The 144179-nt window shown below is 46.0% G+C and overlaps 1 protein-coding gene across 1 annotated transcript; it reads left to right on the plus strand.

The window, feature by feature from the left end:
* Window positions 1-23057: 23057 nt before the first annotated feature.
* CTSC (cathepsin C) lies at window positions 23058-74943 on the plus strand. The gene is made up of 7 exons (XM_069759270.1): window positions 23058-23438; window positions 48448-48593; window positions 49261-49424; window positions 50519-50674; window positions 50868-50980; window positions 51055-51186; window positions 73883-74943. Exons 1-7 carry the CDS (start codon window positions 23264-23266, stop codon window positions 74383-74385), a joined length of 1389 nt encoding a protein of 462 aa, XP_069615371.1. The 5' UTR covers window positions 23058-23263; the 3' UTR covers window positions 74386-74943.
* Window positions 74944-144179: the final 69236 nt, after the last annotated feature.

Consider the following 144179-nt stretch of genomic DNA (forward strand, 5'->3'; position numbering starts at 1 on the left):
CGGGTAGCCATCCGAGTTCCAGTTCCATCAGCTGGTTCTTGGCATTTTCTCAGCCTTCTTGTACCTTCTGCTACATTTCCAAGTTTAAGACCCTAAAGTCGACGACCCGGAAGACCACCCTGATGACGACGACCCGGAAGACCACCCCGATGACGACGACGACGACGACCCGGAAGACCACCCCGATGACGACGGCAGAGACGACGACGGCGGAGACGACGACGGCTGAGACGACGACGGCGGAGATGACAACACTGGAGACGACGACCCTGGAGACGACGACATGGAAGACCGAGAAGCAGAAGAACAAGAGGCTGCAGAACAAAGAGCAGAAGAACATTAAGCATAAGACTTAATATCAGAGCAAAAGATATTATCTAAATTATATGCAGAAGAAGACTAAAGGTACTGTCACACTAGACGATATCGCTAGCGATCCGTGACGTTGCAGCGTCCTCGCTAGCGATATCGTCCAGTGTGACATGCAGCAGCGATCAGGCCCCTGCTGGGAGATCGCTGGTCGGGGAAGAAAGTCCAGAACTTTATTTCGTCGCTGGACTCCCCGCAGACATCGCTGAATCGGTGTGTGTGACACCGATCCAGCGATGTCTTCACTGGTAACCAGGGTAAACATTGGGTAACTAAGCGCAGGGCCGCGCTTAGTAACCCGATGTTTACCCTGGTTACCATCCTAAAAAGTAAAAAAACAAACGCTACATACTTACCTACAGCCGTCTGTCCTCCAGCGCTGTGCTCTGCACTTCTCCTGCTCTGGCTGTGAGCGTCGGTCAGCCGGAAAGCAGAGCGGTGACGTCACCGCTCTGCTTTCTGGCTGCCCGGCGCTCACAGCCAGACCAGAGAAGCAGAGCGCCGAGGACAGACGGCTGTAGGTAAGTATGTAGCGTTTGTTTTTTTACTTTTTAGGATGGTAACCAGGGTAAACATCGGGTTACTAAGCGCGGCCCTGCGCTTAGTTACCCGATGTTTACCCTGGTTACCGGGGACCTCGGGATCGTTGGTCGCTGGAGAGCTGTCTGTGTGACAGCTCTCCAGCGACCAAACAGCGACGCTGCAGCGATCCGGATCGTTGTCGGTATCGCTGCAGCGTCGCTATGTGTGACGGTACCTTAAGCAGTGTATGGGGGTGAGTCCGTTCCTCCTCGTGGTGCCCCTGGATAAAGCCTGATGCTGCAGGCCAAACTGAACACGGACAAATGTAACTTTTGTGACTGGCAGAACGGAAGGTGTAATCTTCAAACTTTTATAGATAACAACTACGGGAATGCCTGAGGCTGTCACAAATGAGAATATGATGAAGAAGTAGAATAGGAAGAATAATAACAGTGGAATAAAAAGAATATGTAGAATAGGAAGAATAATAATAGTTGAAGAAAATGAATATGAAGAATGTAATAAAAAAAAAAAATAGGTAGAAGATGAAGAAGAAGATGAATAAGGTGAAGAAGTTGATGTCAAAGATGCTGATGATGATGAAGATGAAAGTGTGGGAAAAGGAAAAAAAAGAAGGGGAAGGTCGTGGAATAGTGAAACATCAATATCTACAAAATAAAAAAAAATTTACATAGTCAATATCTTTTTCAATCCGAACGTCTTTAAAAAAAAAAAAAATCATGCTATTCTATTTGATTGGACTAATCCTCATTGCCTTTAATGTCTCCGCCACCTCCCCCATACATCCTACATTATTCTTAGTTGTTTTCCTTCATGTAGAATGAACCTACAAGGAAAGAAAGGGTTTATTTTAATTCCGATATTTTGGTCCCATTGACTTGCATTGGGATCGGGTATCGGTATCAGCGATATCCGATATTTTTTGAATATCGGCCGATCCAAACCGATACCGATACTTTCCGATATCGGAAGGTATCGCTCAACACTAACCGCTACATATTCTCCTATGTTTTCCGAACAGGGGAGAACTGGACTACCTCTACCTTTGAATAGATTAAAAATCTCTATCTTTCACATGACGCTCGACGAACACTTATTAAGGGTATGTCAATCCGTCTTTTCCTCCTGCAGTATCTTTCTCTGTATAGATATACAATCCTCTAGAAACCCATCCTGTAGTTTTATGTCCTTGTATTTAACATAGGTTACAGGACTGTAAGAACCTTTACCTGTGTTCTGGGATACATGACATGTGCTCCATTCCTATAGTATTTTTGTAAATAGCCCTGTATATACTTTCCATCTTTTGAACACTGTATATATGTTGTATTCATACACTGTTTTCTCTATTTTTTTCTATCTTTTTTACAGCACCATTTGTGATCAAGGCCACTGTGTGGCCGAAACGTTAAATTTGTTGCCTTACTATTTCGTCTCCACCTCTTTAATAAATATACTCACTTCAGCAAACCTGAACTGGATGAGTGCAGTGTTTTGACTTTTCTTCTAGTACTTGGGGGTCTTCGGATCCCGTGCACTTGCACCATCAAACCCCATTTATTTGTCGAGTGCTAGCTCTTTTGTTTATTCTACTATACCTCTAGAAGCTCATCAAGAGAATGCCAAGAATGTGCAAAGCAGTCATCATAGCAAAAGGTGGCTACTTTGAAGAACCTAGAATATAAGACATATTTTCAGTTGTTTCACACTTTTTTGTTAAATATATAATTCCACATGTGTTAATTCATAGTTTTGATGCCTTCAGTGTGAATGTACAATTTTCATAGTCATGAAAATACAGAAAAATCTTTAAATGAGAACAGAGTACAGGGAATGAGTACAGAGAAGGAACTTTTGGTCTGTACTGTACATACAATAAAAAGCGATCTAAACATTGTATTATTTTTTTTTTTTGGGGGGGGGGAGATGGGAAGCAAGGACCAAAAAATAGAAATTCTGGGATTTTTTTTTTGTGTTAAAGCATTTACCAAACAGGCTAAATAATTTTCTATTTTGATCAAGGTATTTGGCGCTACCAAATATTTTCTTCATTTTTGTATTCAGAAAACGAGGTGATTTAAAACGTTTATGGTTTTTGGTTTTTAAACTTTGTATTGTTTCGCTAAATATTTTTTAATTACTTTTTACTTTTAGCTCCCCTATGAGACTTGAAGCTTGTATTAGATACCCACACGGCTTCTTAGGATTAAAAAATAGAGGCGACCTGAGCCTTTAGTAATCATTTCACGAAGGCTGTTGGGCAAGATCGAATGTTCGGTCAACAGCTATCGTAAGGTCAATAATAATAAAATGACTTTGCAGACCATTCCCAGACTAAATAGAACATTTGAAAATTATCAAGAATATTCCCAGCATCTAGTGTAAAAAGTGGATCATTTCATGGACTTATAATACAGGCCTTTGCCCGATTTTCTAACAAAATCATATGAGCCGTAGTTACGAACATTAGACGTACAAAAATAAACCACAAAATTTGTTGTGCAATTTCTCCTGAATACGCCGATACCACATATGTGGGAGTAAACCACTATTTGGGCGCGAGCTCCGAAGGGAACGGGAATTGCTTGACTTTTGCAATGCAGAATTGGCTTGAATTGAGATCGGACGCCATGTCGCGTTTGTAGAGCCCTTGATGTGCCTAAACAGTGGAAACCTCCCACAAAAGACACCATTTTGGAAACTAGTCCTCCGAAGGAACTTATCTAGATGTGTGGTGAGCACTTTGAACTCCCAACTGCTTCACAGAAGTTTATAACATAGAGCTGTGAAAATAAAAAATCATATTTTTTCCACAAACATTATATTTTCACCAAACAACAGGAGAAATTAGACCCCAAAAGTTGTTGTGCAATTTGTCCTGAGTACGCTGATACCCCATATGTGGGGGTAAACCACTGTTTGGGTGCACGGCAGAGCTCGGAAGGGAAGGCGCGCCGTTTGACTTTTTCAATGCAGAATTGGCTGGAAATGAGATAGGACGCAATTTTGCGTTTGGAGACCCCCTGATGTGCCTAAACACTGGAAACCCCCCACAAGTGACATCATTTTTGAAACTAGTCCTCCAAAGAAACTTTTCTAGATGTGTGGTGAGCACTTTGAACCCTCAAGTGCTTTACAGAAGTTTATAATGTAGAGCTGTGAAAATAAAAAATCATATTTTTTCCACAAACATATTTTCACCCCCAAATTTTTATTTTCCTAAGGGTAACAGGAGAAATTAGACCCCAAAAGTTGTTGTGCAATTTGTCCTGAATATGCTGATAGCCCACCCATATGTGGGAGTAAACCACTGTTTGGGTGCACAGCAGAGTTCGCAAGGTAAGGCGCGCCGTTTGACTTTTTCAATGCAGAATTAGCTGGAAATGAGAGAGGACACAATTTTGCGTTTGGAGAGCCCCTGATGTGCCTAAACACTGGAAATCCCCCACAAGTGACACCATTTTGGAATCTATACCCCCCAAGTAACTCATCTAGATGTGTTGTGAGCTCTTTGAACCCCCAAGTGCTTCACAGAAGCTTATAACGTGGAACCGTGAAAATAAAAAATCGTATTTTCCACAAAAATGATTTTTTTCACCCTAAAATTTTTATTTTCCCAAGGGTATCAGGAGAAATTAGACCCCAAAAGTTGTTATCCAATTTGTCCTGAATACGCTGATACCCCATATGTGGAGGTAAACCACTGATTGGGCGCATGGCAGAGCTCTGAATGGAAGGAGCGCCGTTTGACTTTTCAATGTAGAATTGGCTGGAATTGACATTGGACGCCATGTCGTGTTTGGTGAGCCCCTGATGTGCCTAAACAGTGGAAACCCCCCCAATTCTAACTCTAACCCCAACACACACCTAACCCTAACCACACCCCTAACCCCAACACACCCCTAACCCTAACCACACCCCTAACCCCAACACACCTCTAACCCCAACATACCCCTAACCATAACCCTTACCACAAACCTAACCCTATTCCCAACCCTAACCCTGATCCCTACCCTAATCCTAACCATAAACGTAATCCAAACCCTAACCCTAACTTTAGCCCCAACCCTAACTTTAATCCAACACACTTTAGCCCAACTTTAACCTTAATGGAAATTTGGAAATACATATATTTTTTTATTTCATTATTTTTTTCCTATCTAAGGGGGTGATAAAGGGGAATTCATTTATTTTTATTGTATTTTGATCACTGTGATAGACCCTATCACAGTGATCAAAATGAACCAATAGGAAATAATCTCCTATTGTTGCCGGCCGGCAGGTCTTGGCGGGCGCACTGTGCATGCACCTGCCATTTTCTTACTGGAACTAGACGCCAGCGGCCGTGGGGGAAGCAGGAGGACCCAGGGACACCGGTAAGTACCGGGGGTGATCGAGGGACCCTATTTCTCTCTACTCTGATGTGCGATCACTTCAGAGAAGAGAGAAATTAATTGGCAAATCGGGCTTTTTTTTGTGGTTAAAGGGACCCTGTCACCTGAATTTGGAGGGAACAATTTTCAGCCATAGGGGCGGGGTTTTTGGGTGTTTGATTCACCCTTTCCTTACCCACTGGCTGCATGCTGGCTGCAATATTGGATTGAAGTTCATTCTCTGTCTTCCGTAGTACACGCCTGCGCAAGGCAAGGTACTCCTGCACGGTGGACCCCGGGCTGCGAACGCACCAATATCAATAAACATCTCTATTTACTCGGTGCGTACCGCTAGCCCTAACATGAAGTCAGTCAACATTCCTTTATTAGCTATTTTAGACTGGCCAACTGCACTTTCATGTGCACAAAGCCATCCTTAATACGATTGCCCTGTACGCATAGAATAAAAATGTTCTTGATGTTCAATGATATTTAAGTAAGCTTAAATGGAATCTGTCACCACATTTGACCGATCTAAACTATTAATATGGTCTCACAGGTTAAAGACTGGTGAGGAGAGTGAGGACTGTATGCCTCATACCAGATGCCTTGTTGCTGAGAAATCATCAACCAGTCATCTCTCCCGAGTCTCCCATACACCGAGTTTTTCTGTGTTCTCTATGATAGAGCTGTTATCAGACATCTCTGGTGGTGACAATTAAAGGATCAGCAGTCTGATAGTAGACATGCCAGATTCTTACCTCACCCGACATTCATCTATCAGGGGTCCCTTACATAAGTTCTCCAGGTGAGCATTTGGTGTATGGGATTTATAGAAATGTCATGCCCATCATCATTTCTCCCCACCCTCAAAATTCATCATTATTTGGTCTCCATCAAGCCCCCAAGTCATCATTTTCTTCCCACCACCACCTTCAATTCATCATTTGTTCCCCCACCTTCAATTCATCCTTTGCTCTCCCACCCCCACCTTCAATTCATCATTTGCTCTCCCCACCCCACCTTCAATTCATCATTTGCTCTCCCCACCCCCAAACTTCTTTTCATAATTTGCTGTCCCTGTCCCCCACCCTCAATTCATCATTTGCATTCCCCCGTCCCCCACCCTTCAATACATTGTTTCCTGTCCCCATCCAAAATTCATCATTTGCTGTACCCCACCCCCAATACATCATTATTTGCACTCCCCCATCCTCAATCCATCATCATTTGCTGTCCCCACCCACAATTTATAATTTGCTGTCTCCCACCCCAATTCATCATTATTTGCGCTCCCTCACTCTCAATCCATAATTTGCAGTCTCTTGTCCCACACCCAGTTCGTCATTTGCTCCCTCCAAGCCCATTCAATTAATATTATTTTTTTTAAAAGTTTTTCATACTTAGCTTTCATAAGATCACCTGAGTGAGTGGCGCACGTACATGCATGTATGCACCGTCACCAGATGTCACAGAAAAGGCAGAGGGAGCTGGAGCTGCGCAGCCATTCAGTTTTGACGGCCGTGGAGCTCAGGGAAAGCTCCTTGCGCTGGTGCACAGCACTTTATTATACCCTGTGGCCCGGTGAGCAGAAGCAAAAGGGGAGGATCAGGACTGGGTCCAGGCCCCCTCTGTACTTCTGCTCACCAGGCCCCATACAGCAGTAAGGGCAGTAATGCCCTGATGGTGGGCCTGCCGATGCTGAACCTGAAGGTGTTCACACCAGCAACAATACAACCACATGCATGCACCCAGGGACCCCCTACATAAAGGGGTTTTGGGGTATAGATATCATCTGAAATCCGCCCCTTACACACTGACAGAGCAACATTACTAGGACACATCTAGTCTGCATTCTGGGGACCGCCTGTATAGATGATACCACCATAAAGGTTATTGAAACCTGAAATAACAAGTATAAGGAATGCATATTCTAATCACTGCAGCTAAAGAATAGGAAAACAATAGCAAATATCAGGTATATAATAATCACTATGAAATCTGGACTTAAGCTGTGAAATTTTCTTGCAGATAATAGCTCAAAAAACATAACCTTATGTGGGCCCCATAAAAATTACATGAGTTATTATTTCTAATGCAGGAATTGTGTCCTCACCAAAAATAGCAGATCAAGACTTCAGGGAAAATCAACTGGTGATTCATTTTTCGACAAGAGTCTCAAAAGAACAAAGAAGAAGTAATGAATGCGATTTTGCAGGTCAGGTCGGCATTAGGAGCCTCTTGGTAATGCAGCAATCATAAATACGATCGGCATTTGCAATGGTCTGTGAGCAGAAATGGAACATCGTATCACCTCCCTGTAACACTCCCTTTGGTCCTTATTATTTTTGACTGTTCAGAAGTTTGCACGCTCGACACATGGAGTAAAAACAATAAAACCGCAGAGCATGTTTAACATGCAGTTCAGTCTGAAGTAAGCAAGCAGCTGTGACCCATCAAGACATGGACTCTGAAGAACCTCTGAAGGCCTCCTGTGGTATCTGGAACCAGGACATTTGCGGCCTCCATGGATTGGTTTGATGTTTCAGGCACATCCTGAAGATGCTTGATGGGATTGAGATTCGGGGGTTATGCGCCCTAGAATATTAATAGAACAATCGAGGAATGAAGTGATGAATCTGAGAAACTCGGGAGAATATTACAAGCTGCAAAGGTCAACAGCACAAGTCAAAGTCAAGCACAATTCCCAACAGTTCTATCAACAAAACAAACACAAGCCACTATATTTCCTCCACCATCCACCTCTTCTTCAGAATCCTTTTTTTTTTTTTTTGGTCTAATATATCTTCCAAAAATTTGGCCCCATCTGCCTTCCTCTTCTTCCTAATTCAGAAACACTCCAGACCCCATTCATCATTTGCAGGTTATTTTTAAGTTACTTTTCATTTTTTGTCTAAGACACTTTCTGTCTTTGTCATGGGGTATTAGTTGCCATTTTTGGCACAAAATTAATCAAAACGGGGCACACAATTCATGAATCTGGCGCAAACTCAAGAAATGGGATTTTTTCCAGCCTTGAATTGTTTTTGCAACTTTTGGCAACCAGTACTTATCATTGGAGAAAAAAATTAAATTCTTCAGTCGGACATTGGTTGAAATGAACAATCATTTGCTTCACCTAAACAGCTGATAATCATAATTTATGGTCAAAAGTGGCCATTTCGGATGACTTTTATTTTCAGGTTTAGGGTATTTAGAATTCCTTTCAGTAGATGATTATCAACCCAAGAGCCAATAAGCACAGATTTTCTGTCCTCTAAAGCTGGCCAAAAACATTAGATGGCTGTCGGTTGAATGCTTCTGTAACGAGATGGACATACTGCCTACGTTCTCTCTTGAAGAACATGTGTATTGTTGTATTGAATATTGTGAACTGTGATATGTGTTAATAGTGTTGGTATTGTGTTTTGCCTGACTTAGAGTTAATGATTGGGAATAGCCCAGAGTGGGAAGGGCTAAAGTGAAGGGACAGACAGTTTCCCGTCAGGATGTTAGATAGGGCCCAGTGTGCATCAGTAAGAGACCTAAGGCCTAGACCATAAACAGTGTCACACGACGTGGGTTGTTGTGAATTCTGCTTTTGGGTTCCCTCCAGTGGTTGTAGGTGGTAATTCAGTTGTCCCTGAGTTGCAGTCATGGTCAGGTGTATCTGCTGATTGCAGTTCTGACTGGGGTATTTAGGTGTGCAGGATTCATTAGTCCTTGCCAGTTGTCCATGGTTCTGGGAGGTTTTGGATCTTTGTCTGGTTCCTCCTGCCTTGCTGCCAATTCAGCAAAGATAAGTGTTTGGTTTTTGTTTCTGTGGCACACATGCTGTGTGCTTAATAATTCTGTGCTATTCATTTGTTTTCTCTTGTCCAGCTTAGATTGTTTCAGTGTTTTCTCAGTCTTGTTGGATTCTCTGGAGTTGCAGATATACGCTCCACATCTTTAGTTAGATTGTGGAATTTTTTGTATTTTCTGCTGTGGATATTTTTGGAAGGGTTTAAATACTGACCGCTTAGTATTCTGTCCTATCCTTTCCTATTTTAGCTAGAGTGGCCTCTTTTGCTAAATCCTGTTTCCTGCCTGCGTGTGTCTTTTCCTCTACTACTCACAGTCAATATTTGTGGGGGGCTGCCTATCCTTTGGGGTTCTGCTCTGAGGCAAGGTAGAATTCCTATTTCCATCTATAGGGGTATTTAGTTCTCCGGCTGTGTCGAGGTGTCTAGGATTTGTTAGGCACACCCCACGGCTACTTCTAGTTGCGGTGTTAAGTTCAGGATTTGCGGTCAGTATAGTTTCCACCAACTCCAGAGAAAGTTCCATGCGGCTCCAAGGTCACCGGATCATAACAGTGGGTGTCTCGAAGTGAGAGGAGACTGCGATGTTGGTTAGCATGAATTGGAGTAAAGAGAAAATGGTCACTGACAGGAGGACAGAGTGAATAATGGGAGACGGATCATGTGAGAGAACGCCTAGCAGTATGGCCCCGTAACTCAGAGATGTAACGGACAAGATGGGACAGCGAATGTGAGATGAAAAGAGTGCCTCGGTTGCGAGTTTAGTAGCTGAGAAGGTAAGAACTGACCAACCGGCAACATATTTCCATTGAATGGAAACAGGATGTAGACTTGCGGGTTGCGAATAGGACTCTTGCTAACTGGACTGTAGTATTCTGCTGAGTTATGGTGAAGGAAAGTGAAACAGTGGAGATAGAGACCAAACGAGTAATGAGGAAGGAACTGAGACTCCGTGTGAAAATGCTCTGTATTGTAAAGGGACCGTTCATAAAGTTGTGTACCCGCTACCTACTGTACATAATTCCAACAAAGTTATCGTTCAGAAAAAAGTTTAGTTTTGACTGGTGGTCTGCCTCTTTGAAGACCTCAACATCTGGTCCTGGCCAACCAAAGTCATCGGTAATATGCGGCCTGAAAGGGCGTAGCACCCAACACATGTCCACACACCCAGCCAGGACCCCAGCCTTCATGTAATGCGCTGTGGCATAAGAGACGAGTATCTCGCCCCACGCCAAGTTACACTTCAGCTGATCGTTTGGCCGACAGCCATCTCACTTGAGTTTTCCATACATTAGAGCATTTGGCCGATCAAGCGTTCCTTCGCCGAGTGCTCCTGTGTTCTCTATGAGAAAGCAACTGACTGAAACGTTGGGAGAACATTGTGATCGGAAGTCCAAAATTAGACATGCGCGTTCGACATCTCTCCCGACCATCAGTCGACCGGCGGCCCCATACACATAAGACCGTTGGCCAAAACCATTGATATTGGCGGGTTTAGCTGACAATAGTTCAATGTTTATGGGGTATTAAAATGTTTCTTTGCTTTTACTAAAAATAACAGGTTATTGTGATGATATAGATGTCTTACCCATGCTTATAAGTAAAAAAAGTTTTTTTTTAAGCCGGCTTAAATTAACAATTATTTTTAATTTTAACTATAATTAAAAAGTTGGGCTAGAAATCCACACATTAATCTGCAAGGAACAAAATTGGTGCTGCGAAGTTTTGTGCTTTTGGAAGATTGAATATTCCACACGGATGCCGTCTCCGTGATAAACTCCTTTAATTGTTATTATATAGCTGCTATTGTTTTTGTTATCATAAATAATAAAGACGGAGAATTCTAATTATTCTGTAATTGAAACTTCCTCCCTGTTGATTGCGATTTTTGTTCTTAGTTTGTCTCAGATTTATTGAAGAAGCGACGCAATATTGTGTAATACACCAGGGGGGAAGATGAATTCTTCTGGAGTGGTTTTGTGGTTAAACAGTTTAAAATGAATAAGCAGATAATTTTTTAAGGAAGTTAAATCTAAAAATGTCAAAAACATCAGAAATGATTTAAAACTGATTAGAAATTAGAACAAACACAGAATAGGAACCTTGTAGCTTTAACTCGTCATCACCTCTCAGCCAAGATTTTATTTTTATAAAAATTCCTTTATTCCATCAAATTATTTTTTAAGTGGTTAAAAAGTACATTACTCATCTATTCTTGCTCATACGCAGAGCCCCATGCCACCTGTCCTTCGTAATGTACATTGTTATGATACGGTGGTCTAGGAGCAACATGGAATGAGCTCTGAAGGAAGTGGTAACTGTACTGACCGCAGTCCCTAAGCTCAACACAACCCTAGAAGTAGCCGTGGAATGCTCCTAACTCTCCCTAGGCATCTCGTCACAGCCTAAGAGCTAACTACCCCTAAAGATAGAAGCAGGAAAGCTATCTTGCCTCAGAGAAAATCCCCAAAGGATAGATTAGCCCCCCACAAATAATGACTGTGAGTGGAGAGGGAAAAGACATACACAGAATGAAACCAGGATGAGCACAGGAGGCCAGTCTAACTAAATAGATAGGACAGGATGGAATACTGTGCGGTCAGTATAAAACACTACAAAAATCCACGCAGAGTTTACAAAAAATCTCCACACCTGACTAAAGGTGTGGAGGGCAAATCTGCCTCCCAGAGCTTCCAGCAAGACAGAATTAATTCACACTCATAAGCTGGACAAACATAGAAAGCACAGAATGGATAAGTCCACAATCTATGGACAGAAAAGGGCAAGCAAAAACTTAGCTTAGCTGAACTGGTCAGGATAACAGGGAACTCCAAAGAGATGTGAATCCAACCAGGAACCATTTACAAGTGGCACTGGCTGAAGATAGAGCCAGACTTAAATAGCCGAGCAGAAGAGACGATAAGTGGAGGCAGCTGATGACAGCTAACTCCAAGGAGCAGCCATACCACTAGAAACCACAAGAGGGAGCCCAAGAGCAGAACTCACAAAAGTGCCACTTACAACCACCGGAGGGAGCCCAAGAGCGGAATTCACAACAGTACCCCCCCCTTGAGGAGGGGTCACCGAACCCTCACCAGAGCCCCCAAGCCGATCAGGACGAGCCAAGTGAAAAGCACGAACCAAATCGGTGGCATGGACATCGGAGGCAACAACCCAAGAATTATCCTCCTGGCCATAACCCTTCCACTTGACAAGATACTGAAGCCTCCGCCTCGAAAAACAAGAATCCAAAATCTTCTCAACCTCATATTACAACTCTCCCTCAACCAACACCGGGGCAGGAGGGTCAACCGAGGGAACAATGGGCACCACATATCTCCGCAACAAAGATCTATGGAAAACATTATAAATGGCAAAAAAGGCAGGAAGAGCCAAACGAAAAGACACCGGATTAATAATTTCATAAATTTTATAAGGACCAATAAACCGAGGCTTAAACTTAGGAGAAGAAACCTTCATAGGAACATGACGAGAAGACAACCAAACCAAATCCCCCACACGAAGCCGGGGACCAACACACCGACGGCGGTTGGCAAAACGTTGAGCCCTTTCCTGAGACAACGTCAAATTGTCCACCACATGAGTCCAAATCTGCTGCAGCCTGTCCACCACAGAATCAACACCAGGACAACCTGAAGGTTCAACCTGCCCAGGAGAAAAACGAGGATGAAAACCAAAATTACAAAAAAAAGGTGAAACCAAACTAGCCGAACTAGCTCGATTATTAAGGGCAAACACGGCCAACGGCAAGAAAGACACCCAATCATCCTGATCAGCAGACACAAAGCATCTCAAATAGGTCTCCGAGGTCTAATTAGTTCGCTCAGTATGGCCATTAGTCTGAGGATGAAACGCCGAAGAAAAAGACAAATCAATGCCCATCCTAGCACAAAAGGCCCGCCAAAATCTAGAGACAAACTGAGAACCTCTGTCAGACACAATATTCTTCGGAATGCCATGCAAACGAACCACATGCTGAAAAAATAATGGAACCAGATCTGAGGAGGAAGGCAACTTAGGCAAAGGTACCAGATGGACCATTTTAGAGAACCGGTCACAAACAACCCAGATAACAGACATCTTCTGGGAAACAGGAAGATCCGAAATAAAATCCATGGAAATATGCGTCCAGGGCCTCTCAGGGACCAGCAAAGGCAAAAGCAACCCACTAGCGCGGGAACAGCAAGGCTTGGCCCGGGCGCAAGTCCCACAGGACTGCACAAAAGCATGCACATCGCGCGACAAGGAAGGCCACCAAAAGGACCTAGCAACCAAATCTCTGGTACCAAAAATCCTAGGATGCCCAGCCAACACTGAACAATGAACCTCAGAAATTACCTTACTTGTCCATCTATCAGGAACAAACAGCTTTCCCACTGGACAGCGGTCAGGCCTATCAGCCTGAAATTCCTGAAGCACCCGCCGCAAATCAGGGGAGATAGCAGAAAGAATCACCCCCTCCTTAAGAATGCCAACCGGCTCAAGGACTCCAGGAGAATCAGGCGAAAAACTCCTAGAGAGGGCATCAGCCTTAACATTTTTAGATCCCGGAAGATACGAGACCACAAAATCAAAACGGGAGAAAAACAGGGACCATCGAGCCTGTCTAGGATTCAGCCGCTTGGCCGACTCGAGGTAAATCAGATTCTTATGATCGGTCAGGACCACAACACGGTGTTTAGCTCCCTCAAGCCAATGTCGCCACTCCTCAAACGCCCACTTCATAGCCAACAACTCCCGATTGCCGACATCATAATTGCGTTCCGCAGGCGAAAACTTTCTGGAAAAAAAAGCACACGGTTTCATCAAAGAACCATCAGACTCCCTTTGAGACAAAACGGCCCCTGCCCCAATCTCAGAAGCGTCGACCTCAACCTGAAAAGGAAGAGAAACATCCGGTTGACGCAACACAGGGGCAGAAGTAAATCGGCGTTTAAGCTCCTGAAAGGCCTCAACAGCCTCAGAGGACCAATTCGTCACATCAGCGCCTTTCTTCGTCAAATCAGTAAGGGGCTTAACCAAACTGGAAAAGTTGGCAATGAAACGGCGATAGAAATTAGCAAAACCCAAAAATTTTTGAAGACCCTTCACAGTTGTGGGTTGGATCCAGTCATGAATAGCTTGGACCTTAACAGGATCCATTTCTATAGACGAGGGAGAAAAAATAAAACCCAAAAAAGAGACCTTCTGAACTCCGAATAGGCACTTAGACCCCTTCACAAATAAAGCATTATCACGAAGGATCTGGAACACCATCCTGACCTGCTTCACATGAGACTCCCAATCATCGGAAAAAATCAAAATATCATCCAAATATAAGACCATGAATTTATCAAGATAATTGCGGAAAATATCATGCATGAAAGACTGGAACACAGATGGGGCATTAGAGAGCCCGAATGGCATCACAAGGTATTCAAAATGGCCTTCGGGCGTATTATTATTATTATTATTATTATTTATTATTATAGCGCCATTTATTCCATGGCGCTTTACATGCAGTTAAATGGCAATTAAATGCAGTTTTCGATTCGTCACCCTGTTTAATACGAACAAGATTATATGCCCCTCGGAGGTCAATCTTAGTAAACCAACCAGCCCCCTTAATGAGCAAAGGGCAAGCAAAAACTTAGCTTAGCTGAACTGGTCAGGATAACAGGGAACTCCAAAGAGATGTGAATCCAACCAGGAACCATTTACAAGTGGCACTGGCTGAAGATAGAGCCAGACTTAAATAGCCGAGCAGAAGAGACGATAAGTGGAGGCTGCTGATGACAGCTAACTCCAAGGAGCAGCCATACCACTAGAAACCACAAGAGGGAGCCCAAGAGCAGAACTCACAAAAGTGCCACTTACAACCACCGGAGGGAGCCCAAGAGCGGAATTCACAACAGTACATACACCTTGTACAGAATTATTAGAATTATTATACTCTGCGTAGTATAAAGGTGAACGCTGATTGGATGAAGCAGATCAGGTGATGTGCATTTGTGTAATGAGGAGGATACAGCGCCTTTTATCGCTGAGCTCACCGCTGCTCACTGAGGCTGTACTCGCAGCAGCTCAGTGGTTCTTAGCCTGGACGGTCGCATCTTGGCACTATCCAGGTTGGAAACTATTTATCCCCAGACCTGGATTATGGTGTGAGACAGAACGTTGGATAGGTGAGGGATATTGTTTTTTTTTATTTTTATTTTATTACAGGAGACGAGGGCTTCGGTGGAATAGGTTTTAGGTGAGGATAACTGTGTTTGTTATTTTTAAATGAAGAAGTTAAAGTGTGTTTGGTCTTTTTTGAAATAAATGACTTTATACATGCTGTTTGTTTATTTACCATATAACTATAGGATTAGTAATAGATAGGTATCTTATAGACGCCTCTCCATTACAAAGCCGTGGGCTTGATGTCACCTGACAATACAAAGGTGACATCAACCCCGCAAATATGAACCAAACTTGCCACCGCTACAGGACAAGAGGGAAGAGATGGACAAAGTGCCAGAATTCACGCATCTAATAGATGTGCCTTTTCTGGGCGGCTGCTAATTTTAGGCTGGGGGGGTCAATATCCATGGCCTTTTACCAGCACGAGAGTACCAGCCGGAAGCTCTTTGCTTTAGCAAGGCTGGTTGTCAAAAATGTTCGGGGGGGGGTCTTTTTAAACAGCATGGGGACCCCTCTATTCTTGATAACCAGCCTTGCTGAAGCTGACAGCTGAAGTTTGCAGCTCGCAGCTGTCAGTTTTGCCTGGCTGGCTACTAAAAGTATAGGGGAACCCATGCAGGTTTATTTATTTATAATGCAGGCGGCGGATGATGTTAAAAAATGGACATGTCATCATATTTTGCCCACGGACACACGGTCTGTGGAAACACATACACATGTGCTCATGTGCACAGACCCATTCACTTGAATGGGTCTACATGTGTAAAGGTACTGTTACACTAAACGACTTACCAACGATCACGACCAGCGATACGACCTGGCCGTGATCGTTGGTAAGTCGTTGTGTGGTCGCTGGGGAGCTGTCACACAGACAGCTATCCCAGCGACCAACGATCAGGGGAAAGACTTCAGCATCGTTGAAACTGTCTTCAACGATGCCGAAGTCCCCGGGTAACCAGAGTAAATATCGGGTTACTAAGCGCAGGGCCGCGCTTAGTAACCCAATATTTACCCAGGTTACCATTGTAAAAGTTAAAAAAAAAAAAACAGTACATACTCACATTCTGATGTCTGTCACGTCCCCCGGCGTCAGCTTCCCGCACTGACTGTGTCAGCGCCGGCCGGAAGTAAAGCAGAGCACAGCGGTGACGTCATGACAGCGATGACAGCGGGTGATCAGCGACCAAAAAAAGGTCCTGATCACTCCCAGTGACCAACGATCTCCCAGCAGGGGCCTGATCGTTGGTCGCTGTCACGCATAACGATTTCGTTAACGATATCGTTGCTACGTCACAAAAAGCAACGATATCGTTAACGAAATCGTTATGTGTGAAGGTACCTCTAGTGTCTCCGGGACACGTGAAAACTGTCACCACACTTACCAGAGACACAGACATCTGAAACAGGGCTAAACAGGACGCAGCTCCTGAGATTGTCAGATATTGGGGCGATCACAGAACAGCTAAAGTTTTCTTGCAAATGGTCAACAGAGTAAAAATATGTGTTGAGGAAAAAAAGGTGCAGATTATCTGCATAAGATATGAGAAGACTCAAATGTGAAGCGATCAGTAGCCATTATCCTCCAGTGCTGTCATATTCCAGAACTGCAGCCTCCGTGGAGGACAGAAGTGCAAGGTGTTCAGTGCTGAGAGACACGGCCGAAATGAGGAGGCTAAGCCCGACCACCACAGAGCAAGACACAGAGGTACAAGGTGTTCACTGCTCAGAGACACGGCCGAGGTGATGAGGCTGAGCCCGACCACCAATAACTAAGAAGTGGAAACATCAAGATCAGGCCAAAATACAGTATATCAAAGGTTTTATGGTCTAACGAGATGAGAGTGACTCTTGATGTAGTAGATGGATGGGCCCATGGCTGGATCAGTAACGGGCACAGACCTCATTCAAACGCCAGCAAGATGGAGGTGGGGTACAACCTGGGCTGGGATTGTTAAAATTGAGTTAGTTGGACCTTTTCAGATTGATTATAGGCTAAAAATCAACTACCAAACCTTCTGCCAGTTTGTAGAAGACATTTTCTTCAAGCAGTGGTACAAAAGTGCACATAAGAACCATGGCATCTGTCATTTAATGATGTACTAATATTAGCAGCCTGAATGGGGTTAGAAAGGATGGGTATAAATTGTATACAATTATTGTTCGCTGCTGGAGATACAGACGTGTGTAAGTCTATGGCTTCATTCCGCCACTCGTTTGTCAACTTTGAGATTAACTGTTGACGCAGCTTTAATAGATAATCGAGAAGAAATTCTAGTATTCAACAAGAATGTGTACAGAGCCGAGATTATCCCTGTAGGACCTTGAGTTTTCAACACTCCGATCAGAGGGTAATGCAGTATCTGTTGTCGCTGAGTCTCTTCGTTGTTGGTGTCGATAAAAAGCTTTTTACTTCTTGGGATATTTTTTTTTTTTGCATTTGATCACAGAATAAAAATCCCTTATTTTTATATATGTGATCAAAGGTTGTAAAACTTACATAAGAATTTTGAAGAGTTGGCATGTATGAGTTCAACCTTTCCCGACACATCGGATATCTGTCTGTGAAGCGGGCTCAGGAGCTGAGCCTGCATTATTGCTGGCAGATGATGACTGTGTTATTCAGCCATCATCTGCCTCTAACAGCAGTGAGTGGAGCTGAGTTCCACCTTCTACAGTTAACTCTTTAAATCGCTGTCTGGGGAGCTCTCTGCTTCATGTGTCCATTGCCTACCCCTCTCCCCTTGCTATTTCCTTGGGGGAATTTCTGATGACCCCTATGCCTGTCATGACAGTACGCTCATAGGATACTGTGATTTTTATTATATACTGGTGATGATAGGTTTAATTCCACTAAGGGGACTACAAAGTAAAGTATAATGTAAAAACAATATATATCTAAAAAAATAAATACAGTTTGAATCACCCACCTTTTCCCCTTATTAAAAATAAATAAAAATAAGTATAAAAAAAGCAAAACATATTTGGTATTTCGACGTCTGTAAACATCCGATCTATCAAAAAATTACATTTACCGTATTTATTATTTTTTTGTCACTACATCGCAGCAAATAAAAAAATGCAATAAGAAGAGATCAAAACGTTGTATCTACCCCATGGAATCAATAAAAATGTCGGCAGGAGCTGCATTGATGGAAAAATGAAAACGCTATTGATCTTGGAAAATGGAAAGAAAAGCCAAAATTTTACTTTAAGATTTTCCTAATTTTTTTTTCAACACTTAAAAAAACAAATAAATAAATTAAAATCTGAGTTTGGTTTTCTGTAATCTTATGGACCCGGAGAATGATATTATCAGTTCATTATTACCGCACAATAAACACCGAAGGTACAAAACCCAACAAATAATTGCGGAATTGTGCAATTTCAAAGCATTTTTTTAACCTTTTTTTCTTACCTAATGCACATGGTGTCCACCACTTCGGTTATTTTTGTACAAGGAAGGTCCATTTTAGTATCTTTGCCTTTGATCCTAAAACATGTGGACTCGTTACTTCCCCTAAGAAGAAGCTGTTCTGCCTCCTGTCAGCAATCCCCGTCTGTGCTGAGCGAGGACATCACTTGTGACAAATTTATTAGAATGAATCTCCCAAAAACCTGTTACTATGCTGACATTTAAAAGGGTGTTTTTAACATAAAAAATGTGTGCCCCCTCCACATCACACTACAGGAGTTTCTGTGACCTCCAATCGTAAATCCATCAACATTAATATGGAGTCGGCCCCTCTGCAGATATAACGGCTCCGGCTCTTCTACAAAATTTTGGAGTCGTCAGTGGGAAATTTTGTCCCTTCATCTAGAAGAACGTTTCATGGAAGGGGTTGAGGTCCGGGCTCTGTGCTGACGGTGATATTCTCCCCCCGTCCATGTCTGTATGGACCTTGTGCTCTGGGCTCAGTTATCGGGAACAGAAAAGAGTCTTCCCCCAAACTGTCCACAAAGTTGGAAGCTACAATTGTCCACAATGTCTTCAGTCATGGACGGACTTGTTACCACGGTGGCTCCTATTACAGGACCGCGCTGGTATCAGTGAGCTCTGCCCCACCGGACATGTTAGTACAGGCAGATGGCATAACGGGGGCTGGATGTTATACACCAGGGGTTATGAGGTCAAGGTTATACATCGGGGGCGAGGGAGCCGGACGTTATACACCAGGGTCAATGGAGCTCGAGTTTATACACCAGGGATTATAAGGTCAAGGTTATACATCGGGGGCGAGGGAGCCGGACGTTATACACCAGAGTCAATGGAGCTCGAGTTTATACACCAGGGATTATAAGGTCAAGGTTATACATCGGGGGCGAGGGAGCCGGACGTTATACACCAGGGTCAATGGAGCTCGAGTTTATACACCAGGGATTATAAGGTCAAGGTTATACATCGGGGGCGAGGGAGCCGGACGTTATACACCAGGGTCAATGGAGCTCGAGTTTATACACCAGGGGTTATGAGGTCAAGGTTATACATCGGGGGCGAGGGAGCCGGACGTTATACACCAGAGTCAATGGAGCTCGAGTTTATACACCAGGGATTATAAGGTCAAGGTTATACATCGGGGGCGAGGGAGCCGGACGTTATACACCAGGGTCAATGGAGCTCGAGTTTATACACCAGGGATTATAAGGTCAAGGTTATACATCGGGGGCGAGGGAGCCGGACGTTATACACCAGAGTCAATGGAGCTCGAGTTTATACACCAGGGATTATAAGGTCAAGGTTATACATCGGGGGCGAGGGAGCCGGACGTTATACACCAGGGTCAATGGAGCTCGAGTTTATACACCAGGGATTATAAGGTCAACGTTATACATCGGGGGCGAGGGAGCCGGACGTTATACACCAGAGTCAATGGAGCTCGAGTTTATACACCAGGGATTATAAGGTCAAGGTTATACATCGGGGGCGAGGGAGCCGGACGTTATACACCAGGGTCAATGGAGCTCGAGTTTATACACCAGGGATTATAAGGTCAACGTTATACATCGGGGGCGAGGGAGCTGGATGTTATACACAGGGGCAATGGAGCTCGAGTTTATACACCAGGGATTATAAGGTCAACGTTATACATCGGGGGCGAGGGAGCTGGATGTTATACACAGGGGCAATGGAGCTCGAGTTTATACACCAGGGATTATAAAGTCAACGTTATACATCGGGGGCGAGGGAGCTGGATGTTATACACAGGGGCAATGGAGCTCGAGTTTATACACCAGGGATTATAAGGTCAACGTTATACATCGGGGGCGAGGGAGCTGGATGTTATACACAGGGGCAATGGAGCTCGAGTTTATACACCAGGGATTATAAGGTCAACGTTATACATCGGGGGCGAGGGAGCTGGATGTTATACACCAGAGTCAATGGAGCTCGAGTTTATACACCAGGGATTATAAGGTCAACGTTATACATCGGGGGCGAGGGAGCTGGATGTTATACACAGGGGCAATGGAGCTCGAGTTTATACACCAGGGATTATAAGGTCAACGTTATACATCGGGGGCGAGGGAGCTGGATGTTATACACCAGAGTCAATGGAGCTCGAGTTTATACACCAGGGATTATAAGGTCAACGTTATACATCGGGGGCGAGGGAGCTGGATGTTATACACAGGGGCAATGGGGCCATATGTTATACACCGAAGGGCAAAGGGTCTGGATGTTATACACTGGAGGTGAAAAGGTGGATGCTACACCCCAGAACCATTGTAACCCAACGGCAACCTGGTAATTACCTTGCTGGGAGGCCCAGGGGCACCCGAAACAGTGGCCCTCTTTCCCCAAAGTCACATACCTTAAATGCTGATGTCTGAGATTGACAATGGCACTTAGGGAAATAAGAGCAGCTATTGGCAGACGCCAGCTGAATTACACAGCCAGCATCTGCCAAGTATGTTGCAGGATCAGCTCCTGAGCCTGCTCCATACACTCACACATGTATATGATGGATATCATTGAAGAAGGGGTTCATTAAAGTTCTATATAAAGTATATGGACTTTTTTTTTTTACTTAAATGCATGCATTTTTGGCTACAAATCATTTTGGGAATTGTTTTTTTTTCTTTTTGTTACTTATATGAGAAAAACAGATGAAATTCGGATGGTAAAAACTGACACATTGACGAAACTTGGACCGTTTATTGCTCCCTGAGGTCTGAATGAGCCCTTAATCTGTGAATCCACCTGTGAGCTCATTCTCAGGAGTCTGTAACTCTTTTATCTATGTTTTTTTTATCTTTGAAATCCCCTGGGCTAATTCATGATAACAAATCCCATAAAAGGAGAGCTGCACTTTGATGTGGTCAAATGTGGCACTCGGGAAACGGGCCCATGCTTCTAGGAGAAATCCCTGTTTGTTATAAGGATAAAAGAAAAAAAATCCCTTACAAAAAGTGTAAAAATAACTGACCCCCCCCCACCCTAACAAAATAGAAGAATTGCTGGAGGTTTTAATCCTTCCAATAAAAAACAACTGCGGCACCTAAGGGTTTATTCTTTAGAAGGGCTGCTCAAGTGACAACTGAAGAGTTGCAGGGTTTCTGCTTGGAAAAACACAGCTAAAAAAAAAAACAAAAAGCATGGCAAGGCTATGTGCACACGATTTTGTTTTTTTTTTCTCAGCCGGATTCTGCCTGAAAAAGTGCCACAAAAAAATGGACACGATGACCAGGAATGTTAGTGTAAAGTGACCGAGGGGGTTAACTGTGGACCCCGGGCCGGTGGCTGCTCCAAGTGCCCGTTCCTCCTCGCCCCGCTGCGATGGGCGGGGTTTATTTTGTCTTCCGCCATGCAAATTGGGGTGACCTATGTTATGGACACAATGTGTTTGTATAAAAAATAAGGCGCATTAATAAGTATCAAAGGGGCATTATTTACCTATAAAGAACGTGCTGCCAGGTCCCGTACACGCGACCCCCGGAAGAAGGCAAGTGCCGAAACGCGCGTAGGGGACCTAGCAGGACGTATGTGTGCTAAGGTGCTATTAGGAGATTTATACTGAGATCATTTTTATTTATTTTTACATTAAATTTTTATTTATTTTTTTTTGGTGCATGATCCTGTCCCTGACCTTTTTATAATTGTTGGTAGGGGATCAAATACTTATTTCTTAAAATAAATACTTAAAATGCAAATAAATTTATAAAATTTATACAATGTGATTTTCTCGATTTTACTTTTGATATTCTATCTCTCAATGTTAAAAATTAACCTTCCCTTAAAATTATAGACTGTTCGTGTCTTTATCAGTGGACAAACTTACAAAACCGGCAAGGGATCAAACACTTTTTTTTGCCAAAAAAAAAAAAAAGGTACAAAAAATGCATCGTGTGAACATAACAGGATTTTTTAAGCATTTTCTTTTGTATGTTCCCGTGGAGTTTTTTTTTTTTTGTTGTTGCTGCTGCTGATTTTGGCTTTAGTCCTTTGTGTTAATTTTAAGTCACTTTTTGGTTTTTTTTCAGTTTGTGATATTTCTTAACCTTTTTTTGTACCAAATTCATCAAAATGGTTGCACATCAATTTGGGGGGAAAAAAACAACTTTATTTTTGTCACATTTTTGTTTACAGGGTCTTTGCGTGAACTCGGACTTGTTTGAAGAAGGGATTCAGGCCGTTGTTAGGGGAGCGCCCAAAACCTGTTAACCATAGCAACCAATCAGAGAGCTGCTTTCATTTTACTCAGCCCTAGGAGCCGGAAGCTGATTGGTTGCTGTAATGTGGAGCAGTTGCTTCTAGCCAATCGACTGGCTCATTGCTTGTGTGTGGACATTTTCCGTCTGGTGGCGACCTCCTCAGCGCTCTTTACAGGAGAGCCGCCATATTGGGACTTTCTGTCACTGTCCTCTCCCATTTCTACACGCTTAAGCCGAGGCCCCGCCCCCAGATCACATGACCGTCTCACCTCCGCCGCGTCACGTGACGGCTGACACTATTTAACCCTTGCACGCTGCTCCTCTCTTCCGTACTTGGAGATGGAGGCGCTGAGCTCCGTGCTGGTGGTCGCGCTGCTGGCGGTCTGGAGCCGACCTGCGGCCTCTGACACTCCGGCCAACTGCTCCTTCCCTGACCTGGAGGGGACCTGGGAGTTCAGAGTGAGCCCCAGTAAAGGAGGAGCCCGCACCAACGGCATAGACTGCTCCCTGCTGGGTGAGACGGGGGAGGGGTGCGACCTGGGCTGGGGGGGAGAAGGGTGTAAGAAGTTATGGCAGAACCCCAACCTGCGGACCAGACCATAGTGATGTAATGGGGGGGGGATAGTAGTGTGAGCTCTGCGGACCAGACCACAATAATATAGGGGGGGATAATGGTGTGAGCTCTGCGGACCAGACCACAATAATATAGGGGGGGGGATAATGGTGTGAGCTCTGCGGACCAGACCACAATAATATAATGGGGGGGGATAATGGTGTGAGCTCTGCGGACCAGACCACAATAATATAGGGGGGGGGGGGATAATGGTGTGAGCTCTGCGGACCAGACCACAATAATATAGGGGGGGGGGGGATAATGGTGTGAGCTCTGCGGACCAGACCACAATAATATAGGGGGGGGGATAATGGTGTGAGCTCTGCGGACCAGACCACAATAATATAATGGGGGGATAATGGTGTGAGCTCTGCGGACCAGACCACAATAATATAATGGGGGGGGGATAATGGTGTGAGCTCTGCGGACCAGACCACAATAATATAGGGGGGGGGGGATAATGGTGTGAGCTCTGCGGACCAGACCACAATAATATAGGGGGGGGGGGGGGATAATGGTGTGAGCTCTGCGGACCAGACCACAATAATATAGGGGGGGGGATAATGGTGTGAGCTCTGCGGACCAGACCACAATAATGTAATGGGGGGATAATGGAGTGTGACCTCTGCGGACCAGACCACAATAATATAGGGGGGGGGATAGTAGTGTGAGCTCTGCGGACCAGACCACAATAATGTAATGGGGGGATAATGGTGTGAGCTCTGCGGACCAGACCACAATAATATAGGGGGGGGGATAGTAGTGTGAGCTCTGCGGACCAGACCACAATAATGTAATGGGGGGATAATAGTGTGAGCTCTGCGGACCAGACCACAATAATGTAATGGGGGGATAATGGAGTGTGAGCTCTGCGGACCAGACCACAATAATATAGGGGGGGGGGGGGATAATGGAGTGTGAGCTCTGCGGACCAGACCACAATAATATAGGGGGGGGGGGGGATAATGGTGTGAGCTCTGAGGACCAGACCACAATAATATAATGGGGGGATAATGGAGTGTGAGCTCTGCGGACCAGACCACAATAATGTAATGGGGGGGATAATGGAGTGTGAGCTCTGCGGACCAGACCACAATAATGTAATGGGGGGGATAATGGAGTGTGAGCTCTGCGGACCAGACCACAATAATGTAATGGGGGGGATAATGGAGTGTGAGCTCTGCGGACCAGACCACAATAATGTAATGGGGGGATAATGGTGTGTGAGCTCTGCGGACCAGACCACAATAATATAATGGGGGGATAGTGGAGTATGAGCTCTGCGGACCAGACCACAATAATATAGGGGGGGGGGGGGATAATGGTGTGAGCTCTGAGGACCAGATCACAATAATATAATGGGGGGGGGGGATAATGGTGTGAGCTCTGAGGACCAGACCACAATACTATAGGGGGGGGGGGGGGATAATGGTGTGAGCTCTGAGGACCAGACCACAATAATATAATGGGGGGGGGGGGGATAATGGTGTGAGCTCTGCGGACCAGACCACAATACTATAATGGGGGGATAATGGAGTGTGAGCTCTGCGGACCAGACCACAATAATATAGGGGGGGGGGGATAATGGTGTGAGCTCTGAGGACCAGACCACAATAATATAATGGGGGGATAATGGAGTATGAGCTCTGCGGACCAGACCACAATAATATAGGGGGGGGGGGATAATGGTGTGAGCTCTGCGGACCAGACCACAATAATATAATGGGGGGGGGGGGATAATGGTGTGAGCTCTGCGGACCAGACCACAATACTATAATGGGGGGGGATAATGGAGTGTGAGCTCTGCGGACCAGACCACAATACTATAATGGGGGGGATAATGGAGTGTGAGCTCTGCGGACCAGACCACAATAATATAATGGGGGGGGGGGGGGGGATAATGGAGTGTGAGCTCTGCGGACCAGACCACAATAATGTAATGGGGGAGGGGGATAATGGAGTGTGAGCTCTGCGGACCAGACCACAATAATGTAATGGGGGGATAATAGTGTGAGCTCTGCTGTCCGGGGGCATAGTGATATAATGGGGATAATAGTGTGAGCTCTGCTGTCCGGGGACATAGTGATATAATGGGGATAATAGTGTGAGCTCTGCTGTCCGGGGACATAGTGATATAATGGGGGGTAATAGTGTGAGCTCTGCTGTCCGGGGACATAGTGATATAATGGGGATAATAGTGTGAGCTCTGCTGTCCGGGGACATAGTGATATAATGGGGATAATAGTGTGAGCTCTGCTGTCCGGGGACATAGTGATATAATGGGGATAATAGTGTGATCTCTGCTGCCCGGGGACATAGTGATATAATGGGGATAATAGTGTGAGCTCTGCTGTCCGGGGACATAGTGATATAATGGGGATAATAGTGTGAGCTCTGCTGTCCGGGGACATAGTGATATAATGGGGATAATAGTGTGAGCTCTGCTGTCCGGGGACATAGTGATATAATGGGGGTAATAGTATGAGCTCTGCTGCCCGGGGACATAGTGATATAATGGGGGGGGTAATAGTGTGAGCTCTGCTGTCCGGGGACATAGTGATATAATGGGGGGGATAATAGTGTGAGCTCTGCTGCCCGGGGACATAGTGATATAATGGGCATAATAGTGTGAGCTCTGCTGCCCGGGGACATAGTGATATAATGGGGATAATAGTGTGAGCTCTGCTGCCCGGGGGCATAGTGATATAATGGGGATAATAGTGTGAGCTCTGCTGCCCGGGGGCATAGTGATATAATGGGGATAATAGTGTGAGCTCTGCTGCCCGGGGACATAGTGATATAATGGGGGTAATAGTGTGAGCTCTGCTGCCCGGGGACATAGTGATATAATGGGCATAATAGTGTGAGCTCTGCTGCCCGGGGACATAGTGATATAATGGAGATAATAGTGTGAGCTCTGCTGCCCGGGGGCATAGTGATATAATGGGGATAATAGTGTGAGCTCTGCTGTCCGGGGACATAGTGATATAATGGAGATAATAGTGTGAGCTCTGCTGCCCGGGGGCATAGTGATATAATGGGGATAATAGTGTGAGCTCTGCTGTCCGGGGACATAGTGATATAATGGGGGTAATAGTGTGAGCTCTGCTGTCCGGGGACATAGTGATATAATGGGGGTAATAGTGTGAGCTCTGCTGTCCGGGGACATAGTGATATAATGGGGGAGATAATAGTGTGAGCTCTGCTGTCCGGGGGCATAGTGATATAATGGGGGTAATAGTGTGAGCTCTGCTGTCCGGGGACATAGTGATATAATGGGGATAATAGTGTGAGCTCTGCTGCCCGGGGGCATAGTGATATAATGGAGATAATAGTGTGAGCTCTGCTGCCCGGGGGCATAGTGATATAATGGGGATAATAGTGTGAGCTCTGCTGTCCGGGGACATAGTGATATAATGGGGATAATAGTGTGAGCTCTGCTGTCCGGGGACATAGTGATATAATGGGGATAATAGTGTGAGCTCTGCTGTCCGGGGACATAGTGATATAATGGGGATAATAGTGTGAGCTCTGCTGTCCGGGGACATAGTGATATAATGGGGATAATAGTGTGAGCTCTGCTGTCCGGGGACATAGTGATATAATGGGGGGGATAATAGTGTGAGCTCTGCTGTCCGGGGACATAGTGATATAATGGGGGGGATAATAGTGTGAGATCTGCTGTCCGGGGACATAGTGATATAATGGGGGGGATAATAGTGTGAGCTCTGCTGTCCGGGGACATAGTGATATAATGGGGATAATAGTGTGAGCTCTGCTGCCCGGGGACATAGTGATATAATGGGGGGGATAATAGTGTGAGCTCTGCTGTCCGGGGACATAGTGATATAATGGGGATAATAGTGTGAGCTCTGCTGTCCGGGGACATAGTGATATAATGGGGATAATAGTGTGAGCTCTGCTGTCCGGGGACATAGTGATATAATGGGGGGGATAATAGTGTGAGCTCTGCTGTCCGGGGGCATAGTGATATATTGGGGATAATAGTGTGAGCTCTGCTGTCCGGGGACATAGTGATATAATGGAGATAATAGTGTGAGCTCTGCTGCCCGGGGACATAGTGATATAATGGGGATAATAGTGTGAGCTCTGCTGTCCGGGGACATAGTGATATAATGGGGATAATAGTGTGAGATCTGCTGTCCGGGGGCATAGTGATATAATGGGGGTAATAGTGTGAGCTCTGCTGTCCGGGGACATAGTGATATAATGGAGATAATAGTGTGAGCTCTGCTGCCCGGGGACATAGTGATATAATGGGGGGGATAATAGTGTGAGCTCTGCTGTCCGGGGACATAGTGATATAATGGGGATAATAGTGTGAGCTCTGCTGTCCGGGGACATAGTGATATAATGGGGGGGATAATAGTGTGAGCTCTGCTGTCCGGGGACATAGTGATATAATGGGGATAATAGTGTGAGCTCTGCTGTCCGGGGACATAGTGATATAATGGGGGGGATAATAGTGTGAGCTCTGCTGTCCGGGGACATAGTGATATAATGGGGATAATAGTGTGAGATCTGCTGTCCGGGGACATAGTGATATAATGGGGATAATAGTGTGAGCTCTGCTGTCCGGGGACATAGTGATATAATGGGGGGGATAATAGTGTGAGCTCTGCTGTCCGGGGACATAGTGATATAATGGGGATAATAGTGTGAGATCTGCTGTCCGGGGACATAGTGATATAATGGGGATAATAGTGTGAGCTCTGCTGCCCGGGGACATAGTGATATAATGGGGGGGATAATAGTGTGAGCTCTGCTGTCCGGGGACATAGTGATATAATGGGGATAATAGTGTGAGCTCTGCTGTCCGGGGGCATAGTGATATAATGGGGATAATAGTGTGAGCTCTGCTGCCCGGGGGCATAGTGATATAATGGGGATAATAGTGTGAGCTCTGCTGTCCGGGGGCATAGTGATATAATGGGGGATAATAGTGTGAGCTCTGCTGTCCGGGGGCATAGTGATATAATGGGGGATAATAGTGTGAGCTCTGCTGTCCGGGGACATAGTGATATAATGGGGATAATAGTGTGAGCTCTGCTGTCCGGGGACATAGTGATATAATGGGGATAATAGTGTGAGCTCTGCTGTCCGGGGGCATAGTGATATAATGGGGATAATAGTGTGAGATCTGCTGTCCGGGGACATAGTGATATAATGGGGGGATAATAGTGTGAGCTCTGCTGCCCGGGGACATAGTGATATAATGGGGGATAATAGTGTGAGCTCTGCTGTCCGGGGACATAGTGATATATTGGGGATAATAGTGTGAGATCTGCTGTCCGGGGGCATAGTGATATAATGGAGATAATAGTGTGAGCTCTGCTGCCCGGGGACATAGTGATATAATGGGGGGATAATAGTGTGAGCTCTGCTGTCCGGGGACATAGTGATATAATGGGGATAATAGTGTGAGCTCTGCTGTCCGGGGGCATAGTGATATAATGGGGGATAATAGTGTGAGCTCTGCTGTCCGGGGACATAGTGATATAATGGGGGGGATAATAGTGTGAGATCTGCTGTCCGGGGACATAGTGATATAATGGGGGGGATAATAGTGTGAGATCTCCTGTCCGGGGACATAGTGATATAATGGGGCTAATAGTGTGAGCTCTGCTGTCCGGGGACATAGTGATATAATGGGGGGGATAATAGTGTGAGATCTCCTGTCCGGGGACATAGTGATATAATGGGGATAATAGTGTGAGCTCTGCTGTCCGGGGACATAGTGATATAATGGTGATAATAGTGTGAGATCTGCTGTCCGGGGACATAGTGATATAATGGAGATAATAGTGTGAGCTCTGCTGTCCGGGGACATAGTGATATAATGGGGGGGATAATAGTGTGAGATCTCCTGTCCGGGGACATAGTGATATAATGGGGATAATAGTGTGAGCTCTGCTGTCCGGGGACATAGTGATATAATGGTGATAATAGTGTGAGATCTGCTGTCCGGGGACATAGTGATATAATGGGGCTAATAGTGTGAGCTCTGCTGTCCGGGGACATAGTGATATAATGGGGGGGATAATAGTGTGAGATCTCCTGTCCGGGGACATAGTGATATAATGGGGATAATAGTGTGAGCTCTGCTGTCCGGGGACATAGTGATATAATGGGGATAATAGTGTGAGATCTGCTGCCCGGGGACATAGTGATATAATGGGGATAATAGTGTGAGCTCTGCTGCCCGGGGACATAGTGATATAATGGGGGGTAATAGTGTGAGCTCTGCTGCCCGGGGACATAGTGATATAATGGGGGGGATAATAGTGTGAGCTCTGCTGTCCGGGGACATAGTGATATAATGGGGATAATAGTGTGAGCTCTGCTGTCCGGGGACATAGTGATATAATGGGGGGGATAATAGTGTGAGCTCTGCTGTCCGGGGACATAGTGATATAATGGGGATAATAGTGTGAGCTCTGCTGCCCGGGGGCATAGTGATATAATGGGGATAATAGTGTGAGCTCTGCTGTCCGGGGACATAGTGATATAATGGGGATAATAGTGTGAGCTCTGCTGTCCGGGGACATAGTGATATATTGGGGATAATAGTGTGAGATCTGCTGTCCGGGGGCATAGTGATATAATGGAGATAATAGTGTGAGCTCTGCTGCCCGGGGACATAGTGATATAATGGGGGGATAATAGTGTGAGCTCTGCTGTCCGGGGACATAGTGATATAATGGGGATAATAGTGTGAGCTCTGCTGTCCGGGGGCATAGTGATATAATGGGGGATAATAGTGTGAGCTCTGCTGTCCGGGGACATAGTGATATAATGGGGGGGATAATAGTGTGAGATCTGCTGTCCGGGGACATAGTGATATAATGGGGGGGATAATAGTGTGAGATCTCCTGTCCGGGGACATAGTGATATAATGGGGCTAATAGTGTGAGCTCTGCTGTCCGGGGACATAGTGATATAATGGGGGGGATAATAGTGTGAGATCTCCTGTCCGGGGACATAGTGATATAATGGGGATAATAGTGTGAGCTCTGCTGTCCGGGGACATAGTGATATAATGGGGGGGATAATAGTGTGAGCTCTGCTGTCCGGGGACATAGTGATATAATGGTGATAATAGTGTGAGATCTGCTGTCCGGGGACATAGTGATATAATGGGGGATAATAGTGTGAGCTCTGCTGTCCGGGGACATAGTGATATAATGGGGGATAATAGTGTGAGCTCTGCTGTCCGGGGACATAGTGATATAATGGAGATAATAGTGTGAGCTCTGCTGTCCGGGGACATAGTGATATAATGGGGATAATAGTGTGAGCTCTGCTGTCCGGGGACATAGTGATATAATGGGGGTAATAGTGTGAGCTCTGCTGCCCGGGGACATAGTGATATAATGGGGATAATAGTGTGAGCTCTGCTGCCCGGGGACATAGTGATATAATGGGGGGGATAATAGTGTGAGCTCTGCTGTCCGGGGACATAGTGATATAATGGGGATAATAGTGTGAGCTCTGCTGTCCGGGGACATAGTGATATAATGGGGATAATAGTGTGAGCTCTGCTGTCCGGGGACATAGTGATATAATGGGGATAATAGTGTGAGCTCTGCTGCCCGGGGGCATAGTGATATAATGGGGGTAATAGTGTGAGCTCTGCTGTCCGGGGACATAGTGATATAATGGGGATAATAGTGTGAGCTCTGCTGTCCGGGGACATAGTGATATAATGGGGATAATAGTGTGAGCTCTGCTGTCCGGGGGCATAGTGATATAATGGAGATAATAGTGTGAGCTCTGCTGTCCGGGGGCATAGTGATATAATGGGGATAATAGTGTGAGCTCTGCTGCCCGGGGGCATAGTGATATAATGGGGATAATAGTGTGAGCTCTGCTGTCCGGGGGCATAGTGATATAATGGGGATAATAGTGTGAGCTCTGCTGTCCGGGGGCATAGTGATATAATGGGGATAATAGTGTGAGCTCTGCTGCCCGGGGACATAGTGATATAATGGGGATAATAGTGTGAGCTCTGCTGTCCGGGGACATAGTGATATAATGGGGGGATAATAGTGTGAGCTCTGCTGTCCGGGGACATAGTGATATAATGGGGGATAATAGTGTGAGATCTGCTGTCCGGGGACATAGTGATATAATGGGGATAATATTGTGAGCTCTGCTGTCCGGGGGACATAGTGATATAATGGGGATAATAGTGTGAGCTCTGCTGTCCGGGGGCATAGTGATATAATGGGGATAATAGTGTGAGATCTGCTGTCCGGGGACATAGTGATATAATGGGGATAATAGTGTGAGATCTGCTGCCCGGGGACATAGTGATATAATGGGGATAATAGTGTGAGATCTGCTGCCCGGGGACATAGTGATATAATGGGGGGGATAATAGTGTGAGCTCTGCTGCCCGGGGGCATAGTGATATAATGGAGATAATAGTGTGAGCTCTGCTGCCCGGGGACATAGTGATATAATGGGGGGGATAATAGTGTGAGCTCTGCTGTCCGGGGACATAGTGATATAATGGGGGGGATAATAGTGTGAGCTCTGCTGTCTGGGGACATAGTGATATAATGGGGGATAATAGTGTGAGCTCTGCTGTCCGGGGACATAGTGATATAATGGGGGATAATAGTGTGAGATCTGCTGTCCGGGGACATAGTGATATAATGGGGGATAATAGTGTGAGATCTGCTGTCCGGGGACATAGTGATATAATGGGGGGGATAATAGTGTGAGCTCTGCTGTCCGGGGACATAGTGATATAATGGGGGATAATAGTGTGAGATCTGCTGTCCGGGGACATAGTGATATAATGGGGGATAATAGTGTGAGCTCTGCTGTCCGGGGACATAGTGATATAATGGGGGATAATAGTGTGAGATCTGCTGTCCGGGGACATAGTGATATAATGGGGATAATAGTGTGAGATCTGCTGTCCGGGGACATAGTGATATAATGGGGATAATAGTGTGAGATCTGCTGTCCGGGGACATAGTGATATAATGGGGGGGATAATAGTGTGAGCTCTGCTGTCCGGGGACATAGTGATATAATGGGGGATAATAGTGTGAGATCTGCTGTCCGGGGACATAGTGATATAATGGGGGGGATAATAGTGTGAGCTCTGTTGCCCGGGGACATAGTGATATAATGGGGATAATAGTGTGAGCTCTGCTGTCCGGGTACATAGTGATATAATGGGGATAATAGTGTGAGCTCTGCTGTCCGGGGACATAGTGATATAATGGGGATAATAGTGTGAGATCTGCTGTCCGGGGACATGGTGATATATTGGGGATAATAGTGTGAGCTCTGCTGCCCGGGGACATAGTGATATAATGGGGGGGATAATAGTGTGAGATCTGCTGCCCGGGGACATAGTGATATAATGGGGATAATAGTGTGAGCTCTGCTGTCTGGGGACATAGTGATATAATGGGGATAATAGTGTGAGATCTGCTGTCCGGGGACATAGTGATATAATGGGGATAATAGTGTGAGCTCTGCTGCCCGGGGGCATAGTGATATAATGGAGATAATAGTGTGAGCTCTGCTGCCCGGGGACATAGTGATATAATGGGGGGGATAATAGTGTGAGCTCTGCTGTCCGGGGACATAGTGATATAATGGGGGGGATAATAGTGTGAGCTCTGCTGTCTGGGGACATAGTGATATAATGGGGGATAATAGTGTGAGCTCTGCTGTCCGGGGACATAGTGATATAATGGGGATAATAGTGTGAGCTCTGCTGCCCGGGGGCATAGTGATATAATGGGGATAATAGTGTGAGATCTGCTGTCCGGGGACATAGTGATATAATGGGGATAATAGTGTGAGCTCTGCTGTCCGGGGACATAGTGATATAATGGGGATAATAGTGTGAGATCTGCTGTCCGGGGACATAGTGATATAATGGGGGGGATAATAGTGTGAGCTCTGCTGTCCGGGGACATAGTGATATAATGGGGATAATAGTGTGAGCTCTGCTGCCCGGGGACATAGTGATATAATGGGGATAATAGTGTGAGCTCTGCTGTCCGGGGACATAGTGATATAATGGGGATAATAGTGTGAGCTCTGCTGCCCGGGGGCATAGTGATATAATGGGGATAATAGTGTGAGCTCTGCTGCCCGGGGACATAGTGATATAATGGGGATAATAGTGTGAGCTCTGTTGCCCGGGGACATAGTGATATAATGGGGATAATAGTGTGAGCTCTGCTGCCCGGGGACATAGTGATATAATGGGGATAATAGTGTGAGCTCTGTTGCCCGGGGACATAGTGATATATTGGGGATAATAGTGTGAGCTCTGCTGCCCGGGGACATAGTGATATAATGGGGATAATAGTGTGAGCTCTGCTGTCCGGAGACATAGTGATATAATGGGGATAATAGTGTGAGATCTGCTGTCCGGGGACATAGTGATATAATGGGGGGGATAATAGTGTGAGCTCTGCTGTCCGGGGGCATAGTGATATAATGGGGATAATAGTGTGAGCTCTGCTGTCCGGGGGCATAGTGATATAATGGGGATAATAGTGTGAGCTCTGCTGTCCGGGGACATAGTGATATAATGGGGATAATAGTGTGAGCTCTGCTGTCCGGGGGCATAGTGATATAATGGGGATAATAGTGTGAGATCTGCTGTCCGGGGACATAGTGATATAATGGGGATAATAGTGTGAGCTCTGCTGACCGGGGACATAGTGATATAATGGGGGGGATAATAGTGTGAGCTCTGCTGCCCGGGGACATAGTGATATAATGGGGATAATAGTGTGAGCTCTGCTGCCCGGGGACATAGTGATATAATGGGGGGATAATAGTGTGAGCTCTGCTGACCGGGGACATAGTGATATAATGGGGGGGATAATAGTGTGAGCTCTGCTGTCCGGGGGCATAGTGATATAATGGGGATAATAGTGTGAGCTCTGCTGTCCGGGGACATAGTGATATAACGGAGATAATAGTGTGAGCTCTGCTGTCCGGGGGACATAGTGATATAATGGAGATAATAGTGTGAGCTCTGCTGCCCGGGGACATAGTGATATAATGGGGATAATAGTGTGAGCTCTGCTGCCCGGGGACATAGTGATATAATGGGGGGATAATAGTGTGAGCTCTGCTGTCCGGGGACATAGTGATATAATGGGGGATAATAGTGTGAGCTCTGCTGTCCGGGGACATAGTGATATAATGGGGATAATAGTGTGAGATCTGCTGTCCGGGGACATAGTGATATAATGGGGGGATAATAGTGTGAGCTCTGCTGTCCGGGGGCATAGTGATATATTGGGGATAATAGTGTGAGCTCTGCTGTCCGGGGACATAGTGATATAATGGGGGGATAATAGTGTGAGCTCTGCTGTCCGGGGGCATAGTGATATAATGGGGATAATAGTGTGAGCTCTGCTGTCCGGGGGACATAGTGATATAATGGGGGTAATAGTGTGAGCTCTGCTGTCCGGGGACATAGTGATATAATGGGGATAATAGTGTGAGATCTGCTGTCCGGGGACATAGTGATATAATGGGGATAATAGTGTGAGATCTGCTGCCCGGGGACATAGTGATATAATGGGGATAATAGTGTGAGCTCTGCTGCCCGGGGACATAGTGATATAATGGGGATAATAGTGTGAGCTCTGCTGTCCGGGGACATAGTGATATAATGGGGATAATAGTGTGAGATCTGCTGTCCGGGGACATAGTGATATAATGGGGGGATAATAGTGTGAGCTCTGCTGTCCGGGGACATAGTGATATAATGGGGATAATAGTGTGAGCTCTGCTGCCCGGGGGCATAGTGATATAATGGGGATAATAGTGTGAGCTCTGCTGCCCGGGGGCATAGTGATATAATGGGGATAATAGTGTGAGCTCTGCTGCCCGGGGACATAGTGATATATTGGGGATAATAGTGTGAGCTCTGCTGCCCGGGGGCATAGTGATATAATGGGGATAATAGTGTGAGCTCTGCTGTCCGGGGACATAGTGATATAATGGGGATAATAGTGTGAGCTCTGCTGTCCGGGGACATAGTGATATAATGGGGATAATAGTGTGAGCTCTGCTGCCCGGGGGCATAGTGATATAATGGGGATAATAGTGTGAGCTCTGCTGCCCGGGGACATAGTGATATATTGGGGATAATAGTGTGAGCTCTGCTGCCCGGGGGCATAGTGATATAATGGGGATAATAGTGTGAGCTCTGCTGTCCGGGGGACATAGTGATATAATGGGGGTAATAGTATGAGCTCTGCTGTCCGGGGACATAGTGATATAATGGGGATAATAGTGTGAGCTCTGCTGTCCGGGGACATAGTGATATAATGGGGGGATAATAGTGTGAGCTCTGCTGTCCGGGGGCATAGTGATATAATGGGGGATAATAGTGTGAGATCTGCTGTCCGGGGACATAGTGATATAATGGGGATAATAGTGTGAGCTCTGCTGTCCGGGGACATAGTGATATAATGGGGATAATAGTGTGAGCTCTGCTGTCCGGGGGCATAGTGATATAATGGGGATAATAGTGTGAGCTCTGCTGTCCGGGGGCATAGTGATATAATGGGGATAATAGTGTGAGATCTGCTGTCCGGGGACATAGTGATATAATGGGGGGATAATAGTGTGAGCTCTGCTGTCCGGGGGCATAGTGATATAATGGGGATAATAGTGTGAGCTCTGCTGTCCGGGGACATAGTGATATAATGGGGATAATAGTGTGAGATCTGCTGTCCGGGGGCATAGTGATATAATGGGGATAATAGTGTGAGCTCTGCTGTCCGGGGACATAGTGATATAATGGAGATAATAGTGTGAGCTCTGCTGTCCGGGGGCATAGTGATATAATGGGGATAATAGTGTGAGCTCTGCTGTCCGGGGGCATAGTGATATAATGGGGATAATAGTGTGAGATCTGCTGCCCGGGGACATAGTGATATAATGGGGGGGATAATAGTGTGAGCTCTGCTGCCCGGGGACATAGTGATATAATGGGGATAATAGTGTGAGCTCTGCTGTCCGGGGACATAGTGATATAATGGGGATAATAGTGTGAGATCTGCTGTCCGGGGGCATAGTGATATAATGGGGATAATAGTGTGAGATCTGCTGTCCGGGGACATAGTGATATAATGGGGGGATAATAGTGTGAGCTCTGCTGTCCGGGGGCATAGTGATATAATGGGGATAATAGTGTGAGCTCTGCTGTCCGGGGACATAGTGATATAATGGGGATAATAGTGTGAGATCTGCTGTCCGGGGGCATAGTGATATAATGGGGGTAATAGTGTGAGCTCTGCTGTCCGGGGACATAGTGATATAATGGGGATAATAGTGTGAGATCTGCTGTCCGGGGACATAGTGATATAATGGGGATAATAGTGTGAGCTCTGCTGTCCGGGGACATAGTGATATAATGGGGGGGATAATAGTGTGAGCTCTGCTGTCCGGGGACATAGTGATATAATGGGGGGGATAATAGTGTGAGCTCTGCTGTCCGGGGACATAGTGATATAATGGGGGTAATAGTGTGAGCTCTGCTGTCCGGGGACATAGTGATATAATGGAGATAATAGTGTGAGATCTGCTGTCCGGGGACATAGTGATATAATGGGGGGGATAATAGTGTGAGCTCTGCTGTCCGGGGACATAGTGATATAATGGGGGGATAATAGTGTGAGCTCTGCTGTCCGGGGGCATAGTGATATAATGGGGATAATAGTGTGAGCTCTGCTGTCCGGGGGCATAGTGATATAATGGGGATAATAGTGTGAGATCTGCTGTCCGGGGGCATAGTGATATAATGGGGGTAATAGTGTGAGCTCTGCTGTCCGGGGACATAGTGATATAATGGAGATAATAGTGTGAGCTCTGCTGTCCGGGGACATAGTGATATAATGGGGGTAATAGTGTGAGATCTGCTGTCCGGGGACATAGTGATATAATGGGGGGGATAATAGTGTGAGCTCTGCTGTCCGGGGGCATAGTGATATAATGGAGATAATAGTGTGAGCTCTGCTGTCCGGGGGCATAGTGATATAATGGGGGTAATAGTGTGAGCTCTGCTGTCCGGGGACATAGTGATATAATGGAGATAATAGTGTGAGCTCTGCTGTCCGGGGACATAGTGATATAATGGAGATAATAGTGTGAGATCTCCTGTCCGGGGACATAGTGATATAATGGGGGGGATAATAGTGTGAGCTCTGCTGTCCGGGGGCATAGTGATATAATGGGGATAATAGTGTGAGCTCTGCTGTCCGGGGACATAGTGATATAATGGGGGGATAATAGTGTGAGCTCTGCTGTCCGGGGGCATAGTGATATAATGGGGATAATAGTGTGAGCTCTGCTGTCCGGGGACATAGTGATATAATGGAGATAATAGTGTGAGATCTGCTGCCCGGGGGCATAGTGATATAATGGAGATAATAGTGTGAGATCTGCTGTCCGGGGGCATAGTGATATAGTGGGGATAATAGTGAGCTCTGCTGCCCGGGGGCATAGTGATATAATGGGGATAATAGTGTGAGATCTGCTGCCCGGGGGCATAGTGATATAATGGAGATAATAGTGTGAGCTCTGCTGTCCGGGGACATAGTGATATAATGGGGATAATAGTGTGATCTCTGCTGTCCGGGGACATAGTGATATAATGGAGATAATAGTGTGAGCTCTGCTGTCCGGGGGCATAGTGATATAATGGGGGTAATAGTGTGAGCTCTGCTGTCCGGGGACATAGTGATATAATGGGGATAATAGTGTGAGCTCTGCTGCTCGGGGACATAGTGATATAATGGGGATAATAGTGTGAGCTCTGCTGTCCGGGGACATAGTGATATAATGGGGATAATAGTGTGAGCTCTGCTGTCCGGGGACATAGTGATATAATGGAGATAATAGTGTGAGCTCTGCTGTCCGGGGGCATAGTGATATAATGGGGATAATAGTGTGAGCTCTGCTGTCCGGGGACATAGTGATATAATGGGGATAATAGTGTGAGATCTGCTGTCCGGGGGCATAGTGATATAATGGGGATAATAGTGTGAGCTCTGCTGTCCGGGGGCATAGTGATATAATGGGGATAATAGTGTGAGATCTGCTGTCCGGGGGCATAGTGATATAATGGAGATAATAGTGTGAGATCTGCTGTCCGGGGGCATAGTGATATAATGGAGATAATAGTGTGAGCTCTGCTGTCCGGGGGCATAGTGATATAATGGAGATAATAGTGTGAGCTCTGCTGTCCGGGGGCATAGTGATATAATGGGGATAATAGTGTGAGCTCTGCTGTCCGGGGACATAGTGATATAATGGGGATAATAGTGTGAGCTCTGCTGTCCGGGGACATAGTGATATAATGGGGATAATAGTGTGAGCTCTGCTGTCCGGGGACATAGTGATATAATGGGGATAATAGTGTGAGCTCTGCTGTCCGGGGACATAGTGATATAATGGGGATAATAGTGTGAGCTCTGCTGTCCGGGGACATAGTGATATAATGGGGATAATAGTGTGAGCTCTGCTGCCCGGGGACATAGTGATATAATGGAGATAATAGTGTGAGCTCTGCTGTCCGGGGGCATAGTGATATAATGGAGATAATAGTGTGAGCTCTGCTGCTCGGGGACATAGTGATATAATGGGGATAATAGTGTGAGCTCTGCTGTCCGGGGGCATAGTGATATAATGGGGATAATAGTGTGAGATCTGCTGTCCGGGGACATAGTGATATAATGGGGGGGATAATAGTGTGAGATCTGCTGTCCGGGGGCATAGTGATATAATGGGGATAATAGTGTGAGCTCTGCTGTCCGGGGACATAGTGATATAATGGAGATAATAGTGTGAGCTCTGCTGTCCGGGGGCATAGTGATATATTGGGGATAATAGTGTGATCTCTGCTGTCCGGGGACATAGTGATATAATGGGGATAATAGTGTGAGCTCTGCTGTCCGGGGGCATAGTGATATAATGGGGATAATAGTGTGAGATCTGCTGCCCGGGGACATAGTGATATAATGGGGGATAATAGTGTGAGCTCTGCTGTCCGGGGGCATAGTGATATATTGGGGATAATAGTGTGATCTCTGCTGTCCGGGGGCATAGTGATATATTGGGGATAATAGTGTGATCTCTGCTGTCCGGGGACATAGTGATATAATGGGGATAATAGTGTGAGCTCTGCTGTCCGGGGGCATAGTGATATAATGGGGATAATAGTGTGAGCTCTGCTGTCCGGGGACATAGTGATATAATGGGGGATAATAGTGTGAGATCTGCTGTCCGGGGACATAGTGATATAATGGGGAAAATAGTGTGAGCTCTGCTGCTCGGGGACATAGTGATATAATGGGGATAATAGTGTGAGCTCTGCTGTCCGGGGGCATAGTGATATATTGGGGATAATAGTGTGAGCTCTGCTGTCCGGGGACATAGTGATATAATGGGGATAATAGTGTGAGATCTGCTGTCCGGGGACATAGTGATATAATGGGGATAATAGTGTGAGCTCTGCTGCTCGGGGACATAGTGATATAATGGGGATAATAGTGTGAGCTCTGCTGTCCGGGGACATAGTGATATAATGGGGATAATAGTGTGAGATCTGCTGTCCGGGGACATAGTGATATAATGGGGATAATAGTGTGAGCTCTGCTGCTCGGGGACATAGTGATATAATGGGGATAATAGTGTGAGCTCTGCTGTCCGGGGGCATAGTGATATATTGGGGATAATAGTGTGAGATCTGCTGTCCGGGGACATAGTGATATAATGGGGATAATAGTGTGAGCTCTGCTGCCCGGGGACATAGTGATATAATGGGGATAATAGTGTGATCTCTGCTGTCCGGGGACATAGTGATATAATGGGGGATAATAGTGTGAGATCTGCTGTCCGGGGGCATAGTGATATATTGGGGATAATAGTGTGAGATCTGCTGTCCGGGGACATAGTGATATAATGGGGATAATAGTGTGAGCTCTGCTGCCCGGGGACATAGTGATATAATGGGGATAATAGTGTGATCTCTGCTGTCCGGGGACATAGTGATATAATGGGGATAATAGTGTGAGCTCTGCTGTCCGGGGGCATAGTGATATATTGGGGATAATAGTGTGAGATCTGCTGTCCGGGGACATAGTGATATAATGGGGATAATAGTGTGAGCTCTGCTGCCCGGGGACATAGTGATATAATGGGGATAATAGTGTGAGCTCTGCTGTCCGGGGACATAGTGATATAATGGGGGATAATAGTGTGAGATCTGCTGTCCGGGGACATAGTGATATAATGGGGAAAATAGTGTGAGCTCTGCTGCTCGGGGACATAGTGATATAATGGGGATAATAGTGTGAGCTCTGCTGTCCGGGGGCATAGTGATATAATGGGGATAATAGTGTGAGCTCTGCTGTCCGGGGACATAGTGATATAATGGGGATAATAGTGTGAGCTCTGCTGCTCGGGGACATAGTGATATAATGGGGATAATAGTGTGAGCTCTGCTGTCCGGGGGCATAGTGATATATTGGGGATAATAGTGTGAGATCTGCTGTCCGGGGACATAGTGATATAATGGGGATAATAGTGTGAGCTCTGCTGCCCGGGGACATAGTGATATAATGGGGATAATAGTGTGATCTCTGCTGTCCGGGGACATAGTGATATAATGGGGAAAATAGTGTGAGCTCTGCTGTCCGGGGGCATAGTGATATAATGGGGATAATAGTGTGAGATCTGCTGCCCGGGGACATAGTGATATAATGGGGGGGATAATAGTGTGAGCTCTGCTGCCCGGGGGCATAGTGATATAATGGAGATAATAGTGTGAGCTCTGCTGCTCGGGGACATAGTGATATAATGGGGATAATAGTGTGAGATCTGCTGTCCGGGGGCATAGTGATATAATGGGGATAATAGTGTGAGATCTGCTGTCCGGGGACATAGTGATATAATGGAGGTAATAGTGTGAGCTCTGCTGCCCGGGGACTTAGTGATATAATGGGGGGGATAATAGTGTGAGCTCTGCTGCCCGGGGACATAGTGATATAATGGGGATAATAGTGTGAGCTCTGCTGTCCGGGGGCATAGTGATATAATGGGGGGGATAATAGTGTGAGCTCTGCTGCCCGGGGACATAGTGATATAATGGGGATAATAGTGTGAGATCTGCTGCCCGGGGACATAGTGATATAATGGGGGGGATAATAGTGTGAGCTCTGCTGCCCGGGGGCATAGTGATATAATGGAGATAATAGTGTGAGCTCTGCTGCTCGGGGACATAGTGATATAATGGGGATAATAGTGTGAGATCTGCTGTCCGGGGGCATAGTGATATAATGGGGATAATAGTGTGAGATCTGCTGCCCGGGGACATAGTGATATAATGGGGGGGATAATAGTGTGAGCTCTGCTGCCCGGGGGCATAGTGATATAATGGAGATAATAGTGTGAGCTCTGCTGCCCGGGGACATAGTGATATAATGGGGGGGATAATAGTGTGAGCTCTGCTGCCCGGGGGCATAGTGATATAATGGGGATAATAGTGTGAGATCTGCTGCCCGGGGACATAGTGATATAATGGGGGGGATAATAGTGTGAGCTCTGCTGCTCGGGGACATAGTGATATAATGGGGATAATAGTGTGAGCTCTGCTGTCCGGGGACATAGTGATATAATGGGGATAATAGTGTGAGATCTGCTGTCCGGGGACATAGTGATATAATGGGGATAATAGTGTGAGCTCTGCTGTCCGGGGACATAGTGATATAATGGGGGGATAATAGTGTGAGCTCTGCTGCCCGGGGACATAGTGATATAATGGGGGGGATAATAGTGTGAGCTCTGCTGTCCGGGGACATAGTGATATAATGGGGGATAATAGTGTGAGCTCTGCTGCCCGGGGACATAGTGATATAATGGGGATAATAGTGTGAGCTCTGCTGTCCGGGGACATAGTGATATAATGGGGATAATAGTGTGAGCTCTGCTGTCCGGGGACATAGTGATATAATGGGGATAATAGTGTGAGCTCTGCTGTCCGGGGACATAGTGATATAATGGGGATAATAGTGTGATCTCTGCTGCCCGGGGACATAGTGATATAATGGGGGGATAATAGTGTGAGCTCTGCTGCCCGGGGACATAGTGATATAATGGGGGGGATAATAGTGTGAGCTCTGCTGTCCGGGGACATAGTGATATAATGGGGGATAATAGTGTGAGCTCTGCTGCCCGGGGACATAGTGATATAATGGGGGGATAATAGTGTGAGCTCTGCTGTCCGGGGACATAGTGATATAATGGGGATAATAGTGTGAGATCTGCTGCCCGGGGACATAGTGATATAATGGGGGGATAATAGTGTGAGCTCTGCTGCCCGGGGACATAGTGATATAATGGGGGGATAATAGTGTGAGCTCTGCTGCCCGGGGACATAGTGATATAATGGGGATAATAGTGTGAGCTCTGCTGCCCGGGGACATAGTGATATAATGGAGATAATAGTGTGAGCTCTGCTGTCCGGGGACATAGTGATATAATGGGGGATAATAGTGTGAGCTCTGCTGCCCGGGGACATAGTGATATAATGGGGGGATAATAGTGTGAGCTCTGCTGTCCGGGGACATAGTGATATAATGGGGGGATAATAGTGTGAGCTCTGCTGTCCGGGGACATAGTGATATAATGGGGATAATAGTGTGAGCTCTGCTGTCCGGGGACATAGTGATATAATGGGATAATAGTGTGAGCTCTGCTGTCCGGGGGCATAGTGATATAATGGGGATAATAGTGTGAGATCTGCTGTCCGGGGACATAGTGATATAATGGGGGGATAATAGTGTGAGATCTGCTGTCCGGGGACATAGTGATATAATGGGGGGATAATAGTGTGAGCTCTGCTGTCCGGGGACATAGTGATATAATGGGATAATAGTGTGAGCTCTGCTGTCCGGGGGCATAGTGATATAATGGGGATAATAGTGTGAGATCTGCTGTCCGGGGACATAGTGATATAATGGGGGATAATAGTGTGAGCTCTGCTGCCCGGGGACATAGTGATATAATGGGGGGATAATAGTGTGAGCTCTGCTGTCCGGGGACATAGTGATATAATGGGGATAATAGTGTGAGCTCTGCTGTCCGGGGACATAGTGATATAATGGGATAATAGTGTGAGCTCTGCTGTCCGGGGGCATAGTGATATAATGGGGATAATAGTGTGAGATCTGCTGTCCGGGGACATAGTGATATAATGGGGATAATAGTGTGAGATCTGCTGTCCGGGGGCATAGTGATATAATGGGGATAATAGTGTGAGATCTGCTGTCCGGGGGCATAGTGATATAATGGGGATAATAGTGTGAGCTCTGCTGTCCGGGGACATAGTGATATAATGGGTTAATAGTGTGAGCTCTGCTGCCCGGGGACATAGTGATATAATGGGGGATAATAGTGTGATCTCTGCTGTCCGGGGACATAGTGATATAATGGGGGGATAATAGTGTGAGATCTGCTGTCCGGGGACATAGTGATATAATGGGATAATAGTGTGAGCTCTGCTGTCCGGGGACATAGTGATATAATGGGGGGATAATATTGTGAGGTCTGCTGTCCGGGGACATAGTGATATAATGGGGGGGATAATAGTGTGAGATCTGCTGCCCGGGGACATAGTGATATAATGGGGGGATAATAGTGTGAGATCTGCTGCCCGGGGACATAGTGATATAATGGGGGGATAATAGTGTGAGATCTGCTGCCCGGGGACATAGTGATATAATGGGGATAATAGTGTGAGCTCTGCTGTCCGGGGACATAGTGATATAATGGGGATAATAGTGTGAGCTCTGCTGTCCGGGGACATAGTGATATAATGGGGATAATAGTGTGATCTCTGCTGCCCGGGGACATAGTGATATAATGGGGATAATAGTGTGAGCTCTGCTGCCCGGGGACATAGTGATATAATGGGGATAATAGTGTGAGCTCTGCTGCCCGGGGACATAGTGATATAATGGGGGATAATGGTGTGAGCTCTGCTGCCCGGGGACATAGTGATATAATGGGGATAATAGTGTGATCTCTGCTGCCCGGGGACATAGTGATATAATGGGGATAATAGTGTGAGCTCTGCTGCCCGGGGACATAGTGATATAATGGGGGATAATGGTGTGAGCTCTGCTGCCCGGGGACATAGTGATATAATGGGGGTAATAGTGTGAGCTCTGCTGCCCGGGGACTTAGTGATATAATGGGGATAATAGTGTGAGCTCTGCTGCCCGGGGACATAGTGATATAATGGGGATAATAGTGTGAGCTCTGCTGTCCGGGGACATAGTGATATAATGGGGGATAATAGTGTGAGCTCTGCTGTCCGGGGACATAGTGATATAATGGGGGATAATGGTGTGAGCTCTGCTGCCCGGGGACATAGTGATATAATGGGGGGGATAATAGTGTGAGCTCTGCTGTCCGGGGACATAGTGATATAATGGGGATAATAGTGTGAGCTCTGCTGCCCGGGGACATAGTGATATAATGGTGATAATAGTGTGAGATCTGCTGTCCGGGGACTTAGTGATATAATGGGGGGATAATAGTGTGAGCTCTGCTGTCCGGGGACATAGTGATATAATGGTGATAATAGTGTGAGATCTGCTGTCCGGGGACTTAGTGATATAATGGGGGGATAATAGTGTGAGCTCTGCTGTCCGGGGACATAGTGATATAATGGGGATAATAGTGTGAGCTCTGCTGTCCGGGGACATAGTGATATAATGGGGGTAATAGTGTGAGCTCTGCTGCCCGGGGACTTAGTGATATAATGGGGATAATAGTGTGAGCTCTGCTGCCCGGGGACATAGTGATATAATGGGGATAATAGTGTGAGCTCTGCTGTCCGGGGACATAGTGATATATTGGGGATAATAGTGTGAGATCTGCTGTCCGGGGACATAGTGATATAATGGGGATAATAGTGTGAGCTCTGCTGTCCGGGGACTTAGTGATATAATGGGGATAATAGTGTGAGATCTGCTGCCCGGGGACATAGTGATATAATGGGGATAATAGTGTGAGCTCTGCTGTCCGGGGACATAGTGATATAATGGGGATAATAGTGTGAGCTCTGCTGTCCGGGGACATAGTGATATAATGGGGGATAATAGTGTGAGCTCTGCTGTCCGGGGACATAGTGATATAATGGGGATAATAGTGTGAGCTCTGCTGTCCGGGGACATAGTGATATAATGGGGGATAATAGTGTGAGCTCTGCTGCCCGGGGACATAGTGATATAATGGGGATAATAGTGTGAGCTCTGCTGCCCGGGGACTTAGTGATATAATGGGGATAATAGTGTGAGCTCTGCTGCCCGGGGACTTAGTGATATAATGGGGGGATATTAGGGTGAGCTCTGGGTTCAGTGATTATAATCGGGTGTGACCCGGCTCGCAGTCATGTGACCACTTCCTCACCCACGCTCTTATCTGATGTGATATTAGAGTGCTATCTCTGCGGTTCGGGCCACATGATCCCCGTGACTCTGCTGATTAGGAAAGTTCAGTAAATCTAGAGGTCCACATGTCGCTTCCTTAATCTTTACACCAGTGCTTCCTGATATACTGGCAGAAATCACCTTGTAAATAGAAACTGACAAATATCCTATTAACCCCTTTTTATCAGAGCGGCGTGACAATCAATATTTCCGCCAGAGTTACGGGACTCATTGCAAGCCCTTGCCTTTCTAGGTGGTAGGTTGCCTGTTAGAAGCCTTGATAAAGTGGATAATTGTGTATCAGGAGATGTTCTGCAGCATCTGAGCCCCGGCCCTGCTTTGTGTGGGGGACTCGTGTGCTTCTACCTTGTACTTTCGGTTTTAGCTGAGCGACCGCCTGGCTGCTACTTTTGGTATTATGTTACATGACGCCGTAACTTATAGCCACAATGTAACTGCAGGGTTTGTCTGCTTCCAGCAGGTAAAAGGTTAATCCTACTGTGGAGTTTTTGGCTTCCTCTGTGGCCACATTGCACAATAGCTAAGTGATGTTACTGGTTATATTGGGGGACGGGTTCAGTCTTGGCACAGGGTCCTGAGCACCATGACTAGTAAAGCCCCAGGGCCAATCTGATGTTTGAGGTGAGGTCGCCCAGCTCTTCCCCCTGACATCCTGTCAAGGAGAGCAGACTTGGACAAATATTTCAACACCCTGCCAGAGGAGGCTAAGCCAGGTGTGCCAGCATTGATGGGGTCGGCTGACGGCTTGTGTACAATGGGGGTGATCTCCCAACCCTCCTCCAACTTCCAATAACCGATCCTCTTGTTCTTCCTGGAGATGAGCCGCTGTTGCAGACCACAAAGTAGTGCTGGACCAAGTGTTCCTCTGTATGCTGGGAGATGAGGCCGTCCGCAGAACCTTCATTGTTGGGCTGATGTCTAATGTGTGGTTGGTGGATGCTTTGAGGTGTGTGTGTGATGGGGGTCCGAGCTTTGGGCCAAAAATGTGGTAGTGAAAAAGAAAAAATAATCTCCAGCATGGATCTTCTAAAAAGTCAATTTATTGGAAACACTTTAAAATGCAAACATTTGCAAAAAAAAGATGGGGGTCCCAGGTGGTCAACGCCGACGCGTTTCGACCATCAGGTCTTAGTCATGACATCAACATTTGAAAAATGTGGTAGAGCATAGCTGCGTTCATGTGCTTTCAAGGGTAGAAAGTTGTGGTCTGTGGCTTATACCACTGGACTATATTGTTGAAAGTTCACCTCAATCCTGTTCTCCTCCGCCATAATCAGCCCGGGAGACATAGGAGGCCGCCATACAGCTTAGGTGAACGCTGGGCTTGGATAACTGTCATCTATTGTGTATTGGGGCCTCTGAGCTCTGTGCATTCGTGTCTGAGTCTTTCTTTGGTGTTACATGTTGGTGACTTCCTAGCGTCTCCGAAGAAAGGAAAACTTTGTAAATGGAGCCTAAGTGATGTCTGACTTGTACCCTAGGGACCTGTGAGACTTTGGTGCTGTGTGCACAGCCTCTCTGCTTAGGAATGATTTAAGACTAGTTTAAAGTTGAAGATCCACCTAGATTGCCCCAGTGTGGATCTATAGGGTTTCACTTTATATACCAGAGTGAAGGACCACTCCCAGAAGAGTTCCTCTCAATCCTGGAGCCTTCCTATGCCCAATTGAGTTTTTTTCTTTTTTACATGGCCAATCGAGATGAGCTGGTCTGAAGTCCAGTCTGATTCTCTTTATAAGTTGGGATCCTGATGGTCTGGGGCCTAGCAAGGGCAGAAGCGATAATTGGCTCAGGACCATTGCAATGTAAATCAACTTGCTCCTCCCTAATGACCGTTCATTGGCTTTATCATGTGCCAAGGATAAATGCTTGTCAGTAAGCCTCCCTGTCTTGATAGATGATCACCGTAGGCTTCAGTAGCCGTGCCCCATGATCATGATCTTATACTGCAGTAGAGGGTTGTCCAAACTTGTTAAATTTTCCTGAAGCAGAATACTGTAGAACATACACTTTAAAATGCACCTTTTAAGAGGGGTAGTCCTACACCTTCCACATCAGACTATATAGGCGCTACTGATCACATCACGGATGCAGAAGTGAGTCGTGCCGGACAACTGTAGCTTCTGTCTTACTATTTAAAGGGTTATTCCCATCTTCATAGATGAATGTTGTTGGATTGAGCTCATCAACGCAAGCAATTTGAGTAGCTTTTCAGCTCTCATATCTCATTGTGTAATTGAAGTGGCGCTGCACACGTTCAGCCACAGCTTCATTGTAACGCAACCTGTCTGTGGGATTTGTAATATGGCCTTGTTTGGCAAGGTGGTTTTACATCACGTAGAAGTCTAACGCTCGCGTTATTCTAGGGCCGGTGGAGAAGACAACTAGGGTCACTATAAGACCTCTGTACACTGCAGAAGATGATATGGGAAATGTCGGCTTTGTTACCATCATCTACAACCAAGGCTTTGAAGTCGTAATCAGTGGTTACAAGTGGTTTGCCTTTTTCAAGGTATGTGCGGACTATTCTGGTTTTCTAGGGGAAGATGGGGATCCTGAGTGGAGACCCTTTCTCGGGGAAGCTCTGGTTGTCCAACTATACATGATAACCTCTCTATAATGACGCTTTACGTCTGAGGTTCAGATGGCCACATCTAAGTTTTTGTAGAGACCACAAAATCCCAGACCAGCCACTGCTCTAACCCACACTTGTAGTCCTACAGGCACTGGAGGCTAGAAGGTCATTAGACCCATATCCAGCCAGTCTGGCATTGCATTCCTAGACAGCTGTCTGATCCTAGTCTACAGTTAGGGCTGCATTTAATATAAATATTGGGTCCATTTGCCAACCTGTTTGTGTCTACTGCCCCCATGAAGACCAACAGTATGTGACTCCATGGTAACAGACTGCAAACAAAGTGTAGTCTGTCACCTACTTCTTCCAACATAAATTTTGAAGAGAAGCAAACGTAGAAGACAGATGAACTCCTGTACTCCATGTCACTCTTTTGCCTACAGACCCCTTATAAATGGGAATAATAATGTGGTTTCCACAACCCAGGACCTAAGGCCGGGGATATGATGATCATAGGTGATCTTGTATGGCGTGCACTTGAGGACCATCTCGGGGAGTCTGGTGCTTGTGGTCGGCCACGTAACTCCGTGTTCTTCACTTTCAGTATGAGCAACATGAGTCGAACGTCACCAGTTACTGCCATGACACCTTCCCTGGCTGGGTGCACGACGTGCTGGGGAATAACTGGGCCTGCTTCGTCGCCAAGAAAAACTCCTCTGGGTCGGGTATAAAAGTGAACCCAGCGCCATTTCCCAAGGAAAAAGGATGGTGAGTCTTGTAGTATAAATGGTTCTGGGCCCAGAGGTTATGATTGGTGATGAGTGCAAGTACTCGTTACCCGAGATTGCGGAGGGTGTTTTTGTACGCAAAGAGTATCGTGGGTGCTCCAGTGACATGTTCGAGTTCCCGTGGTCTCATAATTCACGACTGTCAGATAGCCAGAGACTGCCTGACATACACTGGCAATCCCCCACCGACAGTCTGTCCTAATCTCGCCCCATTTATGGACCAACTTGTAGGTTGGAATATGTCTGTATCTCAGAAAAATGAATTCTAAGTGGGCAAACATTGTGCAATAGAAATAACTTGATTCCACGGTTGGATATAATTATGCCGATGCCTAAGTTAAGGACGTGATGTCTTTATGTTCATGCATGGATGTATTACTGCTTCTAATTTAAAGCCGTGGTCTCGAGTTTCCCTTGGGTTAAAACATTGCAGAAAACCCAAAACAATCAACTATTTCCCAAAGAAATTCTGGAGAATAGAGATTTCTTTTTATAATTTTAATCTCAAGACTATTGAGGTTTGTGGGTGGTGGTTTTTTTTTTTGTTGTTGTTTTGTTAGCGGCCACCTCTGCAGTGGCCTAAAAAAAAAAAAAAAGCGTGCCTCTTGCATGCTGTAGAGCAGAGATAAGGCGGCTTCTGCTTGTAGCACTGTTCATGCCAGGAGGGTGGCTTCTGCTTGTAGCATAGTTGAGCACACCGTTCATACCAGTGGCTCTGGTTGGTCTGAACTGGAGTGATCAGGAGATCGGACCACCATGAACAAACTTGGACGCGGCTCTTCTGATCGGAGAATGACTGCTTCATACATCTCTGAGGCTCTCGCTCTGGTCGGGAAATGCACAGCCAAGTCTGTGCTTTGCGGTCTGATCTCAGACCGATTTGCGTTAATGCGTCCTTAACCCCTTCCATGGCGCTGCAAGTTTCCTTTCCATTTTTTTTTCCTCCCCTTTTTCAGATAATAAATAAATATATATATATATATATATATATATATATATATATATATATATATATATATATATATATATATATATATATATATTATACTATTCTTCATCCCTCTCCTCCATCAGGACCTCGCGTACAACCTTCAAAAGCAACCATGGATTTGTGCAACAAATAAACTCTGCCCAAAAATCTTGGACTGCGAGGGCGTACCCTGAACTGGACGGGCTGTCGATGGAGGATCTTCTGAGACGAGCCGGCGGGCGTAAATCTAAAATTCCAAAGTACGTCAGTCTGTGGATGAGACTCCTGAATCCTGTGGTGCGGCGGTATCTCTGCACTGTGCTGCATTTACTGCACTATGATGGGGCAGATACCAGTAGTGCGCCATACACTGGCCTGTGACCGTACTCTGCCCATGTATTTTCAGGTTTTTGGGGGGAACTAAGTTGTATTTGTTTTCCTGTGATCTCGCAGCATTCCACCTCCGGCTCCTCTGCCCACTGATGAGAAATTTCAAGGTCTCCCCGATGCTTTCGATTGGCGCGATGTTGAGGGCTACAACTTCGTCAGCCCTGTTAGGAATCAAGGTACCGTTACCAGACAGTCCAGTTCTTCAGAGTTAAACCATGAAGGGAAAGACTGACCCGTGTTTTTTGCGCAGGATCTTGTGGCAGCTGTTACGCCTTCGCAACCATGGGAATGTTGGAAGCTCGAATCCGTGTGATGACCAAACTTAAACAAAAGCCCACACTGAGCCCCCAACAGGTGGTCTCCTGCAGTAACTACTCCCAAGGTAAGTGGCCTCTGGGACGTAAAATCGCACATCCTTAACTCCGGCGTGATTCGCCAGAATACTTGGTAAGTCCGATGCCTAGCAATGTGCATGTCCTCCTGGTGGACTTGCAGGCTCAGTCACTTTGCCCACAGCCAGGTCTCTTGTGTAATGAGCGGCTGGTAGAAACTGCCTTCTGCTTCTTAGGAGAAGAGCAAGGCCTCCGTTATGACACTCCTTATGGATACAATCTGTAAGGCCGGGTCACACTAGACCGTAATACGGACGAGTGCAATGCGATAAAAAATCGCATAGCACTCGTCCCAATGTTAATCAATGGGGCAGCTCCCATCATCCGATATTTTCTCGGCCGTATTCAGGATCCGAGTGAAATCGCAGCATGCTGCGATTGTCAGCGTTTCTCGGCCGAGAATCGCCAATGAAAGTCTATGGAAGCCCCAAAAATACGGATCACACACGGACCAGCAGTGTGACTTGTGAGGTATACGCAGCGCTGTTGGAGAGAAAAGCCGGTAATTCAGTGCGGTGTACAGTAAAATCACACTGACAGCTTACAATAGAATAGGTCGAATAAATGTGTACACATAGAATAGATATATATTTCTTCCAGCGCTAGACAGCTTTAAAGCCGGTAATTCAATTGCAGGCTTTTGCTATCTCCTTCCTAAACCCGACATGATATGAGATATGATTACATACAGTAAACCATCTCGTATCACCATTTTTTTTTTTGCATATTCCACACTACTGTCAGTTGTGTGTCTATGCAAAATTTGGCCGTTCTAGCTAGTAAATTAAGGGGTTAAATGGCGGAAAAAATTGGCGTGGGCTCCCGCACAATTTTCTCCGCCAGAGTAGTAAAGCCAGTGACTGAGGGCAGATATTAATAGCCTGGAGAGGGTCCATGGTTATTGCCCCCCCCCCCGGCTACAAATATCTGCCCCCAGCCACCCCAGAAAAGGCACATCTGGAAGATGCGCCTATTCTGGCACTTGGCCACTCTCTTCCCATTCCCGTGTAGCGGTGGGATATAGGGTAATAAAGGGTTAATGTCACCTTGCTATTGTAAGGTGACATTAAGCCAGATTAATAATGGAGAGGCGTCAATTATGACACCTATCCATTATTAATCCAATACTAGTAAAGGGTTAAAAAAAAAAACACACATTAAAAATTAATTTATTGAAAAAATCACAAAGGTTGTTGTATTAATTTATTCTACTCTCAATCCACTCACTGAAGACCCTCGATCTGTAAATTAAAAAAATAAAAAAAATAAACAAACAATATACATACCTTCCGAGGATCTGGCACGTCCAGCGATGTAGATCCATCTGAAGGGGTTAAAATATTTTGCAGACACGAGCTCCGCTAATGCAGGATGCTCATTTCTGCAAAACCCCGGAGAATGAAGGTAAAGTAGGTCAATGATCTATATTTAGCTTCATTTGCGGTGAGGCGCCCTCTGCTGGTTGGTCCTAGATCGTGGGAACTTTCCTAGAAAGCTCCCAGGCTCGAGTTCATAAGAGGGCGCCCTCTGCTGGTTGTCCTCATATGAACTCGAGCAAGGGAGCTTTCTAGGAAAGTTCACACAATCTAGGAACAACCAGCAGAGGGCGCCTCACCGCAAATGAAGGTAAATATAGATCATTGACCTATATTTAGCTTCATTCGCCGGGGTTTTGCAGAAATGAGCATCCTGCATTAGCAAAGCTCGTGTCTGCAAAATATTTTAACCCCTTCAGATGGATCTACATCGTTGGACGTGCCAGATCCTCGGAAGGTATGTATATTGTTTGTTGTTTTTTTTTTTTTTTTAAATTTACAGATTGAGGGTCTTCAGTGAGTGGATTGAGAGTAGAATAAATTAATACAACAGCCTTTGTGATTTTTTTTTTTCAATAAATTAATTTTTAATGTGTTTTTTTTTTTTTTGTTTTTTTTTTTATTTAACCCTTTACTAGTATTGGATTAATAATGGATAGGTGTCATAATTGACGCCTCTCCATTATTAATTTGGCTTAATGTCACCTTACAATAGCAAGGTGGCATTAACCCTTCATTACCCCATATCCCACAGCTACACGGGAATGGGAAGAGAGTGGCCAAGTGCCAGAATAGGCGCATCTTCCAGATGTGCCTTTTCTGGGGTGGCTGGGGGCAGATGTTTTTAGCCAGGGGGGGCCAATAACCGTGGACCCTCTCTAGGCTATTATCTGCTCTCAGTCACTGTCTTTACTACTCTGGCGGAGAAAATTGCGCGGGAGCCCACGCCAATTTTTTCCGCCATTTAACCCCTTAATTTACTAGCTAGAACGGCCAAATTTTGCACATACACACTACTAACATTAGTAGTGTGGAATATGCAAAAAAAAAATGGTGATATGAGATGGTTTACTGTATGTAAACCATGTCTCATATCATGTCGGGTTTTAGGAAGGAGAAAGCAGAAGCCGGTAATTGAATTACCGGCTTTCTGCTATATCGCGCTGGATGAAATATTAATATATATAAATATGTGTCTACTGAGAGATGGATATATATAGATATATATAATAATTTTTTTTTTTTTTTTTTTTTGTCACATGGATCCCTTGTATAGCCGTATGTTGGTTTTGCAAGCCTGCGATAAACACACAGTACGGATGTCACACGGATCATTTGATGCGAGAAAATCGCATCCTCGCACTGCACACGGATCAATGTTTTGGTAACATTTGTGCGATTCTCGTCCATCAAAAACGGTCCTTTTTTTTTATACGTTGTGTGTGTCCCCGGCCTAAGGCTGTGTTCCAACATGAGTTTTTGATGCTGTGTTTTTTCACTTCAGTGAATGGGAAATCTAATGCCCCCTGTGCCATTTATTTATTTATTTTTTTACTGCAGTTGTTTCCTTAGGAGACTAGCAGTTGCGCTCTTCTTATCGCTTGTGCTACATAGAGCATGCTCTGCGTAGCAGAAATGATCATCTGGTATGAACGCTGACCACAGATCTTCCATCTGTCCTATCAACCCATCGGCTCCCCGCGATCATGTGACAGGTACCAATGGGTGGGTTTAGTGACTCTCATCTGGTGCTCGCATGTTGAATGCTGCTGTCAGAGATTGACTGCTGCGTCTAACATAATGACAGATGCCGGTGGATTGCAATTCCACCCGCGGCTGTTGGGGGCACATAACAGCTGATCAGATCATTGGTCATGTGCCGGCACTGAGCCCACATCAAATACTAGGACATGACCTGTGACGTACCATGTTGGAGCTGTGGAAGACTGGATTCCAAGCTCTTTGGAGATTTTCATGTGCCAATTAAACTGCTTGTGCTTGGTGGTAATGGCATTTCTGGTCTGCTCACAGGTTTTCTGTGACTAACTTCATAAACAAGTAAGGCTACTTTCACACTAGCGTTTTTAGGCGTACATTGCAATGCGTCATTTTGGAGAAAAAAAACGCATCCTGCAAATGTGCCTGCAGGATGCGTTTTTTTTTTTTGTTTTTTTTTTCTCCATACACTTGTATTACCGACTCATTGCGACGTATGGCCACACGTCGCATCCACAGTGCGACGGATGCGTCGTGTTTTGGCGCACCGTCGGCACAAAAAGTTACATGTGTTTTTTTTTTTTTTTTTTTTTTTTTTTCTTGTGCGTTGAGTCCGCCATTTCCGACTGCGCATACGCGGCCGGAGCTCCACCCCCTCCTCCCAGACATTACAATGGGGCAGCAGATGCGTTGTAAAACTGCATCTGCTGCCCCCGTTGTGCTAATCAATCACACTGTCTGTCGGGCCGACGGTCTGCGACGGCCTGTACCGACGGACTATTGTGAAAGTAGCCTAATAGGCAGTAAAACTGTCCTTTTAGAGCCACAAGGACACGATTAATGAACTAACTAGTTGTGTGTGTGTGTGGATAGATATAGATCTTTATATATATATATATATATATATATATATATATATATATATATATATATATATATATATATATATATATATATATATATACGCACATATTAGTGTGCCTTCCGCCCTCTGCCTGAACAGTCAGTGCAGGGAGACGGGACGCTGAGGAGCAGCCGGCAGCAAGCAAGGAGAGGCGAGTATGTAATTTTTTTTTTTTTTTTTTTTTTATTGCAGTAGCGGCATTACATGTGGCACAGTTTTATATGGAGCATCTATGGGGCCATAATGAACTGCATGGAGCATTATATATGGGGCGTATTTTGTATGGAGCATCTTATGGAGCCATAATTAACTTTATGGAGCATTATATGGGGCTCCTGATTCAATATGGATATTCAAAAACACTTAACCTACTGATGTCTCTATTAATTTTACTTTTATTGATATCTATTTTTACTTTTGAAATTTATCGGTAGCTGCTGCATTTTCCACCCTAGGCTTATACTCAAGTCATTAAGTTTTCCCAGTTTTTTTTTTTTTTTTTTTGTTGCAATATTAGGGGGGTCGTCTTACACTCGAGTATATACTGTGTGTGTGTGTGTATACATTCATTCATTCATTCATTCATTCATTCATTCATTCATGTATAAGCCGAGATTTTTGGGCTGAAAGTGCCCCTCTCGGCTTATACTTGAGTCAAGGCGGGTGGCAGGGTCGGCGGGTGAGGGCGCTGAGGCATACTTACCTGCTTCCAGCGATCCTGGCACTCCCCGCCTGTCCCATGGTCTTCGGTGCTGCAGTTCTTCCACTGTTAAGCTCTCTATGGCACAGCTATGGGACAGGAATGAACGGCGCAGAGCACTATATGGCACAGCTATGGGGCAATAATGAATGTGCAGAGCACTATATGGCACAGCTATGGGGCAATAATGAATGTGCAGAGCACTATATGGCACAGCTATGGGGCAATAATGAATGTGCAGAGCACTATATGGCACAGCTATGGGGCAATAATGAATGTGCAGAGCACTATATGGCACAGCTATGGGGCAATAATGAATGTGCAGAGCACTATATGGCACAGCTATGGGGAAATAATGATCTATTTTTATTTTTGAAATTCACCGGTAAATGCTGCATTTCCACCCTAGGCTTATACTCGAGTCAATAAGTTTTCCCAGTGTTTTTGTGGCAAAATTAGGGGGGTCGGCTTATACTCGTGTGTGTGTGTGTGTGTGTGTGTATGTATGTATGTGTGTATATATATATATATATATATATATATATATATATATATATATATATATACTAGATGGCAGCCCGATTCTAAAGAATCGGGAGTCTAGAATCCATATATACTTTATTTATTCAAATGTAAGAATAATACAATTAATAAATAATAGTAAGAAAGAACAAAAATAATAGGCAGTATATGGAGAAAACACCAAACAAAAGTTCAAAATTGGTGTGAAAATGTCACTGAACCACTTCACAACTAAATATATATAGTTTTGGTAAATGGTATTATCATTTTTTTGACGAAATTCGGCAGGAGCTTGAAGAGCAACGTCACTGGGCCCGCCTCCACGCAGTAGAAACTTGCTGTGAGGTAAAAATTCAAAAATCACACCAAAATGGCGGGCGGAGTGTGTCACAGTACGGCACGTTTCTGATTGGTCGCTCGCAGCAGGCGGCAACCAATCAGACACTGGACACTGTTGACGTCACTTGGCTCCGGACATTGGCTCGGACATTAGCTCCGGACATTAGCTCCGGACATTAGCTCCGGACATTAGCTCCGGACAAAGCCACGGAAGTTGGCACAAATTGCAGGAAGTAGTATTCTAGGCAAATATATATATAATTTTTTTTTTTTTTTTTGCATTATTGTTTTTTTCCCATAGCATACACTTGCCTACACAAGTAAAGTGTGTAGAACGGTGAACAGGTTTGTAGGTTCACAAATTTCTGGTGTATGTTCACACCACACTGACTTACATGTTACTTAAGATTTGTAGTTTTTTATTTTTTTTTTTTGCACTTAATTCAGGGCCCTTGAAAAGGATCCTTTTTAGGCTGGCGTTTAAAACGGCCGAGTGCAATGCGATAAAAAATCGCATTGCACTTGGACCAATATTAAGTTATGGGGCAGCTCCCAGCAGCCGACTTTTTGTCGGCCGTTTTCCTCGGTCCGAGACCATCGCAGCATGCTGCGATTGTCTCGGACCGAGGAAAACTCTCAGCTCACTCGCACCAATATAAGCCTATGGGTGCGAGTGAGACAGCGCACACCACTCAGATATCATCCGAGTGATGTGCGCTATAAGCGGACCCCGGCAATGGAGGAGATAGAGACATTCATTTCTCCACCTCCTCCGCAGCTGTGCTCCGATCCTCCCTGTGCGAGAGAATCGGAGCACAGACGCATGACACTCGGCTCCTGCTCTGATGCGAGCAGGAGCCGAGTGTCATTAGCATATTGCAGCGAGCAGGAGCCGAGTGTCATTAGCATATTGCAGCGAGCAGGAGCCGAGTGTCATTAGCATATTGCAGCGAGCAGGAGCCGAGTGTCATTAGCATATTGCTGCAAGCAGGAGCCGAGTGTCATTAGCATATTGCATCCAATGATCTCGCATCGGATGCAATACGCCAGTGTGACGCCGGCCTTAAAGGGAGCCTGTCAGCAGGATTGTGCCCAGTAACCTACAGTGTCAGGTGGGCGATGACTGATTACAGTGATACTTGGTGATGAAATCTGTCTTGTGCTTGTTTTGAGTTAATGATATGCTCGTACCCCAGGGCGGCCTGTGGGGGTCCTCATGTGGTGCTCTGATTAGGTATTCATAATGCAGCCTGCTGACAGGTCACTGATCCCTCACTGCCCCCTAGTTTACGTAACAAATACCTGTACATAGTGAAGGGGGAAAAAACCCTTCTGCAGGCCGTCGCCGGCCATGGCCCCTGCGCTGCAGCATAAACACATGTTTAATGTCCCAATAATAAATGTGGTTGTTATTCAGATGACAAAAAAAAATCAATTTTAAAATGGCGCAGTAGAAAGTGTGTGTGTGTGTGGTATACATACGCACCTGCATGCAGAAGTATTCATTTTTATTTTTTTTCTTGTGTATATACAGATGTTCATTATGTAATCTAGGGGCAGTGAGGGATCAGTGACCTGTCAGCAGTCTGCATTATGAATACCTAAGCAGAGCACCACATGCAGACTCCCACAGGCCGCCTCGGAGCACGAGCATATCATTAACTCAAAACTAAAAATAAAGATTAAACAACCACAAGACGGATTCCATCACCAGGTATCATTGTAATCAGCATAAATCACTGAGCACAATCCTTCTGACAGGTTCCCTTTAAGTCCATCTTTAGCTTTTAATACTTTATTGGCCAGCCTTTGCTCTTGAGGACCAACTTGCATTTCTGTGGCAGTGAGCGAACAAGATGTTCACGAGTGAAGAGGTCGAAACAGGCTGGATCGGAGCCTCAATCCACTCAGGCTTGGTCCTTGGCTGTTTTCTAGCGATCCCCCAATGATGCCTTGTGCCACACATTTTCAGTTGGATTAAGGACTGAGCTGGCCAGCCAATAGTAGCCACCTTGTTTTGTTGTTTTTCTTTTTCCACTCCAGTACCATCTTGGAACCCCCTGAGAACTAGTTTAAAGCAAGGCCGCAGGTTCTTCTGAAGGATGTCTCTTATTTTTTTTTTTTTTGCATTAACCAAACCCTCCACAATACAAAGCCTTCCAACACTGTCTGTCATGCAGCCCCAGACCATTGCTTTCATCAGATGTTTCACAGAGGAGACCAAACTCTCTGGCTTGTGTCCTTCAGGTGGGAACCTTCTCACGTAACACTTGCCATCGTTTCCCAAAATGGAAAAAGTGCTTTCTTCATGAAATGGCACATTCTCCCACTCCTCCTTACTCCACTTAGAATATTTCAGTGCCCACAATTCTCACCTTTTTGTCTGTGTAGCTTCTTTTGGGCCTTGCAGCCTCAAAACATCTCTTCCTAACAGTTGATGTTGCTACCTCCTCCACATTCCACTTTTCTTGCCATTCTCACAGAAGCTGAGGAGAGATGATCTTTCGATTGGCAAGGGATGGTCTTAGTCCTCTATTCTCCCTTTGAGATGTCTTTCCGGGATGACCAGATCTGGACCTATCCCGAGTTATTCCAAGCTGCTTATGTTTCTGCAAAGTTATTACAACTCCTCAAATTACAGCCACCCTTCCCTGCAATGTGTGAGCCAGAATAACCCTCTCCATTCAGTACCACAACTCACACACGATCCTCTGCTGTCAAAAATCTGAAGGCTCATATCCTAACTGGATCTCCTGGTCTTTAGATGGACCAATGAATAAAACCAACAAATGGTAAAGCAGCAGAATGATTGGCTACCACATCCCGCTTGGTCACATGAGCATAATCTGTGGTTGGCTAGTTTTGGATCTGAATTTGTACAATATTTAGTTGTAAGTTGTAAGATTTTTAGCAATTTCTGGAACAGTTAGAACACAAAAAAGTGTTCTAACTGTTCCAGAAATTGCAAAAAATCTTACCAGGAGTAAATGTAAAATTGAATTCTGTACACTACTATATATATATATATATATATATATATATATATATATATATATATATAATGTCGAAGATATTTCACAGAAGATGTTTTAAACTTGAAAAATCAATTTCTCCTTCGCCACATTGGGGGACACAGAACCATGGGTGTTATGCTGCCGTCGCTAGGAGGCTGACACTAAGTTGAGACAAAAAAAAGTTAGCTCCTCTCCTGCAGTATACACCCTCATGCTGGCTTCCAGAGACCCAGTTCAAGCTTGGTGTCCGTTGGAGGCACACTGGACTATTTAACCTTTCTGTCTGGACGAAGGGGCGACGGAACCTTTTTCAAGGCTCCGATCTCCCTGAACCAACAGGTGAGCACGGAGAGTGTTACCTCTCCGTATCCTCTCCTGCGATGTGGGATGCCAATGCCTGAGCTGATTGTAGGGGCGACGGGCCCCTTCAAGGGCACCGCAACCCTGCACCGTCCTAACTACCCCGGGCACAGCTCTGACCTGCGGCATCTGCCATCACCTTCATATCGGGGTAAGTGCCACCCGGGAAGGGTCGCTTTTCGGCAGCCATAGGAGGGCTCCATAGCGGCAGGGTCCCCACAGGGCACCTTTCCCGACAGTGCACACCGGCCGAGGCCATAAATTTAGTCCCCAGCTTCGGCCTAGTGTAGGCTGCATCCCGATAGGCCCCGCCCACCGCTCGCATCATTCCAGCGGCTCTGCCCACAGACCTGGCGCTTCACGCTCTATGCGAGAGTGTCTCCCAAATCTTGGCAGCCATCTTCCCTGCACAGCACCGCTCTGCTCCGGCCACCCGTTTTTCTGCACGTGTCAGCAGCCCTGGATGCCAGTCTTCTCCCCTACTTTGCGCGCCGCCTCATCTGATTGCAGGACACAGGACCTTGGTAAGGAGACTGCACTAGCATAGCAGTGTTTTTTACTTATATTGGGGTACACCATGTCGCAGTCAAAGGCTACAAAGGTACATACCAAAGGCTACAAAGGTACATACTTTATCGCTGCGTGTACCACATGCCAGGCTCCTTGGCCTCAAAGCTCCCCTCTCTGCTCAGCCTGTGATGCCCAACGTGCCCAGGAGTCCTCCGCCGCTACCGACCCCAGTGTATCTAGCTCCACTGAGTGGGCCGCGTCACTGTCACAATCCATGGCTTTGTTGGCCAAAGCGATTGAATCCCTTCATGACCCCTCTGGGTAGCGGGGCACTCGTTTACCTGGGTTAAGAGACCCCTCCCTTACAGGGGAATCATCGGCCAGCAGGGGCCGCTCTCACCTGAAGGAGGTACGGACATCCAAAAAAACGGATCCGCACTACCTCTCCTGAGCATTCACCACGCCATTCAGCCTCTAGTAGCTCCACTTCTCACTCGCCCTCTCCAGGGGTTCATAGCGATCATGAGTCTGAGGCGTCCTTGGACCCGGATTCTCCAGAGTTTCAGTCGACTGTGGATTCCTTCATCGAAGCTGTCAATCATGCTCTAAAGGTTGATGACACTAATTCGGCCCTGGTATCTTTTACAAGAACCAAGCGATCCCATAAGGTGTTCGCCTCTCATCCGGATTTTTTAGATATAGTCCGGCGACACAGGTAGCGTCCGGATAAGCGCTTCACGGGTAAAAAGGCCCTGGAAACAAAGTATCTCTTTTCCGCAGAGCTTGTCAAAGATTGGACGGAACCTCCACTAGTAGATCCTCCGGTATCACATTTGGCTACCAAAACGCTTTTATCCGTACCTGATGGGGCTCCAATTAAAAACCTTCCCCTGACGAAGACGCCTTAGCAGCGTCGATACGCGTGGGGCCGCCATCCCCCCTGTCTCAGGCCTCCTTTGCTTCGGCTTTACTCCCTTCACACCCCGGCTGCACTCAGGGGCACACGCTCTTGCTGTGCCTGCTAGCCTTTATTTTCCTTCTTGGGGGCATATCTACCGCTCTGCATTGTCAGCATATGGGCTCCTCATTGGTTAGGACTTTGTTCCTTATTGTGGTAATGTATAGTATGGGGTGTTTGCATTAAGGAAGGCAGTAGGCCGGCTATATCATTTATATTTGTGTGGTCTAGCAGTACATTTGAGTCTCTTGGGACAACTGTATAATTCCATTCCATGCCTGTTATTTGAACTAGGAGAGTCGGTTACATGTAGGGTCTAGGGCATTTGGGACTGGTTTAGCAGCATAGGGCATTAAGCATTTGCATTATTATTGTATCTTTTTGCTGCTTTTTCTGATGTTCTCTGTATTTGTTGCACATATTTTGTATACTGATATAAGGATCCCTATCATTGTACCTTGGGGGATGAGGGTTGGTCCATCTGGTTTTTAAATGTTTGGTCCCCCCCTTGTCTTTGCCTCTATGTGAAGTGACATGTTATGGTATAATAAAAATTTATTACATATGGTTGATCCCACTGTATGCATATCTTTTTTTCTCTTTTTTTTCTCCAATTAAAAATCCCACAGCATGCCAGAGACTCCCTGGCTCGCTCAGTGTATGAAGCCTCAGGTTCCTCTCTATCCCCTTCATTCGCTGTGGCATGGGTCGCAAAAGCAATGGTTTTCTGGGCAGATACCCTTGCAAAATCCATTCAGGACCAGGCTCTTCCGTCTGAGGCAGCAGATCTCGCCAAGCAAATTGCTATGGCTGGAGACTGATGTACGCGTCTTTAGACGCAGCAAACTGTGTGACAAGTGCTGCCTTAAACGCCGTCACCATTAGGAGAGCACTATGGCTTAGAGCAGGGGTCCCCAACCCGTAGCTCGCGAGCCACATGTGGCTCGCCTGCCCCTGACATGTGGCTCGCTGACGACCACAGAAAAAAAAGTCCCTAGGGAGTCGCCCCGCTGCCTGTAATACCCACCCAGGGTGGGTGTCAGCAAGTGGCGGGGCCCTGAACAGGCAGGGGGCCTACTCATCGTCAGGGACACTGGCGCGCTATAGTGCCGGCCCCCGTGAGTCGACCCCCCCCCGCCTGCTCTGGGCTCCGGCACTTGCGATACTTACCTCTCCCGGTTCCAGCGCTGCAACATCTTCCATTCTCTGACTGTGACGTTCAGGTCAGAGGGCGCAATGACGTCACCAGTGTGCGCCCTCTGCCTGAGCAGTCACAGCGCAGAGCAGGAAGACACCGACGGTAAAGAGTCCAGAGCAGCGACAAGCAACGAGAGGTGAGTATTTCATTTTTTTTTTTTTAATATTTGGAGCAATATATGGGGACCATCAGTCGGGGCCCAAATATGGAGCATTATATGGGGCCAGTAATATAGGGAGCATCCTATGGGGCCAGTAATATAGGGAGCATCTTATAGGGCCAGTGATATAGGGAGCATCTTATGGGGCCAATAATATAGGGAGCATCTTATGGGGCCAGTAATATACGGAGCATCTTATGGAGCCAGTGATATAGGGAGCATCCTATGGGGCCAGTGATATAGGGAACATCTTATGGGGCCAGTAATATAGGGAGCATCCTATGGGGCCAGTGATATAGGGAGCATCTTATGGGGCCAGTAATATAGGGGGCATCCTATGGGGCCAGTAATATAGGGAGCATCCTATGGGGCCAGTAATATAGGGAGCATCTTATGGGGCCAATTTAATATGGAGCATCTTATGGGGCCAATTGTATAGGGAGCATCTTATGGGGCCCAATTTAATAGGGAGCATCTTATGGGGTCAATTGTATAGGGAGCATCTTATGGGGCCAATTTAATAGGGAGCATATTATGGGGCCAATTGTATAGGGAGCATCTTATGGGGCCACTTTTATAGGAAGCATCTTATGGGGCCAATTCTATAGGGAGCATCTTATGGGGCCAATTTAATATGGAGCATCTTATGGGGCCAATTCCATATGGAGCAGTATATGGGGCCAATTCCATATGGAGCAGTATATGGGGCCAATTCCATATGGAGCAGTATATGGGGCCAATTCCATATGGAGCAGTATATGGGGCCAATTACTGTACATATCGAGCAGTATATGGGGCCAATAATATATTAAGCATCTTATGGGATTGCTACTTCCAATAGATGGCACTAGAGTTCAATTTGCATAACAATAATGTAAAATACATAAGGATAGAGTGAAAGCGAAAATCTGCATGTTATTATTTGTGCCTTCTCTAGGTTTTTTTATGACTACCTGCATTCTGGCTCTCGACCAACTTTCATAGCGGAATGTGGCTCTCAAGGTAAGAAAGGTTGGGGACCCCTGGCTTAGAGAGTGGCACGTGGATTCCTCTTCTAAAACGTCTGATTTCTCTGCCTCTTTCAGAGCGGACGTCTGTTTGGAGAAAAATTAGACCAGCTTATTTCTGATGCTTAAGGAGGGAAAAGCAAATTCCTCCCGCAGCACAGGCCTAAAACTGCTTTTCAGCGTCAGCAACATTTTTGCTTTCGGCCCTTTCGCAGTAGTCCGTTCTGGTCCTCCTCCACAGCCTCATCCATACCAGAACGATCTCCACGTACAGAGACTCTCTGCCCCCATACAGGCCGTATCAGTCCTGGCGAGGTAAGCCTAGGCAACCCAGAACCAGGGGATCCAGGCCCTCCAGCACTGTTTTTCCCTCTCGTCTTCCAAGTTCAGGAGCTCAGTCTCGCGCACTTCACTGCGCCATCGAATCTCTCTGCCGAAACGGGGTCATTGTTCCGGTTCCAGAACACGAGAGTCAGAGGTTTTTACTCAAACCTCTTCGTTGTTCCAAAAAAGGATGGGACGGTGATCCCTATTTTGGATCTAAAGCTCCTAAACAAGTATGTAAAGGTCCAGCACTTCAGGATGGAATCCCTCCTGTCAGTCATCTCAATAGAGAGAGTTTCTAGCATCAATAGACATCAAAGATGCTTATCTCCATATCCCAGTCTTCCCACCACATCAAAGGTTCCTGCGTTTTGCCATCCAAGAGGACCATTTTTAATTCACGGCCTTACCCTTCGTCCTTGCTATCGCGCCCAGGGTATTCAAAGGTCATGGCTGTCATGGCCATTCTTCACTCCCGAGGAGTGGTCATGTTGCCATACTTAGACGACCTCCTGATCAAAGGTCCGTCCTACCATGCCTGTGAAGCAAGCGTCCGCATTACCTTGGATACCCTTTCACGCCTGGGCTGGCTAATCAACTTGGACAAGTCCTCCCCCGTTCCAGCACGACGGATCTCCTTCCTAGGCATAACAAGTCCAAGGGGCTGGTCCTGCTTCTTCGGTCTAAGGCCCAAGCACTTCAGCATGGAACCCGAACACTGTCATCCTTTTCCTCATTCCATTCGGTTTGCCATGAGGATCCTGGGGAAAATGGTGGCAGCAATGGAAGCAGTTTCCTTCGCCCAACTGCATCTCCACCCCTTACAACAGGCTCTGCTGGACAGTTGGGTCAGGAGTCCCTTATCCCTCGATCGGCCATGTCCTCTGTCCCCGCAGATCAGGCAAGCGCTCAAATGGTGGACTTTGGAATCATGTCTCAGCCATGGAAGGTCTCTTCTCCCAATTCACTGGCTGGTGATAACTACCGATGCCAGTCTCCTCGGTTGGGGAGCGGTATTTCGCCACCACACTGCCCAGGGGCGTTGGACGATTCAGGAGTCGAGACTTCTGATCGCTCGAATCTCCACGATGTTTATCGGATTTGCCCTGAGACGTTTCCACTTCCTCATCGCGGGTCATCCAATTCAAATTCGATCAGACAACGTCACAGAGGTGGCGTACATAAACCATCAGTGGGGTACCCGCAGCAGGGCAGCGATGCGGGAGGTCTCCCACATCTCCGTTGGGCCGAGACCAACCGCTCCACCATTTCTGCAGTGCACATTCCAGGCGTCGAGAACTGGGCGGTGGACTTTCTCAGCCGTTAGGGTCTGGCCTCAAGGGAGTAGGAACTCCATCCGGAGGTCTTTCAGCAAATTTGCCTTCGCTGGGGGACTCCGGACGTGGATCTGATGCGTCCAGACTCAACGCAAAAGTTCCCAACTTCATAGCACGTTCTCGGGATCCCCTAGCCATCTGGGTGGACGCACTGATATCCCCATGGCATCGGTTCCATTTCCCGTACGTGTTTCCTCCGCTTCCTTTGCTACCGAAGGTAATCCAGAAAATCAAGATGGAGGGGGTTTCCTTTGATCCTAGTTGCCCCGGATTGGCTGCATCACACATGGTACACAGAGCTCTTATCCGACGTTCCCTGGGGGTTACCAGACCGCCCAGATCTGCTTCGCTAAGGGCCGATCTACCACCAGAGCTCAGGGGCCCTACGTTTAACGGCTTGGCTGTTGAAACCTGGATCCTAACTCAAGCTGGTTTCTCCCAGCAAGTCATTGCCACCATGATAAGCACTCGCAAGATGTCTTCCGCTTGCATCTGTCATCGCACCTGGAAAGCCGCCTTCTCATGGTGCAGGCTCTGTGGACGTCCTCCTCTTGTTTTTTCAATTCCCTCCTTTCTGGAATTTCTCCAGTCCGACTTGGATTCCGGCCTGGCGCTCAGTTCCCTCAAGGGTCAGATCTCGGCATTATCCGTGTTGTTCTAACGTAAGATTGCTGCTAGCTTGCAAGTCAGAACTTTTGTTCAGGGGGTCTCCCATGTAGTACCCCCCTATAGAATGCCATTAGAGACTTGGGATCTCAATTTGGTCCTGAGTGTTCTTCAGGAGTCCCCTTTTGAACCTCTGCAGGATGTCCTGCTGATTCTCTCCTGGAAGGTCGCCTTCCTTGTGGCAGTAACCTCTATCAGGCGAGTCTCAGAGTTGGCCGCACTGTCCTGCCGGGCACCCTTCCTTTCCTTCCACCAGGACAAAGTGGTCCTACGTCCATCTCCGTCGTTCTCCCCAAGGTGGTTTCATCCTTCCACCTTAATGAAGATATCATTCTTCCCTCCTTCTGCCCACAGCCAAGACATAAGGTTAAAAAGGCCCTTCACACCTTGGACGTGGTAAGGGCTCTCAGGAGGTACATTTCAAGGACTGCTTCCTTTCGCAAATCGGACTCCCTCTTTGTGCTCCCAGAGGGTCAGACAGGGTTTAGCCGCTTCTAAAGCCGTGATGGCCAGATGGATCCGATCAGCTTTTCAAGAATCTTATCAGGTCAGGGGCAGACCTATCCCGGCGGGGATAGATCTGCCCCTATCACTACGCTACAATGTCCACACTCAATCTTCTGCAGATGCAGCCCTTGGCAGACGTATTCTGCAGGCGGCCGTTGCGCATTTATAGTCAGTTGGTGCACGGTTATTCGGTTGTATTGTTCCCCACCCAGGGACTGCTTTGGGACGTCCCATGGTTCTGTGTCCCCCAATGTGGTGAAGGAGAAATAGGGATTTTTGTGTACTCACCGTAAAATCCTTTTCTCCAAGCCACTCATTGGGGGACACAGCACCCACCCTGTTAGCCTTATGGCTTGTTCCTCTTTTGGCTTACTCTTGACATGTTATATTCTAATACTATGTTATATGTTGTTAATGATCTCCTACTGCTTTTACACTGAACTGGGTCTCTGGAAGCCAGCATGAGGGTGTATACTGCAGGGGAGGAGCTAACTTTTTGTCTCAACTTGGTGTCAGCCTCCTAGCGATGGCAGCATAACACCCATGGTTCTGTGTCCTCCAATGAGTGGTTCAGAGAAAAGGATTTTACAGGGAGTACACAAATCCCTATTTCTCCTATGCAGGACTTTTCAACACCGCTGTATATCCTGAAAGTTTAGATCTATAGAGATTGGATGCAATGTAATACACAAAATAAACTAAATTTGTAAACATGCACTGTGAAGGAAACCGGTTACTCCCACGTCACCAATCCGTGACGTAACTACACAGGCACAGCTCTCCGGCGCCCCCTTTGTCTCTCAGGCCAATAAAGGAACTGCACCTAGAGCAAATGGCCGACGGGGAGACTGTCCTGTTACCCACGCCAGGTATTCTAAGATTCGCAATCAGAATAAAAGGATCAGCCTTAGATTAAATCATAAATTAATTGCCTTAAGGGCGCACTAGGTAATTACAAGAAATATACAGTAAAAATCAAGTTACAGTCAGAGTAAAATATAACAATAATAGTACAAGGCTTAGAGGTATAAAGCTGGAGGTCAACTTACCAGGTTGGTCGCTTGTGGAGGCCGGGGAGCTCTGCATTCCACAGGTACAAGACTTCTAGTGCCGGACAGCCCCAAGAAAGCATGTGCTTGCTCCCTTCTGGCTGGCATGCTCTGTTCTTTTATTTCATCATCTTCTCATGTTGTGTCCCACTCTCCAAGTGTCCTCAGCTCTTAATCCTTCTGTTTCCCTCCCCCCTGTAACTGAGTGGGCTAGCAATCTCCACCCCTCAGCTTCCCTGCAAAATCTGTACCCAATACCTAATAAATGGAATAACTGCCCTCAGGATGATCGGATCAGTACACGGGCAGTACCAGCGCATGAGGTTTGTTCTGCCGGTCGTACAGTGAATCAAACCTGGACCCATTCGGTCACTGTGGGAGGCTGATCTCTATATCTCAGGTTCCGGAACTCTCTCAGACCCGGGAGTTGCACTGTCAGATGCGCAATTTCTTTAGGGCGATGAGGATATTTATGAGCCTGTACCTCGGACGATGCGTCCATAATTTCATGTTGGAGACGGTTTGGCTGGGATGACAATAGGCTCGTCCTCCTGTAGCCACCTGACATGCATGCTTTAATTGAGCCCCCAGGCACCTCCATGCCCCCTGCTGGCGTGGCTTCCTCATTCAAGCTTTGAAGTGCCATCTGCCTGCTACACTGGCCTGGTCAATTACCATATTAAAGGGTCTTCATTCAGGTAGGAAAAAGGTTGGGGCTAGGTGAATTCTGATATGGGACAAAATGGAGTCAGGCCTATCTGTTATGATGCCCTGTATCCAAGATGGCGGCTGCTCCCTGATCACACCTCCCTGCTTTAGGGGGCGCCAGGGGGTATCACATTCCGGTGTTCCTCCATGTGCCCTTCCGCACCTTCTCCTTGCCAGGACAACCCATCAGCGTTACCGTGGTCTCTGCCTCTTCTGTGGCGAATGGTGAAGTGATACTGCTGGAGAGCGAGGCTCCAGCGTAGCAACCTCCCATTCGTCCCAGAGACTGAGTGTAACCAGCTGGGGGGGTTGTGATTTGTTTCCACGGTGAAGTGGCGTCCGACCAAGTATGGCTGCCGACTCCATACAATTGCCAGACATTCCTTCTCCATCATGGAATAGGACACTTCCCTCGGCAGGAGTTTCTGGCTCGGGTACAAAATGGGGTGTTCATGACCCGTAGTGTTGACCTGGCTGAGCACAGCACCGAGGCCAAAGTCCCTGGCATCGGTCTGTACTACAGGGAGCCGACTTCACACGGCCGTTCATAGTACAGGAGGGCTAGAAAGGGCGGTTTTGAGCACCCAGAAAGCTGTCTCGCAGGCGGCTGTCCAGTTGACTGCGACGGGCAGCTTCTTCTTGGTGAGGTCCGTCAGGGGCTTGGCCAGGGTACTATACTGTGGAACAAACCTCCTATAGTACCCGGCAGTCCCCAAGAAGAACATCACCTGCTTCTTGGTCCTGGGCGTGGGCCAGGATGTGACGGCATCCACCTTCCCGGGCTCTGGCTTCAGATCTCCCCCACCTACCTGGTTTCCCAGGGAGTGGACCTCACTCATACCCAGCTGGCATTTTTCCGGCTTAATGGTCAAGCCTGCTCACTGGATCTGCCCTAACACCTCAGCCAGGTGCTGTAGGTGATCCTCCCAGGTGGGACTGAAGATGGCAGTGTCATCCAAGTGTGCGGTTGCATACCCTTCCAGTCCCTTGAGCAGCGTGTTGACCATCCGCTGAAAAGTGGCAGGGGCATTCTTCATGCCGAAGGGCATCCCCGTGGACTCGGTCCAAATGGGGTGATAAAGGCAGAGCGTTCCCGTGCCTTAGGGGTCTGGGAAATCTGCCAATATCCCCTGCTCAGATACATGATGGTCAGGTACTTAGACCCGGCCAGCTGGTCCATCAATGTGCGGCATTGGGTACGCATCAGTGACGTCACAGCGTTGAGCCCCCAGTAGTCCACGCAGAACCACGTAGTTCGGTCCTTTTTTAGGGACGAGGACTACAGGCGAAGCCCACGCGCTGTTGGACGCTTGGATCACCCCCAGCTTCAGCATCTCGTCTATCTTTTGGTGCATGTGCTGCTGCACCTCGAGAGAGAGACCCAATATCCTGAATGCCGGATCGGGGGGTGATTGCCGGCATCAACATCATGGATGGCTTCCTCAATCCTTCCGGGCAGGCTGCTGAACAGCTCCCGAAAGGGGTGTAGGGTGACCCCCAGCTGGGAACGTTGATCCTCCGAGAGCTGGTGGCCAACCCCCACAGCCTCGATGGATCCACCTGTCTTGGCTTGGGTGAGCAGATCCAGGAGGGTTTCTACCTCACCTTTCTCGGGAAGGTTGCACACTGGGTGGGGACAAGCCTGCCGCTCATGATGTGCCTTCATCATGTTCATGTGGAAGGCCTTCCTCCTTCCACGGGCATGGTCCAGGGTAACCAGATAGGTGACGGCATTGAGCTGCTGGTGCATGAGGTATGGACACTCCCAGGCCACCTGAAGCTTGTTTTGTGGGACGGGGACCAGTACCCACACCTTTTGACCCACCTGGTAGGTCCTCACAAGCATTCTAGTCATACCACCGCTTCTGGTCAGCCTGGGCCATATTGTCATGCACCAGCTGCGTCAAGGCCGTCATTCTGTCCCAGAAGCGCACAACATACTCAATGGCCGACACTCCACGGGTGGCCAAATCTCCTTCCCATGCTTCCTTACCAGGGCAAGGGGGCCCCCGTACACGTCGCCCATACAGGAGCTCAAAGGGGGAGAACCCCCGTTGAGGCCTGTGGAACCTCTCAGCAGGCAAATAGGTGTGGGAGATACCGCTCCCAGTCTCTTCCGTGGGAGTCGACCAACATCTTCAGCATCTGCTTTAAGGTGCCATTGAACCGCTCACACAGGCCATTGGTCTGTGGGTGATACGGACTGGCTAGCAGATGTTGCACCTGTACCTGCTTACAGAGAGACTCCATCAGCTGTGACATGAGCTGGGTCCCTCGGTTGGTGAGCATTTCTTGGGGGAACCCCACTCTGGAGAAGATCTCCAGTAAGGCAGTGGCCACTTTGTCAGCCCAAATGGGCGATAAAGCTACCGCCTCCAGGTACCGGGTGGCATAGTCCACTACCGTTAATATGAAACATTTTCCGGAGCAGCTGGGAGTGGACAGAGGTCCAATGAGATCCACAGCCACCCTCGAGAAAGGCTCTTCAATGATGGGCAGAGTTACCAGTGGGGCTTTGGGGTGCCGCACCGCCTTCCCCACCCTGTGACAGGTGTCACACAAACGACAGTAGGCAATTACCTTGGTCCTCATTCCAGGCCAGTAGAAATGCTGTGCTAGCCTGGCCCTGGTTTTAGTGATCCCTAAGTGTCCGGCCATTGGAATCTCATGCGCTAGCCGCAACAATTCCGCTCTGAACGGATAAGGTACCACCAGCTGTCGGTCCCTGGGCCACGCCTCCGGTGAACCCTGCTGAACCGTCGCCTGGTACAGCCGTCCCTGGTGCCAGACCACCCGCTTGCAGTCTGACTCCCTGGGAGGCTGTGCCGCCTGCTCCTTGAGAGCTTTCAGGCTAGCGTCAGCTTCCAACGCTGCCTGAAACCTCTGACTCTGTGGCGAGAATGGACAACACTGCCACATCCACTGTCAGCTCCCAGGGATCTGTCTCCTGGCCGCTGTCTGACTCGGCCGCCACTTGGTCGGCGAGCGGGAAGCCATCGGACCTCTGCGAGGCTCCGGCGCTACCACTCCTGGTGACAGCAGCCACGACCGCTGTGCCCACGGGTAGCGCCTGCTTCCCCTCGGCTCCTGACCAAGTCGCCGTGTCAGGCAGACTTCCCTGGCCTTCTGACATCCCGGATGTGGGAAACTCCTGCCCTGGGGTCTTACCTGGTGGCTCCTCTCTTGGGACGCCCCCTCCCCCATGGCCTGTTCCTCTTCCTGCAGGGGCCCTAGACTCAGCAGGCTGGATTCACTTAGGGGCCCTACACTTCCCATAGCAGCCCCTCCCTCCACCTCTGAGCTCTCCCCTACAGTCTCCTCACCTATCCTCACTGTGTGTGGGGTGTCAGTGCATGGACTACCCTCAGGGTGCCACTGTTAGAGGCACATTCAACACATCAACATCAGCATTCACAGTAGTCATGACATTCTTGGGGAGCTGAAATTGGGGGTTCAGTGGCCATACTTGGACACTAGCCGCCCCAAATTGGTCTCAAGTAACACATTGGCGGGAATATTTGGCGATACTCCCACCTCCCGCATTCCCCTCCCAGCGCCCCAGTCCAAAAAACACCTTGGCGACAGGCAGCGCTGGTTCCACACCTCCAATTCTGGAGACGGAAAGGGTTTTCCCCGGTACCAAGTCTTGAGGGGACACCACCTCAGGACATACCAGGGTTCGTTCAGCGCCTGTGTCCCACAGTCCCATGACCACTGAGCGGCCGATGGTGACGGGTTGGTAAATGTCCAGGGACCTCCAACCACCCCCTCCCACACACAAAACAGTGGACGGTTGCTGGGACAGGGATGGGGCCTTATGACGCTGGGGACACTCAGCCTTGAAGTGTCCCAGCTGATTGCAGTGATGACAGCGTCTGGGTTCTGTGCCTGGCCTGGAGAGGGCAGCAGGGGGGTACACCCCTTGCACTCTGGGGGGCTGGGGAAATGGGCAGGATTGGGCTTACCCCCTCTCCAGGTGCTGCTGGCCGGCTTCTTCGGCTCAGGCGCCCTGTTATTGGCATACTCGTCTGCCTGGGCGGCTGTAGCAGAAGCCCCCTCCGGTTTCCGGTCACTGAGGAACTGCTGGAGGTCCTCTGGGCAGTTCCACAAGAACTGCTCCGTGACTAACAGTTCCTGGACCTTCTGACGGGTGGTGAGCACTAGACCCGAGGTCCAGTGCTCTGCAACGCCTGCATATGGTCGATCCAGGTGTCCTTTGGGCCCTGCTGCAGGCTCTGGAACTTCAGCGGTAGGACTCCAGGGTGAGGTTGTAGTGCTGGATCAGGGCCTGCTTGATGCTGCTGTAGTCCTGCTTTGCCCCGGCAGGTAAGTCCCCCAAAACTTCCAGGGACTTACCCCCTCAAACGGGGGGTCAGGTATCTTGCCCACTGATCCGGGGCCAGATGGTGTTGGAGGCAGGTCCTTTCAAAGGCCAGCAGGAAGGAATCCAGGTCTCCATCCTTCTCAAGCAGAGGGAAGTCCTCGGCCCGGACTTTGGAAGCCTTGGACTCTGGTGGTAGGAGCCAGTGTTCAGCCATCTCCAGTCGGTGCTGGCGCTCCACTGCTCTCTGCCGCTGCTTGCTCTGCAGCTTCACAGCGTTCTGCACGCTCTCGCTCCACTGCTTCACGGCATTCTGCACGCTCTGCCTCTGCTGCTTTCTCCGCAGCCGCCATGAGTTTCACATAGACATCTTTATGACCCGCCTCGAGACGTGCCATTGCCGCTGCAACAAGGGTCGCTGATGTGGACATGCTGGGGCGGGTAGGTGGTGGGTAGTCCCTTGCAGGACTAAGCACGGGTGGCTGGCTCCTTGGAGTCCTGGCTGAACTCCCCCTCGCCTTGAACGGTACTGTCCACCACCACCACCTCCTCATAGACCATAGTGAATTCTGATATGGGGACAAAATGGAGTCAGGCCAATCTGTTATTATGCTCTGTATCCAAGATGCCGGCTGCTCCCTCATCACATGCACAAAAATAAAATGTCACCACATTGGCCTCCAGTTTAGACTCTACGTCATCTTGAGGGACATTGTTTTGTGTTTTATCGGCCTCACCTTGCTTTTTATGCTGCTTGATTTTTAATTTTTTTTTTTATACGCTTATTGCATGATGGTCAAAAGTTAAACTCTTATGATTTAGGCGTGGCTCTCATTTATATATTGGAATTACTACTTGCTTATAGGTTTCTTTTAATATTTAGGCCAAGTTTATACAACCATGTTTCACCATCCAAGAAAGGGTTGATTTGGAGCAAGTGCTCTTTTGCAGATGGCTGTTTTTTGCCTTGAGTATTGTCTTTAGGATTTGATATTTGGCGGACCTCCTTCGTCTATGTTCTTGCACCGTGTAGACTTCTTGACATCCTTCACTTTCATGTCTCTTCACAGGTTGTGATGGTGGCTTCCCTTACCTGATCTCCGGCAAGTACATTCAGGACTACGGCATCGTAGAAGAGTTCGATTTTCCGTACACCGGCCAGTCCTCCGCCTGTACCCTGAAAGATAACTACTACAGATACTACTCGTCCGAGTATCACTACGTGGGAGGGTTCTACGGGGGCTGCAACGAAGCCTACATGAAATACGAGTTGATTGCCGGGGGTCCTATAGCCATATCCTTCGAGGTTTACGATGACTTTGGGTATTATTCAGGAGGCATCTACCACCACACGGGGCTTCAGGATCAATTCAACCCATTCCAGTTAACAAACCACGCGGTTGTCCTGGTGGGGTATGGAGCGGACTCCAATACTGGTGAGAAGTACTGGATCGTGAAGAACAGCTGGGGGGAGTCGTGGGGGGAGAAGGGTTTCTTCCGAATACGGAGGGGCACAAACGAGTGCGCAATTGAAAGTATAGCTGTATCTGCCACACCTATTCCAAAACTGTAAGAGCCTGTGTGTACAGTAGATAGAGGTGTGATTGCTCCATGCTGGAAATGCACAATGTTTAATGAATCTTCGCAATCATGCTGTAACTGAGACTGGGGGGGATTCACAATCTCAGACCTACTGAACCCCTAAACCATGGCAATTATTGGTCTAGATCTGCCAGTGATTAATCATGTCTTGACATATTTGGCTTAAATGCTGTTATCAATTGGGTCACGTGACATTATGACCTGACTGCTGCAGCCAGTTGGAGGTTGCTGATCGGCTGCAGCCTTCTTGGTATTCCTTCTGGGCAGATCTCTTGATCTGGCAGAATATTAAAGGATGCGGCTGATGAGCAGGATGCAGACACGAGGCCCGGACCCCCTGAATCTGGAGGTGTAGAGGCTTCTGTGGCAATCCTAGGTATTGCTGTATGGAGGTCCGGGTAATGTGGCCAATCTGGCTATGGCCAGGCTCGGAACCTACCGATATATGCACACACATTTCCCTCCCGGTCTCTTCTGCGCTTTTATATTCAGATCTTGCTTTGCCATCAAAAAAAAAAAAAAAAAACAACCCTGCATTTATAGGGTGAGGAGCTGTGTACACGTGCACTAGGAGAACTCTCCAGAAAGGGATTTCATGTGCCTTAATGCAATTTATTATCAGGGACTTTTTTTTTATGCCATCTGTGAAATTTTAATGATTATCAATAAAGATTGTTTTATATATTTGAAAAAAAAAATTGCATCTTTTTTCGCCGTGAAAACTATGGGGCAGGGGAGAAATTCAAATGGGATTATAAAGCCACTCTGACATGGATTTCTAAAAAAAAAAAAAAGTCCCAAGCACCACTAGGTCTCTGCAATCTGTTGCATAATGTATGCAGTTTTGTATTGTGAAATCTGGTGAGTGATCCAATGTAGCCTCTTATGTATATTGCACAGCCCATCTAGTATATTGTACAGCCCACGCAGTATATAGCAATGTGGGCATCATATCCCTGTTAAAAAAAAAAAAAAAAATCTATACTCACCTTGCGGAGCCTCCAGATCCAAGCAAAGCGGTTACCGACGCTGCTCACGACCCTCCGGTAACCGGTCCATGCTGCGGTCTCGTGAGATCGCAGCGTGGACCAGAGCATCGCGAGCGGGAAAGGCCTGTTGATCTGGGGGCCAACGGCGGGTGAGTATGTAACTATTTTTTATTTTTTTTTTAACATTAGATCTTTTTACTAGTCATGCTGCATAGGCAGCATGAATAGTAAAAAGTTGGTCACACAGGGTTAATAGCAGCGTTAACCAAGTGCGTTACACCGCGGTCAATGCTGCCATTAACCCTATGTGAGCGCTGACTGGAGGGGAGCACTCAGTGGGCACTGACTGCGGGGAGGAAGGAGCGGCCATTTTTCCGCCGGACTGTGCCCGTCGCTGATTGGTTGTGGCAAAACAGCCACAACCAATTAGCGACTTGGATTACATGACAGTAAGAGGCCGCGACCAATGAATATCCGTGACAGACAGACAGACAGAAGGACAGAGACTTAAGTGACCCTTAGACAATTATATAGTAGATTCATGTGCTGATGGGCACAAAGGATAGAACGAGAACAGGGCCATACATGGTGTAGTGGAAACTTTTGGAACTGCAACTTGGATCACATTTTGTTGGGTTGCTTTATATCAGAAGGGTTCTGGTTTCTATAGCGTTTTCCAAATGTGGCCCATTAGGAGTCCCAGTGTCCAATTCATTGGCCTTTTAAAATGAGCACACTTTAGACCTGGCATCAATACGTTGTATAGTGTATTGCCCAACACAAGCTAGTAACATTTGACTATGAACTTGTAGACTTACAATTTTCTCCCCCCCCCTTCCCATCAGTCTTTCTTGCGGGATCTCAAAAAAAAATTTTTTTAAAAAGCAACGTCCACGGGTGGAAGGCATGCAGAGATGGTATGGTGGGCATGCTTGCTGTGTAGGTGATTTTTTTATGGGGGCACTAGATAACGTGACAACTTATGGGGCTGTGCTGGCTTTCGGGGCACTAGTTGACAATATTTGATGGGCTTTGGCTTAACCTCGAGCCATGGTGAGTTAATAGATGAATGATCTGTAGGAAGATCAATCTGCAAGCCCACATGGGTCCATCAGGGTCTTCTCCACCGTTGTCAAGCCATCGGTTGCTGGTCTTCCTCTTTTGCCTTGTTCCTTCTTGTATGCCGACCATGATGTCCTTCTCCAGTGTTTGTTCATTGTATGATGTGTCCAAAGTAGCTAAATCGTAGCTTGGTGATCCTTGCTTTGAGTGAAATGTCTGGCTTGAGTTGTTCCAAAGTTGATTTGCTTGTTCTCGCTGTCTGTGGTATTGATAATATCCTTCTCCAGGACCACCTTTTTCAAAGGCAACGATTCTGTCTTGTTTCTCTATCTTCCAGCTTTTGTTGCTGTATGTTACCCGTTTCTGTAGTCTTGTGTGGTAACTACACTGACCAAATATAGAAACACAACCCTTCTTTGTTTTGTTTCACCCATTTTTCATAAGCTGAACTCAAAGATCAAAGACTTTTCCGTGTAAACAAAAGGCCTTTATTTCAAACTAGATAGTGACCCGATTCTAACGCATCGGGTATTCAAGAATATGCATGCCCACGTAGTATATTGCCCAGTGATGTATACAGCCCAGAGCCACGTAGTCTATTGGCCAGCCACGTAGTATACAGCACAGAGCCGTGTAGAATATTGGCCAGCCACGTATGTCACAGGTTAAAAAATAAAAAAACCTATACTCACTGTTCCGAGGGCCCCTTGTAGTTCGGTCACATGACCGTGACGTCATGGCAGGTCCTCACGCAGGGCCTGTGATGACGTCCTGGTCACATGACTGTGACGTCATGGCCAGTCCTTCTCCCATACCATCCTTGCCATCGGAACCTGCCGCTTGCATGGAGTGGTCACCGGAGTGTAGCGAGGAGCGGGAAAGGCGGCGGAAGGTGATTATATAATTTATTTTTTTAATTATTTCTAACATTAGATGTTTTTACTATTGACGCTGCATAGGCAGCATCAATAGTAAAAACTTGGTCACACAGGGTTAATAGCGGCGGTAACGGAGTGAGTTACCCACGGCATAACATGGTCCGTTACCGCTGGCATTAACCCTGTGTGAGCGGTGACTGTGGGGAGTAGGGAGGAACTAATCGGACTGTGGCCGTCGCTGATTGGTCGTGGCAGCCATGACAGGCAGCTGGCGAGACCAATCAGCGACTTGGATTCCATGACACAAAGGCCGTGACCAATGAATATCCGTGACAGAAAGGACAGACAGATGGAAGAGACCCTTATGAATATTATCTACTATATAATTGTCTAAATCTGTGCTAGTGAGCACTGCTCCTTTGCTTAGATAAGCCATCCACCGCACAGGTGTGGTATATCCCGATGCTGATTAGACACACGATTATTGCACATGTCCTTAGGCTGTCACAATAAAAGACCACTCTAAAATGTGCAGTTTTATCACAAAGCGGATGTCGCAAGTTTTGAGGGAGCGTGCAGTTGGCATGCTGACTGCAGGAATGTCCACTGGAGCTGTTGCCCATGAATAGGATGTTCATATCTCTACCATACACTGTCTCCAAAGGTGTTTCAGAGAATTTAGCAGTACATCTAACCAGCCTCACAACCACAGACCACATGTAACCACACCAGCCCAGGACCTCAACAGCCATCATGTTCATCTCCAAGATGGTCTGAGCCCAGTTACCCAGCCCGCTGCAACAATTGATTTGCATAATGAAAGAATTTCTGCACAAACCGTCAGAAACAGTCTCATGGAAGCTCATCTGCATGCTAGTTATCATCGGGGTCTCCACCTGACTGCAGTTTGTCATCATAATGGACCTTCTGTGGGCATATGCTCACCTTCGTTGGCATCTAGCACGTTGGAGAGGTGTTCTCTCATCACAGATGTATCCTGGTTTTCTCTGTACAGGGCAGATGGCAGACTGTGTAGGGCATTGTGTGGGTGAGTGGTTTGCCGATGTCAACATGAATCGAATGGCCCTTGGTGGTGGTGTAGTTTTGGTATGGGCAGTTGGATGTTGTGGACATCAAACACCGTTGCATTTTATTGATGCCATTTTGAATTCACAGAGATACTGAAATGAGATCCTGAAGCCATTATTGTGCCATTCATTCACGACAATCTCCACATGTTGCAGCACGATAATGCCCGGCCCCATGTTGCAAGGATCTGTACACAATTCCTGGAAGCTGAAAACATTCCAATTCTTGTATGGCAGTATACTCTCTGGACATGTCAACTATTGGGCATGTTTGGGATGCTCTGGATCGGCGTATTCAAGTTCCTGCCAATATCAAGCCACTTCGCACAGCCATTGTAGAGGAGTGGACCAACACTACACAGACCACAATCAACAACATGATCGACTCTGAGAAACAGACACTAAAAAGATGAGCTGAAATATACTGGTGCTTCTTACAAAATAATTATATCCTGAAAAAGTTAATTTATTTCAGTTCTTCAATTCAAAAAATAAAACTCATAAATTATATAGAGTCATTACATACAGAGTGATTTATTTCAAGTGTTTATTTTGATGATTATGGCTTACAGACAATGAAAACCCAAAATTCTTTATCTCCGTAAATTAGAATAACAAAAAACACCTGCAAAGGCTTCCTAAGCATTTATAAAGGTCCCTTAGTCTGTTTCAGTAGCTCCACAATCATGGGGAAGACTGCTGACTTGACAGATGTCCAGAAGGCTGTCATTGACTCACTCCACACTCCTTCCAGTTTTCACACCGCTTTATTCAAGCAGTGGCGTAAAAAGTCTGCATTTTTCAAGAAAGCCAGGATTGTTTTGCACGACAAGTCTCTGATCCAGTAAAGGCCTTAAAGATGAAAGGATAATGACCCGGGCCTTTCCTCACCGGACCTAAACCCTACTGAGAACTTGTGGTGGTTCTTACACTGGAGATTAACAGTGAAGAAGAACAGTCCCCTCTCTGGTCAGCGTCTGGGGCTGTGGTTGGTTCCGCCCAAAAAGTTGATCTGTTGATTGTCAACAGATGAAGAAACTGGCAGACACCATGGATGGAGCTAATGGCTGTTGTGAAGTAGAAGGACGGCCATATTGCTATGTTGGTCATTGATATATAAAGTTAAATATATTATTGAACATTTTGATCTGTTTGGTTCGTATTCTCATTGATGAAAATAAACAAGTCAGATGGAAAATTTACGTTTTTCATTTAGTTGCCCAATAACTCTGCTCACAGAGAAATTTTCCTAAGAAAGACGGAACCCCACTGTCTTTCTTAAATATTCAGGTTTATTAACCTCTTGGATTGACTGACAGCTCTGGAGATTTTCAATAATAAAAATGAATCATAAAAAAAAAATTACCTGCCTAATTTTGCGCACAGAGTACTCCGAGCGCAGCTATAATCATTACCCCGCACGTTGACGGCTTGCTCGGCACTCAATGTCCTTTTCAGACTGACTTTTTTTGGAACCCACTTGAACAAGCACTAAAAATGCCAAAATGAATGAACCTATGAAGAGCGATGTCAAAATGCCTGGCTGTGCCCACGTTCCAATATTTGTCACTTCTTTAAATGGCTTCAGGCTACAAATGTCATAATGGCAGGATACTAACTGTAATAGGTGCAGAGGTTGTAACTGGACCCAGGCCCTAGTGCCTTGGGGTCCCAAAAGGTCCCTTTGTCCCATGTCAAAAGACTTACTATGGAAGATCTCAGGTAGTTGAAGCCCTATTGCAAATTTTCTATTTGGGACCACAAGCTGCACATTACGCCACTGTATAAAGGAGCTAAAATGACCACCGGCTCGTTCCCTTTAAAGGGGTCCTCGGATAGCTTTTTGGCTTTGTTTTGTCATTTTATGTCTCTTGAGGAACAGACCATAAAAGAAGGACCCAATTCATTATTGTATTTACACCTTTTTTCGTCTCATTTTTGGTGTTTTTTTAGCACGTTTTTGATTCACACCAAATACTTCCACTTTTATCCTTTTTTTGTAGCTTACTTTGCGTTCAGTGTGGGTGCAGTTTTCTGTTTTCCGGATATTTCACGTCCGATTTGCCAAAGTTGGATTTTTAATTTTTACAAAAATTGCAAAATGATTGTATTCCAGTCCCCACAGGAGTGAGTTGTTTTTTGGGGTTTTTTTTCCCCTGCACTACTGAATTTTTTTGCATAAATTTTGTAACATTGTAGTTGAACATGCGACTCAAGCTGTGTGCACACGGTGCATTTTTGCTGCAAGTTTTTCCCCTAAGGAATTGACCCCAAAACACTACTGAATCCTACTCCTCTACGCAGGTCAGATACAAAATTGACCATGTGCGTCTAGAAGAATGTGGCACAAAAGCAACAACAATAGAAAAAAAAAAATAGCAAAATGCTGAATTTGACCGCAAGTGTCCCGATTTTGTTTTTCTTAATCTGCTCCACATGCTTTCCCCATCATCATCTCCCAGGGTAATTAAAATGCAGCATCTCGCTCCAGCAAAGGCATGTAAATGAGCAGATTAAATGTGCCATCTAATGTCTTCAATCCATTTTTAATAACCGCATAGCCGAGGTTGAAACAAACCCGTCCATCACTCTCCGCGCTCCTGGAATTTTAACTACTTGAAGTCGTCCAGCTGTCATTAAAAAATAGCCCAGAGACACCGAAATAAATATGCATCGTATTAATGATCCTACGAAGACACAACCACTGCCGGGAGGGCGGCTTCCTCCTATCGGCAGTGAATCGTGATGCCGCCTGCTTTGACAGGTACACGGTTACGGGCACTAAGGGCAATTATCAGCGCTTTTTTTTTATTGTCCTGGAGCCTAAATTATTATTTTTTGCCATTTAATTGAGACATAGTTGTATGATAGTTGTTTTTTTTTCTTTGGGATTTGTCATTTTGTGGTACAACTCTTTATGGCAATAAATAAGAAAAAAACATTTGTGCCACTTTTTTCACATTTCTGTCATTTGTATTATTTTTTGACAATAAATACAAAGCTAAATACTTGTTTTGAAAAAAGACAACATATATAATTTTTTTTGTTTGTTTTTGTGACTCGCTGTAGTTTTCATTAGTGCAGCTTTTGTATTAAATTTGACTTTCTGATCACTTTTCCTTCCAAAGAGTATAATAAAAAATGAACACGAAAAACAGGAATTCTATCTTGTTCATTTTTTTTTTCTAATCACAGTTCAGTCTCATTTTTATTCTGCGTATCACAACGATATCAGATTTATGTAGGTTTTTTATGTTTTGCTACTTTTTCACAAAAATTACTTCTTTTTTTTTGGCGGTCACGATGTTTTGATACCCATAACTTTCTAATTTTTTCTTTAGATGAAGCGTTCTAAGGATTTGATTTTTTTTATACTTCATTTTTTGCAGGTGAAGATGTAGTATTAATTGGTAAGAATATTCTTAGCTCTTCTTTTTTTTTTCAATGCGTACTAGTCCCACAAAAATACTTTTAGACACGAGCCTTTGATTGCTTTGATAATACACTGCACTACTTATATAGGTAGTTCAGTGCACTGCACTGTGGAGACACAGGGGTGGGCGGATGTCCTGGTCTGCTAGACAAAATCGCATGGACCAGGGTTTGTCCTGTCAAATGCCCGCTCTCCTTTTCATGTGGGCATAGCGCTACTCAGACAACACAGGTTGAGGGTAAAACAACATGGCAATACTTTATTGAACCACAATACAAGCAGCTAACACGTAGAACAGTCCCAGCAAAATACCCAAAGATGGTGCACAGTACAGAGTCTCACTCACCCTTCTGCTGACTCGCCAGATAATGGCAGCTGTTACTTCAGAGCTCCCAGAGTTTACAACCTCACCTGTGGCACACACAGAGAGGAGGCAGCGACAAGCATAATAAGATGACAGTGGATTGAGGTACAAGGCCAGTTGACCGAGGGTCACAACCTGGCTTCTCTGAACATCACCATGGAGCTGGGCGACTGTCGGGTCCCAATCCTGGCTTTCTCCAAACATCCATGGTTCAGTGATGGTCAGTTGGGCAGATCTGTATTCTTGCAACCAGGACCGAGGTACCCTAGGTCTAATGTGGTGAACTATGGCACGCATGCCAAAAAGGGCACGCAGAGCCCTCCTGGTGGGCACGCACGCAATCTCCTCAGCACTATCACCACGACGACATTCCTCGGCCCCCTCACCATCTCCCTCAACACTAGTTCTGCCACTCTTCTCTACATGTGCGCCGTCCCATCAGGCTGTGCGCCCTCCCATCAGGCTGCGCGCTTGCGTGCGCTGAGAAGAGTGGTGGCAGTGCTAGTGCTGAGGAGATGGAGCACACGCCCACAGGTAGGACTGTGACATATATGAAAAGACCAGATCAGTATTGGAATGGGCTGAGGTGAGTATTTTTTTTTATTTTATTTTTTTTAAGTGTGAGGCTATTATACTGTATATAGCACTATGTGGGCACATTATACCATATGGAGCACTATGTGGGGCCATTATACCATAGGGAGCATCATATGAGGCCATCATACAGTATTGAGCATCATATGTTATCATTAAACAGTACTGAGCATCATGTGTAGCCATTGTACAGTATTGAGCATTGTGTAGGGCCATTATACAATATGTAGTGTCCTGTGGGGCCATTATACAGTATGGAGCATCATGTGGGGCCATTATGCTGTATGGAGCATCATGTGGGGCCATTATACTGTATGCAGCACCACATGGGGCCATTATACTGTATGCAGCACTATGTGAGACCATTATCGTATGGAGTACTACGTGAGACCATTATACAGTATGGATCACTATGTGGGGCCATTATATTGTATGGAGCACTATGTGGCACCCTCTACACTGTATAGAGGACTATGTGGAGCCATTGTACTGTATGGAGGACTTTTTGTCCACATTATACTATATGGAGAGCTCTATGGGGTTTACAGTGGGAGAATTATACTATGATGGGGTGACCATTCTTTGTTGGGGGAACTGAGGCAGGGGGGTATGGTAGGGTCATCATACTGTGCGTGTGGAGATCACTGTGGGTGTATCATACTGTGTTTGGGAACACTTTTGTTCGCTTCATACTTTATTATCTGTATTATTCAAGGTTTTTTATCCTCTGTTATTACATATTTAAATTAGGCCACTGGGCCATATTCTTTTTACTGCTACTACATAACATATTATATCATTCCAATATAAGTCCAAAAGTTAATCGTTTTAAGGAAAAACTTCCTCAATTATAGACAATTTTTTTTTAACAAAAATTAAGGTTGGCCTGCGACTTTGTCCAAGCTTTGAACTTTGGCCCTCTGTGTACTTGAGTTTGACATCCCTGCCTTAAATGGGGTTATTCTCATTATGATAAAGGGTTACAGTTGCAAAGAGGTTGAAAAAAAAAAACAACTTTGCAGTTTTTTTTTATTAAAAATCCTAGACGTTCTCAAGAAGAGACCTCCACTGCAATCGGTGGCTAGTATCTTAGGCTTGCATCTTAGGAGTATTTTTTGCTATAGACTGTATAGCACGCTAATGTAGGTTGTTGTTTTAATCTAAAACCTCAGTGTTCAGGTTAAAGGGAACCTGTCACCTGAATTTGGCGGGACCGGTTTTTGGTCATAGGGGCGGGGTTTTCGGGTGTTTGATTAACCCTCTCCTTACCCGCTGGCTGCATGCTGGCCGCAATATTGGATTGAAGTTCATTCTATGTCCTCCGTAGTACACGCCTGCGCAAGGCAAGATTGCCTTGCGCAGGCGTGTGCTACGGAGGACACAGCATGAACTTCAACCCAATATTGCGGCCAGCATGCAGCCAGTGGGTAAGGAAAGAGTGAATCAAACACCCGAAAACTCCGCCTATATGACCGAAAACCGGTCCCGCCAAATTCAGGTGACAGGTTCCCTTTAAGTTGCCATGTAGACACTTCGCGATTAATAAGTGGGTTCTGGATTACAGTTTGGGCACTCGGTCTCTAAAAGGTCTGCCATCACTGCCCTAGGTTGTTTCTTGTAGAATGATAGGTTCGTGTCACTCATGATGGGGCCATGATGAATTGGCAGCCCTGGATGTTTGGTTGCCTTGGCAGAATCTCTGTCTCTCTCTGTCTATACCGAGGCATGTAACCTATTTTTATACTTAACAAGTGTCCTTCAGTCTAGCATCACAGATAAAGGGAAGAATGGGTGATGACCAAGTCACCTTGTTTGATTATGTAATCTAGATTTTCCTCCTGTTTTAAAAATCAACAAACTATCTGGGCTACCCAATGCATAATTAGCATATCACTAGTCATCAAGGATAAGAGCACACTATGTTATATGAAATATCAGCTTACGAGTCAATATTCCAAGTTTACACAAACAAAAATCTGTTGGGCAAAGCTGAAAATTAGACTCATCAGAGAAGATTACCTTACTCCAGTCCTCTGTGGTCCAATCCTTATGGTCTTTGGCAAACTTCAGCCTGGCTCTCCTTTGCTTCTCATTGATGAAAGGCCTTTTTCTAGCTTTACATGACAAGTCCTGCCTCTAGGAGCCTGCTACGAACTGTTCTTGCCGCGCACTTCACCCCAGCTGCCATTTGCCATTCCTTTTGTAGGTCACTTGTAGTGATGAGCGAGTATACTCGTTGCTCGGGGTTTTCCCAGAACACGCTCGGGGGGCCTCCGAGTATTTGTGACTGCTCGGAGATTTAGTTTTTGTTGATGCAGCTGCATGATTTACAGCTGCTAGCCAGCCTGAGTACATGTGGGGGTTGCCTGGTTGCTAGGGAATCCTCACATGTATTCCATCTGTGTAGCAGCTATAAATCATTTAGGTGCGGTGACAAATACTCAGAGACCACACGAGCGTGCTCAGGAAAACTTGAGCAACGAGTATACTCACTCATCACTAGTCACTGGATGTCATCCTGCGGTTGCTGAGTGACATTTGAATACGATGACGGACATCCCGGTCAGTAGAGAGTTGTTTTTGCCCTCTGCCATCTGTAGCTTTGTTGTCCTCAATGTCTGCTGCTTGGCTTTGTTGTAGTGGACTGCCAACTTAGAAATTTTAAGGATGGAGGCAACATGACGCTCACCGTGTCCCTCTGCTAGTAAAGCCAGAATTGAGCCCTACTTTTCCTCACTCAAGACTTTTCAACTTTTTTGGAATGGTTAAAAGTTATTTTTTTCATTCCTATTACTTTTAGGATATTACTAGCACTTGCCATCCAGCTTGTCCTATTGCAAGAGGATTGTGAACACCACAGCAGGTTTTTTTTTATACTTTCCTTCATTAAATATGATTTAGTCAGGTGATCACCAAATCAGAAGCACATTAAGTAGAACGAGGTGTACTCTGGTTGGAATTCAACTGACTGGAATGGAATGGCTGTCAGACATGCAGAGAAACTGATTGTTATAAAACTGTGCAGTGGTCTCTTAATTTTTGCTAGAGCTGCATATACATAACGTATATACTTGTGTATAAGTCGACCCGAGTATAAGGCGAGGCACCTAATTTTGCCTCGAAAAACTGGGAAAACTTATTGACTTGAGTATAAGCCGGGTATGCATTGTACACTAATCCCTATTCTGGCATGCACGGTTCCTCATCCCCATCCTTGTCTGCATGGCTCCTTATTGCCATCCTTGTATGTATGGCCCCCATGAGAAAACCATTAAAAAAAAAAATCTACTTACCTTCTCTGCGCACCCTCGCAGCATCTCGTTTTAGCTTCCAGCAGCTCCTGCAGTCGGGCAGTCACGTGTCACCGCTCATTAAGATAATGAATGTTCACCTCTCCACTCCCATAGGCGTGGAGTAAAATGAATTTTCATTCCCTTAAGGAGCTGTGACACGTGATCGCCTGGCCACAGGAGCTGCTGGAAGCCAAAATGAGATGCTGCGAGGGTGCGCAGGGAAGGTAAGTAGGATGTTTGTTTTTTTATATACTGCAAGCTGGCGGTTGGGAATGTAACTGTGCATAACTGCGTGCTATAAGAGAAATGAATATTCCTTGCCAGTGCATAGAATATTCATTTATGTTTAGCAGCGGGCACAGGCTCCTGCCTCCTGTGACCCGCTGCTCCCCCTCCCTTGCTGTAAACTGGGACAAGGACTCATGTATCAGCCGAGGGGGGGGCATTTTCAGCACAAAAAAATGTGCAGGAAAAACTCAGCTTATACACAAGTACGGTATATACGGTATATGCTTGTGTCAATGACATCTATGTGTTCTATGTGTATATTTCTATTCTATCTATTCTATTCTAACCTGTCAGTGTGATTTTACTGTACGCGGCACATGAATTGCCGACTTTTCTTATATCATATATGTGTGCGTGTGTGTGTTTTGATGAATGTATGTAAAAGGTCATGTTAAGATCGCATTGCAATCATATAGCAATCACTCTGCACTTGGATGTAAATTGGATTCTTGGTGTGAAAAATAGTATTGTTCTCGCATTACACTCGTGCGACTATCGGCAGGGAGACTCGGACCGTTTTTTTTTGTGCAGAGACGGATCGCACTTTTCTATCTGCGCCTGACGGAGGAGTCTGGGTTTGGTGATTCCAGGAGGACTACCCCCTGACTGCATTGTACCCACTGTAAAGATGGTGGAGGAAGATAATGCTATGGACTTGTTATCAGGGGGCGGGACATGGTCCACAAAGACATGGTTAGGGGCTGACTTTGGTGGAAGAACATGACCGGTTCGGCAGAACTCTGACATCGGTCCCTTCCTAAAAGTGCCCAACATTAGGGTGTGACCTCTCAAATGCTTTTCTGGACTAAGAAGAAAAAATTCCCACAGACAACTCCAAAATCTTGTAGAGATCCTTCCCAAAGGAGCTGGAGTTGTTCTACCTGCAGAGGGGCCGACGCCATATAAATGTCTATGGATGTAGAATGGGAGGTCAGAAAAGTAGTGTAATGTGGGGGGTGGTGGTGGAGGGGTCACGTATATCAGTCCATATAGCATATATGATATTATCTAGCATATGCTACATTTCTCATATTAAAGTACTGGATAGCTGGAGGTTCTTCAGCATAAAATCGGCAAAAGAAAATTAATAAAAGAAATTAATAAGAAATTCTGAAAAAGTTAAGAAAAATAAAGTTTAAATAATAATAAGAAAAAAAAAAAGAAAAACCTATGAGAAAGAGACGCAGACTAATCCCCTGACATTCACTGCTCATGTGATCCGTCACACTGATGGGGTCAGTCTCTAAGGTCATGTGAACATCTGATGGAGACAGTAAGGGCTACAGAGGAACAAAAAGAGCATTGATGTTCCCGACCCATCACTTGTGCTTTCCAAAAGCAAAGAACGTTGCAGTTATGAACCCAGATCTGACAATCCATGTAATCTTACGTTTTTCTTTCGCCCTATGCCAATGGCTAATCATAATAAAACAGCAGTGCTATTCCTTATTTCTACCACAAGGTGGCACCTTTCTGGCTTGTGATGGGTGGTGGGTCATGCTGTACAAGCGAAAGAAGTCATGTGAGCCGCAAATTAAAGTGGAATTTCACCTAAATGCATCTTTTGATGGTCACATTGGAAAAAAAGTCAGAAAGTGACCTGGAAACCTCTTTTTCAAATTGGAGACGGAAATGTGCAAAAAATCATACCTCGATGCGCTCCGGTCACGTGACCTAAATTGATTCCCAAGTAATGATAACAAATTGAATTTGCTTAGAATTTGCCTTAAAAAAAATTGAAAAAAAATTCTAGCAAAGAAAAAATTGAGGGAATTTGATTCTCACAAATCTAGCAAAATAGTAGCCAGTCATCTGCTATTTTTGAGGATTCCTATAGGTCATGAAAGGGTTACAAAACAATAAAAGATCAATGGTCATCTGCAGAGCTGAATGCATTTGGGCAAATCATCAAGATCCACTGCTGACAGCTCCTGTGTAATCACTGATCAATGTCGTCTCAGAAGTGCTCGACTGGAGACAAGTCTGGAGAGGCTGCAGGCCATGGTGGCACATTTAGACTACACAGGTGGCTTCCTTAGCATGACCAACATGCTCCTGGGACCCTTTGGAGAAATGGCTACACCACTGCTTTCATTATTGATTCATTCTTTACCACAAGCGTAAATAGAAATTACGCACTGAGCCTAAGGTGTCAAACATTATCTACACAAACCATCAGAAAGCGTCTGCACGATATTGGTTTACATTCCAGATGTCCGCCTACAGGTGCTCCGTTAACCTCATGCTACTGCTCTCAAAGGCCATCATTGGAGGCTGGAATGTACGTCTGTCCTCTTCATTATTGAGTCAGTCTTTGGTCTTGGATGCAATGATAGTCGGAGATTGGTCTGAAGACCATGTGGGCAACACCATGAATAGGTCTTCATGAGGAAACATCACACCGGTCTTACTCCCAGGATTATAGTGTCGTGTGGCATCATGTACGTTAGTCGGACCCTTCTAGTCTTGTTTCCAGATATACTAACAGCTCAGCGTTACATTGATTTGGTCATGACACCAGTGGCATGGACACTTCTCAAAAATGTCTCAGGAGCCATTTTTGATCATTACAATGCAAGACCATATGTTGTGAGCAGCCTGTACAGCCTAAATGTGCCACCATGGCCCAAATGTGCCACCATGGCCTGCAGTGTCTCCAGACTCGTCTCTCAATGAGCACATCCAGGAGCTGCCAGCAGCGGATCTTGATGATTTGCCCAAACGCCTTCCTCAAACAACCATTAATAACCTTATTGATAGCAGCCAAGGCTGTAAGTGCTGGGATTTCTGCACGTAGCTCTTACTCCAGAATGAATAAATCAAGATGTTTTAAAAAGGTTGTTTCCATTTTTTCATCATTTGTAGGTCAGTAATATGTCTGTCCATCCTGTGATTTCCAAAATTCCACCACTTTTTCGTCTTTATTTTACAATTTCAGTGTTGAGGAGTGTAGAACTTTTATTGGTTTATTTTTAATGAATTAACAAAATGCAAAATAAATGAACGAAAGAGAAATCTAAATCCCGTCAATATTTGGTGTGACCGCCATTTTCCTTGAAAACAGCATCAATTCTTCTAGTGGGCTTGCACAAAGTCAGGGATTTTGTAGGGTTATTAATTATAGAAATAATACAGCATATAAAACATCAAGTAAAGCCGAACTTTTCACCACTAGAACTTTTTTCAAGACATGGCTAGCTTTGAACTTCACCTTTATACTGTATCCACCCCAAACGCTTACAAAGGACATTTTGTAGGACTATTGTCAGGTGAATGAGTAACCACTTATACCAAACAGGTGATAATGATCAACTTTTCATATGTAGGTTAAAAATTAAGGATCTACTGAAACAGAATCAACCACGGGAGGCTAAAAAGTAGGTGAGGAACAGCCAAACTCTGCTATAAAAGTGAGGCTGCGGAAGACAGTTTCATGTCACTGGTTATACACAATGGAATGATTGAGCACAGCAACAAGATACCAGGTAGTTATACTGCATCAGCAAAGTGTCTCCAAGATTTCAAAGTAGACTGGGGTTTCAAGATGTGATATTCAAGCTCTTTTGAAGAAGCACCAAGGAATGGGCAACGTTGAGGACCATAGTCACATCATGCTTACTACCCTTTGTAAAGCTGCGTTCATACTGTGTTTTGGCACCCGTTCGTTGGTCCCGTTGTTCCTTACGTCTGTACTCCCAACCCACGCAAAATGGGATTTGGGTGTAGAATATAATGGTTCCGATAGTGAATGTGTCCTTTCCTGTTCATCATTTTCAGGTGTGTACACCTACTGGAGACGAACACCCAAATGCAATCTACTATGTCTGAGTGTCGGCCTCCAGTAGGTGTACATGTCCGAAAGTGATTCATGACAGAGTGCACGTTCACGCTGTCGGCACAAACGATCGAATCCCGTTTTGTGGGGGTCCGGACGTAAGCCCTGACGCGACGAATGCCAAAATGAAGTGTAAAAGAACTCTATTTGGAAGATGTCCAGCAGTGCCATCAGTTCAGAACTGGCAGCAATCAGTGGGACCCAGCTACACCCATCTACAGTTCGGAGAATTCTGGCCAGAAATGATGTTAATGAGACAATTGCAGCCAAAAAGCCATATCTTCCACTTGGAAACAAAACCAAGCGACTCAACAATATGCGAAAACATAGGAGCTGGGCTGCAGAAAAATGGCAGCAGGTGCTCTGGACTGATGGGTCAGAATGTGATATATTTGGTTATAACAGGAGACAGTTTGTTCACCAAAGGGCTGGAGAGTGGCACAATAATGAGGGTCAGCAGGCAACATTGAGGCACAGTGGAGGGTCCTGCAAATATAGGGCTGCATTTCAGCAACTGGAGTTGGAGATTTGGTCAAGGTTAATGGTATCCTCAATGATGAGAAGTACAGGTAGATATTTATCCATCATGTAATACCATCAGGGAGGCGTCTGATTGGGTCCAAATGTATTCTGCAGCTGTACAAAGACCCCAAACATTCAGCCAATGTCATTAAGAAATATCCTCAGCGTAAAAAAGAACAAGGAGTCCTGGAAGTGATGATCTGGGTCACAGAGCCCTGATCTCACATCATCCAGTCTGTCTGGGATCACATGAACAGACAGAAGGATCTACACAAGCCTCATACCCAGAAGATCTGGGGTCAGTTCTTCAAGATGTTTAGAACAACCTCCTATGGAGTTTCTTCCAAAACTGTGCAAGTACAAGTGATTGAGAAGACCTGATAAGGCTGGTGAATTCACTGTGACAATCCATGTCAGAATGGCAGTACAATCCTGTCAATGCAAGTAGGTGGCTGGAGATTTAGCAGGGAGGAGGGACACTGAGGAGCAGTCAATCCAAGTAGGTGGCTGGAGATTTAGCAGGGAGGAGGGACACCGAGGAGCCATTAAGTCAGCTATATGGCTGGAGTTTCAGTAGCAGCAGGGAGGATGATAAATCAGGGTATGTAGGTAGAGATTCAGCAGCAGGGAGGAGGGACACTGACGAGCCATTATGTCGGACAGGTAGTTGGAGTTTCAGTAGCAGCAGGGAGGATTATTAATCAGAGTATGTAGATAGATATTCAACAGCAGGGAGGAGGGGCACTGAGGAGCAGTCAATCCAGGTAGGTGGCTAGAGATTCAGCAGAGAGGAGGGACACCGAGGAGCAGGGCCGGACTGGCCATCGGGCCGTTCTGGCAAATGCCAGAAGGGCCGGTGGCAGTCATGGGCCGCTCTCCGGCGCCGACTCCCCCCCTGCCGTCGCATTCAACTATACCGGCGTCTATGACGCCGGTACAGTTGAATGCAATGATAGAGGAGAGAGCGTCTGCTGACGCTCCCTCTCCCATCATTCCCCGTTCTGCCTGGCACTGACACTGCGGGTGCGCAATGACGTCATATCATCGCGCACCTGCTGTTTTACCGGGCAGACTGCAGCTGCTGAGACCGGAGCCAGGAGCAGCGCTGGGCATGAGGAGAGGTGAGTGTTTTGTTTATTTTTAAATATATCACTGAGTGATAACTAGATTGTGGGGCTATTGGGGGAGCTGCATTACATTCTATGGGGGCTGGCTGCATTACATTCTATGGGGGCTGGCTGCATTACATTCTATGGGGGCTGGCTGCATTACATTCTATGGGGGATGTGCTCTATTACATTCTATGGGGGCTGTGCTCTATTACATTCTATGGGGGCTGGCTGCATTACATTCTATGGGGGCTGTGCTGTATTACATTCTATGGGGGCTGTGCTGTATTACATTCTATGGGGGCTGGCTGCATTATATTCTATGGGGGCTGACTGCATTACATTCTATGGGGCTGGCTGCATTACATTCTATGGGGCTGTGCTGCATCACATTCTATGGGGACTGTGCTGTATTACATTCTATGGGGCTGTGCTGCATTACATTCTATGGGGGCTGTGCTGCATTACATTCTATGGGGCTGTGCTGTATTACATTCTATGGGGGCTGTGCTGCATTACATTCTATGGGGGCTGTGCTGTATTACATTCTATGGGGGCTGGCTGTATTACATTCTATGGGGGCTGTGCTGCATTACATTCTATGGGGGCTGGCTGTATTACATTCTATGGGGGCTGTGCTGTATTACATTCTATGGGGGCTGTGCTGCCTTACATTCTATGGGGGCTGAGCTGTATTACATTCCATGGGGGCTGTGCTGTATTACATTCTATGGGGCTGTGCTGCATTACATTCTATGGGGGCTGTGCTGCATTACATTCTATGGGGCTGTGCTGCATTACATTCTATGGGGGCTGGCTGTATTACATTCTATGGGGGCTGTGCTGTATTACATTCTATGGGGGCTGGCTGTATTACATTCTATGGGGGCTGGCTGCATTACATTCTATGGGGGCTGGCTGCATTACATTCTATGGGGGATGTGCTGTATTACATTCTATGGGGGCTGTGCTCTATTACATTCTATGGGGGCTGGCTGCATTACATTCTATGGGGGCTGTGCTGTATTACATTCTATGGGGGCTGTGCTGTATTACATTCTATGGGGGCTGGCTGCATTATATTCTATGGGGGCTGACTGCATTACATTCTATGGGGCTGGCTGCATTACATTCTATGGGGCTGTGCTGCATCACATTCTATGGGGACTGTGCTGTATTACATTCTATGGGGCTGTGCTGCATTACATTCTATGGGGGCTGTGCTGCATTACATTCTATGGGGCTGTGCTGTATTACATTCTATGGGGGCTGTGCTGCATTACATTCTATGGGGGCTGTGCTGTATTACATTCTATGGGGGCTGGCTGTATTACATTCTATGGGGGCTGTGCTGCATTACATTCTATGGGGGCTGGCTGTATTACATTCTATGGGGGCTGTGCTGTATTACATTCTATGGGGGCTGTGCTGCCTTACATTCTATGGGGGCTGAGCTGTATTACATTCTATGGGGGCTGTGCTGTATTACATTCTATGGGGCTGTGCTGCATTACATTCTATGGGGGCTGTGCTGCATTACATTCTATGGGGCTGTGCTGTATTACATTCTATGGGGGCTGGCTGTATTACATTCTATGGGGGCTGTGCTGTATTACATTCTATGGGGGCTGGCTGTATTACATTCTATGGGGGCTGGCTGCATTACATTCTATGGGTGGCTGGCTGCATTACATTCTATGGGGGCTGGCTGCATTAGATTCTATGGGTGGCTGGCTGCATTACATTCTATGGGGGAGGGCTGTATTACATTCTATGGGGTGCTGTATTATATTCTATGGAGGGGCTATATTATATTCTATGGGGAGTTGCATTATGCTCTATGAGGGGGCTACCATATATTATATATGCAGGGGCTGTATTATACTATATGAGGGGGCTGCATTATATTCTCTGGGGGGTTACATTATACTCAGGGGGCTACAATATATTCTGTGGGGTGGCTGCATTATACTCTGGGGTTGCATCATTATACTATATGTGGCTGCATTATACTGTATCGAGGACTATGGGGAATACATTATACTATATGAAGAAATATGGGGTGCATTATACTCTGGGAAGAGAATTGTACTACATGGATGACAATGGCGGGGCATTATACTATATGGAGCACTGTGAGGAATGTATTATACTATTTGGAGGACTGAGGAGTGTATTATACTATATGGAGGAATTGCAGTGTATTTTAATATATGGAAGTCTATGAGGAGTGTATTATACTATATGGAGGACTATGTGGAGTGTACAATACTATATGGAGGACTGAGGAGTGTATTATACCATATGGAGGACTGAGGAGTGTATTATACTATATGGAGGACTGAGGTGCACATTATAATATATGGAGGACTATGGGGTGTATTATACTAAACAAGCAAAATGCTGCCTATTCATCGAGTGATTGGATTGTTTATGTGGGAACAGAAATCATTGTTCTCGGCAGCACATCGCTGGTGTAAACTGTAGATGTGCTGCTGATAACATGATACTGTATGGGGACAGATTGATCTAATTGTGATTGTTCTGTTCCCTTCATTCTTTCTCAGTTGGTGTAAAGAGGCCGGGAAACAAGCGAACGACTTCAGTATTGTCATCACACTCGTTTAGCGGTCTGAGATCAGCGCATGTAAATACAGCAGAAATGCTTCGCAAGGAGACCAGGCAAGGATGATGACAGTTGTAGTTAGCACCCGGCGCCTGGGAATAGCGCTAACCCTACTGCTTTTCCCAGCCGCCAGAGCATTTAATTCTGGTATGTGTAATGATTTTTAGGGTTGATGTCAGCTGCGTAATGTCAGCTGCTATCAATCCATGGTGTAGGTAATGGAGAGGTGTCTAACAGACACCCCCAGTACTAGCCCAGACCTGGCGAGATCCAGCGACTCTGAAGAGCGGTGACGGTAGTAACAATACCGCTCTTCACAGTCGCCGAGCTCAGAGCAAGACCCGGAATATCTGAAGAGCGGTGACGGTAGTAACAATACCGCTCTTCAACGTCACTGGGTCTCGTGCTGCGCAGCGGAACCAAAAGTGGCTGTAGGCAAAGTTTATGGAGCATCAGAATGAGGTTCTATAGCCTTTGGTCGTCTCATCCCTTCATTATCTACGAGATCCAGTTATGCAGGTAAAGTAGCGGCTTTTCTTGGTGCTGCAACTAAAAGCAATAAATAGGACCGAGCTCTAATGCTGGATACAGCTGTAATTATACAGTTATATGAAAAAGTTTGGGCACCCCTATTAATCTTAAGCTTAATGTTTTATAAAAATGGTTTTTTTTGCAACAGCTATTTCAGTTTCATATATCTAATAACTGTTGGACACAGTAATGTTTCTGCCTTGAAATGAGGTTTATTGTACTAACAGAAAATGTGCAATCTGCATTCAAACAAAATTTGACAGGTCCATAAGTATGGGCACCCCACCAGAAAAGTGACATTAATAATTAGTAGATCCTCCTTTTGCAAAAATAACAGCCTCTAGTCGCTTCCTGTAGCTTTTAATGAGTTCCTGGATCCTGGATAAAGGTATTTTTGACCATTCCTCTTTACAAAACAATTCCAGTTCAGTTAAGTTTGATGGTCGCCGAGCATGGACAGCCCTCTTCAAATGATCCCACAGATGTTCAATGATATTCAGGTCTGGGGACTGGGATGGCCATTCCAGAACAGTGTAATTGTTCCTCTGCATGAATGCCTGAGTAGATTTGGAGCGGTGTTTTGGATCATTGTCTTGCTGAAAGATCCATCCCCTGCGTAACTTAAACTTTGTCACTGATTCATTCATTTCCTGGTGTCAGTTCGCCCTGATCCAAGATGGAGTCTTGGATCTAGCCCTGTCATGGAACTTCCTGTCTGTCCTGACTATTTAAGTCCGGGTCTTCTGTTCACCTGTGCCTGAGTATTTTGTGCTGCTGGCTCCTGAGCATCTGCCTGTTTGCTGGCTAACTCCCTGCTTCTGCTGCTCACTACTCGGTGGTCTGCCTCACTCCATTCAGCTACCTCTCACCTCTGGAACTGCTGCGACGTGCAGTACACCAGTGGAAGGATTTCCTTTGTGTACAAAACTTTTCCCAGTGTTGTGCCTCTTTGCACAACCACACCAGGTGAGCAGTATTCAAGCTGTGCTTTTCTCTCCAAGAAAGATGTACTCATCTACTACGCTTAGATAGCGCTCTCCCTCTTTCTCCCCTCGTCCTCTTCTTTCCAGGACGTCATTCACATTACGCACCATCTGTGAACAATTGGACTCCTACTAACAAGTACTGTGCACACATGTTAGCAAGATTTGCTGGACTTCATCATTTAAGTACTGTGTGCATTTGCACTATAACCTTATTGGACTTCCTCGTTTAAGTGTCTTGTTTGCTTCCACATAATTTCCTTGCTGGATTGGTTCACATTAGCGGTCGCGCCCCGCTTCTCAGTTTGCTGTGATTTCCAATTTAGAGCTGAGGACATCGTTACTATTGCAGGAATATCTGTACCATGTTTTGTTCGCTATTCTGTTTGCTGTGATTCTCTATATAGAGGTGAGGACCTCGTTACAATTGCAGAAATATCTGTTAGTTCTGTTTACATTTCTGTTTTTGAGTAAATACATCTTTTGTTGCAAATTTGCTCTCAGACTGGCTTTATCCCATGCTATCAGATTCGGGAGTACCCATATAATTATTACAACATTATTGTCAAGAATCTGCTGATACTGAGAGGAATCCATGCGTCCATCAATTTTAACAAGATTCCCAGTGCCGGCATTGGCCTCACAGCCCCAAAGCATGATGGAACCTCCACCAAATTTTACTGTGGGTAGCAAGTGTTCTTCTTGGAATGCTGTGTTTTTTGGCCGCCATGCATAACACCTTTTTGTATGACCAAACAACTCAATCTTGGTTTCATCTTCTTCCAAAAAGAAATTGGCTTCTCCAAATGTGCTTTTGCATACCTCAGCCGACTCTGTTTGTGGCGTGCTTGCAGAAACGGCTTCTTTCGCATCACTCTCCCATACAGCTTCTCCTTGTGCAAAGTGCGTTGTATAGTTGACCGATGCACAGTGACACCATCTGCAGCAAGTTGATGCTGCAGCTCTCTGGAGGTGGTCTGAGGATTGTCCTTGACTGATCTCACCATTCTTCTTCTCCGCCTTTCTGATGTTTTTCTTGGCCTGCCACTTCTGGCCTTAACAAGAACTGTACCTGTTGTACCTGTGTTCTTCTATTTCCTTACTATGTTCCTCACAGTGGAAATTGACAGGTTAAATCTCTGAGACAGCTTTTTGTATCCTTCCCCTGAACAACTATGTTGAATAATCTTTGTTTTCAGATCACTAGACAGTTGTTTTGAGGAGCCCATGATGCCACTCTTCAGAGGAGATTCAAACAGGAGAACAACTTGCAAGTGGCCACTTTAAGTAGCTTTTCTCATGATTGCATACACCTGGCTATGAAGTTCAAAGCTCAATGAGGTTAGAAAACCAAAAAAAAGTGCTTTAGTAAGTCAGTAAAAAGTAGGTAGGAGTATTTAAAACAAGAAAATGATAAGGGTGCCCATACTTATGCACCTGTCAAATTTTGTTTGAATGCAGATAGCACATTTTCTGTTAGTACAATAAACCTCATTTCAAGGCAGAAACATTACTGTGTCCAACAGTTATTAGATATATGAAACTGAAATAGCTGTTGCAAAAAAAAACAATTTTTATAAAACATTAAGCTTAAGATTAATAGGGGTGCCTGTTGTGAATTCTGTTGTCAAGCTCCCTCCTGTGGTCATGAATGGTACTTCGGCTGGTTCTGTCCATGGGCTTCCTCTGGTGGTTGTGAGTGGGGCTGCGGCTTCTGAGTTTCCTTCCACAGGTGACGAGGTTAATTCGTTAGCTGGCTGCTCTATTTAACTCCACTTAGATCATTGCTCCATGCCACCTGTCAATGTTCCAGTATTGGTCTAGTTCGCTCCTGGATCGTTCTTGTGACCTGTCTTCCCAGCAGAAGCTAAGTTCCTGCTTGTTTTTCTCTTGTTTGCTATTTTTCTGTCCAGCTTGCTATTTTGATTTTTGTCTTGCTTGCTGGAAGCTCTGGGACGCAGAGGGAGCGCCTCCGCACCGTGAGTCGGTGCGGAGGGTCTTTTTGCGCCCTCTGCGTGGTCTTTTTGTAGTTTTTGTGCTGACCGCAAAGTTACCTTTCCTATCTTCTGTCTGTTCAGTTAGTCGGGCCTCTCTTTGCTATATCTATTTCATCTCTGTGTTTGTAATTTTCATCTTAACTCACAGTCATTATATGTGGGGGGCTGCCTTTTCCTTTGGGGAATTTCTCTGAGGCAAGGTAGACTTTATTTTTCTATCTTTAGGGCTAGCTAGTTTCTTAGGCTGTGACGAGTTGCATAGGGAGCGTTAGGAGCAATCCACGGCTATTTCTAGTGTGTGTGATAGGATTAGGGATTCCGGTCAGCAGAGTTCCCACGTCCCAGAGCTTGTCCTGTATCATTAGTAACTATCATGTCATTCCGTGTGCTCTTAACCACCAGGTCCATTATTGTCCTAACCACCAGGTCATAACAGTACAGGTGGGCCAAAGTATTAATGCATCTCAATAGAGGGATAAGAGAAGTTCTGAGACCATTTTTTTTTCTTTGCAGTGTGTTTTGTCTCTCTTTTCCCCTTTACCTCTGGGTGGTTCAGGATACAGGTGTAGATATGGACATTCAAGGTCTGTCCTCTTGGATGGATAATCTCACTGCAAGGGTACAAAACATTCAAGATTTTGTGGTTCAGAATCCGATGTCAGAGCCTAGGATTCCAATTCCTGATTTGTTTTTTGGGGATAGATCTAAGTTTCTGAATTTCAAAAATAATTGTAAATTGTTTCTTGCTTTGAAACCTCGCTCCTCAGGTGACCGTGTTCAACAAGTGAAAATCATTATTTCTTTGTTACGTGGCGACCCTCAAGACTGGGCATTTTCCCTTGCGCCAGGAGATCTGGCATTGCGTGATGTTGATGCGTTTTTTCTGGCGCTTAGATTGCTGTATGATGAACCAAATTCAGTGGATCAGGCAGAGAAAATCTTGCTGGCTCTGTGTCAGGGTCAGGATGAGGTAGAGATATATTGTCAGAAGTTTAGGAAGTGGTCTGTACTCACTCAGTGGAATGAATGTGCTCTGGCAGCAATTTTCAGAAAGGGTCTCTCTGAAGCCCTTAAGGATGTCATGGTGGGATTTCCCATGCCTGCCGGTCTGAATGAGTCTATGTCTTTGGCCATTCAGATCGATCGACGCTTGCGTGAGCGTAAAGCTGTGCACCATTTGGCGGTATTATCTGAGCATAGACCTGAGCCTATGCAATGTGATAGGACTTTGACCAGAGCTGAACGGCAAGAACACAGACGTCGGAATGGGCTGTGTTTTTACTGTGGTGATTCCACTCATGCTATCTCCGATTGTCCTAAGCGCACTAAGCGTTTCGCTAGGTCTGCCACCATTGGTACGGTACAGTCAAAATTTCTGTTGTCCATTACTCTGATTTGCTCTTTGTCATCCTATTCTGTTATGGCATTTGTGGATTCAGGCGCTGCCCTGAATTTGATGGACTTGGAGTTTGCTAGGCGCTGTGGTTTTTTCTTGGAGCCCTTGCGGTATCCTATTCCATTGAGAGGAATTGATGCTACGCCTTTGGCCAAGAATAAGCCTCAGTACTGGACCCAATTGACCATGTGCATGGCTCCTGCACATCAGGAGGATATTCGCTTTTTGGTGTTGCATAATCTGCATGATGTGGTCGTTTTGGGGTTGCCATGGCTACAGGTCCATAATCCAGTATTGGATTGGAAATCTATGTCTGTGTCCAGCTGGGGTTGTCAGGGGGTACATGGTGATGTTCCATTTTTGTCTATTTCGTCATCCACCCCTTCTGAAGTCCCGGAGTTTTTGTCGGATTACCGGGATGTATTTGATGAGCCCAAATCCAGTGCCCTACCTCCTCATAGGGATTGTGATTGTGCTATTAATTTGATTCCTGGTAGTAAGTTTCCTAAGGGCCGACTGTTCAATTTATCTGTGCCAGAACACGCCGCTATGCGGAGTTATATAAAGGAATCCTCGGAGAAGGGTCATATTCGCCCGTCGTCGTCACCATTGGGAGCAGGGTTCTTTTTTGTGTCCAAGAAGGATGGTTCTTTGAGACCTTGTATTGATTACCGCCTTCTTAATAAGATCACAGTCAAATTTCAGTACCCTTTGCCGCTGCTGTCTGATTTATTTGCTCGGATTAAGGGGGCTAGTTGGTTCACCAAGATAGATCTTCGTGGTGCGCATAATCTTGTGCGTATTAAACAGGGCGATGAATGGAAAACAGCATTTAATACGCCCGAGGGCCATTTTGAGTACCTGATTATGCCATTCGGGCTTTCCAATGCTCCATAAGTATTTCAGTCCTTTATGCATGACATCTTCCGAGAGTACCTGGATAAATTCCTGATTGTATATTTGGATGATATTTTGGTCTTCTCGGATGATTGGGAGTCTCACGTGAAGCAGGTCAGAATGATGTTCCAGGTCCTTCGTGCAAATTCTTTGTTTGTGAAGGGGTCAAAGTGTCTCTTTGGAGTTCAGAAGGTTTCATTTTTGGGTTTCATTTTTTCCCCTTCAACTATCGAGATGGACCCTGTTAAATTCCAGGCCATTTATGATTGGACTCAGCCGACATCTGTGAAGAGTCTGCAAAAGTTCCTGGGCTTTGCTAATTTTTATCGTCGCTTCATCAGTAATTTTTCTAGTGTTGCTAAACCGTTGACTGATTTGACCAAGAAGGGTGCTGATGTGGTCAATTGGTCTTCTGCGGCTGTGGAAGCTTTTCAGGAGTTGAAGCGTCGTTTTTCTTCTGCCCCTGTGTTGTGCCAGCCAGATGTTTCGCTCCCATTTCAGGTCGATGTTGATGCTTCTGAGATTGGAGCAGGGGCTCTTTTGTCGCAAAGAAGTTCTGATGGCTCGGTGATGAAACCATGTGCCTTCTTTTCTAGAAAGTTTTCGCCTGCTGAGCGCAATTATGATGTTGGCAATCGAGAGTTGTTGGCCATGAAGTGGGCATTCGAGGAGTGGCGTCATTGGCTTGAAGGAGCCAAGCGTCGCGTGGTGGTCTTGACGGATCACAAGAATTTGACTTATCTCGAGTCTGCCAAACGGTTGAATCCTAGACAGGCTCGATGGTTGCTATTTTTCTCCCGTTTTGATTTTGTGGTTTCGTACCTTCCGGGCTCTAAGAATGTGAAGGCTGATGCCCGGTCAAGTTTTGTGCCCGACTCTCTGGGTGTTCCTGAGCCGGCGGGTATTCTCAAAGAGGGGGTAATTTTGTCTGCCATCTCCCCTGATTTGCGGCGGGTGCTGCAAGAATTTCAGGCTGATAGACCTGACCGTTGCCCAGCGGAGAAACTGTTTGTCCCTGATAAATGGACTAGTAGAGTTATCTCTGAGGTTCATTGTTCGGTGTTGGCTGGTCATCCTGGAATCTTTGGTACCAGAGATTTGGTGGCTAGATCCTTTTGGTGGCCGTTTTTGTCACGGGATGTGCGTTCTTTTGTGCAGTCCTGTGGGACTTGTGCTCGGGCTAAGCCCTGCTGTTCTCGTGCTAGTGGGTTGCTTTTGCCCTTGCCGGTCCCGAAGAGGCCCTGGACGCATATTTCTATGGATTTTATTTCGGATCTCCCTGTCTCTCAAAAGATGTCGGTCATTTGGGTGGTTTGTGATCGCTTCTCTAAGATGGTCCATTTGGTACCCTTGTCTAAATTGTCTTCCTCCTCTGATTTGGTGCCATTGTTTTTCCAGCATGTTGTTCGTTTACATGGCATTCCGGAGAACATCGTTTCGGACAGAGGTTCCCAGTTTGTTTCGAGGTTTTGGCGATCCTTTTGTGCTAGGATGGGCATTGATTTGTCTTTTTCCTCGGCTTTCCATCCTCAGACAAATGGCCAAACCGAACGAACTAATCAGACTTTGGAAACATCTGAGATGCTTTGTTTCTGCTGATCAGGATGATTGGGTGTCCTTTTTGCCTTTGACTGAGTTCGCCCTTAATAATCGGGCCAGCTCGGCTACTTTGGTTTCGCCGTTTTTCTGCAATTCTGGTTTCCATCCTCGTTTCTCTTCAGGGCAGGTTGAGTCTTCGGACTGTCCTGGTGTAGATACTGTGGTGGATAGGTTGCAGCAGATTTGGACTCATGTGGTGGACAATTTGACATTGTCCCAGAAGAAGGCTCAACGTTTCGCTAACCGCCGGCGCTGTGTGGGTCCCCGACTTCGTGTTGGGGATTTGGTTTGGTTGTCGTCTCGTTATGTTCCTATGAAGGTTTCCTCTCCTAAGTTTAAGCCTTGTTTCATTGGTCCGTATAAGATTTCTGAGGTTCTCAATCCTGTGTCATTTAGTTTGACCCTTCCAGCTTCTTTTGCCATCCATAATGTATTCCATAGGTCGTTGTTGCGGAGATACGTGGCGCCTGTGGTTCCATCCGTTGATCCTCCTGCCCCGGTGTTGGTTGAGGGGGAGTTGGAGTATGTGGTGGAGAAGATTTTAGATTCTCGTATTTCGAGACGGAAACTCCAGTACCTGGTCAAGTGGAAGGGTTATGGTCAGGAAGATAATTCCTGGGTCTTTGCCTCTGATGTTCATGCTGCCGATCTGGTTCGTGCCTTTCATTTGGCTCGTCCTGGTCGGCCTGGGGGCTCTGATGAGGGTTCGGTGACCCCTCCTCAAGGGGGGGGTACTGTTGTGAATTCTGTTGTTAAGCTCCCTCCTGTGGTCATGAATGGTACTTCGGCTGGTTCTGTCCATGGGCTTCCTCTGGTGGTTGTGAGTGGGGCTGCGGCTTCTGAGTTTCCTTCCACAGGTGACGAGGTTAATTCGTTAGCTGGCTGCTCTATTTAACTCCACTTAGATCATTGCTCCATGCCACCTGTCAATGTTCCAGTATTGGTCTAGTTCGCTCCTGGATCGTTCTTGTGACCTGTCTTCCCAGCAGAAGCTAAGTTCCTGCTTGTTTTTCTCTTGTTTGATATTTTTCTGTCCAGCTTGCTATTTTGATTTTTGTCTTGCTTGCTGGAAGCTCTGGGACTCAGAGGGAGCGCCTCCGCACCGTGAGTCGGTGCGGAGGGTCTTTTTGCGCCCTCTGCGTGGTCTTTTTGTAGTTTTTGTGCTGACCGCAAAGTTACCTTTCCTATCCTCAGTTAGTCGGGCCTTTCTTTGCTATATCTATTTCATCTCTGTGTTTGTAATTTTCATCTTAACTCACAGTCATTATATGTGGGGGGCTGCCTTTTCCTTTGGGGAATTTCTTTGAGGCAAGGTAGGCTTTATTTTCCTATCTTTAGGGCTAGCTAGTTTCTTAGGCTGTGACGAGTTGCATATGGAGCGTTAGGAGCAATCCACGGCTATTTCTAGTGTGTGTGATAGGATTAGGGATTGCGGTCAGCAGAGTTCCCACATCCCAGAGCTTGTCCTGTATCATTAGTAACTATCAGGTCATTCCGTGTGCTCTTAACCACCAGGTCCATTATTGTCCTAACCACCAGGTCATAACAGGTGCCCAAACTTTTTCATATAACTGTATGTTATATAGTCTTGTTACACTCTCCTCACTTCTTGTAACCTACAAGTGTACAAAGATATTATACAGTCACCATGTGACAAGTGGGCCTGTGTAACTTCAAATGCCAGGGCTGAATTTTAGTCCCAGTCCGGCCCTGCCGAGGAGCCATTAAGTCGTCTAGGTGGTTGGAGTTTCAGTAGCAGCAGGAAGGAGGATTTATCAAGGTATGTAGGTAGAGATTTAGGAGCAGGGATGAGGACACTGAGGAGCTGTCAATCAGGCTACGTGGGTGAAGAATCAGCAGAAGTAGGGAAGAGGAACGCTGAGGAGTAGTCAATTAGGCTAGGTAGGTAGATATCTAGCAGTGAGGACAAGGGACACTAAGGAGCTGTCAATCAAATAAATAATTGAACAAGCATTTTGATGTGGATTTTCAAAGTAATTACACCAGTCTCTTCATATCTGCCAGATCTTTTTTTTAATAAAGTATGCAGTTTATATTGCCAATCTGATGACAGATCCGTTTTGAACTTACATATGCAGCGCCCCAGGGTCCTGGTCGTTGCAGTAATGTTGTTCTTCCACCAGGGGGAGTGATATTACGTCTGAAGGCAATAAAGGAGATCATTTTACCAGGTATCACAAACCACACAACACACTTCACACTCCAGTCCGCCAGGGGGAGCCATGCTCCTATCTATTAGGGCACTCCTCACAATTAGGTAAAACTGGTGGTCTGGACAGGAAGTTAGAGAGAAGCGAGCTGGGTTTCACCCAGGCAGCACCTGTCTGGCAGACGCTGGCTGGGCTACACTCAGTAAGCTGCTATCTGGGCTCCGCTCAGGTAGTGGGTTCCTGATGGGGGTGGGATCCTGTCAGAGGCCTAGACAGAAGGACACGGAGCTGCACCTGCTTACCAATGCGCCAGCATCCAAAGAAAGAGACATTGAAAGGAATTGCATTGGTGAGAGTGAGAAACAAAGTCATAGCAAAAGGAGAGGAAACCAGAAAGAGTTCTGCCCTGTATGCTGATGTTTTGTCCTTTCACTATATTTTAAGTGAAATAAATTATGGATTTTTCACTATTTCGTTGAGCTGGATCTCCTTCTCTTTCCTGTAAAAGGCTGCCTCCTTTCTGAGGTGCAGAAGCCGGTAGCCGGAACACCGAGGAAGTAATCGTCTTCAAGCCTGGCTCCAGAGACCGGCAGGACAGCTAGTTTCATACTAGTTGCCTGACCTTATACCCAGGAGGCATGGTGGCAACTGTGGGGGCCGGGGCGTGATAGTGTCCCTGTAAAAAAAAGCCTCAGGCCATCAGTCATATGGGTTTGTCCTATCCTTACCATCGGGGGACAGAGAGAGAGAAAGACATAACATCTAGAACATCTACAACAGTTGTGAGGACCTTATGAGAAGCTCAGCAGTAAGGTACTACAACACCCAGGCGCTAGAGGAAGGCTATTGATTTCCACCTGGATAAGGGGACTCTGGATTTGCCTTCAGACCGGCCGGATTCTGCCTGCCCTGTGATCTGGTTCTCTGGACTGTGGACGCTGAAGTTTTCAGTAAAGAGGTAAAGAGACTGCACCCTTGTGTCCTCGTTCTTCACTGCGCCTCACACCATCCACCATCTACACTCTGGGAAGCCCTGGGGACATACTTCACCTGTGGGAAGGTATACCATCTAGCTGCCATCACATCACCCCAGCGGACCCCTAAGCAGCGTCGGTCACCCTAACCGAATACCACAGGTGGCGTCACGAACATTTCCCCTTCATAGACCTTTCCCCTATTATCAACGGATGCCCCTAGGGCCACAGATGGGGTCAGCCACAGTGACATCCACCTTGAGAACCGAAGGGCCCGGCTCCGAGTACCCCACTGCCCTACAGTGGCGCTCCAATCTTTTGGCGTCACCAACAGGATATACTTAAGCCTGAAAAAAGCCTAAGAACTGTGCCAGAATTGTATTTGAACTGTTTGTGCTGAAAGGCTGTGTATTGCCATTTACAAGAAACAGTTTCTTTATGCGAGTCAAAAATGTCTTTATTCAAGACGAAATGTTGGTGGGAATCCACTAATAATTTCTCAGTAGATAGGTGATAAACAATTTATATAATTTTCAATTCTCAACGTTTCGGCTATTAGAGCCTTTTTCAAGAGATTATTGTCTGCAACATACAGAAAATATATATGTGAAAAATATATACAATTGCAATATATAAGTAAACATAAAAATTGAACATTCTGGTACACGAAATACTATTTGCTCTCCAAATGAAACATTTATAAACCGTGGTTCATTCACACCAAAGGCGGATAAGTAATATGTCCTTTTGTTTACTTCTATTATGTGTGTATATGTTATCCATAGTTGGATTATAGCGGAGTGATATACTCTTATGGAGTAAAGAGGATATATTCCTCTATAGTATTATACCCAACATTTAGGTTTTCTTAATCAGCGGTTCTCTTTTTCTCATTTTTTTCACATTTTTTCACATTTTTTTCACATTTCTCACATTTTTCATATAAATAAGTGCCATTAGTAATATCTTTATAATTATTAATTATCAATATCTTTGAAACTTACTGAAGGTATAACTCTGAGCTGCTGCTCCACTCTTATTTTTATTTTTATTTTTTTTATTTTTAGGTCCAGTAGTATTCCTCATATTTTTTCTTTTTCTTCCGTTTTTTGATTTCACGTTTATTAGCTTCTCCTGATATTTGTTAGGAATTACCATATGGAAGCTTTTGCTGTCGTGGCACGAATGGTTACTATCTATGGTCCCGTGTTCAGTTGTTCCCTAATATGGCATGCAGGTTGGTGGATCCAACAAATGCTAGTAGTCCTGATAGGCTTAAAATCTTGATATGAACCAAGATTTATAAATGTTTCATTTGGAGAGCAAATAGTATTTCGTGTACCAGAATGTTCAATTTTTATGTTTACTTATATATTGCAATTGTATATATTTTTCACATATATATTTTCTGTATGTTGCAGACAATAATCTCTTGAAAAAGGCTCTAATAGCCGAAACGTTGAGAATTGAAAATTATATAAATTGTTTATCACCTATCTACTGAGAAATTATTAGTGGATTCCCACCAACATTTCGTCTTGAATAAAGAAATTTTTGACTTGCATAAAGAAACTGTTTCTTGTCTTGAGTGCCAGAGATTTCTAGTATTGATTATATTGATTTTTTTTTTCTCTTGGCACCTAATTACATAACAGTAGAGCACCTCCATAATCGCTATTATTGCCATTTACAGCCAAAAGTTCCCGCCAAAACTGCCGCCATTACCGCGCCACGAGGAACGCTGAAGAAGAAGGGCGTGTTGTCGTGGGCGTGAACGAACTGAGAAGCGCGAAAAATAATGGCCGCCCAGTCCAAATATCTCTGTACCTTGAGGACGTGTCCGTCAGCAGCCTCCTGATCCTCAATGGCGGGCAGAGATCGAGAACAAGAAACCGCCCACGGAGGAGAGAGCGGGAAAAGGATGCCATACCATCTAGCTGCCATAACATCACTTCAGCGGACCCCTAAGCAGCGTTGGTCACCCTGACCGAATACCACAGGTGGCGTCACGAACATTACCCCTTTAGAGTCCTTTCCCCCATTTTATCAATGGACGTCCCTAGGGCCATGGACCAGGTCAGCCACCCTGACATCCCCCTTGAGAACCGAAGGGCTCCGAGTACCCCACTGCCCTACCGGGGCGCTCCAAATCCACTATAAAGTGAGTCCATGCCATTGCAGTGTAGGTCACTGGGCAAATAATATGGTGAGCACCCCACCCCAGTAAGAGGCTCCGCTACAGATTCACATTTTGATGGAAAACAAAGTGGACACATATGGCGACACCTTGATGAATTTTGAGCTACCGCATTATAATAGGTGCTTGTACAGTAAATCGATACATCCCAGCAAGTGATAAAACCAACAAGTGAAGTGAAGTGAAGTGTTTCCTGAGCGTCCTCTACAGACAAAATGTAGTACTGCATGCTGGACATTCAAATAAAGGAGCAATTATACTGTATAGTACACGTACTGGTTGTGTCCAGCAGATTGAGACCTACTCTTATCGAAAGGACCACCAAGTAGTGGACCCCTTTATTGCACCAACATGCATTGGGGCATAGGGTCCCTTTAATGTCAATTTGCCAAATTCAAGGTTTGTATAAATAGCGGCTACCATAACTTTAGGAATTCTCTCAATGTTTGTATCAATCTCTACATCCAAGTTAACAAATACAAAATGGATTAGAAAAAGAGAAAAGAAAAAACACTAAAAGGCTCATAAATTCGAAATCCACCTGAATGCACAAAGGGACAGCGTCAGATGCTAAATATATGCAGGGGATGAGTGTTTGGTGTCTCATTGTCATGCAAAAAGCTTCTTTTCCACCAGGGATAAACGGAAAATTGTTGCTGTAATTTGCATACGTCAGTAATTATGTTGACAAAGTAACAAACACATCATCTCTAAATCCCAAACCTGTCACAACCTACCTCATATCATTCTGGGGTACACACCGGCTATTTGTGCAATAAATCTGCCCAAAGAGGAGAAACCTACAGCAGCAGACATTTCTGAAAAATATTTCTGTATCCAGCTTAAAGGACTGTCCCATAGACAGGCAGGGCCGGCTGTAGACAAAGTGTGGACCTGAGCAAATAAATAAAGGTTGCACCCTAAATTCTGCACCTAACAGTACGTCCACTAAGGCTACGTTCACACTAGCGTTCTGCTAGTGTGCGTCGCCTTAGCGTCGGGCGACGCAGCGGCGACGCACGCGTCATGCGCCCCTATGTTTAACATGGGGGACGCATGCGTTTTTGTGTGTTGCGTTTTGCAACACTTGCGTCTTTTTTGCCGCTAGCGTCGGACCAAGAAAACGCAGCAAGTTGCATTTTTCTTGCGTCCGATTTTCGGCAAAAAAAGACGCACGCGTCGCAAACAGCAGCGTTTTTGCGTGCGTTTTGCCGCGTTTTGTGTGCGTCGTGCGTTACGTCGCCGACGCAGCGGCGCGCAACGCTAGTCTGAACGTAGCCTAACCGATAGCCTGTCTAATAAGGCAGGGGAATAATACAGGAGATCATATCTACCAACAGGTATGTGGGGAGATGAGTCCAAATAATAGAAAAAGCTCTAAACACCAGAGGTGTAGCTAGGGTTTTGGTCCAGGGGGGGCGAAGCTTCTGAGTGGGCCCCTAACCAGGTAACCTTGATTACAACTCGATGACGCCCCCTAATAGTGGAGAACCTCAGCAGATGACCGCGCTGTTACTGAAGATAATCTCTATATAAAGACCAACATTGATATTACCGCCATATGGTCAGTGGTAGATACCAGCCCTATAAAACATATAAGAGATCACAGCACAGTTATAGATAATGACTTACCGCTGACATTCTTTATGATGGAGTCGTCACATTTCCCGTCTTTTCCATCTGGCCCAGACCGACATCACAACTTCTTCCAGCAATGACTCGGCTGCAGAGAAAACAACAAAGACAAATTTCACTTCTCACATTCCAGCCATCACCATCTATTCCCAACCTGCACAAACTCCTCATCCTGCTGATACCCCAATACTGAGCCGCTGCTGCCGTATGTGATCCTATTACTGTACCTGATACCCCAATACTGAGCCGCTGCTGCCGTATGTGTCCCTATTACTGCCCCTGATACCCCAATACTGAGCCGCTGCTGCCGTATGTGTCCCTATTACTGCACCTGATACCCCAATACTGAGCCGCTGCTGCCGTATGTGTCCCTACTACTGCCCCTGATACCCCAATACTGAGCCGCTGCTGCCGTATGTGTCCCTATTACTGCCCCTGATACCCCAATACTGAGCCGCTGCTGCCGTATGTGACCCTATTACTGCCCCTGATACCCCAATACTGAGCCGCTGCTGTCGTATGTGTCCCTATTACTGCCCCTGATACCCCAATACTGAGCCGCTGCTGTCGTATGTGTCCCTATTACTGCCCCTGATACCCCAATACTGAGCCGCTGCTGTCGTATGTGTCCCTATTACTGCCCCTGATACCCCAATAATGAGCCGCTGCTGCCGTATGTGATCCTATTACTGTACCTGATACCCCAATACTGAGCCGCTGCTGCCGTATGTGATCCTATTACTGTACCTGATACCCCAATACTGAGCCGCTGCTGCCGTATGTGTTCCTATTACTGTACATGATACCCCAATACTGAGCCGCTGCTGCCGTATGTGACCCTATTACTGCCCGATACCCCAATACTGAGCCGCTGCTGCCGTATGTGTCCCTATTACTGCCCCTGATACCCCAATACTGAGCCGCTGCTGCCGTATGTGATCCTATTACTGTACCTGATACCCCAATACTGAGCCGCTGCTGCCGTATGTGTCCCTATTACTGCCCCTGATACCCCAATACTGAACCGCTGCTGCCGTGTGTCCCTATTACTGCCCCTGATACCCCAATACTGAGCCGCTGCTGCCGTATGTGACCCTATTACTGCCCCTGATACCCCAATACTGAGCCGCTGCTGTCGTATGTGTCCCTATTACTGCCCCTGATACCCCAATACTGAGCCACTGCTGTCGTATGTGTCCCTATTACTGCCCCTGATACCCCAATACTGAGCCGCTGCTGCCGTATGTGATCCTATTACTGTACCTGATACCCCAATACTGAGCCGCTGCTGCCGTATGTGACCCTATTACTGCCCGATACCCCAATACTGAGCCGCTGCTGCCGTATGTGTCCCTATTACTGCACCTGATAACTCAATACTGAGCCGCTGCTGCTGTATGTGTCCTTATTACTGCACCTGATACCCCAATACTGAGCCGCTGCTGCCGTATGTGTCCCTATTACTGCACCTGATACCCCAATACTGAGCCGCTGCTGCCGTATGTGTCCCTATTACTGCACCTGATACCCCAATACTGAGCCGCTGCTGCCGTATGTGTCCCTATTACTGCACCTGATACCCCAATAATGAGCCGCTGCTGCCGTATGTGATCCTATTACTGTACCTGATACCCCAATACTGAGCCACTGCTGCCGTATGTGTCCCTATTACTGCCCCTGATACCCCAATACTGAGCCGCTGCTGCCATGTGTCCCTATTACTGCACCTGATACCCCAATACTGAGCCGCTGCTGCCGTATGTGTCCCTATTACTGCCCCTGATACCCCAATACTGAGCCGCTGCTGCTGTATGTGTCCCTATTACTGCACCTGATACCCCAATACTGAGCCGCTGCTGTCGTATGTGTCCCTATTACTGGCCCTGATACCCCAATACTGAGCCGCTGCTGCCGTATGTGATCCTATTACTGTACCTGATACCCCAATACTGAGCTGCTGCTGCCATATGTGTCCCTATTACTGCCCCTGATACCCCAATACTGAGCCGCTGCTGCCATGTGTCCCTATTACTGCACCTGATACCCCAATACTGAGCCGCTGCTGCCGTATGTGTCCCTATTACTGCCCCTGATACCCCAATACTGAGCCGCTGCTGCTGTATGTGTCCCTATTACTGCACCTGATACCCCAATACTGAGCCGCTGCTGTCGTATGTGTCCCTATTACTGTACCTGATACCCCAATACTGAGCCGCTGCTGCCGTATGTGATCCTATTACTGTACCTGATACCCCAATACTGAGCCGCTGCTGCCGTATGTGACCCTATTACTGCCCGATACCCCAATACTGAGCCGCTGCTGCCGTATGTGTCCCTATTACTGCTCCTGATACCCCAATACTGAGCCGCTGCTGCCGTATGTGATCCTATTACTGTACCTGATACCCCAATACTGAGCCGCTGCTGCCGTATGTGATCCTATTACTTTACCTGATACCCCAATACTGAGCCGCTGCTGTCGTATGTGTCCCTATTTCTGCACCTGATACCCCAATACTGAGCCGCTGCTGCCGTATGTGTCCCTATTACTACACCTGATACCCCAATACTGAGCCTCTGCCATATGTGTCCCTATTACTGCACCTGATACACCAATACTGAGCCGCTGCTGCCATATGTGCCCCTATTACTGCCCCTGATACCCCAATACTGAGCCGCTGCTGCCGTATGTGTCCCTATTACTGCCCCTGATACCCCAATACTGAGCCGCTGCTGCCATATGTGTCCCTATTACTGCCCCTGATATCCCAATACTGAGCCGCTGCTGCCGTATGTGTCCCTATTACTGCACCTGATACCCCAATACTGAGCCGCTGCTGCCGTATGTGACCCCATTACTGCACCTGATACCCCAATACTGAGCCGCTGCTGCCGTATGTGTCCCTATTACTGCCCCTGATACCCCAATACTGAGCCGCTGCTGCCATGTGTCCCTATTACTGCACCTGATACCCCAATACTGAGCCGCTGCTGCCGTATGTGTCCCTATTACTGCCCCTGATACCCCAATACTGAGCCGCTGCTGCTGTATGTGTCCCTATTACTGCACCTGATACCCCAATACTGAGCCGCTGCTGTCGTATGTGTCCCTATTACTGGCCCTGATACCCCAATACTGAGCCGCTGCTGCCGTATGTGTCCCTATTACTGCCCCTGATACCCCAATACTGAGCCGCTGCTGCCGTATGTGATCCTATTACTGTACCTGATACCCCAATACTGAGCTGCTGCTGCCGTATGTGTCCCTATTACTGCACCTGATACCCCAATACTGAGCCGCTGCTGCCGTATGTGTCCCTATTACTGCACCTGATACCCCAATACTGAGCCGCTGCTGCCGTATGTGTCCCTACTACTGCCCCTGATACCCCAATACTGAGCCGCTGCTGCCATGTGTCCCTATTACTGCACCTGATACCCCAATACTGAGCCGCTGCTGCCGTATGTGTCCCTATTACTGCCCCTGATACCCCAATACTGAGCCGCTGCTGCCGTATGTGTCCCTATTACTGCCCCTGATACCCCAATACTGAGCCGCTGCTGCTGTATGTGTCCCTATTACTGCACCTGATACCCCAATACTGAGCCACTGCTGCCGTATGTGACCCTATTACTGCACCTGATACCCCAATACTGAGCCGCTGCTGCCGTATGTGTCCCTATTACTTCACCTGATACCCCAATACTGAGCCACTGCTGCCATGTGCCCCTATTACTGCCCCTGATACCCCAATACTGAGCCACTGCTGCCATGTGCCCCTATTACTGCCCCTGATACCCCAATACTGAGCCGCTGCTGCCGTATGTGTCCCTATTACTGCCCCTGATACCCCAATACTGAGTCGCTGCTGCCGTATGTGACCCTATTACTGCACCTGATACCCCAATACTGAGCCCGCTGCTGCCGTATGTGACCCCATTACTGCACCTGATACCCCAATACTGAGCCCGCTGCTGCCGTATGTGACCCCATTACTGCACCTGATACCCCAATACTGAGCCACAGCTGCTGTATGTGTCCCTATTACTGCACCTGATACCCCAATACTGAGCCGCTGCTGCCGTAGGTGTCCCTATTACTGCCCCTGATACCCCAATACTGAGCCGCTGCTGCCGTAGGTGTCCCTATTACTGCCCCTGATACCCCAATACTGAGCCGCTGCTGCCGTATGTGTCCCTATTACTGCACCTGATACCCCAATACTAAGCCGCTGCTGCCGTATGTGTCCCTATTAGTGCACCTGATACCCCAATACTGAGCCACTGCTGCTGTATGTGTCCCTATTACTGCACCTGATACCCCAATACTGAGCCGCTGCTGCCGTATGTGTCCCTATTACTGCGCCTACTCTGTGGTTCTCTGTACCCTCTAAATTCTAAAGCACCCCTCTATGAGATAGTAATGCCGGGTGCAAGTGCCCTAGAAAACAGAGCCCACATTTTGCTCCCTAGAAAGTAATAATGCCCTCTGTGTGCCCCTTTGATAGTCACAGTAACCTGAGTTTCCCTATTACAATAAGTGCCCACTTTACATTTAATAATGTCCCGAGTCTCCCCCCGTAGAGCTCCCCTATACACAGTATAATGCCCCCTAACTATAGTACCACCCACACAGTATACTGACCCCTTAGTAGCCTTCAAACTGTTTGATGGCTCCAACACTGTAATCCCCACACTGTATGATGGCCCCATAGATAACCGCCATATAGTATAATGTGCCAGATAGTCCTCAATATAGCACAAGGCAGCACCCCTATAGGCAGACCCTGTAGTTTAAAGCACCCCCCATAGGCAGACCCTGTAGCATAAGGCAGCACCCCACCCATAGGCAGATCCTGTAGAATAAGGCAGCACCCCCCCATAAGCAGATCCTGCAGAATAAGGCAGCACTCCCCCCATAGGCAGATCCTGTAGAATAAGGCAGCACTCCCCCTATAGGCAGATCCTGTATATAAGGCAGCACTCCCCCATAGGCAGATCTTGTAGAATAAGGCAGCACCCCTATAGGCAGATCCTGTAGAATAAGGCAGCACCCCCCATAAGCAGATCCTGCAGAATAAGGCAGCACTCCCCCATAGACAGATCCTGTAGAATAAGGCAGCACTCCCCCTATAGGCAGATCCTGTATATAAGGCAGCACTCCCCCATAGGCAGATCCTGTAGAATAAGGCAGCACCCCCATAGGCAGATCCTGTAGAATAAGGCAGCACTCCCCCCATAGGCAGATCCTGTAGAATAAGGCAGCATTCCCCCCTATAGGCAGATCTTGTATATAAGGAAGCACTCCCCCCATAGGCAGATCCTGTAGAATAAGGCAGCACTCCCCCTATAGACATATCCTGTATATAAGGCAGCACTCCCCCTATAGGCAGATCCTGTATATAAGGCAGCACTCCCTCCCCTACAGGCAGATCCTGTATATAAGGCAGCACTCCCCCCATAGACAGATCTTGTAGAATAAGGCAGCACTCCACCCTATAGGCAGATTCTGTGTATAAGGCAGCACTCCCTCCCCTATAGGCAGATCCTTTATATAAGGCAGCACTCCCTCCCCTATAGGCAGATCCTGTATATGAGGCAGCACTCCCCCCTATAGGCAAATCCTGTATATAAGGCAGCACTCCCTCCCCTATAGCCAGATCCTGCATATAAGGCAGCACTCCCTCCCCTATAGCCAGATCCTGTATATAAGGCAGCACTCCCCCCCATAGCCAGATCCTGTATATAAGGCAGCACTCCCTCCCCTATAGGCAGATCCTGTGTAAGGCAGCACTCCCTCCCCTATAGGCAGATCCTGTATATAAGGCAGCACTCCCCCCTATAGCCAGATCCTGTATATAAGGAAGCACTCCCCCATAGGCAGATCCTGTATATAAGGCAGCACTCCCTCCCCTATAGGCAGATCCTGTATATAAGGCAGCACTCCCCCCCATAGCCAGATCCTGTATATAAAGCAGCACTCCCTCCCCTATAGGCAGATCCTGTATATAGGGCAGCACTCCCTCCCCTATAGGCAGATCCTGTGTATAAGGCAGCACTCCCTCCCCTATAGGCAGATCCTGTATATGAGGCAGCACTCCCCCCTATATGCAAATCCTGTATATAAGGCAGCACTCCCTCCCCTATAGCTAGATCCTGTATATAAGGCAGCACTCCCCCCATAGCCAGATCCTGTATATAAGGCAGCACTCCCTCCCCTATAGGCAGATCCTGTATATAAGGCAGCACTCCCCCCTATAGCCAGATCCTGTATATAAGGCAGCACTCCCTCCCCTATAGCCAGATCCTGTATATAAGGCAGCACTCCCCCCCATAGCCAGATCCTGTATATAAGGCAGCACTCCTTCCCCTATAGGCAGATCCTGTGTATAAGGCAGCACTCCCTCCCCTATAGGCAGATCCTGTATATAAGGCAGCACTCCCTCCCTTATAGGCAGATCCTGTATATAAGGCAACACTCCCTCCCCTATAGGCAGATCCTGTATATAAGGCAGCACTCCCTCCCCTATAGGCAGATCCTGTATATGAGGCAGCACTCCCCCCTATAGGCAAATCCTGTATATAAGGCAGCACTCCCTCCCCTATAGCCAGATCCTGCATATAAGGCAGCACTCCCTCCCCTATAGCCAGATCCTGTATATAAGGCAGCACTCCCCCCCATAGCCAGATCCTGTATATAAGGCAGCACTCCCTCCCCTATAGGCAGATCCTGTGTAAGGCAGCACTCCCTCCCCTATAGGCAGATCCTGTATATAAGGCAGCACTCCCCCCTATAGCCAGATCCTGTATATAAGGAAGCACTCCCCCCATAGGCAGATCCTGTATATAAGGCAGCACTCCCTCCCCTATAGGCAGATCCTGTATATAAGGCAGCACTCCCCCCCATAGCCAGATCCTGTATATAAAGCAGCACTCCCTCCCCTATAGGCAGATCCTGTATATAGGGCAGCACTCCCTCCCCTATAGGCAGATCCTGTGTATAAGGCAGCACTCCCTCCCCTATAGGCAGATCCTGTATATGAGGCAGCACTCCCCCCTATATGCAAATCCTGTATATAAGGCAGCACTCCCTCCCATATTGGCAGATCCTGTGTATAAGGCAGCACTCCCTCCCCTATAGGCAGATCCTGTATATAAGGCAGCACTCCCCCCTATAGCGAGATCCTGTATATAAGGCAGCACTCCCCCCTATAGCCAGATCCTGTATATAAGGCAGCACTCCCTCCCCTATAGGCAGATCCTGTATATAAGGCAGCATTCCCCCCCATAGCCAGATCCTGTATATAAAGCAGCACTCCCTCCCCTATAGGCAGATCCTGTGTATAAGGCAGCACTCCCCCCTATAGGCAGATCCTGTGTATAAGGCAGCACTCCCTCCCCTATAGGCAGATCCTGTATATAAGGCAGCACTCCCCCCTATAGCCAGATCCTGTACATGAGGCAGCACTCCCCCCCATAGGCAGATCCTGTATATAAGACAGCACTCCCCCCTATAGCCAGATCCTGTGTATAAGGCAGCACTCCCCCCCCTATAGGCAGATACTGTATATGAGGCAGCACTCCCTCCCCTTAAGGCAGATACTGTATATGAGGCAGCACTCCCCCCTATAGGCAGATACTGTATATGAGGCAGCACCCCCCCTATAGCCAGATCCTGTATATAAGGCAGCACTCCCTCCCCTATAGCCAGATCCTGTATATAAGGAAGCACTCCCTCCCCTATAGCCAGATCCTGTATATAAGGCAGCACTCCCTCCCCTATAGCCAGATCCTGTATATAAGGCAGCACTCCCCCCCTATAGCCAGATCCTGTATATAAGGCAGCACTCCCTCCCCTATAGGCAGATCCTGTATATAAGGCAGCACTCCCCCCTATAGCCAGATCCTGTATATAAGGCAGCACTCCCTCCCCTATAGGCAGATCCTGTATATGAGGCAGCACTCCCTCCCCTATAGGCAGATCCTGTATATAAGGCAGCACTCCCTCCCCTATAGGCAGATCCTGTATATAAGGCAGCACTCCCCCCTATAGGCAGATCCTGTATATAAGGCAGCACTCCCTCCCCTATAGCCAGATCCTGTATATAACGCTCCCTGAAGAAGGATCGCTGAAACGCGCGTTGGGGTGGGCTGGAGCCATCTCTCCTCCTCAGTTACATTCTGGGTATGTTCCGTATATGATCTCTTATGCATCTATATGCTATATGTACTTATATGTATGCAAGCACGATTACATCCGTACGCCCTAACAGATACTACTATCGTATATTGATTTAGCATGTAGGGCATGCATAACGTTGCTTTGTATATGTTGCACTGCTGCATATGAGGAGTTGTTTCTGGTCTCCATGCGCTCCATGTTGGTGATAGGTTGTTTTATCCACCATTGTCTGTTTCCCTTGTCATGTTCACTTTATATTTAATAAAATTTATATTGTTATATTATATGGATTTCTTGCAGCATTTTTTAGTGGTTTTTCTTGCGTTTGCAGCATGGGTGTTTTCCGTTATATCCATATTAACAGGTTTCTATTAATTGTTTCTTGATACATTCATCATCATTATGTTTCCATGGTTTCAGTTATTTTGCCTGTTGTGTATTCCTTGCGTTTATATCCCTCCCCTATAGCCAGATCCTGTATATAAGGCAGCACTCCCCCCTATAGCCAGATCCTGTATATAAGGCAGCACCCCCCAATAGCCAGATCCTGTATATAAGGCAGCACTCCCCCCTATAGCCAGATCCTGTATATAAGGCAGCACTCCCCCCTATAGCCAGATCCTGTATATAAGGCAGCACCCCCCCAATAGCCAGATCCTGTATATAAGGCAGCACCCCCCCTATAGGCAGATCCTGTATATAAGGCAGCACTCCCTCCCCTATAGGGAGATCCTGTATATAAGGCAGCACTCCCCCCTATAGCAAGATCCTGTATATAAGGCAGCACTCCCTCCCCTATAGGCAGATCCTGTATATAAGGCAGCACTCCCCCCATAGCCAGATCCTGTGTATGAGGCAGCACTTCCCTCCTATAGGCAGATCCTGTATATAAGGCAGCACTTCCCCCTATAGGCAGATCCTGTATATAAGGCAGCACTCCCTCCCCTATAGGCAGATCCTGTATATAATGCAGCACTCCCCCCCTATAGGCAGATCCTGAATATAAGGCAGCACTCCCCCCCTATAGGCAGATCCTGTATATAAGGCAGCACTCCCTCCCCTATAGGCAGATCCTGTATATAAGGCAGCACTCCCTCCCCTATAGGCAGATCCTGTATATAAGGCAGCACTCCCCCTATAGGCAGATCCTGTATATAAGGCAGCACTCCCCCCTATAGGCAGATCCTGTATATAAGGCAGCACTCCCCCTATAGGCAGATCCTGTATATAAGGCAGCACTCCCCCCTATAGGCAGATACTGTAGAATAAGGCAGTCCCCATAAAAACACAGTAAATAAATACTCACCTCTCTAACTCCTTGTTCTAGCGGTGCTTCCTGCTTCTGCTCCCGCTCATCTAACAGCGGGCGCTGGGCGGTGACGTCATCACGCCCGCTGTCAGACGGTGTGGGGGATGATGGGAGAAGGAGCACAGTGCAGCGCTCCTTCCCTCATCAATGCGGTGAGCTGTATCGGCTAGTTGCCGATACAACTCGTCATGCGATGACGGGCAGGGGCCCACTGCTGGCACCGGGCCCCCTGCCTGCTCAGGGGTCCCATAGTGGCAGAGCAGGGAGATCGATTCTGCGCGCGCGCCGATGCAGTTACAGTAGCGTAGCACCCGGTGGGCCCCCTCAGAGCACAGGGCCCGGGGCGATGGCCCCCTCTGCCCCCCCGATAGATACGCTACTGCTAAGCACCAAACACTAACATCAGTGTGAAAATAAGATCTGACCGGGAAAGGAGGATAAAGCAGGCGTGGTGTGCCGGAGCAGATATAGATAAAGTGTAATAATGAGAGAAGAAATCAAGCTGCATAAAATACTGCCATTATTTCCAAATTAGTGCATATCATGGGAGAGTTACAGGGTGTAGCACTGAGTATTTTTTATTTGTTTCTATTTATGCACTATATATATATATATATATATATATATTACCACAATGAATTTTAAACAAAACAATTCAGATACAGTTGAAGTTCAGACTTTCAGCTTTCATTTGAGGGTATCCACATTAAAATTGGATGAAGGGTTTAGGAGTTTCAGCTCCTTAACATGTGCCACCCTGTTTTTAAAGGGTCCAAAAGTAATTGGACAATTGACTCCAAGGCTATTTCATGGACAGGTGTGGGCAATCCCTTCATTATATCATTCTCAATTAAGCAGATAAAAGGCCTGGAGTTGATTTGAGGTGTGGTGCTTGCATTTGGAAGGTTTTGCTGTGAAGTAAACATATGGTCAAAGGAGCTCTCAATGCAGGTGAAACAAGCCATCCTTAAGCTTCGAAAACAGAAAAAAAAATCCGAGAAATTGCTACAACATTAGGAGTGGCAAAATCTACAGTTTGGTACATCCTGAGAAAGAAAGGAAACACTGGTGAACTCACTAATGCAAAAAGACCTGGGCGCCCACGGAAGACAACAGTGGTGGATGATCGCAGAATAATCTCCATGGTGAAGAGAAACCCCTTCACAACAGCCAACCAAGTGAACAACACTCTCCAGGAGGTCGGCGTATCAATATCCAAATCTACCATAAAGAGAAGACTGCATGAAAGTAAATACAGAGGGTTCACTGCTCGGTGCAGCCACTCATAAGCATCAAGAATAGAAAGGCTAAAAAACATCTAAAAAAGCCAGCACAGTTCTGGAAGAACATTCTTTGGACAGATGAAACCAAGATCAACCTCTACCAGAATGATGGAAAGAGAAAAGTATGGCGAAGGCGTGGTACAGCTCATGATCCAAAGCATACCACATCATCTGTAACACCCGGCGGAGGCAGAGTGATGGCTTGGGCATGCATGGCTGCCAGTGGCACTGGGTCACTAGTGTTTATTGATAATAGGACACAGGACAGAAGCAGCCGGATGAATTCTGAGGTCTTCAGAGCCGCCATACTGTGTGCTCAGATCCAGCCACATGCGGCCAAACTGATTGGTCGTCGTTTCATACTACAGATGGACAATGACCCAAAACATAAAGCCAAAGCAACCCAGGAGTTTATTAAAGCAAAGAAGTGGAATATTCCTGAATGGCCAAGTCAGTCACCTGATCTCAACCCAATTGAGCAGCATTTCACTTGTTAAAGACTAAACGTAAGACAGAAAGACCCACAAACAAACAGCGACTGAAAACCACCGCAGTGAAGGCCTGGCAGAGCATCAAAAAGGAGGAAACACAGCGTCTGGTGATGTCCATGAGTTCAAGACTTCAGGCAGTCATTGCCAACAAAGGGTTTTCAACCAAGTACTAGAAATGAACATTTTATTTAAAATTATTGAATCTGACCGATTACTTTTGGGCCCTTTAAAGACAGGGTGGCCCATGTTAAGGAGCTGAAACTCCTAAACCCTTCATCCAATTTAATGTGGATACCCTCAAATGAAAGCTGAAAGTCTGAACTTCAACTGCATCTGAATTGTTTTGTTTAAAATTCATTGTGGCAATGTCTATAACCAAAATTAGAAAAATGTTGTCTCTGTCCAAATATATATGGACCTAACTGCATATATATATATATACAGTGGGGCAAAAAAGTATTTAGTCAGTCAGCAATAGTGTAAGTTCCACCACTTAAAAAGATGAGAGGCGTCTGTAATTTACATCATAGGTAGACCTCAACTATGGGAGACAAACTGAGAAAAAAAAATCCAGAAAATCACATTGTCTGTTTTTTTAACATTTTATTTGCATATTATGGTGGAAAATAAGTATTTGGTCAGAAACAAAATTTCATCTCAATACTTTGTAATATATCCTTTGTTGGCAATGACAGAGGTCAAACGTTTTCTGTAAGTCTTCACAAGGTTGCCGCACACTGTTGTTGGTATGTTGGCCCATTCCTCCATGCAGATCTCCTCTAGAGCAGTGATGTTTTTGGCTTTTCGCTTGGCAACACGGACTTTCAACTCCCTCCAAAGGTTTTCTATAGGGTTGAGATCTGGAGACTGGCTAGGCCACTCCAGGACCTTGAAATGCTTCTTACGAAGCCACTCCTTCGTTGCCCTGGCAGTGTGCTTTGGATCATTGTCATGTTGAAAGACCCAGCCACGTTTCATCTTCAATGCCCTTGCTGATGGAAGGAGGTTTGCACTCAAAATCTCACGATACATGGCCCCATTCATTCTTTCATGTACCCGGATCAGTCGTCCTGGCCCCTTTGCAGAGAAACAGCCCCAAAGCATGATGTTTCCACCACCATGCTTTACAGTAGGTATGGTGTTTGATGGATGCAACTCAGTATTCTTTTTCCTCCAAACACGACAAGTTGTGTTTCTACCAAACAGTTCCAGTTTGGTTTCATCAGACCATAGGACATTCTCCCAAAACTCCTCTGGATCATCCAAATGCTCTCTAGCAAACTTCAGACGGGCCCGGACATGTACTGGCTTAAGCAGTGGGACACGTCTGGCATTGCAGGATCTGAGTCCATGGTGGCGTAGTGTGTTACTTATGGTAGGCCTTGTTACATTGGTCCCAGCTCTCTGCAGTTCATTCACTAGGTCCCCCCGCGTGGTTCTGGGATTTTTGCTCACCGTTCTTGTGATCATTCTGACCCCACGGGGTGGGATTTTGCGTGGAGCCCCAGATCGAGGGAGATTATCAATGGTCTTGTATGTCTTCCATTTTCTAATTATTGCTCCCACTGTTGATTTCTTCACTCCAAACTGGTTGGCTATTACAGATTCAGTCTTCCCAGCCTGGTGCAGGGCTACAATTTTGTTTCTGGAGTCCTTTGACAGCTCTTTGGTCTTCACCATAGTGGAGTTTGGAGTCAGACTGTTTGAGGGTGTGCACAGGTGTCTTTTTATACTGATAACAAGTTTAAACAGGTGCCATTACTACAGGTAATGAGTGGAGGAAAGAGGAGACTCTTAAAGAAGAAGTTACAGGTCTGTGAGAGCCAGCAATCTTGATTGTTTGTTTCTGACCAAATACTTATTTTCCACCATAATATGCAAATAAAATGTTAAAAAAACAGACAATGTGATTTTCTGGATTTTTTTTTCTCAGTTTGTCTCCCATAGTTGAGGTCTACCTATGATGTAAATTACAGACGCCTCTCATCTTTTTAAGTGGTGGAACTTGCACTATTGCTGACTGACTAAATACTTTTTTGCCCCACTGTATATATACATATTATATACAGTGTGTATATATATATATATATATATATATATATATATATATACACACTGTATATAATCTATCTATCTAGATAATATATCCAAAAATATATCTAGATAACAGATAGATATATCTGTTATCTAGATATATTTTTGGATAGATAGATAGATAGATAATAGATAGATAATATATAGATAGATAATAGATGATAATAGATAGATAGATGATAGATAGATAAATAGATAGACAGATAGATGATAGATAATAGATAGATAAGAGATAGATGATAGATAGATAATAGATAGGTAATAGATGATAGATATATAATATAGAGAAGATAGATAGATAATAAATGATAGAGAGATAATAGATGGATAGATAATAGATAGATTATAGATAGATAGATAATAGATCATATATACAGTAGATAATAAATAGATAAATAATACATAGGTAATAGATAGATATGGGAAAGATAGATATGGTATAGATAGATAGATAGATAGATAGATAGATAGATAGATAGATAGATAGATAGATAGATAGATAGATAGATACATAGTAACATAGTAACATAGTTAGTAAGGCCGAAAAAAGACATTTGTCCATCCAGTTCAGCCTATATTCCATCATAATAAATCCCCAGATCTACGTCCTTCTACAGAACCTAATTGTATGATACAATATTGTTCTGCTCCAGGAAGACATCCAGGCCTCTCTTGAACCCCTCGACTGAGTTCGCCATCACCACCTCCTCAGGCAAGCAATTCCAGATTCTCACTGCCCTAACAGTAAAGAATCCTCTTCTATGTTGGTGGAAAAACCTTCTCTCCTCCAGACGCAAAGAATGCCCCCTTGTGCCCGTCACCTTCCTTGGTATAAACAGATCCTCAGCGAGATATTTGTATTGTCCCCTTATATACTTATACATGGTTATTAGATCGCCCCTCAGTCGTCTTTTTTCTAGACTAAATAATCCTAATTTCGCTAATCTATCTGGGTATTGTAGTTCTCCCATCCCCTTTATTAATTTTGTTGCCCTCCTTTGTACTCTCTCTAGTTCCATTATATCCTTCCTGAGCAACGGTGCCCGAAACTGGACACAGTACTCCATGTGTGGTCTAACTAGGGATTTGTACAGAGGCAGTATAATGCTCTCATCATGTGTATCCAGACCTCTTTTAATGCACCCCATGATCCTGTTTGCCTTGGCAGCTGCTGCCTGGCACTGGCTGCTCCAGGTAAGTTTATCATTAACTAGGATCCCCAAGTCCTTCCAAGATAGATAGATAGATAGATAGATAGAGAACCGCTCTGTGGCTCCTGAGGAGGCGGTGGGGGGCCCTGTGTCAGCAGTAGGCCCCACATCTGTCATCGCAAGGTAAGCTTGATGAGAGAGGGATCGTTACGCTCCTCCCATCATCCCCCAGTCAGCGTCTGATGTCACTAACGCCGACACTGACAGGGGTAGCGATGACGTCAGTACCCGGAGCCCACTGTCAGGAGATGAGCGGGCACTCAGAGCACCACGGGAACAAGGAGGAAGAAAGGTGAGTATTGTTTTTTGTATTTTGTTTTTATTGGGTGCATTATACCAGTGATTTTCAACCTTTTTTGAGCCGCGGCACACTTTTTATACTTAAAAAATCCCGGGGCACACCACCAACCAAAATGGCACAAAATGACACTAAAACAGTACATATTATACATATAGTTAATAATATAGATTCTAAATGTATTTATACTCACTCAGTGTGAAACCTGGGCCTGTTTCGATAAACACAAAAGGGATATCCTAGCAGGAATGGTGGAAAGACACACACGAAGCTCTTCCTCAACAGTTCTCAGTCTCTCCCTGTTTTTAGTTTTTATCGCAGTCAAGCTTGAGAAGCCCAGCTCACATAGATATGTGGTCGAAAATGGGAGCAATGTCAAAATAGCTTTGTTGGCCAGAATGGGGAACTCCTTGGCAACAGATAACCAAAAACTGTCCAAAGGAAGATCAGCAAACTTTAGCTTTAAAGGGACTCTGTCACCTGAATTTGGCGGGACTGGTTTTGGGTCATATGGGCGGAGTTTTCGGGTGTTTGATTCACCCTTTCCTTACCCGCTGGCTGCATGCTGGCTGCAATATTGGATTGAAGTTCATTCTCTGTCCTCCATAGTACACACCTGTGCAAGGCAAGATTGCTTTGCGAAGGCGTGTACTATGGAGGATAGAGAATGAACTTCAATCCAATATTGCAGCCAGCATGCAGCCAGTGGGTAAGGAAAGGGTGAATCAAACACCCGAAAACTCCGCCCATATGACCCAAAACCAGTCCCGCCAAATTCAGGTGACAGGTTCCCTTTAAACCGCGATCTTGCTTCAGTTCAATGAGTTCCTCTTGCTCCTTTAAAGTCATGTCCTTTCCAGCAAGGGATAATGAGTAGTGTTGAGCATTCCGATACCGCAAGTATCGGGTATCGGCCGATACTTGCGGTATCGGAATTCCGATACCGAGATCCGATACTTTTGTGGTATCGGGTATCGGTATCGGATCAATAGGGATGTGTAAAATAAAGAATTAAAATAAAAAATATTGATATGCTCACCTCTCCGGCGGCCCCTGGACATCACGCTGGTAACCAGCCGGCTTCTTTGTTTAAAATGAGCGCGTTTAGGACCTGCGAATGACGTCGCGGCTTCTGATTGGTCGCGTGCCGGTCACATGAGCGGCACTCGACCAATCAGAAGCCGCGACGTCATTCTCATTCACTAAACTCCTAATTCTAGGAATTAAGGACCTGCGAATGACGTCACGGCTTCTGATTGGTCGCGTGGCGGTCACATGAGCGGCACGCGACCAATCAGAAGCCGCGACGTCATTCGCAGGTCCTAAACGCGCTCATTTTAAACAAAGAAGCCGGCCGGTTACCAGCGTGATCTACAGGGGCCGCCGGAGAGGTGAGCATATCAATATTTCTTATTTTAATTCTTTATTTTACACCTCACTATGGATCCCAGGGCCTGAAGGAGAGTTTCCTCTCCTTCAGACCCTGGGAACCATCAGGATACATTCCGATACTTGATGTCCCATTGACTTGTATTGGTATTGGATATCGGTATCGGCGATATCCGATATTTTTCGGGTATCGGCCGATACTATCCGATACCGATACTTTCGGACGGTATCGCTCAACACTAATAATGAGCTGTATGGGTCCCTAACCCAGTCAAGGCATTCTGTGAAGGTTGAAGAGAAATAAAACGATAACTTCTCCTCAAGAGTTTTCAAATGTCTGCCAATCACCTCGCACATTGCAGCAGTATTGTCATCATGCAGTTTCTCGGTGAGCGGGAACATCTGAAGGTTGCCACCCTGCACATGTTGCTGCCAGAGCTGCACCTTTAAACGGAATCCGTTCATTTTATCAGTACTTGTAAGCAGGTTTTCATTTCGGCCTTGCATCCGTGTGTTTAGTTCATTCAGATATTGAAATATATCAGCCAGGTATGCCAGCTTTGCACACCACTGATCACTTGCAAGCAGCTTTGAATAATCGGACCTCTCGTTTGTCAGAAATATTTTAAGTTCCTCTCGCAACTCATACACACGGGCCAGCACTTTGCCGCGTAACAGCCACCTGACCTCCGTGTGGAGCAATAAGATTTTATGTTCCGCTCCCATTTCTGTACACAAAGACGCAAATAAGCGACATCTCAAAGGTCGCGTCTTCACAAAGTTCACTATGCGCACAACATCATCCAACACAGGAGCTAGATCTGCTGGTAAGGTCTTTGCAACGAGGGCCTCACGGTGCAAGAAACAGTGGGTAACAAGAACATCTGGGTTTCTTTCTTTAACCCTACTTACAAAGCCTTTGATGCGCCCGACCATGGCTGCGGCTCCATCAGTGCAGACACCTGTGCAGTTTTCCCATGTAAGCCCATTTTTATCAAGATATTCCGATGTGACCTGGAATATTACCTCTCCTGTTGATTTTTCTGGCAGTGCCTTGCAAAATAGGAAGTTTTCTGTAATGGCTTTTCCATCCACAAAACGCACATTGGCCAACAGCTGACAATGTCCACTGATATCCGTCGACTCATCAAGTTGCAAGGCAAATTTCTTACTGATGCGCACTTTTTCCAAAACAACTGTTTCAATGTCCGCAGACATGTCATCAATCCGTCTGGCAATTGTGTTATCAGAGAGAGGCACTTTAGCTATCTCTTTGGCTGCGTCAGGGCCAAGCATCTCATTTACAATAGCTTTACAAGCTGGCAGTATTAATGTTTCTGCCACAGTGTGGGACTTTTTTGATTTAGCTATGAGTTCAGCAACAAGGTAGCTAGCTTTGAGGGCTCTCTCATTTACCTTTGTGCTTTTTCTCAAAAAAGTTGCCCCTTTCTCATTGTTTGTACGTAAGCGTACAAAATACTCCATCGGCTTGTTTTGGTTTCAAAATATTTTATTAAATTTTGAATTTTTAACAGGGGTGGGGTAGTTCAAGGTGGGGGGGGGGAGGGGGGGAGAAAGGGATAAGAAGCAAGGGGAAGGTGAACCCTCTAATCTTATAGAGGGGAAAGAACAAGTATTACAGTTGGAGAGATTGTAATTTTTTTTCAGAACAGGAACTATATACAGTTATAATAGATTATAAGCTGACAATATTGTCTATGTAGATAACATTATACATTATATAGAATTTGTTGGATCGGCGTATAGCAAGAACAGGCAATACTATAATGAATATAACTTGTAGAAAAATGGAGATCAAAGAATATTCTGTGTGTCTCACTGCGGGTTTTGATGAGTCCATGAAAAGACAAGGAATATGAGAACCTGATTTGATTAGATAATGAGTATGAATTTGTTTACTACCTCAAGTGATAGGGGTAGGGAATTGCTGGTCCCATCTTAACCACTTTTTTGTGAATTTTTTGCATTGGTTATTGGCTATAGCAAAGTGGAATTCATGGGATCTATGTAGAGATATCCTTGTGATGATATCAATCGTTGAGGGGGTTTGTTGTGTTTTCCAAAGGGAAGCAATATAGTTTTTAACTACTAAACAAATATGTATTACCAGTAATTTCAAGTTATGATCGAGCTGACCGAGTCCAAGAGACAACAAAGCGCCCTGAGGCTTCAGTACAAATTGTTCGTTGGTGAGTTTGCCTATTATCTCTTTTGAGACTTTCCTCCAGATAGGATTTACTGAGGGGCAGCTCCAAAAGATGTGGATTAGGTCGCCTTTCTGACCACATCCTCTCCAGCATTGAGCAGAATTTATGGTGTCCATGTGAGCTAATCTGCTGGGGGTATAGTACCATCTTGAGACTATTTTGAAATGGGTCTCTTGTAAGGACATTGAGATGGTGGACTGGTAAGAGGTAGTGAAAGCCTCTTCCCAGTCTTCAATGCTAAAAGTGTCTTTTATATCTTGCTCCCATTTAATCATCGGGGGGGTTTTGGAGAGATTGTAATCTGAAATGTAGTTATTATAAATAAATTTGTGGCTCCAGAATATAGAGTGTCCAATATTACTCAAAAGTTTAATGGATGTTTCCGAAAGTTTGGGTTTTTTTCTCATGAAAGATTCTATATTTTCCTTGAGTATCAAGAACTCAAGGAAGGAGGATGAGTGTGTGTTGTATTGGCCTTTTAGAGTTTGAAAGCTTAAGAAAGTTTCTCCCGTATGTATGTCCCCAATTTTCTTTATTTTCGAGTCTAACCAAATTTTAGGGAGAGGTTGTTCCGTTATGAGGTATGCCAGGGAGATGGGAATCTTTTTTTGGATATCAGATTTTTTTAGGCCTTTTTGGTATGAGAGTTTTTTCCAGGCTGTGGCTATTGCCTGGAAAATTGGGTGTGCTACTGAGTCAGGTAAATTGACGAGTATTGTTTTGTGAATGATCGATTTAGGGTGGCGATTGTTATTTAGCGCTGTCTCCAAGTCCATCCAAACTGGTGGACTAAGGTTCTGCAGCCAATAGATACTTTGTTTTATGAGCAACGTGTGGTAGTGGGCTTTAATGTTTGGTATATTGATCCCTCCATTAGTTTTCCTTTTGAAAAGAGTTTGGGTGGCCGTTCTAGCTTTTTTTGAGTTCCATATGAAGTCGTTTATTTGTGTCTGTAAGTGTGTGAGGCTGATGTCTGGAAATGGGAGTGGAACACATCTAAGGATATAAAGGAGTTTAGGGAGGGTAAATAGTCTCATTGTTAGCACCCTACCCCACCAAGACAAAGTGTTATCCCTATGTGCCAGAATTGCTTTGTTTAGTATTTCTTTGAGTAAAGGTACCTTCACACATAATGATATTGTTAACGATATCGTTGCTATTTGTGACGTAGCAACGATATCTTTAATGAAATCGTTCTGTGTGACAGCGACCAATAGAGTTGAGCGACCTTGACCTTTTTAGAGTCGAGCCGGGTTTTGCGAAACCCGACTATGTCCAAAGTCGGGTCGAGTGAAATCGGCCGATTATGACGTAAAGTCGGGATCGACCGAAACACGAAACCCAATGCAAGTCAATGGGGCAGCATAGTCGGCAGTGAGTGGGGGCCAGGAAAACACCTAGAGTGCCCATTTTAATGTCAAAACCATCCATTCTTCTTAATGAAGCTTGTCAAGCGTAATTTACCTTAAAATAATTGGAAGGCATTTGAAATTGGGGGTCATTTGGCTAAAGTTGTGGGGGGTAGGGCTGGTTCAAGTAATTAGTGGGCCCAGTAAATCTGGACCACGTCACGGCAGTGGAGCAGGGAGAGGTAAGTATTTCAACTTTGCAAGTGCTGTGATCCTGAGCAAGCAGGGGGGGCCCACTCGTTGGCATTGGCACTGGCACAGGGCCCCTCAAAGTACAGCGGTGTGTTTGCACGGCGGGGGCGCCTCCCACCGGCAGCAACACTTTTGCGTACTATGAGAGGCCCTGTGCCAGTGACGTCGCCAACTAGTATTCCTCCCCCCACCTGATGAAGGAACCTGCACTTTCATCTGCACCTTCCTCTTTGTCCCCGTGTAAGGTGGTATGGTATGCGGGAAGAGCAACCTGACTTTCAGCAGGGTCACAATGTTGTTGTGTAGCGTGCACGGGGAATGTTGCGTTATGGGTCAATGTACCAGCAGACTCATCTATCACTGGCTGGGCAATGGGCACGATGAAGTGGAAACACAGATATAGGCCCAAAGAAGAAAGTGGGCTAAATGCAGTTCAAAATTGGTAACACAGGAATAACCAGGGGGCATTGCAGTGGAGGACAACTGGAATGAGAGGCTGACACAGAGAGTAGGGCCAAATCAGTAAGTAGTCGAAATGCAGTTCAAAATTGGCAACCGTAGTAAACAGGCGGCACAGCTTTGTTCAGTGGAGGAGAACAGCAAGGAGTGGCAGACACCGATAGTAGGCCCCAACCCAACTAGTAGGCCAAATGCAGTCTAACATTAACAACTACTTAACGAGAGGCTGAAAATGGAATTTCAGGACAGGAAACCAGGAGAACAGCAAGGAGTGGCAGACACCGATAGTAGGCCCCAAACCAACTAGTACGCCAAATGCAGTTGTTCCATTTAACCACAATTTAATGAGAGCCTGAAGATAGAAGCTCAGGAAAGGCAACCTGGGGAACACCTTGGAGTGTAACACACCATCTCTCTCCACCCCATACCCATTTTGTAGGCCTAATGCTGTGTACTTTTCTACAACTACTAAACGAGAGTCGGAAGACCGAAGCAATGGCAAGGAAACCTGGGGAACACCTTGGAGTGTAACACACCATCTCTCTCCACCCGATACCCATTTTGTAGGCCTAATGCAGTGTAGTTTTCTACAACTACTAAACGAGAGTCGGAAGATCGAAGCAATGGCGAGGAAACCTGGAGAACACCTTGGAGTGTAACACACCATCTCTCTCCACCCCATTCCCCATTTTTTAGGCCTAATGCAGCCTACTTTCCGACACCTACTAAACGAGAGCATGAAGATCGAAGCTCAGGAAAGGCAACCTGGGGAACACCTTGGAGTGTAACAACAACCTCTCTCTACACCACGGAAGGGCTGATTCTTAGGAAGGAAGGCTGTTGTAAATAAGCATTGCGCGCCCGAGGGTGATTATATTCTTATTCGGTATCTACTCACCCTCGGACGCGCCATGCTTCTTGATTTGTAATTAATGTTTATTTGCAATGTGCTTTTGACTTACTCAATTATTTTTTTAATTATTGATTTTATTAAATTAATAGTTTAACATCTTATTGGAAATAATTTAAAGGAGACGCGACAGGACAACACTCGGTGGATGCCATATCTGTGTTAACAACTCCAAAAAAACCTTTCAGTTAACTTCTTGCAGGAGAAAGTAATTGTAGCTGGTGGACCTTTTTAGTACAGTTCCAGATTTTTGTTGTGTGTTTGTTTTTAATGTTAAAATGTCTGCATTTGAGATCTCAACACGATCTTATTTTTTATAATCAAATTAATTTTTTAAATATTTTATTAGGTTGGTTCAAGGGGTACACGGGCCGCAGTAGACAGGTCAGTGGAGGCCTAGTGGAAGGAGTGACCGCAGACAGGCATCGAAGGCCTAAAATAATAACACATGGCTGTAGGCAATTTTAAATTGGTTCCAGGGTTACACGGGCAGCAGTGGTGTGGTCAGTGGAGGCCTAGTGGAAGGAGTGACCGCAGACAGGCATCGAAGGCCTAAAATATTAACACATGGCTGTAGGCAATTTTAAATTGGTTCCAGGGGTACTTGGGCAGCAGTGCCCTGGTCAGTGTAGTAGTAGTTGAAAGAATGTACCGCAGACAGGCATCGAAGGCCTAAAATAAAAAAATTGGGCTGGCTGTAGGCAATTTTAAATTGTTTCCAGGGTTACACGGGCAGCAGTGGTGTGGTCAGTGGAGGCCTAGTGGAAGGAGTGACCGCAGACAGGCATCGAAGGCCTAAAATAATAACACATGGCTGTAGGCAATTTTAAATTGGTTCCAGGGTTACACGGGCAGCAGTGGTGTGGTCAGTGGAGGCCTAGTGGAAGGAGTGACCGCAGACAGGCATCGACGGCCTAAAATAATCACACATGGCTGTAGGCAATTTTAAATTGGTTCCAGGGGTACACGGGCAGCAGTGGTGTGGTCAGTGGAGGCCTAGTGGAAGGAGTGACCGCAGACAGGCATCGAAGGCCTAAAATATTAACACATGGCTGTAGGCAATTTTAAATTGGTTCCAGGGGTACTTGGGCAGCAGTGCCCTGGTCAGTGTAGTAGTAGTTGAAAGAATGTACCGCAGACAGGCATCGAAGGCCTAAAATAAAAAAATTGGGCTGGCTGTAGGCAATTTTAAATTGGTTCCAGGGTTACACGGGCAGCAGTGGTGTGGTCAGTGGAGGCCTAGTGGAAGGAGTGACCGCAGACAGGCATCGAAGGCCTAAAATAATAACACATGGCTGTAGGCAATTTTAAATTGGTTCCAGGGTTACACGGGCAGCAGTGGTGTGGTCAGTGGAGGCCTAGTGGAAGGAGTGACCGCAGACAGGCATCGACGGCCTAAAATAATCACACATGGCTGTAGGCAATTTTAAATTGGTTCCAGGGTTACACGGGCAGCAGTGGTGTGGTCAGTGGAGGCCTAGTGGAAGGAGTGACCGCAGACAGGCATCGAAGGCCTAAAATATTAACACATGGCTGTAGGCAATTTTAAATTGGTTCCAGGGGTACTTGGGCAGCAGTGCCCTGGTCAGTGTAGTAGTAGTTGAAAGAATGTACCGCAGACAGGCATCGAAGGCCTAAAATAAAAAAATTGGGCTGGCTGTAGGCAATTTTAAATTGGTTCCAGGGTTACACGGGCAGCAGTGGTGTGGTCAGTGGAGGCCTAGTGGAAGGAGTGACCGCAGACAGGCATCGAAGGCCTAAAATAATAACACATGGCTGTAGGCAATTTTAAATTGGTTCCAGGGTTACACGGGCAGCAGTGGTGTGGTCAGTGGAGGCCTAGTGGAAGGAGTGACCGCAGACAGGCATCGAAGGCCTAAAATATTAACACATGGCTGTAGGCAATTTTAAATTGGTTCCAGGGGTACTTGGGCAGCAGTGCCCTGGTCAGTGTAGTAGTAGTTGAAAGAATGTACCGCAGACAGGCATCGAAGGCCTAAAATAAAAAAATTGGGCTGGCTGTAGGCAATTTTAAATTGGTTCCAGGGTTACACGGGCAGCAGTGGTGTGGTCAGTGGAGGCCTAGTGGAAGGAGTGACCGCAGACAGGCATCGACGGCCTAAAATAATCACACATGGCTGTAGGCAATTTTAAATTGGTTCCAGGGGTACACGGGCAGCAGTGGTCTGGTCAGTGGAAGTCTAGTGGAAGGAGTGACCGCAGACAGGCTTCGAAGGCCTAACATAACAAAAATGTCAAAACAATGGTATTGTCAGTGCCAGTCATTGAAGGATGTCAGCGCCTAGACTACACATTGGTGAAGCTGTGAGAGATAATTTTGCTAGTGGTAGAGCACTGTTTGAGCTGGGGGGGGGGGGAACTGGCTTGTGGCCGGCGGTACAGGCACAGGGCCCCTCATATTACAACGGTGAGTCTGACGTTGGGTGCGCACCACCACCGCCAGAGACACTTTATTGTACTATGAGGGACCCAGTGGCAGTGCCGTCGACCAAAAGCGGGCTCACCCACCTCTTCAGACAAACAGCACTCTCAAGGGTCCAAGCGCAAAGTGGCGATAGCACGACCCCGTGTGGGGAGTTTGGCCATTTCGTGAGGTGGAAACATGTCGTATGCTGGACAATCAGGTGAAGAAAATTACGAGATTGGAAAAGTCATTCAGAATAGTCCACAGGCAAGACCTTTTCATAGGAAAGCTAGGTGTCAGCCGGGCAGGGTGGGGCAAAAGATTTTGAAATCCAGTTGTGGTTCATTTTAATGAAGGTTAGATCATCTACATTTTGGGTAGACAGACGAGTCCTTTTTTCTGTTAGTATTGAACCTGCAGCACTGAATACTCTTTCTGATAGGACACTAGCTGCCGGGCAAGCAAGCTCCTGCAATGCATATTCTGCCAATTCTGGCCAGGTGTCTAATTTGGATGCCCAGTAATCAAATGGGAATGACGGTTGAGGGAGAACGTCGATAAGGGATGAAAAATAGTTTGTAACCATACTGGACAAATGTTGTCTCCTGTCACTTTGAATTGATGCTGCAGTACCTGTCCTGTCTGCGGTCCTAGAAAAATCACTCCACAACCTGGTCAGAAAACCCCTCTGGCCAACGCCACTTCTGATTTCTGCCCCTCTAACACCTCTGGTCTGCTGGCCCCTGGAGCTCGTGTGAGAACGATCACGGGCGCTGTGTGCAGGGAATGCCAGAAGCAAACGGTCAACAAGAGTTGATTGTTTTGTTGCTAATATTAGTTCCAAGTTCTCATGTGGCATAATATTTTGCAATTTGCCTTTATAGCGAGGATCAAGGAGGCAGGCCAACCAGTAATCGTCATCGTTCATCATTTTTGTAATGCGTGTGTCCCTTTTGAGGATACGCAAGGCATAATCCGCCATGTGGGCCAAAGTTCCCGTTGTCAAATCTGCGGTTGTGCTTGGTTGAGGGGCAGTTGCAGGCAAATCTACGTCACTTGTGTCCCTCAAAAAACCAGAACCCGGCCTTGCCACGCCACCAATTTCCCGTGCCCCCGGGAAAGCTTCCTCATTAAAAATATACTCATCCCCATCATCCTCCTCATCCTCCACCTCCTCTTCGCCCGGTACCTCGTCATGTACACTGCCCTGACCAGACAATCGCTGACTGTCATCAAGGCTTTCCTCTTCCTCTGGTGCAGACGCCTGATCCTTTATGTGCGTCAAACTTTGCATCAGCAGACGCATTAGGGGGATGCTCATGCTTATTATGGCGTTGTCTGCACTAACCAGCCGTGTGCATTCCTCAAAACACTGAAGGACTTGACACATGTCTTGAATCTTCGACCACTGCACACCTGACAACTCCATGTCTGCCATCCTACTGCCTGCCCGTGTATGTGTATCCTCCCACAAAAACATAACAGCCCGCCTCTGTTCGCACAGTCTCTGAAGCATGTGCAGTGTTGAGTTCCACCTTGTTGCAACGTCTATGATTAGGCGATGCTGGGGAAGGTTCAAAGAACGCTGATAGGTCTGCATACGGCTGGAGTGTACAGGCGAACGGCGGATATGTGCGCAAAGTCCACGCACTTTGAGGAGCAGGTCGGATAACCCCGGATAACTTTTCAGGAAGCACTGCACCACCAGGTTTAAGGTGTGAGCCAGGCAAGGAATGTGTTTCAGTTGGGAAAGGGAGATGGCAGCCATGAAATTCCTTCCGTTATCACTCACTACCTTGCCTGCCTCAAGATCTACAGTGCCCAGCCACGACTGCGTTTCTTGCTGCAAGAACTCGGACAGAACTTCCGCGGTGTGTCTATTGTCGCCCAAACACTTCATAGCCAATACAGCCTGCTGACGTATGCCAGTAGCTGCCCCATAATGGGAGACCTGGTGTGCAACAGTGGCAGGTGCGGATGGAGTGTTTGTGCGACTGCGGTCTGTGGACGAGCTCTTGCTTCTGCAGGAGGACGAGGAGGAGGAGGAGGAGGAGGGGGTGCGAACGGCTACAGACAACTGTTTACTAGACCGTGGGCTAGGCAGAACTGTCCCAAACTTGCTGTCCCCTGTGGACCCTGAATCCACCACATTTACCCAGTGTGCCGTGATGGACACGTAACGTCCCTGGCCATGCCTACTGGTCCATGCATCTGTTGTCAGGTGCACCTTTGTGCTCACAGATTGCCTGAGTGCATGGACGATGCGCTCTTTAACATGCTGGTGGAGGGCTGGGATGGCTTTTCTGGAAAAAAAGTGTCGACTGGGTAGCTCGTAGCGTGGTACAGCGTAGTCCATCAGGTCTTTGAAAGCTTCGCTTTCAACTAACCGGTAGGGCATCATCTCTAACGAGATTAGTCTAGCTATGTGGGCGTTCAAACCCTGTGTACGCGGATGCGAGGCTAAGTACTTCCTTTTTCTAACCATAGTCTCATGTAGGGTGAGCTGGACTGGAGAGATGGAGATCGTGGAACTAGCGGGGGTGCCGGTGGACATGGCAGACTGAGAGACGGTGGGAGATGGTATTGTTGCCGCCGGTGCCCTAGATGCAGTGTTTCCTACTACGAAACTGGTGATTCCCTGACCCTGACTGCTTTGGCCTGGCAAAGATACCTGCACAGATACAGCAGGTGGTGCGCTAAATGGTGGTCCTACACTGCCGGAAGGGATGTTGCGTTGATGACTAGCTTCATTGGCCGAGGGTGCAACAACCTTAAGGGACGTTTGGTAGTTAGTCCAAGCTTTCAAATGCATGGTGGTTAAATGTCTATGCATGCAACTAGTATTGAGACTTTTCAGATTCTGACCTCTGCTTAAGGAAGTAGAACATTTTTGACAGATGACTTTGCGCTGATCAATTGGATGTTGTTTAAAAAAATGCCAGACTGCACTCTTTCTAGCATCGGATACCTTTTCAGGCATTGCAGACTGAGCTTTAACCGGATGGCCACGCTGTCCTCCACCAGGTTTTGGCTTTGCCACGCGTTTTGGGCAAGATACGGGCCCGGCAGATGGAACCTGTGGCGATGTTGATGCCTGCTGCGGCCCCTCCTCCTCCTCTGCTTCAGAACTGCTGCCGCCTGCACCCTGTTCCCCCAATGGCTGCCAATCGGGGTCAAGAACTGGGTCATCTAATAACTCTTCTTGTACCTCCTGCGCAACTTCGTCTGTGTCACCGTGTCGTTCGGTGGTATAGCGTTCGTGATGGGGCAACATAGTCTCATCAGGGTCTGATTCTTGATCAGCACCCTGCGAGGGCAATGTTGTGGTCTGAGTCAAAGGACCAGCATAGTAGTCTGGCTGTGGCTGTGCGTCACTGCACTCCATGTCAGATTCAATTTGTAATGGGCATGGACTGTTAACTGCTTCACTTTCTAAGCCAGGGACGGTATGTGTAAAGAGCTCCATGGAGTAACCCGTTGTGTCGCCTGCTGCATTCTTCTCTGTTGTTGTTTTTGCTGAAGAGGACAAGGAAGTGACTTGTCCCTGACCGTGAACATCCACTAACGACGCGCTGCTTTTACTTTTACCAGTTTCACGAGAGGAGGCAAAAGAGCTAGAGGCTGAGTCAGCAAGATAAGCCAAAACTTGCTCTTGCTGCTCCGGCTTTAAAAGCGGTTTTCCTAATCCCAGAAAAGGGAGCGTTCGAGGCCTTGTGTAGCCGGACGACGAACCTGGCTCCACAGCTCCAGACTTAGGTGCAATATTTTTTTCCCCACGACCACCTGATGCTCCACCACTACCACTACCCTCATTACCAGCTGACAATGAACGCCCCCGGCCACGACCTCTTCCACTAGACTTCCTCATTGTTTTAAAAACGTAACCAAACTAACGTTATTTGTTGCAGTCACACAACTTACACGGTGAGCTATAACTTCAGTATGATTTAGCTACCCCTTTACAGGTTGGTGAGACCACCGCGAAAATCAGGCACAATGTTACACACTCTTTTTTTGGTGGCTGCAAATTAGAGAGATGCCCCACACGCAGGACTGTCACTGAAGCACAAATGTTAATATTAATGTCACACTATTATTTGTTTTTTATTTTTATTTTTTTCAGGAACACTTTAGAAACCCCCCCAAAAAAAAAAGAAATTTGATTTTTGCAGGGAGAATTTAGAAAACAAATGTAACAAACTATATGCTTTCTATGGGCCACTGAGTGAGAGATGACGCACACAGGAATCAGGAGTGGCACACAAGCCCAGAGGCCAATATTTTTCTACCAATGATTGATGGAGTTATTTTCTCTGGTAGATTTTGGAACCCAAATCAAGGAAAAAAAATATAGGCTTTCTATGGACCACAATTGGAGAGAGAGAGAGAGAGAGAGAGAGAGAGAGAGAGAGAGATGGCACACCCAGGAGTCAAGACTGGCACACAAGCAGAAAGGCCAATATTAATCTCCCACTGTTTTTTTTTTTTTTTTTTTTTTTGTCAGGGAGACTTTAGAAAAAAAAATAATAAAAAAAATATGATTTTATCAGGAAGAATTTAGAAACCAAATAAAATAAAATGATTTTTTCAGGGAGAATTTATAAAACAAATAAAAACAAAAATAGGCGTTCTATGGCCCACTGACTGAGAGATGACGCACACAGGAATCAGGAGTGGCACACAAGCCCAGAGGCCAATATTTTTCTACCAATGATTGATGTAGTTATTTTCTCTGGTAGATTTTGGAACCCAAATCAAGGAAAAAAAATATAGGCTTTCTATGGACCACAATTGGAGAGAGAGAGAGAGAGAGAGAGAGAGAGAGAGAGAGAGATGGCACACCCAGGAGTCAAGACTGGCACACAAGCAGAAAGGCCAATATTAATCTCCCACTGTTTTTTTTGGTTGTTTTTTTTTTTTTTTTTCAGGGAGACTTTAGAAAAAAAAATAATAAAAAAAATATGATTTTATCAGGAAGAATTTAGAAACCAAATAAAATAAAATGATTTTTTCAGGGAGAATTTAGAAAACAAATAAAACCAAAAATAGGCGTTCTATGGCCCACTGACTGAGAGATGACGCACCCAGGAGTCAAGACTGGCACACAAGCAGAAAGGCCAATATTAATCTCCCACTGTTTTTTTTTTTTTTTTTTTTTTTTTCAGGGAGACTTTAGAAAAAAAAATAATAAAAAAAATATGATTTTATCAGGAAGAATTTAGAAACCAAATAAAATAAAATGATTTTTTCAGGGAGAATTTACAAAACAAATAAAAACAAAAATAGGCGTTCTATGGCCCACTGACTGAGAGATGACGCACCCAGGAGTCAAGACTGGCACACAAGCAGAAAGGCCAATATTAATCTCCCACTGTTTTTTTTTTTTTTTTTTCAGGGAGACTTTAGAAAAAAAAATAATAAAAAAAATATGATTTTATCAGGAAGAATTTAGAAACCAAATAAAATAAAATGATTTTTTCAGGGAGAATTTATAAAACAAATAAAAACAAAAATAGGCGTTCTATGGCCCACTGACTGAGAGATGACGCACACAGGAATCAGAAGTGGCACACAAGCCCAGAGGCCAATATTTTTCTACCAATGATTGATGTAGTTATTTTCTCTGGTAGATTTTGGAACCCAAATCAAGGAAAAAAAATATAGGCTTTCTATGGACCACAATTGGAGAGAGAGAGAGAGAGAGAGAGAGAGAGAGAGAGAGAGATGGCACACCCAGGAGTCAAGACTGGCACACAAGCAGAAAGGCCAATATTAATCTCCCACTGTTTTTTTTGGTTGTTTTTTTTTTTTTTTTTCAGGGAGACTTTAGAAAAAAAAATAATAAAAAAAATATGATTTTATCAGGAAGAATTTAGAAACCAAATAAAATAAAATGATTTTTTCAGGGAGAATTTAGAAAACAAATAAAACCAAAAATAGGCGTTCTATGGCCCACTGACTGAGAGATGACGCACCCAGGAGTCAAGACTGGCACACAAGCAGAAAGGCCAATATTAATCTCCCACTGTTTTTTTTTTTTTTTTTTTTTTTTTCAGGGAGACTTTAGAAAAAAAAATAATAAAAAAAATATGATTTTATCAGGAAGAATTTAGAAACCAAATAAAATAAAATGATTTTTTGCAGGGAGAATTTAGAAAACAAATAAAACCAAAAATAGGCGTTCTATGGCCCACTGACTAAGAGAGAGAGAGAGAGATGGAACGCTTAGTACTGGCACACAAGCCCAAAGGGCAATATTAATCTCCCTTTTTTTTTCCAGGGAGAATTTCTAAAACCCCCCCCAAAAAAAAAATAGGCTTTCTATGGCCCACTATTTGTGAGAGAGATGGGACGCTCAGGACTGGCACAGATGGCACGCTCAGGACTGGCACAGAAGCCCAGAGGCCAATATTAATCTCCCTTTTTTTCTGGGAGAATTTATAAAACCAAAAAAAAAATTAAATAGGCTTTCTATGGCCCACTATTTGTGAGAGAGATGGCACGCTCAGGACTGGCACAGATGGCACGCTCACAACTGGCACACAAGCCCAGAGGCCAATATTAATCTCCCTTTTTTCAGGGAAAATTTATAAAACCAAAAAAAAAATTAAATAGGCTTTCTATGGCCCACTATTTGTGAGAGAGATGGGACGCTCAGGACTGGCACAGATGGCACGCTCAGGACTGGCACAGAAGCCCAGAGGCCAATATTAATCTCCCTTTTTTTCTGGGAGAATTTATAAAACCAAAAAAAAAATTAAATAGGCTTTCTATGGCCCACTATTTGTGAGAGAGATGGGACGCTCAGGACTGGCACAGATGGCACGCTCAGGACTGGCACAGAAGCCCAGAGGCCAATATTAATCTCCCTTTTTTTCTGGGAGAATTTATAAAACCAAAAAAATATTTAAATAGGCTTTCTATGGCCCACTATTTGTGAGAGAGATGGCACGCTCAGGACTGGCACAGATGGCACGCTCACAACTGGCACACAAGCCCAGAGGCCAATATTAATCTCCCTTTTTTCAGGGAGAATTTATAAAACCCCAAAAAAAATAAAATAGGCTTTCTATGGCCCACTATTTGTGAGAGAGATGGCACACTCAGGACTGGCACACAAGCCCAAAGGCCAATATTAATCTCCCACTGTATTTTTATCAGGGAGAATTTATACACCCCACAAAAAAAAATACAGAAAAATGAAAAGGCTTTCTATGGCCCACTATGTGAGAGAGATGGCACACACAGGGATGGCACTCTAGCAGAAATGCCAAATTGCCAATCTTAATCTCCCACCAAAAAAAAAAAAAAAAAAAAACAGGGAATGTCCTACAATTACTATCTCCCTGCCTGCAGTAATCTCAGCCAGGTATGGCAGGCAGCTACTATCTCCCTGCCTGCAGTAATCTCAGCCAGGTATGGCAGGCAGCAATAAGGAGTGGACTGATGCACAAATGAAATAAAAAGTGTGGACAAACAAAAAAGATAGCTGTGCAGAAAGGAAGGAACAAGAGGATTTGTGCTTTGAAAAAAGCAGTTGGTTTGCACAGCGGCGTACACACAGCAATGCAGCTATCAGGGAGCCTTCTAGGGCAGCCCAATGAGCTACAGCGCTGAGGGGAAAAAAAAAAACTTCCACTGTCCCTGCACACCGAGGGTGGTGTTGGACAGTGCAAATCGCTGCAGCACAAGCGGTTTTGTGGTTAATGGACCCTGCCTAACGCTATCCCTGCTTCTGACAAAGCGGCAGCAACCTCTCCCTAAGCTCAGATCAGCAGCAGTAAGATGGCGGTCGGCGGGAACGCCTCTTTATAGCCCCTGTGACGTCGCAGACAGCAAGCCAATCACTGCAATGCCCTTCTCTAAGATGGTGGGGACCAGGACCTATGTCATCACGCTGCCCACACTCTGCGTTTACCTTCATTGGCTGAGAAATGGCGCTTTTCGCGTCATTGAAACGCGACTTTGGCGCGAAAGTCGCGTACCGCATGGCCGACCACGCACAGGGGTCGGATCGGGTTTCATGAAACCCCGACTTAGCCAAAAGTCGGCGACTTTTGAAAATGTTCGACCCGTTTCGCTCAACCCTAGCGACCAACGATCAGGCCCCTGCTGGGAGATCGTTGGTCGCTGAATAAAGTCCAGAACTTTATTTCGTCGCTGGACTCCCTGGAGACATCGCTGGATCGGCGTGTGTGACACCGATCCAGCGATGTCTTCACTGGTAACCAGGGTAAACATCGGGTAACTAAGTGCAGGGCCGCGCTTAGTAACCCGATGTTTACCCTGGATACCATGCTAAAAGTTAAAAAAAACAAACACTAGATACTTACCTAACGCTGTCTGTCCTCCAGCGCTGTGCTCTGCACTCCTCCTGTACTGTCTGTGAGCCGGAAAGCAGAGCGGTGACGTCACCGCTCTGCTTTCCGGCTCACAGACAGTACAAGAGGAGAGCAGAGAAGCAGAGCGCAGCGCTGGAGGACAGACAGCGGTAGGTAAGTATCTAGTGTTTGTTTTTTTTAACTTTTAGCATGGTATCCAGGGTAAACATCGGGTTACTAAGCACGGCCCTGCGCTTAGTTACCCGATGTTTACCCTGGTTACCGGCATCGTTGGTCGCTGGAGAGCTGTCTGTGTGACAGCTCTCCAGCGACCAAACAGCGACGCTGCAGCGATCCGGATCGTTGTCGGTATCGCTGCAGCGTCGCTTAATGTGAAGGGGCCTTAAGTTAAAATTAGCTTTTACTGTGCCCTTGACTGTTTTGTTTATTTTGATACCTAAGTAAGAAAATTCTTTTTCACACCAGTTTAAGGATGTAGAGTTTTTTATGGTTTGGGTTTGGTTTTGGTTTAATCCTATTGGAAATATATTAGATTTGGCTTCGTTAATTTTAAAGTTTGATAGTGTGGAGAATCTTTCTATGTTTTCCATTACTTCGGGGATTGAGATTTCTGGGTTGGAGAGGGATAGTATAATGTCATCTGCGAATAATGTGATTTTGTGATGCCTAGTGGGGGTGGAGATGCCAGAGATTTTGCTGTTGTTTCTAATTGTTTCAGCTAATGGTTCAATAGCTAGGTTGAATAGGATCGGTGAGAGGGGACAACCTTGTCTAGTGCCATTTCTGATACTAAAGGGGTCTGAGATTTGCGAGTTGCAGTAGACGCTTGCTTTGGGATCAGAGTATAAGGCCATTATGTGGGAAGTCATGGGTCTGTCAAAACCAAATTTGGCTAGGCATTCTTTTAAGAAGTCCCAATTAACTCTATCGAAGGCTTTTTCAGCGTCAAGCGACAGTAGTGTAGTGGGGACTTTTTGTTTCCTTGCCCAGCTTGTGATATTGATAATTCTTCTGGTTGCGTCTGCTGGTTGTCTACCTCTCACAAACCCCATCTGGTCATTTGTTAACAGTCTTGGTAATATCAGACCGATTCTATCTGCTAGAATTTTTGAATATATTTTTACGTCTACGTTGATTAATGAGATGGGCCTAAAGTTTTCCATGGCCTCCGGGTCTCCTTTTGATTTTGGTATCACTGACACTGTGGCCATTAACATTTCCGTAGGGAAAGAGCCCCCACAAAGGATATGGTTAAAGGTGTCAGCCAGATGTGGGGAAAGAGTGTTTGAAAAGGCTTTGTAATAGGCATTGGTGAAACCATCTGGACCTGTTGATTTGTGGAGATTAAACTTCTTGATGACATTTTCTATTTCTTCAGGGGTGATGAGGGCTTTAAGGGCAATTAATTCGTCAGATGTTAGGGTGGGGAGTTTTATTTGCTTTAGGAATTCTTTGATTTTGTCTATTCTGTCCGGTTTGTTTGTAGGGTCGTTTTGTGGGGGATCTATGTTGTATAGTTTGGAATAGAAACCTGCGAATTCGTTGGCTATCTCCTTTGGGTGAGAGGTTTTACCCTTCCCATTTAGTTTGTTGATTCTATTGATTTTGTTAAACGTTCTATTCTTTTTTATTTTATTGGCAATATATTTTGTTGGTTTATTATGGGATGTATAGAATTTATAATTTGACAATTTTACGATGTTATCATAAGGCGAGAATAAAGTCTCTCTGAGTTCTGTTCTCAGTTTGGAAAGTTCTTTTGGGGTGTTCTGGGGGGATTTAATTTTATTGATTAGGTTATTTTCAATTATTCGAATTTTGTTTGTTAGGTCTTTAATTTTTTTCCTGGATTCCTTTTTTTCTCTGGAGGATAAACCCAATAGCACTCCTCTGATAACCGCTTTGTGTGCACACCAATTAATGCATGGATTGGTAGATTCTGGTTTATTGGTCTCAAAGTAGTTTTTTATGGCGTTTTGGATTGTGGATTTATTGGCTGGTTTATGGAGGATCTTGGCGCTGCATCTCCATAGTCTGGCGTTTAGAAGGGGTGGGCCAATCATGATTTTCCCTAGGACTGGGGCGTGATCTGAAATCGTTCTAGCTCCAATAGAGATTTCTTTGATATTTGTCAAGGAGTGGATATCGGTGATAATTAAATCTATCCTCGAAGCTGTCTGGTGAATGTCTGAGAAATGGGTATATTCCTTAGAGTTTGCGTTAAGGCATCTAAAGCAATCATATACTTCGTTATTATCTAGCCAGGTATTTAGACAGTCAGCGGTGGGCCTATTTTTAGAGGAGGAGTCCAACTTGTTATCCGGAGTGACATTGAAGTCACCCAACAGGAACAAGCTACCCCTTCTGACTTCTTCGAGTTTTTTCATGATTGTGTTTAAAAATTGGATTTGTCCTACGTTTGGGGCATGTATGTTAGCTATTGTGCAGTCTTGGTCATTGATTTTGCAGATGAGAATGTGGAAGCGGCCATTTTTGTCTTTGACTTCTCCCAGAAACTCAAATGGGGTAGAGCTCTCTACCAGTGTCAAAACTCCTGCCTTTTTCTTAGTGTTACAAGCTTCAAATATGTGTGTAAATTTGTGATGGTTAAAGTAAGGATGGTTACCCTCCAGGAATTTGGACTCCTGCAGGCAGATAACGTTGGCCCTGGACTCGGTCAGCTCTCTCCACAACGCGTGTCTTTTCTTGGGGTTGTTGAGCCCTCTAACATTATATGACAACAGGTTCAACTCCATTTTGTATTTTAGCTGAGTGATTAAGAGATAAAGATAATTAGAACAATGAGTATAGACAAATATTAATAGGAAAGAACAACTTCAACTTTATTACACTAGTATACTATTTTCTGGTCAGTGTATATTCCTGTAAGGAAGGAAAAATATTAGTCTTGTTTATCAAAGTAAAATGGATGATCAGGTAGATCCTAAAGGATGCTACCACCTCTCGACTGGATACTCCTGTGGAAGAAAAAATGGGGGGCAAAAAACAGGTAAAGCATCCTAATAGCGGAGATATCTAATCTTAACAGTTATGGCATTTTTCAATTCTTGGGTCTGGTGTA

Source organism: Ranitomeya imitator, chromosome 3 (assembly GCF_032444005.1).
Source record: "Ranitomeya imitator isolate aRanImi1 chromosome 3, aRanImi1.pri, whole genome shotgun sequence".
Taxonomy (NCBI): Eukaryota; Metazoa; Chordata; class Amphibia; order Anura; family Dendrobatidae; genus Ranitomeya; species Ranitomeya imitator.

Bases quoted from the DNA above. Each gene is read 5' to 3' on its own strand.
- CTSC (XM_069759270.1), top strand. From the start codon at position 23,264: ATGGAGGCGCTGAGCTCCGTGCTGGTGGTCGCGCTGCTGGCGGTCTGG. The intron at 48,594-49,260 runs GTATGTGCGGAC...CTTCACTTTCAG, and splicing joins AGTGGTTTGCCTTTTTCAAG to TATGAGCAACATGAGTCGAA. The intron at 50,981-51,054 runs GTACCGTTACCA...TTTTTTGCGCAG, and splicing joins CAGCCCTGTTAGGAATCAAG to GATCTTGTGGCAGCTGTTAC.